The sequence below is a fragment of the Camelus bactrianus genome, chromosome 32 (genome assembly GCF_048773025.1).
Source record: "Camelus bactrianus isolate YW-2024 breed Bactrian camel chromosome 32, ASM4877302v1, whole genome shotgun sequence".
Lineage (NCBI taxonomy): Eukaryota > Metazoa > Chordata > Mammalia > Artiodactyla > Camelidae > Camelus > Camelus bactrianus.
Window position 1 is genome coordinate 78,480 of NC_133570.1, and position 109,200 is coordinate 187,679.

General features: G+C 43.8%; 5 protein-coding genes, 1 long non-coding RNA gene and 1 other non-coding gene across 24 annotated transcripts; 3 read left to right on the forward strand and 4 right to left on the reverse strand.

Annotated features, from left to right (window-relative positions):
- Positions 1–7,713: 7,713 nt before the first annotated feature.
- On the reverse strand, positions 7,714–27,266 carry ZNF10 (zinc finger protein 10). Of its 5 annotated transcripts, none has more exons than XM_074356705.1 (6): positions 26,945–27,266; positions 26,706–26,865; positions 15,018–15,108; positions 13,112–13,238; positions 12,684–12,779; positions 7,714–9,197 (listed from the first exon to the last, which is right to left on the reverse strand). In XM_074356705.1, exons 3-6 carry the CDS (start codon positions 15,081–15,083, stop codon positions 7,735–7,737), a joined length of 1,752 nt encoding a protein of 583 aa, XP_074212806.1. In that variant the 5' UTR covers positions 15,084–15,108; positions 26,706–26,865; positions 26,945–27,266; the 3' UTR covers positions 7,714–7,734. The 5 variants fall into 5 exon arrangements, with proteins under 5 accessions (XP_074212806.1, XP_074212808.1, XP_074212807.1 ...); XM_074356707.1 differs by lacking the exons at positions 26,706–26,865; positions 26,945–27,266 and adding exons at positions 19,526–19,645; positions 21,646–26,688; XM_074356706.1 differs by lacking the exon at positions 26,706–26,865.
- A 154-nt stretch (positions 27,267–27,420) lies between these two features.
- Positions 27,421–33,786, forward strand: ZNF891 (zinc finger protein 891). Of its 5 annotated transcripts, none has more exons than XM_074356709.1 (3): positions 27,426–27,558; positions 27,986–28,179; positions 31,846–33,786. In XM_074356709.1, exon 3 carries the CDS (start codon positions 31,959–31,961, stop codon positions 33,591–33,593), a length of 1,635 nt encoding a protein of 544 aa, XP_074212810.1. In that variant the 5' UTR covers positions 27,426–27,558; positions 27,986–28,179; positions 31,846–31,958; the 3' UTR covers positions 33,594–33,786. The 5 variants fall into 5 exon arrangements, with proteins under 5 accessions (XP_074212813.1, XP_074212810.1, XP_074212812.1 ...); XM_074356711.1 differs by having other exon boundaries at positions 27,432–27,543; XM_074356710.1 differs by lacking the exon at positions 27,426–27,558 and adding an exon at positions 27,789–27,914 and having other exon boundaries at positions 28,030–28,179.
- A 7,447-nt stretch (positions 33,787–41,233) lies between these two features.
- On the reverse strand, positions 41,234–76,135 carry ZNF140 (zinc finger protein 140). 8 transcript variants are annotated; one of them, XM_074356723.1, is made up of 5 exons: positions 76,106–76,135; positions 75,374–75,469; positions 51,098–51,224; positions 50,754–50,852; positions 41,234–43,099 (listed from the first exon to the last, which is right to left on the reverse strand). In XM_074356723.1, exons 2-5 carry the CDS (start codon positions 75,380–75,382, stop codon positions 41,931–41,933), a joined length of 1,404 nt encoding a protein of 467 aa, XP_074212824.1. In that variant the 5' UTR covers positions 75,383–75,469; positions 76,106–76,135; the 3' UTR covers positions 41,234–41,930. The 8 variants fall into 8 exon arrangements, with proteins under 8 accessions (XP_074212824.1, XP_074212823.1, XP_074212825.1 ...); XM_074356722.1 differs by lacking the exons at positions 75,374–75,469; positions 76,106–76,135 and adding exons at positions 52,714–52,765; positions 53,013–53,105; XM_074356724.1 differs by lacking the exons at positions 75,374–75,469; positions 76,106–76,135 and adding an exon at positions 53,013–53,145.
- LOC123614915 (uncharacterized) lies at positions 53,138–58,708 on the forward strand. Its single transcript, XR_006722411.2, has 2 exons — positions 53,138–54,402; positions 55,381–58,708. It is a non-coding gene; the product is annotated as an uncharacterized LOC123614915 (long non-coding RNA).
- ZNF84 (zinc finger protein 84) lies at positions 64,006–87,098 on the reverse strand. The gene is made up of 6 exons (XM_074356686.1): positions 86,873–87,098; positions 85,441–85,550; positions 82,600–82,801; positions 76,106–76,247; positions 75,374–75,469; positions 64,006–69,786 (listed from the first exon to the last, which is right to left on the reverse strand). Exons 3-6 carry the CDS (start codon positions 82,612–82,614, stop codon positions 67,802–67,804), a joined length of 2,238 nt encoding a protein of 745 aa, XP_074212787.1. The 5' UTR covers positions 82,615–82,801; positions 85,441–85,550; positions 86,873–87,098; the 3' UTR covers positions 64,006–67,801.
- On the forward strand, positions 82,150–82,256 carry LOC123614931 (U6 spliceosomal RNA). The gene has a single exon (XR_006722435.1). It is a non-coding gene; the product is annotated as a U6 spliceosomal RNA (small nuclear RNA).
- Positions 87,099–96,689: 9,591 nt separating the features above from the next.
- ZNF26 (zinc finger protein 26) lies at positions 96,690–107,888 on the reverse strand. Of its 3 annotated transcripts, none has more exons than XM_045511718.2 (4): positions 107,415–107,888; positions 101,409–101,535; positions 101,078–101,173; positions 96,690–98,734 (listed from the first exon to the last, which is right to left on the reverse strand). In XM_045511718.2, the coding sequence occupies exons 1-4, from the start codon at positions 107,445–107,447 to the stop codon at positions 97,389–97,391; spliced, it is 1,602 nt and encodes a 533-aa protein (XP_045367674.1). In that variant the 5' UTR covers positions 107,448–107,888; the 3' UTR covers positions 96,690–97,388. The 3 variants fall into 3 exon arrangements, with proteins under 3 accessions (XP_045367674.1, XP_010946641.1, XP_010946642.1); XM_010948339.3 differs by having other exon boundaries at positions 96,690–98,737; positions 107,415–107,887; XM_010948340.3 differs by having other exon boundaries at positions 96,690–98,737; positions 101,409–101,564; positions 107,415–107,887.
- Positions 107,889–109,200: the final 1,312 nt, after the last annotated feature.

The window sequence follows — 109,200 nt, forward strand, 5'->3', positions numbered from 1 at the left end:
CTTTCAAATTTTTCATAATAAAATATTGGAGGAAAATATTGTAGAAAAGGCAAACTTTTCAACAATTTGTGTAGGAAAATGAGATAGCTATACAATAACAGAAAAAAAGATTGCTGTCTCAGAATATATTTAAAATAAATCCTAAATAGATTAAATATTAAATGTGGAAAGGAAGGCTCTGAAAGTTTTAGGTTGAAAGGTAGAATTAGCATCCTTTGCACACTGATTTGTTAACCAATCTCTGTTATTATGTACTAAGGTCTCATGCTGTGTTAGTTTCCTCACTGCTGCAACAAACTACCACAGACTTGGTAGCTTAAAACAACACAAATGTATCATCTTACAGTTCTGAAGGTCAAGGTGCGACTCAGGTCTTACTGGGCTAAATCAAGGTGTTGGCAGGACCGCGTTTTCCCTCTGGGGGCTCTTGGGGGAAATTGTTTCCTCACCTTTTCCAGATTTTAGAGGCCACGTTCATTCCCTGGCTCCCAGCCCCAGTCTTCCAGCTTCAAAACTAGCAAGAGAGGACTGAGTCTCTTCATACCGCATCACTCTGGCCTCCTTTTCTTCCTCCCTTGTCCACTTTGAAGGGCTCATTAGGCACACCTTGGACCATCCGAGCTACTCTTTCTATTTTCAGGTTGGCTGCTTAGCCAACTTAGTTCCCCTTTGCCAAGTAAGGTAATGTATTAATAGGTACCAGGATTAGGATGTGGACATCTTTCCAGAGCCATTATCTGCCTGCCATGTGTCTGTGAGTCTGTTTCCTGCCTCTTCGTTTTGTCCCATTGATATATGCCCATAATGGGGGTCTGCAGATCTTTTCTGTAAAAGGCCAGTGTATTAGTTTTCTAGAAGGGCAATGATAAAGTGCCAGAGGGCAGCTTAAACCACAGAAATGGATGTTTCCACAGTTCTGGAGGCTGAAAGTCAGAGATAAAGGTGGCAACAGAGTTGGTTTCTTCTCAGGCCTCCCTCTTTGGCTGGTAGGTGGCCATCTTCTCCCTGTGTCCTCACTTGGGCATCCCGGTGTGCAGGTCAGTGTCCTAATCTCCTCTTCTTATAAGGACACCAGTCGGATTGGATTAGGGCCCAACCTAATATCCTCATTTGTTATTTATTATTTTACTGACGTATGGGTAATTTACAATGTCGTATTCATTTCAGGTGTTCAGCAAAGTGATTAAGTTACACATACACTATATATATATTCTTTTTCAGATTCTTTTCCATGATACATCTAATATCCTCATTTTACCTTAAAATGTTTAAACTTCAAAGACCCTAAACAGTGACATTCTGAGTTACTGGGGATTAGGACTTCAACACAGGAATTTTAGGGGACACAAGTCAGCCCCTAACAATCACCAGTAAACATGTTAGGTTTTGTGATGTCCACAGCCAGGAGGAAGTAAAAACAGCGGCTGGCCAAAAAAAAAAAAAGGTCTGTCATAACTACTGAGCTCTGCCACTGTATCACAAAGGCAGGAATAGATAAAACTACATAAAATGAGCATGAATGTCCCAGTAAAACTTTAATCACAAAAGCAGACAGCTGGCCAGATTTGGCCTAGTGTCCATTGTTTGCCAACCCCTGGTCCACACAGGGCTAATACAGCTTCTCTTGTTACTGTATCGTTAGAGCAAGCCTTGTAAGTAGTAGATCAAAGCCCTTTTTCACTGTTGTCCTTCACAAAGGCCTCGGTTAGTTTTAATCCTTTGGTCTTGCATGCACATTTGAGGCTGACTGCCAAGGTCCATGTAAAGCCTTTGTCACCAAGGGTAGTATCGCCAAGATGTATTTCCACGGGACGGCACTGCTGCTCCACCCCCAGCAACTCTCCTCCAGCCTCCTTCTTCGCTGAAAGCACCCGCTCATGCTGGCTGGCCGGACGCGTGTGGCATCCTCCCTCCCAGGTTCAGTGAATGGATGTTCATTCAACCAATATTCACTGAACGTAAACCTCCCTTATTTAGACCAGGGTCCGCCCTAATGACCTCACTTTAACTTCGTGGCCTCTGCAAAGACCCTTTCTCCCAGCGAGGTCACATTCTGAAACCGGGGGCTCCAGCTTCAACACAGGGATTTTTGGAGGACACGTGAGAGAACTCGGTCTCTACAAACACTGAAAACTGAACTCCTAATGTTTAGAGCCAAACGCAGCCTGAAGCCCCCACTCATTGCCGTGTCTCACCCAAGGTCACCCTGGTCTTGCACCCAGGCTGCTCATTCACACCATTGGCTTGACTCTTTCCAACCAGCTCCGGAGCGGCTGCCGAGACACTGGGCGCATGGCCAGCTTGCAGCTTTTAGGCACAAAGTTAGCTACGTCAATTTATTTCACTTCCTGCCGTGCAACAACAACAACAACAACAAAACAGTCCCGCAGACTTAATCAGCGTGGGCTTCATTCATGGGTGAATATAAAGAAAACATTTTGTGACTCCGCACGTGCTATAGCATCAGGTGGGCCTGTCTTAAGATTCCTCACTGGTTACCCATTACCCTTAGGAGAGCACGAAGATCCTTAGCGAGACGCGCAGGCTGCAAGGAGGAGCAGAAAACATGCTGAGATCTCCACTGCTGCCTGGGCCACTGGGACAAGTCACTCCGAACCCATGAGATGGAAGGAAGGAACGCATGTTAACAAAACTGGTGTGAAAACTAAATGAGACGGTGTCTGTAACTCACATGCCACAGAACCCTTGAATGGAACGTGTTCACTTTCTTCCCTTTGGAATGTCAGCCGTGTCACTGTAAAACATCTCGTCCCCTGCACAATGATGACATAAAGAGGGAGACCTCTGGAGGACCCTGTTTGAGGGGTGTCTGAGTGCATTTGTTTCTGGATGGAGTAACAGTGGGAGTGTGTTATGTATTTTTTTTTTATATTAGTGAAGCTGATTTTATAAACCCTCTGCAATGCAAGCTTCAACTTACTTGAGATCTGCCACACTCACCAGCTATTTCTGAAATGAAGCTCTGCCATTCACTAGCTGGGTGACTTGGGGCAAATTACTTACAATTCCCAAACTCTAGGTCCCTTAACTGAAGAGGGGATAATATTACACTCCTTAGAGGGTTAAAGATAGAAATAATCTAATGCATTAGAGGGCTTAGCAGATTGGCTAGCTCACATTAAGCGTTCTGTAAGTGAAGATGAGTCACAAAAATTCAACATTGCTACACTGTTGTTATCAGCATTCACCTGGAACCCCAGATTGTCTTCTTTCCCAGAAATCCCTGGTTTTCCAAATTTTTAAAAAACAACTTTATTGATGCAAAATTTACATACAACATACCAACTGGATGCATTTAAATTGTCCAGTTCAATGAGTTTAACAACTGAAGACATCATGGAACCACCACCACAAACAAGACACAGTTCACTTCTGATGGTTCCCTGTAGTCCTGTTTGCAGTCAGGAGCTCTCCCACCCCGGCCACCGGTGACCACCGACCTCTCTCCTGTCATTACATATTATGTTCTCTGGAATTTCCTAGGTGAGTCATAACAGTGTGTACTCCTTTGTGTCTGAATTTTTACTTGGAATGCTTTTCAGGTTTAATCCTCTGCTGAATACAGCATGAGTTTGTCTCTTTTCATTGCTGAGCAGTATTCCCATACAGGGCAAGACTCCAATGTATTTATCTGCTCGTGAGCTGTGAATTATTATACATGACATCTGTTGTCTTTACTGTTATGTTTGTTCCAGTTTCAGGCTGTTATAATGCAGAACATTCAGTCACACATTTTTGCATGGACATGTTTTCAGGTCTCTCAATTTTTTACCTAGGGATGGAACTGATGGGTCACATGGTACCTGTATGTTTAGCACTTCGAAGATACACAAAACTGTTCTCCAAAGTGGCTGTACTATTGCATAACCACTCCCAGCAATGTGTGAGGGTTCTCATCTCTCCAATCCCCAATACACAGTGTTACCTTCTAAATTTTAGTCATGCTACAAATGAGAAGTCCGATCTCCTCCTGGCTTCAATTTGCATCTCCCTGATCACTAATGATGTTGAGCATCTTTACATAGGTTTACTGACCATTTATATATATTCTTTTGTGAAGCACCTAGTAAATCATTTTGCACTTTGTTTATCTTCTTGCTGTGTAACTTATGAGTTATGAAGGTTCTTTGTATTCTGGATATGAGTTTCTATATAGTTAACATACACTAGTCTATGCCTTGTCTTTTTATGTTCTTAATGGTGTTTTCAAAACAGCAGAAGTTTCCATTTTCAAGTCCAATGTATCATTTTTCCTTCATGATTTGTGGATTTTTGCGCTTTGTCTAGCCCAGGGGCATCAGCATTTTCCCGTTTTCCTCCAGATATTGAAAAGGTCCAGCTTTTGCATTTAGGTTTGTGATGCAGTTTGAGTTACTTCTGGATGTGATGTAAGGTAAAGGGAGGGTTTTTTCCATACCGATACCTAGTTGGTGCACCACCACTCATGTAAAAGACTGTTTCCCACATTGAGTTATTTTCGCTCTCATGTCAAAATTTAATTAACAACATGTGTGTAGGTCAACTTCAGGTCAACTTCTAGACTCTCTCCTGTGTTACTGATCATGCCAACGTTTTATTAGGGTAGTTCTATAGCAGACCTTGAACTTAGGTGGCATGGGCCCTTCAACCTTATCCTTTAAAGCAACTGCTTCGGGTCCTCCGCGTTTCCATGTACCGTCTTGACTAGCTTGTCAATTTCCCCACAAATGTCTCCAAACCGGAAGATTAGTTTGAGGAAGATAGCTCTCTTCACTATATTGAGCTTTTCTATCCGCGACCACGGTGTGTTTCTTCACTTCTAATGTGCTTATTACGTATTCTTAATCATGCATTCTTGAATGTCTTTCAGCAATGCTTTCTATTTCCACTGTATACATTTTGCTCAATTAAGTTTATCTAAGTATTTCACAGTTTTGTATCATTGTAAGTGGGACTGTATTCCTGATTTCATTTACAAATTGTTCACTGCTTGAATACAGAAATATCAATTTCTGTATATTGATCTCATAGTGAGACCTTGCCAAACTCCCTTATTAAAGTTCCAGTAGCTTATTTGCACATAAGGAACTTTTGAAGAGAAATTATTCCATCACTGAAAAGACTGTTTTCCTAATCCTAAAAGCAATATATATTCTTTGAAGAGACTTTGGAAAGAAAAGTACAAGAAAAATAGAAAAGTAAACACCAATTTTTCCAATATGCAGGTGATTATTCTATTAATCCATTAAACTATTCATCTTTTGATATATCTCCTTAGTTTTGAGCACGACAGTTTTTTTGAAGTTCATTTATTTACTTATCTGAGCTTATTCCAGATTGACAATTATTTTCATGCTGTCTCGTAACATCACAGTATCAACATTTTTCATTTTACCAAACTTTCTACTGCATAACTTTAATGTCTATAAATAACCATTCTGCTATCGTACATTTTTAACGTTGCAAATTTTGCAGTTTTGTAAGTAACGTTTCAGTGATCACGCACAGACACAGATCCCTTAGGGTGTTGATATTAGTGAATTAGTCATAGCTAACACATACAGTACTTGCTACGTGCCAGGCACAGTTTTAAATCCTTTACACATTATCTCGCTTACCGCACACAGCCCCCCTTGGAGGTGGATACTAGTGGCATCTCCACTGCGCAGCTGTGGGACCTCCAGCCGTGGGCTGTGGGAAGTGCTAAGAGGCCCAGCGGAGGGGCCGCTCTTTTCCTCCCACATACAGCCACTGCTTGTGATGACAACCGTTCATGACAGGAGGCTACTACACACGTAAATGGTGCATAAGCACTGAAGAGGCAGCGCTAACAGTGACTGAGGTGCTGGGAGACCTGGCCGACTCGCTCTACCTCAGCCGCACCGGGAAGAGTGAGTGAGCAGCCAAGGCACCTGCGGTCCTCGGTCGCACAAGTCTACCAGCGTCTCCAGATTTGTCTGGGAGAGACACAAGATCCTCGTCCTGTGGTCCCAGCATTTGTTTATCATTCAACAGTCAATCATTGAGCATCTAATATATGTATTGTTTATCAGAAAATGGCAAATAGTGATCAGTCCCCCCACACAAGATCCATTTATAGAAGGGAACAGCATTAAAACGGGTTCTCTTTCTAAATCTTTTTTGGGTCATGGATTTACCAGAGAATCTGAAGATCAGCATCTTCTCCCTTGAAGGGAGAACCTTCATACAGAGAGACTGCTTTTGCATACAGCATTAAAAGGTGTTTAATGATACTCAGAAATGAATCCATGCACCCACTGTGGGTCAGTGGTTTCCTGAGGTTGGTAAGTTCCAATGTAGGTAAAAGGGAAGACATGTGTGACTGGAAGGGAAGTGAGGGTCAGTCAGTTCTTATCAGCGATCAGGCAGGTTTAAGTTAAATGACAGACACTGGGGTGGGGGGCGGTGGGCAACAGCCTTAATGGTGAACATCACAGCTAATGAAATACAGCACTGTGTCCACATCAGGCACTGTTCTGGGCTCGTCTGCTAATGAGCACAGCCGTACGAGGCGCCCCTGACTTACAGAGGAGGGTGTCTGTGAGTCGGGCACGGAGGAGCTTGGCGGCATGCCCACGCTCACCTGGCAAGTGAAGGAGAGGTGGGGTTTCACCTCGGGGGGCCCAGCTCAGACTGAGACTGAGACTAGCCACAAAGCTTTCTTCATAAAGACAAAATACTGCCTGGGAAGGAGTGTGGCTGTGGGCAGTGTTGTGTCCATTTTATGAGCATACTTGCTCCAAGCATTGTCCAGGTACCTGCGCCCGCTCTGAGGAGACCCTCCCTGGCATGTTCAAATATCCAGTGTTCCTTCAGGTCCCAACATCCAGAGAGTCATCGTGTTCAAACTCCCAGGGGCCTTTGGCAGCCTGCCCCAAGGAGCACAACTCTAACTATGGCCCCAAACAACTTAGAATGTACAGGAAAGTCTGCTAGCAGGTGGTTCTCAAGTTTCCTTGATGGTGGGATAGAGAAACTGGACATCCTTTTTAAATATTTATGAGGATCTTCCAATAATCATGACAGTGACACCAAGTACACTATGAAACTCACTCGTAAACCCATTATTAACAAATCAATTCTGTTCATTTATCTATGGAGAGGTTTTCAATTCCTGTCCACATGCAAATATACTTAAAATGGGTACTGCTAGTAGTAAACGTGTTCTCCCTCCTCTGCTCACATTGTAAGATGTTCCCTGCTGCTAGCCAAAATGCAGTTTACATGAGACACAGAAAGCAGACTAAACACTACAAAGTGTCCCAGGAGAGAGGGACAAGCCAGTAAAAAGCGGCACATCACGTCACTGCAGCACTGCTTTCCATCTTTCATCACTCTAACTGTATTGATTCTTTACTCTTCTCAGCAACAACTCTCACTTCCTTGTCTTTCTGAGGTAGCACTCTCACTTCTGGGGTGGAGACAAAGCTGGGTTATCTACCAACAACTCACCTAAGTAATGGCTCCTTCTCAGACCTCAGCACTGAAGGCTTGGTCAAGAATGCTCCCAGGCCAATTACTTTTGTGGGAGTTTCGAGAAAGAAAATCTGATGTACTAAAGTGAACTTTGTGTGGTTTTCCCCCTCTCCAGGACCAATTCTCCAGTGCGCAAAAGGGTAGTAACAAGACTGAAGGCAGCTTCTCTCCAGAAGGAGTTCCCCAAGACAAAACAAAGTTATTGCTGCTCAGGAAGAATTTTCCATATTTATTACATTAATACGCATTTTCTCTAATATGACTTATCTGGTATCTCATGAGGGTTGGGGTGTTAACCAGCACGGATCCACACTGATTACATGCTAGGAACTGCTCTCCAGTGTGAGCTATGTGACGCACCATAAACGGGGAGTTCTGGCTGAAGGCGATCCCACACCGGTTACACTTGTAGGCCTCTTCTCCAGCATGAACCTTCTGATGCTTAATAAGGTCATTCTTCCGAATGAAGGCTTTCCCGCACTGACCGCACTGATACGGCTTCTCTCCAGTGTGAATCCTCTGGTGCACAATGAGGGCAGAACTCTGGCTGAAGGATTTCCCACAGTCCCGGCATTTGTACGGTTTCTCCCCAGTGTGGGTTCTCTGATGTGAGAACAGGTGGGAGCTGCGACTGAAGCATTTTCCACAGTCTTTACACTCAAAGGGCTTCAGCCCGGTGTGAGTTCTGTGATGCACGACGAGGTGAGATCTCTGGCTATAAGACTTCCCACATTCACTGCACTCATAGGGCCGCACTCTAACGTGAGTCCTCTGGTGCAGGATGAGATGTGTGCTCTGCCTGAAAGATTTCCCACATTCAGGACATTCATAAGGTTTCTCTCCAGTATGAGTTCTCTGGTGTCTAATGAGCCTGGAGCTGTGAACAAAAGACTTCCCACACTGATTACAGGTGTACAGTTTGTCTCCTGTATGAGTCCTCTGGTGAGTGACAAGGTGGGAGAACCAGCTGAAGGACCTCCCACATTCTTTACACTCATACGGCTCCTCACCAGTATGAGTCTTTTGGTGTCCAGTGAGGTGAGAACTCCGGCTGAAAGATTTTCCACATTCTTTACATTCATAGGGTTTTTCTCCAGTATGAATCAGCCGGTGCCTGGTGAGATTAGAGCGCCAGCTGAAGAATTTCCCACATTCCTTACATTCGTAGGGTTTCTCTCTAAGCACACCCTTCGATATACCAAGGGATGTACCACGAGTAAGAGAGTTCTTATCAGGGCATCTGTACGATTTATCTACTGCTTGAGTTCTTGCAAACTGAATAAGGTGAATGTTTTGGCAGATGGTTCGATCACAGTCATCACTGCTGCCTGCATAGCCTTCCTGAGGACCACTGAAAACTAAACCCTGATTTACGGTTTTAGGACATGAGTCACGTTTAAGGAAATACTCTCGCAGCACTAGCTGAGCAGGAAGAGGACAGCTTGTCCCGAATTTCCCATTTCCGCCGGCTCTCTCCTGGGGAGGTGCTTTCTTCTGGGTGAATGCCACTTGCCTCAGATGTCTCTCCTGGCTGCCCTGAGACCTGTCCAAGAGACCTTCACACGTCCAGACTTGTTCCAGTGACAAGTGCCAGGGGTCATCCTTTGCCATTCCTTCCATTTTAACACCACAGGACTGTTCATCTTTAGAGATGCTCCTACTGGAAAGTGATGATTTAATTTCAACTGCAGCCTCCAAATCTGAAAGAAATGAAAAAAGCCTTGCACAACTAAAAGAAGTATTAAGGTCAGAGTAGGTAGGAGAAAAGCGTGTAAGTCATAGAGTTGCTTTCAAATATGGTTTTGTGACCTTGACAGAGTGAGAAAGGGGAGGAAGAGCCATAGACGAGACGTGCTGGGCTACGACACGCACATGACAGGAGACGGAGGGGGAGGAGCCACAGGCCTGGTCACCGCACACGAGTCAGGATGCTCAGTGCTGGGGCGGGAGACACAGAATGGACTGCCTTCCCACTTCTGAATCTGACACTCATGATAAAAGGACCTAGCATGTTTCCATGCTGCCAGGCGCCCCACCCCGACAGGAATCCTGCCAGCCTAACATTCCTAAACCACGAACGCAGCCACACAGCTACATCACCAGGAAAGCACAGGGCAATTACACACAGCAAACCTCTCAGACAGGCCAGGTGAAAGGCCGGAGGGGCAAATGCACAGACGTCGTCCAGATACAGGCTCTAACCTAAGCTTTACCACTGCTAGTGGTGAATTCAGACAAGTTGCTACAATTTCAAAGATCACTTTGCTCATCTGTCATCCAGGGACCTATGAGGTTATCCTAAGGAGCATATGAAGAGGGAGCCCATGACTGTCTGACACACACGTGGGCAAAGCAATGCCATTTACAATACTGCCACCGTCGTTCCTGTCTTCTGTGTTGACTCCTCGGCTCTGAGACATCAGGGCTTACCAAAGCCGGCAGGACTAACACAGGGCACCAGCGCAGAGCCTGGACCCAACGCACAGTCTCCTGGACTTTTTGCCCTCCTGCTCCTACGTATGCAGATGACTGCAAATTATTTCCCCTGGTTAAGAGCCTGAGTTTGCTTCTCAATGCTTTCAGCTGAAAGTTTGCTGCTGAAACCTAGGGAAAACCCCACTATTTACCCAATACCACCTCCTCCTACAGAAATGGGGCAATATTCTGCTCTTATCTGGTATATAGGTTGGACTGTGTCCCCAAAGAAGATATGTTGAAGTCCTGACCCCCAGTGTCACAGATTGTGACTTACTTGGAACAGGTATATGTGATCAGTTAAGTGGGAGCAGTACTGGGGTAGGGTGGGCCCTCATCCAGGGTGATGTGTCCTTATGAGGAGAGGAGAAGAGGGGCCACACAGACACACACGGGGAAGGCGGCCATGTGAAGACAGAGGCTGATTAGACAGACGCGTCTACAATCCAAGGACACCTGGGTCCACCAGAGCTTCAAGAAGCGAGGGAGGGCCTCTCCAGGAGGCTTGAGAGGGCACGTGGCTCTGACGACACCTTGATTTAACTTCTGACCTCCAGAACTGTGAGAAAATTAATTTGCTGACTTATGCCACCCAGTCTGTGGACCTCTGTCCCAGTGGCCATGCCTGGTGAATCATCCCTGTGCTGGGCTCCTCATTGCTCTCTCGGTACGACCCAGCCCCACCACCAGTCCTCGTTTTCATTCACAGCTTTGTCAGTTACTGGCTTCTTCCCCATCCTTTCTTTTTTTAAAAAAAAAAACTGTGATGTAAAATACATGTAACATAAAATGCACCATCTTAACCATTTTTAAGGGCACAACTGAAGTGTGGTGTATATTCACACTGTCGTGCAGCCATCAGCACCATCCCCGTAACTCATGTTCACCTTGTAAAACTAAAACTCTATACCTGTTAAACAGTGACACCCCCGCTCCCTCACCCAGCCCCTGGAAAGCACCATTATACTTCATCTTTACGATTCTGGCTACTTCAAGTACCTCCTGAAAGTGGAATCACACACTATTCGTCCTTTTGTGACTGGTTTATTTCACCCAGCAATGTCCTGAAGGTCCACCCACACTGTAGTGTACTGCAGAACTTCCTTCCTTTTTAGGGCTAAATAATACTCCGTTATATCTACATCCAGCTCTACCTTGATGAGTTTTGATCGGACACACACCCTCCTCTCCTTCTCCTCCACTCAGTGCATCAGAATCCCATGGACAAGGTTTTCAAACCACAAATGCTGATGGAAAATTCTAAAATTAACATGTGTGATGAGGAATGGGGGCTGCATGCTGATGGACAAGTCTGAGTAAAGTGTGAGAAAATATGAATTTATTAAAGTCCTAAAAAATCTTCCATGTATTATGTAACATGGAAGAGAACTCCGGTGAGCAAGCCTCAGAATCTGCAGCTTCCATTAACCAACCCACCGTGTGAGTTTATAAAGCCATCACTCATTACCCTTCTCCTGTCGATAATGAAGTTACCATAGCTTGTAGATTCCCATAAACCCCAGGTGTTTAAGCACCTACATGGACTTTCAGTACGATCAAGCACTTCACAGTGTCCGAGAGACCTGCCCTAAGATAAAGACTTACTAGGTCACCTACAAGGCCAAATGTAAAAAAGGTCAAAAACGGTTTACGACATTTAGAAGGAGACTTAAACAAAGTGGAAGCTCCAAAAAAGAAGAAACTTGTACTTAATGAGTCAAAAGGTTTCACAGAAAAGGAAAGAGGCGAAACTCAGAGGACAACGGAGACTCTGACAGACAGAACTCCTTTACATCACACTCGAAGCCTGAGATGCAGGGACGTGCCTGATACGCATGCACGTCAGACACCAGGCGGGAGTGACTGCAGATGATTACAGTGCCTGGACTGTACTGGACCCGGGGCTGCGTCGCTAGCACCCCACCTGGGGTCACTGGCAGGTGTCCTGACTGCCTGCCCTCCCCAGGTATGATCCGGACAGCAACACCCAGCATGGTCGGGCTGAGGGGAGACTCAGAGCACCGAGCTTAGAAACAGGGGTCAGGGAAATGATGGCTCAGAGGGAACAGAGAAGCTGGAAGATGAAGGGCTGCCTTCTATTTCTTAACCAAGAAGGCTGATCTTCTCAACACAGGGATGCTGAGAAAAGAAACGATGCTAGGAATACACATAATGGTCTGCACTTTAGAGATATTAAGATTAAAATGAGTAAAAATAAGTTGGAAAAAAAAACATTAAACAAAGAGATTATAGCAAGAAGACAAGATGTTCTTGAGAGCAGTGGCTCTGGGAAGCGAGGGGAGCTAAGTCAGCAGGAACCGCTGAGCCCTTCGCAGCCCTCTTCTAACCCAGAGCAGGAGTGGTTATGGGCCCCATGGCAGGGCTTACACAAAGCAGCAGACAGAGGCTGTGGACAGGGACACAGGATGGGGAAGAGACAGGCAGCGAGGAGAGAAATAACACTATGAAAAAGGAGAGAATCTGGACGCTGGAGTTAGTGGTGATAATCGGGGAAGCAATAATGAACAGGGCTGGACATGACCAGAAAGAGAACTCCAGGAACGCAAACGCAAGGGTGATGAGACTGCAGGGAGGAGACCAGCCATGCGGACGTGGGAGGTCAGTAAACTCAGTCCTCATCTTGGGAACACGGAGAGCCGGTGACTGCCACCGCCAGTGAGTCCTGCCCCTAACAGGTAATCTGGTCTCACCTGGATGGGCCTCTGGGTGAACCCCTCTCTCCAGCAGCCACGGTTCCTCCCCCTTCTCCAACCGGAGGATCACATCTGGCTTGGGAAGCTGATGCCCTGTTCACAGTGAAAGATAAACAACTGGGTGAGGCTCTGAGCTGGACACAAAGAAGCATCTCAGATTCAACCCCGACCCCCGACCCCATCAACAGTCCTGGGGGCTCTGAGGAGTAGACAGGTAGGGGTGCAGAGGCAGCAAAGTATACATTTTTTAAAATTGAACAAACTGAAACAATTCTTTCCATAAAAGCAGGAGGCATATGAAAACCCTCTTCTATGCCCCAAAGAAATTAGGTCCCTGACCCCAAGCTCACATGCTAATGTATGCTTCAGGGTCTCCATACCTTCTGACCAAGGAGGAACCCAGTCCCTCCAGAGGTCGGTCTTACCCAGGGACACCAGGTTTCGGCAGTTCTCCAGCATCACGTCTCTGTACATGAGCTGCTGTGCTGCGTCCAGCAGCTCCCACTCCTCCCTGGTGAAGTGCACAAGGATGTCTTGGAAGGTCACCAGTGCCTACAACACAAAACAAATCTGCACTGAGCCAGATGATTATCGCCCTTTCCCGAACACTGACAGAAAAAGATCACACAGCTAGCACTTGGGTAGGGAATGAGGACAAACCAGGACTTATTCTAAGCACAAGTAGTATTTACGCTGAATTCTGGTCGTCCTAAAAGGAGCAATATTAAGTACCTCCTGTCTAGAAACTAGTTCCGTGTTATGCTTCCGGTTTAGAAACTGTCAGAAGCACTTTGGCTTAAATCAAGTATGTTGTAAACAGCTACAGCAGGGAGACTCAGACACTGGAAGTTCATCTACACTTATGTGAAATAAAGAACCTGATTCAAGGCAGGAAAAAAAAGGAAAAAGTCTTTTTTTTTTTTCTTTGTTTTGGGGGGAGGTAATTAGGTTTTTTATTTATTCATTTTTAGAAGACGTACTGGGAATCAAACCTAGGCTCTCACACGCGGTAAGCATGCGCTCTGCCACTGGAGCCATGCCCGCTCCTCCAGAGGAACAGTCTGGAGTTCAGGCACGGCTTAATGCTTAAGAGAACAACCTAGCCATGCTTTATGACCTAAAATAATTGTCCAAAACATTCTTCCTAAACACTGGTAGGCATTAAAAATATGGAGAAAAGGGAGGGAGGGTACAGCTCAGTGGTACAACACGTGCTTAGCATGCATGAGGTCCTTCCTGGGTTCAACACCAGTACCTTCATTAACAAAAATTTTTAAATAAATTTTAAAAAAGAAGAAAAAATGGAGAAGAGATTATAATTTTAACAGTAGCAAAACAATTTGACAAAGAAACAATACAGAAGCAAGGCCTTTATTAGCCACATCACAACAACTGTTGATTACACACAGGAAAAAAAGAAAATCTGAATGACTGAGAGTGTCTCACCAAAGACCATGAAGGTCAAATGACGCTGGAATAGTGAAGGTCTTTTGATGCTGAAAGAAAAGAACTGTCAAGCCTGAATTTCTGCATCAGGTGAAAATATCTTTCAGGAATGATGAAAAATACATTCTCAAAGATAAACTAGGAGAATCTGTTACCAGCAGACCTACTCTAAGAGATGTGCTCATGATAATTCTTCAGGCAGAAGGGAAATGATACAAGGGAGAAATTTTAAATCTCAGGAATGACAGATGAGTTAAAAAAAAAAAAAACAGTATCGGGGTAAATACAATAGATTAGTTTTCTTAATCTTAAATCCTTCAAAATATGCAGAGTGGCCAAAAGCAAAACTATGTTTTCTGGCGGGGTTTTCAATACACACAGAGGTAGTGTGTCAGGGATCGTAGGTGAGCAGCTGAGTGAGGCCCCAGGAGGGTCCCCCACCCGTCACACTGTCCCCAGGGGACCCCGCCTCCCCTGGGCTCTTCCTGTCCTGGTTGCAGTTAGTTCCTTCTGGGTAATTACATGGCTTGTCTCCAAGCCCCTCCAAACAGGCAGTCCCCAGGGAGGAACTGGCACACCAGCCCCAGGCCCGAGACAGCCGGGGATCAGAGTCTCTCAAAATGGCACCAACACTCCCAGTTCTTGCTGTGTGCTTGGTTCTTTCCTGTGGATGAAAGACTATCTCACCAGAGTCCTCAATGTTACACTTCTGTTCAACTTGTGTTTCTTTGATATGAAAGGAAATAAAACTGCAAATACAAATGAAGGAACCTAAACAGTGCTAGCTGCTGGAGGGAGTGTCTGAGACACGGCCCCTCAAGAACCCTTAACCAAAAAGGGATTCTCAGTTGGAAAACAAAAAGGAGTGAAGGCAGCTCAACTTACGTGGGACCCAGCAGTTAGCAACTTGGCCTCCATGCCCTCCTGGTTCTTGGTGATGCTTTCCTGCATGACGGGAGATGCTGAACCGGTGGCACTGGGGAAGAGGACGAGACGTGAGAGGTGCTGTGACTGGGGCTCGGTAGTCATGAGCATGAATTCCCTCATTTCCCCAGTACACACACACACTGCAGACTGTCCCAGACACACACTACAGTGCCTGAAGTCCCCAGGAGTAGGAAGAAAACAGCTCCAGAGATGGCCTTTCCTCTCTCCATCTCTAGGGTTCCATGCTGAACCACATTTGGAACTGAATGGCTCTAACATGCAACAAATCCTCTTTTTTTTAACAAGATATTGTTTTCCCTTCTTAAATTTTTTTAAATTATTATTTATTTGAGGGGGAGAGGTAATTAGGGTTATTTATCTATGTTTAATGGAGGGACTGGGGATTGAACCCAGGACCTTGTGCATGCTAAGCATGGGCTCTGCCACAGAGCTAATCCCTCCCCTCAAGAAATCCTCTTTTTTGGGGAAAACCCAATCAAGAGACAAACCCTGACTCGATCGAACACTCTCACTTTACTGGGAAGAAAATAACTGCTTTCTCCAGCTGATGGCAGAAGGGAAGTGAGACTTGAAACACGAGAACAATGGGAAGCGCGGTCCCTGCTGAAGGTGAGGGACACGTGGGTCGTCTGCGGGGCTGAGCGCAGCCAGCAAGGAGCCCCAGAGCGAGCTGGACGTGGACGCTCCCCCAGAGACGAGAACTCCGGCTGGTAACAACTGTATCGCTGCTGGACACCTGAGCACAGACCCAGCTGCCCCAGGGCCCACACCTGCCCACAGACCTGATCTTGACAGGTGCTGCGCGGTCCACGAGGAAACGGACACGTGGCTGGCAATCTTTTAAAGATGTTCAATATTAAGAAAAAAATTACATGTTTATCGACGTAGTCACCACCACCAGAGCAGTTCACCCTCTAGGCTGGATCCACATTCTCATGTGGAGCTATTTCCCTTCTCCCTGAGGGACTTTTCTTAACATTTCTTGTTTTCTTTTTCCAATAATCAATCTTACACTCATTACATTCTAATCATTTTTGCCTTTTAAATTTTTGGGTTTTTTTTAAAGTTTTTTTTGGGGGGGAGGGGTAATTAGGTTTATTTATTACTTTATAATGGAGGTCCTGGGGATTGAACCCAGGACCTCGTGCATGCTAAGCACGCTCTCTACCACGGAGCTACACCCTCCCCACCAACATTTCTTGTAATGTGGGTCTGCTGGTAATAAATACCTGATCATCTCTTTTCCCTCTTTTTTTAACAGCTTTATTGAGATAAAACTCACCCACCATACAATTCCTCCAAAGTGTACCATCCAATGTTTTTGATATATTACATTATCAATCTGTAAAGTTGTGGTAAAATAAATATAACAGAATTTGCCATTTGAATCATTAAGTGTACAATTCAGTGGCATTACATACACTCGCAGTGCTGTGCAACTCTGAAACATTAAAGCAGTAACTCCCTACCCACCTCCTCAGACCCCATTACCTCTAACCCGCTTTCTGGCTTGGAACTTGCCTGTTCCAGCTATTTCATGTGAGTGGGATTGCACAGTGCTTGCCCTGTTGAGTCTGGCTTCTCTCACTCAGCATCGTGTTTGCAGCTTCACACGTGCTGCAGCCTGCAGCAGTAGCTCCCTCTCTGAGTGGCTGAATACTGCTCTGCTGCTGGACTGAACACATTTTTGTTTGTCTGTTCATCTGCTGACGAGTATACCTGGGAGTGGAATTGCTGGGCTATGTGGTAATTTTATGTTTAGTTTTTGAGCACCCAAACTATTTTCCATAGTGGCTGCATCATTCTACTTCACATCCACAACATACAAGGGCTCCAATTTCCCCACATGCTTCCCAACACCTGTTACGCCATTTAAATTATCTAGCCATCTAAATGAAGTGGCAGCTCACTGTGGCTTTTATCTGCATTTGTTTCATGTGCTGACTGGCCATTTGTCTATCTTCTTTGGAGAAATAAATGTTCAAGTCCTTTACCCATCTTCTTAAGTGGGCCATTTGTCTTTTAGTTATTCACCTGTAGTTCTTCACATATTTTGGGTATTAAACCCTTATCAGGTTTGTAACATCCAAATATTTTCTCCCATTCTGGAGGCTGTCTTGCCTCTGTTGTTGAAATATATTTTTGCTGACTACAGACTTCTAAGCACACAGGTGTTATCCCCTATAGCTTCACTCCCAGTGCTGCAAGACTCAGAAGCACTTTCCAGTCCGGCCAGTGTAACCGGCAACAACCCCCAGGTGATCGTTGGGCGCTACTCCCTCCAGCCTCCCTGCACACGTGGCTGTGTGACCGCTCCAGGGTGCCCTCTCCTCTCTGTGGATGCTGGCTGCTCTGCCCTCCCCAAAGGCTCAGCTCCGCACCCGGGACTCGGGTCTGCTCAGCCCCACCTCAGCTTCCCCTTCCCCTGCTATAACCTGGAAACCCTCTCAAGGTAATCAACAGGCAAATCAGAGGGACCACCTGGTTGGTCGTCCATCTCTCGGGGGGGACTGCCCTTTGTTACCTGATATCCAGTGTCTTGGAACAAAACGATCGTTCATGTATTTTGTCTGTGTTTCTGTGGTTGTTGCTGTTTGGGCAACAGGGTAAATCCACTCCCTATTACTCCCTCTTGGCTAGAAGTAGAAGTCTATAAAACATGGCACTTTTACCTTGTTTAAATTTAGATTGTATTTTATTTATTATTTATTTTATTGAGGTATAGTCGGTTTACAATGTTGGGTCAATTTCTGGTGTATAGATTGTATTTTTAATTTCCACCTTTTGAATACTGGGTTTGAGTATTTTCCATGTTTATGTTTACAGTTCTTTTGTATTTTGTTTTCTTTTATACTGTTTGCCCCCCTTTTCTTCTGGACATCTTAATGATTTCCATTTCAATTCAATGTTCATTGGCAGGAACAAAAGCCCTGGGGTCTCTGCCTCCTCACCAGCACCAAGCCAGGCCTCAGCAATGACTCCTGTTGCAGAGGCAATGCTGGTCTCTCACTTGTTCCTGAAGCTCTTTATTTGCTTTGCTTCCATCCTCACCTAGTTTTCATCTATGTATCTTGTTACTTCTTGGTCTGCTCTAACGATTTAAAGTCATGATTAACTTAAATGAAGGGTTCCCTTTGTTGTCTCTTTGGTCTATCCCAGCCTCACTTCCATGGTCCGGGGGCACTTCCAGGACACAGCGCACGTCCACTAGCTTCTGTCCCACTGCTTGGCTCACGACAGGCGAAGTGTCAGGCTAGAATGAACGGAGACTCCGTCCCCTCCCCACCCCCTCTTTCCCCAACCTCAACTGCATATTTCCAACTCTGGTTAACAGCGTGGATTCTGAAGCCAGACTGCCTGGGTTCAGATCCCTGCTCCACTGCTCACGGGTCTGTTAACCTCTGACTATCTCAGTCTCTTCCTCTATCCAACTGGGACAAAACAGTGCCTACCTGTAGGGTTATAATGAGACTTGAATGAGTCAATATTTGTTAAACACTTAAGAGTGCCTGACACATGGTAAGGATTATCTGCTTGTTAATTGAAAAAATAAATGACACTGAGCGACCCAGGAATGCAAGTATCTTTCTAGACTCTTGTCCTCTGCACCCAAGTGCAGATGACAACCTGTAGGTCCCCCTCCTGAATGCTCCTCCAGTCCACCTGCTCCCCCAGGTTCCCGCTGCCAGGGCCCCGGGTCAGGCCCTCGCTGTCCTCTGCCCAGAGACCTCCTACTTACTTCTCCCACTTAGGTCTTTCTCACTTCCAACAGGAAACCGTGAAAGTTTCGCTTCTTGATTAAAATTCTGTTGGTGTCCCAGGACTTACAGGAGAATGGACCAAGTCCTTAGCATGGATCAGGACCCTTTGTGGGCAGTCCTTTTATACCTCACTAGCCCTAAATGCCCCATCAAACGACCACACTTTCCCCACCTCCTCGCTGTACCTCCTGAACTGCCTGACCTCTGCACATGTGCTCCCCCAGGCCAGGAACGCTCCTCCCTCTCGTGGTAAAATCCTCTCTACCCTGCAAGATCAAACATCACCCCTTCCTGTGTTGCTCCCTATCTCCCCGGGAAGGCTAGTGTTCCTTCCTCTTCACTCCCACAGTCCCTGATACAGGAAGCAACATGGACTAAACAAAGGACAGCAGAGAGCACAGCTAGCTGCCCAAGGGGCACATCTGCATGGGGTGAGGTCTCTGATGCCGGGCACAGCTCTGGCCTTTTAACCCTTCTCCAGAAACCTGGGTAAGGACTAGCTGTAAGTTTTAGCTGAACATACTAGATGTGGGAGTTAAGAATCACAGGTGGATGCTGTGTGTTCCTTGTGTGGGTGTTATTTAAGGAGTCAGGACCCGGAGTTAGCAGGACAGGAAGGTGGAATGAACGCATATGGCTCCTCTGTTCTCTCCTTCCTGCACCAGGTGTTACCTGAGTACTTACAGAATGCCAAGTACTAGTCTAGCGGCTGAGCATAGGGCAGCGGCTGTTAGGCCCTTTCCTCACTGGGCCCACTTTTCAATGTCAGATGAGTAAAGGCTGAAGTAACCAGGGAAGTTCAGCCTGCAAAAGAAATTACTTGAGTGAAGCAAGGGAATGGTCTTCACACACTTACAGGTCAGAGAAACGTGTGGAGATAAAAGGAAGTCAATTATAAGTCAATGTAATAAGACGCCATTAATCAGATGACATCTAGTGACAGAACAGGTTGCCCAAGAAGCCAGGAAATTTCTGGTCACTCATAGATTTTCAATAGGAGCTTATTAAAAAAAAAAAAAAAAAAGGAGGGGAAGGGGGTGGGAGAGGATAAATTGGGAGTTCGAGATTTGCACATACTAACTACTATGTATAAAACGGATAAACAACAAGTTTAAACTGTAGAGCACAGGGAACTATATTCAGTATCTTGTAGTAACTTACGGTTAAAAAGAACATGAAAACGAATATATGTTATGTTCCTATACGACTGAAGCATTGCGCTGCACACCAGAAATTGACACAGCATTGTAAACTGATTATACTTCAATAAAAATATATTTTTTTTAAAAAGCCCAAAACTATCACACAGCCTCCAGTTTCATGGACATCTAAGGTTCATTCCAATGACTCTCCTGTTTTATGATTTAAAATGCAAATAGTTTGTAATTAGTCTAATTTCCCTTAACATCCTCTTCTAGATGACTTGCTCAAAACTAAACTGGCAGGGTTTTTTTGTTTTTTGTTTTTTTATTGAAGTACAGTGAGTTACAATGTGTCAATTTCTGGTGAACAGCATAATGTCCCAGTCATGTATATACATACATAGATTCGTTTTCATGTTCTTTTTCATTGAAGGTTATTACAAGATAATGAATATAGTTCCCTGTGCTATACAGAAGACATTTTTGAAACCTATTTTTATACATAAACTGGCAGTTTTTAGCCCTGACTACACACTGGAATCGCCTCAATATTGATAAATTATTGATAGATCAGTTATTGACACATGGGTCCCACACCACCCTTCCCCACTGGGATTCTGATTTAATTTTCTGGGGAGCTGGGTCAGGCTTTAAAGAAACCTTTTTTTAAATAGCTCACTGGGTGCTCCTGATGTGCAGCCAACGTTGAGAGTGCTGGCCTCTGCCACTACGTAATCTACTTAAATTCTCAGTTTCTACCATATCTTGGGGTGATCAGATCCTTTATAATCAGTCACCAGATACACAAAGCATCTACATATGCAACTGGCCAAAACTGACTTCCCTAACGTAACAACAGGTGTTGCCACGATAGGGATGCTGGGGTGAGTTTTTGTTTTCAAGGAAACAGCAGGTAAGCTGATAACTGTCTTGAAGTTATAAACGTGGATCTTCTGTCGTTTTACTAAATCATTCCCCAGCACTTACTGGCTCTGTACCAGGCCCAGGAGACAAAACGTGAGTGAAGTATTCATCCCTGCCCTCAAGCAGCTGACCCACTGCCGTGGAGCATGAAAGACGGCATCTACCACAGCCCGGTGGTCTTGAGGCTGAGTCCAGGTAGATAAACAAGGCGGGAACCCTGTAAACAAAGGCAGGGCCCGAGACAATGTGGTGCAGGGCAGGGAGCAGCTGGAAACAGCATCGCCACCCTCAGAAACACGGACTCCTGCTTGCAGGCTGCAAGCCAGGGAATGATACTACGTTTGTGTCTTAAAAATGCCTTCTCTGCATTTGGGGTAGCCATGTGATGGACGAAAGGAAGCTATAATAGCTGCAAAGAAACCAGGTAGGAGAACACGTATCTTCTGTCGTCCTGAAGATAGGAACACAAATTAGGGCTGTGGCAGGTAGCAATCGGGAGCAGGCAGATTTTGGAAAAGACTGGTGTGTCCCAGGAATTGACTGAATGTGGATGTGAAGACAGGTTAAGGGTTAAAGACGACTCCTAGGTTTCCAGATGACTGAACGGACAATCGTGTTGGGGGAGGAGGTACTAGAGGAATGACAGTGGTTTTGAACACAGTGAGTGAGCCAGAAAAGGGACGTCCAGCAGAACATATTCAGAAGTGAGGTTAACCAGGTGTATGATCCACTGCCCACCTTTCTGTCTGTATGTACTCAAGGTGACCAGCTATGTTCTCAAACAGGACAACGTCTTGAGATGGGGAATGGATCTTTTGCGCGGATTTTAGAGTGACTGTCCCATGAGCTGCAGGAGGAGTAGGCAGATGGGTAGAGGCGTCTGAGGGAGGCCATGTTCCCGGTGACATGTAATTCATGTCACCAACACTGTGACGTAACTTCAATAAACAGCAAAACCTGGTAAAGACAGCTAATGGCATTATCAGATGAAACCGTGGCAGTATGTCAAATCAACCAAAAATAACACAGAGCGTAAAATAAACTGTAGGACCAGGGTTAAACAGGGAGCTCAATTAACATCTAGGATGCTAACAGAGGAGAAAAAGAAGCCCACAGGGAAAGCACAGAAAGACCTGCCGGACAACAGGAAGCTGCAGAAGAGAGGTTACCAGAAGCCGGAAGAAGACAGACTTTCAAGGGATGAGGGATTCTCATGTACTGACCGGCTCGCTAGGGGCTCACTAAGGTGGGAACAGCAGACAAATTCCCTAACAGGGATTAAGAGTTTGGTGAAAAAAGAAGAGAAAGGGCAGAGGTGGAAGAAGAGGTGATGGGGTCCCAGTGGAGATTTGCGAGTCTGTAGGCTGAGAGGAAGGCAGTAACAGCGGGGTGGAAGAGGGGAGGGGGGTCAAAGCTCCAATGGAAGGGCCAAGCTTGTCGGGGAGGAAGCCAGCAAGGCCGCCTCTCCCTGTGCCTACTTCTGTCCTCACGCCTCCCCCCGACTGTCACCTTCTGCCTCCCTGCTCCACTCTGAAGGACTTCTGTTACACTGGGCCCACCCAAACGGTCCAGCAAAATCTCCGTATTAAGGTCCTTAGTCCAATCACATCTGCAAGGTTCCTTTTGCCAATGAGGTGCTACATCCAGATTCTGGTGGTTAGGCCCAGGCATCCATGCGGAGCTGTTATTCCGCCTACCACCAGGCAGAGACGGGCTGAAAGAAGCTTCAAGTTCCAGCAAGGAGGCTATGGAACTTACCATCTGAGGCACAGAGGTTCCACGCACAGCTCTGACCACATCACTGAGTCTCAGGCTTCGCAACCGTCTATATCCTGGGCCCTGACAGCCTTTCAACCTTGATCCTACTGCACTTGTCCTGTGCTCTCTGAGCCTCAGTCAAATGCCACCTTTCCCAGAAAGCCTTCCCACTGTCCCAGAGAAAGCCCTTGAGCACTCTGCCCTCACTTGCAGCATCCCAGCACTGCCTCGGATACCACTGCTTGTTTGTCCACCTCTCTACGGGATGAAGAGCCACTTGAGAACTGGGATAATCTCATTCTAAATCGTGGAGGGAGGCTAGCACAGTGCTTTGTACTTCGTATTTGTTCACTCTGGCATCTGTCGAACACAGAGTGATAATCTGTCTGTTTGCCCAGGTGTCTGCCCTCAGGTCTCCATTTGAAGACTCAGTGCTTGAGGGCCAGCACCCTCCAGGGACTGGCAAGACCTTGTCGGGGAGAGCATTTCACTCGGGCATGTGGAGTATGTGATTCTGTAAAAGAGAATGGGTCCCTTCAGATTCTGAGTAAGTTCATTGGTACTGGCATCTGTGAAGGACCAGGAATGACCAACAAAAGGGCCCAGCAGCCACAGAGGGAGAACTCTGGGGCCGGCAGAAATGGCAAAGACCTAAGAGAGACACAAAAGGCAGAGATCATGCATCTGTGAAAATTCAGCAAATGTACTCTCTCGTGTTGTACATTTCATTTAATAGAAATTTCGCGACAAGAGAAAAAGCTAAACAAATACTGAAATCTAGTTAATGGTGCACGTGCATTCTGAATTATCTAGGGAAAGCATACTGATGGCTGTGATTCACTTTGAAATGCATCCCAAAAAAAGACGGACTGATGAAGAAAGGGGCAGAGAGATACATGTTACAGCTAGTACAGCAAAACATTAATGGTAGAGTCTTGGGGGGGGGGGTTACAAGTATTCACTGCAACTCTTTTAACTTAGCTAAATGTTCAAAACTTGGACCTTTTATAGCTAAGAATGAGATAACAGAAAGGTGTGGAAAGAGGCAAAATGATGCTCCTGGTGTTGGTTCTAAGTCAGAGGTGCTGGTGCAGCCTGCCCACCACGCCAGTGCTGACCCCGCTTCACAGCCAGAAGATCTAAGAACCCAGGCCGACAGGAGTCACGTACAAGGAGCCCCGCAGGTGGGAGCGTGTTGTAAGCAAAACAGATATTACAATATGAAACTTCTTTTTCCTTAAGATAAAAATTTTAAAAACCTCAATTTTAAACCATATGCTATTTAAGCCTTCAGTGCTTGCATTAGTGATGAAAACCAAGGAAACCTGTCATTTCTAGGAGTACTTCTCCGTTAACAGAAACATTTTTTTCATCAAATTAAAAGGAAGGGGAGCGGGTATACCTCAGAGGCAGAGCACATGCTTAGCATGCATGAGGTCCTGGGTTCCATCCCCAGTACCTCCATTAAAAGAAATAATTTAAACAAATAAATAAACCTAATTAACTCCCCCCAAAATAGAAAAAAAATTTAATTTTATAAATTGTAAAAACAAACAAACAAACAAAAAAAAAAAACAAAGAAAAGTTTAAAAAAATTTAAAAGGAAAAGGAATGAGCCACTTCCACATTTTTAAGATGATGAATATTAAAAGTAAACAACAAAGTATATGGGGTTCTTAAAAAAGAAAATCCCAGTTATATTTTGTTAACAACTGAATTTAATCCATAAACAGAACTATTCTCATTCTTACTCATCCTTTACTCTTACTTTATGTCTCCTAGGAATGTTTTAAAGTTTTCTTATATAATTCAGGTATATTTCTAGTTAAAATTAATATTAGGTATCTTCTTCCTGTTGTGAATAGACTTTCTTTTGTGCAAACTTGTTATTGAGGACAGTTAAGCAATACGTTAACATATACCCTCTTTCCAGTCATTTTTCTAAAAACTCATTGATGTTAACTGAATCTCTTTTACAGGCTGGGAATATAGTTAATTAGTAAGATAATTTTATCATCTCTTTTACAGAAAGAATGCCTTGTGTCTATGTAAATATTGTATTGTCGTAAACAGAATTTTAAAATGTTTATATAAAATACTGCTAAGCAGACTTCATCATTTAACTTATGATATATGCCTCAAATCCCTGTCCTGTGACTGGCACATGCTAAGGGTTCAAGAAATAGGCATTGACTGCTGGTGGGAATGTAGTTTGGTTACGGAAAATGGTATAGAGATTCCTCAAAAAAACAAAAATAAACTTACCATATGATCCAGCAATCCCACTCCTGGGCATGTATCCAGAGGGAACTTTAATTCAAAAAGATACATGCACCCCTGTGTTCATAGCAGCACTATTTACAATGGCCAAGACATGGAAGCAACCTAAATGTCCATCAACAGACAACTAGATAAAGAAGATGTGGTATATTTATACAATACTATTTAGCCATAAAAGAATAAAGTAATGCCATTTGCAGCACTATGAATGGACCTAGAGATTGTCATTCTCAGTGAATTAAGCGAAAAAGAGAAAATACCATCTGACATCACTCATAAGTGAAATCTTAAAAAAAAAAAAAAAAAAAAAAGAGGACACTAATGAACTCATCTACAAAACAGAAACAGGCTCACAGACATATAGAAGATAATCTTATGGTTACCAGTAGAAATGGGGTGGGAAGGGATAAATTTGGGAATCTGAGATTTGCAAACGTTAACCACTACATGTAAAAATAGATAAAAAACAAATTTCTTCTATATAGCACACAGAACTATATTCAATATCTTGTAATAACTTTCAATGAAAAGAATATGAAAACGAATATATGTATGTATATGCATGACCAGGACATTGTGCTGTACACCAGAAACTGACACACTGTAACTAACTACACATCAATTTAAAAAAAGAAAAAAAGGTTATAAAAAAAGAGAAATATGTGTTGAGAGGGAAGGAAAGAACAAATGAACAATTTTCAAGAAGAGGCAGAAATGTGTGCAATCCATTGCCCAGGAGGCTTTGCAAGACAGAGGGTCTATTTTAATTAAACAGGAGAGGAGTAGATTAGTTAGGTCATAGAGAAAAGGTGGTGTGGTGTTGAGGTGGTTTAAAAAGGGGCAGGGAGAAATTGTGCTATTTGTTTCTCAAGTGGATGGTTAACTTTGAACAACATCTCTAATGGGAGGAACATTTTTTAGCCAGCATTCTGGATGACAAATTTTCTTCCCTTTTACTTCCTTTTGTTTCTTTAACAGTATATTCTGTATGTGCAGTATAGACAGAACTTAAAATTTTCACCTTCTCAATATACTATGGGTGGGATCTACATAATTTTGATGTCAATTCTATCTTTAACATTCACATTTGATGTTGGATGATGTACAAATTTGATTAGCTTAGTCAATTTTATCAGTTTAATTTGATTAGTTTGCTCCAGTGTCAAGGGAAAATAAAAATGTAATAATTCTTAGCTATCTCTGAAAAATAAAACTAGATTAAACACATTTACAACTCCAGTTGATTAAATTAAAAACCCCAGCAACTGAAGATAAGAAGCTAGGAGATGGAGATGCAGGGTTTTGGTTTTTTTTTTAAAGACAACACACAAACCTGCTCGATCTTAAAACACTGAAAAGACTGAAAAGACAGGCAATTTTGAGGAAAATAACTGCCAAAATAATTTCAGTAAAAGTAAAACGTTTTTGTAATGAACATTTTTATACTACAGCAAAAAACCGAAATGATCCAACCCTTTTGCCATCAAACTTATTAAAAGCCGACCTACTTCATCACTGTTTGCAGCATATAATTTCTGTGCCATCCACGAACAGAATCCGGTAGTACATATTTTTAAAAACCAGTAATAACCACATTGGATTTCTTTTAGGAACATGAGAGACTTAGTGTTAAGAAATTTCCTACTCTTAACAAAAGAGAGCAAAATTACTTTCAGCAGATGCTGGAAAGGTCATATGCAAAATTTTAAACATCCAGTCCTAGTTAGGAGGAAAAAAAAAAAAAGAGTAATAGGAGGAACCTTATTTTGCATCGCCAAGACTCTCCGGGTCAAACTCCCCACCACCGCACGGCGGGTCCTGTCGCCACCGCGACGACATGAATTCGACGAGGACCAGGACTCACTCAGGCCGGCGTGGAAGTCTCGGTGAAGAAAAACTGTCGGCGAAAAGACCGTCTACCTAGACCGACAAGGTTAACAAACTGCAGTATTGCGTCTCGCTAGGAAGCAAAGACCAAATCCAGACCTTTCGTGTGTACCTGCGATGGGCGCGGGGAGGCTCGGCAGCGGGAGGCTCTGCGGCTGGAGGCTCGGGGCGCGGGGAGGCTCTGCGGCCGGAGGCTCGGCGCCCGGGGAGGCTCGGCGGCGGGAGGCTCGGAGTGCGGGGAGGCTCGGGGCGCGGGGAGGCTCGGGGCGCGGGGAGGCTCGGCGCCCAGACCTTCGCGGGGCAGCAACACCGTCACTAGGGCAGCGCCTGCGGCGGGCGCGCCCAGAGCCGGGCCTCCAGGCCCAGGCGGGCGGGTCCGCAGGGCACACAGCGGCCGTGCCGCCTGACCCGACCCCTCAGCGCCCGCCGCGCCCCCGGCCCTCGCGCACGCGCACGCGCCGCCCCGTCCTCTCACGACCAGCCGACAAGCACGGTCGTAACGCAAAGCCCAGGGTCGCTCCTGGGAGATGTAGGCCGGGCCGTGGCTCCGTGGGCGGCGGCGAACGCCGGGCCCTGCCCTCCTTTTCCTCCTCCTCCTCCTCCTCCTCCTCCTCTTCCTTGGGGCTCTGGGGCCTCGGCGCCGCCGCCTGCCCCGCGGGCGTTCTCCCCTCCCTTCCCACGGCGGCCCGGTCGTTCGGACGCGAGAAGCAGGTACAGCGAGGCTAGGTGAGCGCGTGGGCGCACGGAGGCTGAGGAGACGCCGGAGGGCGGGGGGCGAGGGGAACGTCCGCCGTGCGGTGGGCGCGCCTCAGGGTTCTCCTGAGTTGGGGGCGGGGGTCCGCCTGATGGCGGGCAGAGAAGCGGGCGGGGATGGGAGGCCTCAGCGGGGCGGGTCCTGTGGACCGGGGGCGGGGCCGGGGTCCCCTGAACCGCGGGGCGGGGCGGGGCGGGGCGGGGCGTGGTCCCGCCGACCTAGGGGCGGGAGCCCGTGGAACCCTGGGCCGGGCGGGGACCTGGCCCGGAGTCCCTCAGCGCCACCAGGCAGGGGGAGCTGGCTGGAGCATTGAGCAGAACCCGCTCAGGTAAGGAGTGTCACCTCAGTGTGTGGGTGAGAGGAGCAGGGTGTCCCGCCAATTCTTTTTACTTTATCCAGGACTTTTTCTTAACTCTAACCTCTCTCAACTGGGAAAAAAAAAGCACAACCTGAAGATTGAGAATTTTGTCTTACTCAGCCGACTTTGTGAGGACTTAAGCCCAGAAGACAGCCTCTCAGATGGCCCTGAGGGACTGCTCTGAAGAGGCAGGGGAGGAGCCAGGATATACAGGAGTTTTTGCAACAAAAACCAGGTAGTCAGAACATCAAAAGGTTACTGTCAAAGAAAACTGGACAGCTCAAGTGAATGAATTTAGCACTTCTCTGTGTATGGGAAGATGAGAGAGCCTGGGCTGATTGAAATCACTCCTTTGATCTGCACCTTAACTGTCTGGGAGCAGTGTCCTGTCTTCATCCTGAACCCCCCTTAGGGTGCAAAGGCCTGGCAGCTGCAGTGCCTGATGGCTTGAAGGCCACAACGTCTTTTGTGTACTGATGTGGCAGGTGACATTCTTTGTCCACAGTCCTTAACCTGTTAATGGGTTGCATCACAGTAAGGAGATACTGTTTCTCTACAGCAAACCTTAAATTAAAACATACTTAAAATTGTATGAAAATTATTTAGACCATGAATTAAACTTTTAGTAAAGCACTTATGAGGTAACAGAAAAATTTGAACACTGCATATATATGTATTTGATATTAAGGAATCATTACTTGTTTTCTAGGTGTGGTAATAATATCCTGATTATGATTTTTGAAAAGTCCTTATCATTCAGAGATAAATTCTGAAGTATTTACAAATAATGCATCATTCCCAGATCTCCTTCAAAATAGAGTGATGGATACAAGCATGTTCATTATACTATGACATGATGATAACTGTAATTGTTTCTCTGCTTTTGAGACATTCCTGTATTCTTGGTTAAACTCTGCTTGAATGTGACATTATATTATTACTTTAAAACACTGCCATATTCAATTCACTAATATTTTACTTAGGACTTTTTCAGTGTTCAGAATTAAGATGGCACTTTAATCTTTCTTTGTACTATCCTTGCAGTACAAATACTAAAAAGATTTTACAAGTCTTATGAATAATTTGAGAAGCGTAGGTTTTTTTCTTCTACTCAGTAAAATAATTTTTCCTTTGGGCTCAAAATCTTTGAGGGTAGATATTTGACTTCTGATTCATTTTTAAATGGTAGTGATTCATTTCAGTTTTGTAGTTCTTAACTGAGTCAATTTTGGACACATGTTCTTCTAGAAAATTGTTTGCCTCATCTAAATTTTCAAGTTTGTTGACATAAAATTGTTCATATTATTCTTTTGTAGTGATTCTTTTGGTGATTTTTAAAATCACTGCTTGTGAAAGATACTGTAAAATCTACTATGATTGTAGCTATTTTTTTCTTGAGCCTAATATTTATTAGGGCCATCTTTTTTCTTGATTAGTCCTACAAGATATCCACCTATATTAATCTTTCCAAAGAAGCAGATTTGGATTAATTTGGAGATCTGTTGGTTTTGTCTTATGTTTTTCATTTTGGATTTCTATTAGAGTAATATTTGCTCTCTATTTTAAAGTTTTCTTTTCCTTCTTGCTATTTTCCTTTTTTTTTAGCGGTATAGACAGGTGCAATTCTTTATGTAAAATACTCGATACAAAACAAACCCATCTATTTCCTGTTTACAAGAGCCACATCTGAAACATACCATAGTCACAGTGATAGATTAAGCAGAAAAAGAATCAGTAATTGCATAGCAAATTTAAACAGCATACAAGATCAGCAAACAAGAGTGAGCATGCATTACCTTTATAATTAGAACAATGTTAATTTTAAAAATTGGAAGTAATTATCTAAGTTCTGAGAAAAGATTACGCTGACCAGTGTGGCAGGGTGGGCATTCTTCCTTCTCTTATTAGGTTCTGAAGGGAGGCTTGGGACTTCCCTTCATACTCATCCACCCCCTCCTCTCATCTCTCTGTTGGGTCTCTTGTTTCCTGGAAACTTCTTTTCCCTTTTTAATGGATAATAACCTTACTGCCTTCCAGAGACGTGGTCAACATTAAGGTTGTGTGTGACTAGAAATTGCTTTATTTTGTTCTCATATTTGCATAGTATTTTGGACTAGTATAGAAACCCGAGATAGGAAATTATTTTCCCATAGAACTTTGAAAACTGGCAAAGCTTGGTAGAAAATGGAGCCGTGTCACTACTGAGAGGTCCTCTTCCGTTGTTCTTTTGTATGTAACCTATTTATCATAATTGGAACTTTTACATTCATCAATTATGGTTAAGTTAGTAGAGATTTATAATGAGTTTTGAAATAATATAGTAGAGCAAAGCATTACTTTAATAATTGCCATGTTATTCACGTCTTTATTTTTCTATAAAACTTTTAAAACAAAATCGTCATGTTTCAAGAAGTTCCTATTGAATATATAGGAATGAATTTAATGAAAATCCTAATGCAATTCTAGTTTGAGAAACATTGAAATGTTTTAATATTGAATATTCCCATCTATGAACATGGTGAATCTCTCCATTTATTCAGATATTTTTTTCCCTGTTGTTTGGTAAAGTTGTTTAGTTTTTGTGTTAGTTCTGTAACTAGGAAAGAAAGAAAGCTAGGGGGAATGAAGAAATGAGCCCAGGGTACAATTCTTAGCTTAACAACTTTAACCAGAAGGCAAACTAATGTCCTTTTTTGAAGAGGGAGCCTAACTTTCAGATTTTGTTTCTCTTTTGTAAGAATAGTATAGATGTTGGGGGGGAAAAAGAAACTTTTTCCACAAAACCTTAATTGCCATAGATTAATTCAGTTTATTCAGTAAACATTTGTTGGGTGTCTGCCTTGGGCTGAGGGGTGTTCTGGGTACTCAGAATACAGCAGTGAATGAATCAGACAAATACTTCCATGTGATTCACACTGAAGTGTGACAGAATTGTACACACTTCTGAAGTAAGGACATACTCTTCCTGTTGAAGATCTTTGTCTAAATAAAGAATGCCAATTCTCTAATTTTGTCCATTAAACCTGAACTCTGTTGATATTGAAGTGTATACTGAGATAGAAGGCTTGTATTTGGAGGTTATCAACTCACCTTAAAAACAAGAGATCTGTAAAGATATTGGCATAATAAAGTGCTGCATGATTTGTTGTGATCCCTAAAGTCTCCAAGCATTCTTTTTTTGCATTCACAGGGTCAGTTGTTCCAACATTTGTATAAAAGCCATTATAAAAATTATTCAGGAAAGTATTATACCATTGAATATTGTCAACACTGTAAAGGCCTCTGGCTCAAAGCTTAGAATGTAGCTCATACTTCTTTGTTGATCCCATTCCAGTTTTAGGTAGAATAAATTGTCATAAGGAAATATGGATTATGGGGACAGAGATATCAAATGAACATTTGTTTCAAAGTCACACATTGACCTTTAACAACTCCAGTAAAACTCCTAAGTAGGGTAACAGCCAAATCATCAGCCCTGTTAATTGTTTGTGAGGTTATTCGGGTAAACACCAAGTTATATATACAACAAAGAAATTTACCTAAAACAGTTGTGTTTAGTGGGAAATTTTTTTTATTCCAAAAAGTTAACTTAAAAATTAGCAAAATATGGATAAAATTTAAACAGTAGTGCCTGTTTATACTGGTTCTCTTTGTCTTTAATAATGCCCAGAGCTGAGTAGTAGTCTACAGGAGAAGCCAGTATGAATAACCAAGATGACAGTTCAAGAAGGGGCCAAGCGTGGCTGTATCCATGTCAGTACAAATCCCAGTAAAGGTTTTAAGCTGGGAAACCTTGCTGGAAGGTACAGGGGAGGGTCTGTAATTTTTTTTTAACCTTGCCTTCAGTTGGATTCTGTTTTCACTTTTCTTCTTTTACCTGAACCTGCCTCTTTGGCCACAGGGAGGACACTCAGTGAAATGCATCCCTGACCTGACTGGAGCCAAGAAACAAGAAAAGAAATATCCAGATCTCAGCCCCATTGTACAGGCGGCGGTCACATTGAGACTCTCAAGATGGCAGCCATAGCCCTCTCCCCGATATGGGCTCTGCCTGCACAGGACTCTGCCTGTTTCTGTGTGAGAAATACTGAGGGGGAAAGGGTAGTGGCTGGATTCCCAGCAACCTGTTTACAGGGACCAGTGACCTTTAAAGATGTGGCTGTGGAGTTCACCCAGGAGGAGTGGATGATGCTGGACTCTACTCAGAAAAGTATGTACAGGGATGTGATGTTGGAAAACTACATAAATCTCACCTCAGTGGAATGTCAGTTATGCAAGCCTGTAGTCTCCCTGTTGGGTCAAGAAGACATAAGAACTGTGAAAAGGAGAATTTCCCAAGGCATCTGTCCAGACTGGGAGAGTCAACTGAACACCAAAGAATCAACATCTAAGCAGAATATTTGGGTGGCAAAATCATCCAGTGGTGTGCAAATGTTAAGATTCACAATGGATGATTGGCCTTCCACATTAAGAGAAGACTGGGAATGCTGCAAGATCAGAAAACAGCACAAGATCCCAAAGGGAATTTTAAGGCAAGTGATGCTTACTCAGAAGACAGCATCTCAGGAGAGATCGTATGAATGTCATGGATTACAGGGATACTCTAAACTTAGATCAAAACGTGGTTTTTCAAAGAGCGTTTCCACCAGTAAACATTGTCATAAATGTTACTTAGATATTGAGTGTTTAAAGCGTAATTCAATCCTAAACAATTATGGGAAAAACTCTGTTGTAAATGAGAGGGTCTGTGAAAGCCATGAATATCATAGGTCTCAGCTTGAAAGAACTCAGACAGCACAGAAAGAGCACACCTGCCCCAGACGTGGTGCGCCTTTCATATTTAATAGTGTGCTTCCTGTATGCAGCAGTTTCCATATGGCGGTGAATTCCTATGAATGCAGTAAAAACAAAACCTTTTATCCTCATTCATCCCATAAGCAACAGGAGCAGACTCCTACTGGAGAGAAGCATTATGAATGCCATCAGTGTGGAAAAGCCTTTAAAAGGATTTCTAATCTTATTTTGCATAAGAGAAGTCACAAGACTGAGAAACAACATGAATGTAAGGAATGTGGGAAAGTCTTCAGTGATTCCTCAACCCTAAGGAGACATGTGAGAACTCACACTGGTGAGAAACCCTACGAGTGTAATCAGTGTGGGAAAGCATTCAGTCAAAAAACATCTCTTAAGGCTCATGTGAGAACTCACACAGGAGAGAAACCTTATGAGTGTAATCATTGTGGGAAATCCTTTGGCACAAGTTCTTACCTCATTGTGCACAAGAGAATACACAGTGGGGAGAAACTCTATGAATGCGATGACTGTGGAAAAGCCTTCAACACAAGCTCTCACCTTAAAGTTCACAAGAAAATACACACTGGAGAGAATCTTTATGAATGTAGTGACTGTGGGAAAGTTTTTAGTGGTCTCTCATCTCTTAGAATGCATGTGAGAACTCATACTGGGGAGAAACCCTATGAATGTAAGGAATGTAGGAAAACCTTCAGTGTTTCCTCCTCCCTTCAGAGACATGTGAGAACTCACACTGGAGAGAAACCCTATGGATGTATTCAGTGTGGAAAAGCCTTCAGTCAGAGTTCTTCACTTATTATACACAAGAGAATTCATACTGGGAGAGAAACCTTGTAACTGTTAATGAATGTGGGATTGCCTTTTTCATTGGCTTAAGGTGGATTCCGAGCTCATTATTTCAGTCTTTGTTCTCTAAAATAGGCACTTAAGGCGATAGATAGTCCTATAAACACCCCTTTAGCTAAATAACACATCTTGGTCTATGGTCACTTTTGTTTTAATTCTAAATGTTGTCTAATATTTATTATGACTTTATGGCTTTTCTGATCCATGGCTCTTTAGAATTATGTATTTTTAATGTTTTCAGTTACGTTACTGTTGATGTCTAGGTTAACTGCACTATGTTTGGAGTATCTGGGCTGTATGATGCTACTTCATTGGTATTTTCTTGAGAGTCGCCCTCAGGCCTGGTGCAGCAGATACTGATGGTGGCCAGTTGAACACCCAGTTCATCCCTCCCTACTGACAACTGTACTTTAGCGCCAGTACCGACATGGCTAGTTCTCAGCCTCCTGGCCACCAGGCATGGCCCTATCCCTCATTCCTGATTTAATCAAATATAGACAGTGTCCCTGGGGACAGATCTATGTAGTGTTTCCTCTTTGCCTTTTGTACTTTGTCGTTCTGCCTTCCCCAGGCTTCTCCCTTTGGATTTTGCATTCGTAGGGCTGAACGAGGACAACAACCATGGCCTAAGGATGGTGTCAGAGAGGCCCTGGTTTCCTAGAGGCATCTTCAGAGAGCTGTGCCAGCACTGCATGGCTTATGTATGGGCATCTTTTCATGTGAGAAAAATAAGCTTACTGATTTTTTTTTCCAAAATAGTACGTGAACACAGTCAATGTAGTCAATACAAACAAGTAACCTTGTTTTAAAAAAAAAAAAAAAAAAAACCACAAGATATGCCGAGTTAAATATTTTATGTTGGGTGTACAAATTTGGATAGGAACATAGAAAAGGGAGTGATGCAGGAAAACGTGGGGCGTGAGAAGGGCCGTGTGCCAGGCTTCGGTCGAGCCCCTGGGACGTGCCCCGCCAAGCGTGGGTCCTTGGCTTCGCGCAGGAAAGAATTCAAGAGCGAGCCACAGTTGAGTGAAGGTAGATTTATTCAGATACATTGAAAGGAAGGAGAAAGGCCACAAGGTGTGGGGGGTTGGGTGCTCAGATTAAAAGTAGGTACACACTCCAAAGACAGAATGCGGGCCATCTCCGAAGAGGGAGAGAGGGGGTGGCCGCAAGGCACCGTGTTGCTGGTTTTTACGGGCTTGGTGGCTTCATGTGCTAATAAGTGGAAGGACCCATCTAAGTAGCCTGGGGAAGGGGCTGGGATTCCCAGGAAGTTGGCCATTTCCCACTCTTTGACCTTTTGCGGCCAGCCTTGGGACTGCCATGGTGCCTGTGGGCGTGTTATTCACCATGTTAATATATCACAGTGAGCGTATAATGAAGCTCAAGATCTACAAGAAGTTAAATCTCTCATCATCCTGAGCCTCAAGGCCTGCTGGGGGTTGAATCTTTCACCATTGTGATGTTAATTGCTGTGGCATTCCTGGAGTGGCTGTGCCCTATCGCCTTCCATCCTGTCTCAGGAGGACCAGAAGACGGGTGCTGATAGAACTTCTGCACGGAGGCTAGAGCTGCTGGAGGAGGTCACTGAAAGCAAGTGATCAGAGAAGCAGGAAGGAAACCCCAACATTTCAGCATAAGAAAAATCAAAGAGTCTTCAGTTAGAGGGGAAGTTCCTAGTTTTAAATGCTGAATGAAACCCTTCAGATTTTGCTGCTTGGTTCCACAGATACTGACCAGATTAGCTCTAACTTACTGAGAAACAGAATATGGAAGGAGGAACCTATGATGGAAGAAAGAGGCAGTAGTTGCAGTTTTAGTCCTGTTAACTTTATAGAGTTGTGAGATACCTGGATGAACAGGCTGGTATATAGTTCTGAGCCTGAGGAGGTGTCTAGGACAGAGATAATTTTAGCAACATCAGTAGGTGTGAAGGAAAAGCCGGGCTGGGCTAACTCATAAATCTAAGTTAAGTGTCGGTTTGCTGATTCCCTGCTCATGTGTTTTTGCTAGCCAGCTGGATTTTCAGAGACATATCTGGCCTTGAAATGTTGGTTTGCTGCCTCCTTGCCTCTACTTTTGTGATAAGGGTGCTGCTAAAGTTGTTCCATGCCTATTGGCCGAATACCCCAAGCCTGTAATTAACCCTGTAAAACCCCACGCACACGTCTTGGAGGTGCTCAGAGCTTCAGGGCAGAAGCCCCTCTGAGCCCGCCGGCGTAATACATCCGAGTACTCCCACCCCTCCGAGTGGTGCTTGTTTCTTGGCTGGCCTGTCATTTCTGTAACATTGGTAGACCGAAGCAGGTTTTGTGGAGATGACTAAGATTGCATAGGAAACATGGATGCTGTGAAAAGAGAATGTCTACCACTGAGCATGAAGACCTCCTGTATTTAAAGATAAAGGAACCCTAGTTTATAAGAGGGAAACCAGGAAGACTAGAGTTTTACTGAACCAAGACAAACTAGTGTTTGAAGAAGGAAGGTAAAATCAGTTGTTTTATATTTTTTTAGTTGAAGTATAGTTGGTTTACAATGTTTTTTTTATTAAATTTTTTTATCTAAAAAAAAAACAAGACAAGTGAACTTAAATATTAAACAGAAACAGACTCAGAGACATAGAATACAAACTTGTGGTTGCCGGGGGGGGAGGGGGTTGGTAGGAACAGACTGGGAGCTCGAGAGTGGTAGATACTGACAGATAGAATAGATAAACAAGTTTATACCATATAGCACAGGGAAATACAGCCAAGATCTTGTAGTAGCTCACAGTGAAAAGGAATGTGAAAACAGATATATGTATATTCATGCATGACTGAAAAACTGTGCTGTACACCAGAAATTGACACAGTGTAAACTGACTGTAACTCAATAAAAAATAATAATAAAAAATAAAATGCTCACTTTTTAGTCAAAAAAAAAAAGTTTTTTAAATGCTACTATGATGTTGAATTAGATGAAGTCTTAAAAAGTAAACTTTTTTTTACAACCACATGAAGGTTATTGTTGACCTTAGCTGGAAATAACTAGTGTATTGAGGGTGGGCAGTAGGAATAATTAATGACGACAAAGACAGACGAGTTTGAACAGGAGGAGAAAGATAGGGCAGCAGCTGGAAAGGAAATGTTTTTTAAATATTGAGAAACTAGGACATGTTTAAGTCCTAATGTGATGTGTGCAGCATGGAGAGTTACACATGCAGGTGTGAGGAGTGAGTTCCATACAGTTCCTGAGAAGGGGGTGGAGGCGTCTGGAGCACAAACAGGACTGGCGTTTGCCGTAAGGAGGGAAACTTCCACCATTCTCTCAAAAGGAAAGGAGGACTGTGTGTGTTCGTTTTAATTACCTCCTTATTTACTTATATCTAACTTACTTACGCTGTTTCAGTACCTGAGCTGTGTGCTGCTGTTTGGTTTCTTAAGAGCTACTTTCTGGCCCGGTGTGGCGTACGCTGCCAGCTGCTACCCTGTCTCCTCCTCTTCCTTTACTGATAGTGCCCCAGTTTTGCTTAGAGTAGCAATGCGTCCATCTGCAAACTCCTTATCCCAAGCAGATCAGCCGTTCCCCCAGGCCAGCGAAATGCAGACATGGGACTGTAGGTTTCAGGGTAAGATTATCTGCCAAGAGTAAGACGGACAGAAGATTGGGCAGAGGTGTTAGTGAAGAGCTCTGTGGGTGTGAAAGTCCTCCCAGGTTATCAGTAGAGCCTTCTGGGGAGAAGGGGTTTCCAAAGCACGGCCTCTGTACCCTGCTGACTGGATTGAGACTCAAGGACAGAGTTTTGGATGAAGTAGAAAAGGCAACTTGACTTCTTTGCCGGGTAAAGGAGGTCACAGTGCTCTAATGCCTCTAAGACTATGAGCTTCTCTCCAGGAGAGAAGGCCAGGGTTTTATAGTAGAAATTCAAGGGGTGACCGGGCAGGGCTAGTTTCCATGGAGACTGAATACGGGGAACAAACTGTCGCTAAGTTGTTTCTGTTTTCATAGATGCAGGGGTCCCCTTCCCTCTGCTGGGTGTGAGGTTCACCTTACACTCTTTCCCCCGCCCTGGGCCCTCCCACAACTCTGTTTTAGTTGACTTGCTTTTAATTGACTCGCCTTTCAGTTCAGTTCAGTAACCTTTTTTCTGCTGTTGTTTGCTGTGAAATCCACCTGTTAAAGTCTTAATTTCAGATACTGTTTTCAATTCTAGAATATTTATCTGGTTATTTTTTATCGATTCCACTTACTAATTGAAATTCTTCGTTGGTTGTGGGTTTTTTTGTTTTGTTTTTTGTCTTTTTCTTTCATCTTTTCCTACATTTGCTTTAACATATTAAACAGACATTAAAATCCTGGTCAGCCAACCCGTATCCAGCTCAGTTTACGTCTGTTTCTCTTGTCTGTTTTGTCTCCTAGTTACTGGTTATGTAACCCTGTTCTTCACATGCTTAGTCATTTTCTTAAAATTGTATGCCAAACATTGTGTCTAAAAGAAGCACAAGGGGTGCAAATTACGCTACCTTCTAGGAGAGTTTTTCCTTTCCTCTGATAGTTTAAGGCACTAAATGCCTCAGTCCAGTCACAGACTGAGCTGGGTCAGTGCCATGCTAAGCTTTTATAAGGCTGTTTATCTCTATTTAGCCTTTGTATTTTGGATATGACTCTCCTAAGCTTTTTTAATGTTAAGGTTTGGTAGGTCCTAGTCTCAACCTTCTGTCCCATGTGGCCAAATTTTGACAAATGGCTTGAGGAAGAAACGGGCCATATATTTTAGGCAGATAGCCTTTCCTGGTGGGTTTCTCATTCCTAATTACCACAGGCACTGCAGCTGTTCCACTCTGCCTTTTAGACGCTTTCATCCACCTCCCCAGCCTCCTCCATAGCCCTGGAACTCAGCAAATGTCCCATGGGAGAGAACCACCTTTGTGTTTTAGGTTTCTCAGGTTTCTAACCTGCCATGTCAACTTCAAATGACCACTAGTATTTTTGTGACTTCTTTCCCCCGGCGAAAGCGCTTTGCTGAGGGAAAGATCTCCAGTCTTTCAGCCCACATCCAAAATCAGTTGAGTGCTTACCAGGGATAAAGAAATATCCTGTGATCATCAGGTTACTTCAGAAGAGCTGTCCACTCTGAAATTTTGGTTCATCTAGTCCTCATTGCTTCTGCAGCTCTGTGATCACTTTGCAAGTATGATTTTTGTAATTTAGCTGCTTCATCTAGTAGCTCATCACAATATGGCATCCCATCTAGAAACAGACTTTTTGAATACATTATAAACAGTAGTTAAACTCAACCTCATAGTAACAACATTGCATTCGGTTGAAGGGACAACAGTAAAAACTGTTGTAACCATGTTCGACACGCACAACTGCGTGACAGCTCCATCTGCTAGACGGCACCCCCCAGCATGCCAGATGCTGGCGGTCACTCAGCAGTGCACGTGGTTTGTATGCAAGAGACATGAATACTCTGAAGGTAAACTCAACTCAGAAAGCTTCACACGGAAATCATTACTTACCTAATGTGGTCTTCTGTAAAGGGTAGATGTGTTAATCGGGAATATGATGCTTGTAAAACGTATGGATAACTGATCATGACAACAGAATAATGAAAAAACTGTCACTGTCTCAGAGAAAAAAATGGTTTCCTTCCTAAGTTCCACATAAATTTTTCACATCTTGGATATGCAACCCTAAGAAAATTGTGTGTCTGAACTACAAACTCCTTATACTACACAGATCAAAATGTTCAAATTGGATGTCTGCCCCTTCACATGTATTGAGATGGTCACACTCTGTATCACAGTTGTCTTAATAATACAATCTGGAACTGAAAAAATGTTTCATACAAGAAACTTAAAGTGCAACATCATATACTTTACTCCTGTCTGCTTTTGTATCTTAATGCATCTGGCTGGCCATCGTAACTGAATTTTATCTTGAAAAAGAGGAAGCTTTTTTTTTTTCAGTCTTCTGCTACCTCTGGAAAGCAGCGCAGCTTGTAAAAATGATTGTTCTGTTCAATATGGGAATACATAATACACATTTGTATGCCAAAATTGACTGAAAGCAACTATGAACCTACCAGCACCATGTTGCTACGAAAAAGAGCATACTGTACAGATGAAAATATCCACAAACTACTCACTTACTTTTCAGTGGCAACTGCGTTTTGACATATCTTGCACTGTATAATCTAGGAATTAACTGTACTTTAATACATTATCTGTATTTTAACTAAGTTAAAAATAATAGCATAGTTCTTATTTTCAGAAATACTTTACCACAAATGAACAAGAGGACCTTTTGAGTGAGTTACGCAGTTCAGAATTCTGTTGCGTGAAGTGTATTTTTGGTAAAAGGTCTTATTTTTGATAAAAATGATTCAGGCAGTCTGTCTGGTGAACTGACTCCCCCTGCAAAGGCACTCCCTTCCTCAGGCCTGCTCACCTGATCACAGGCCTCGTCTTACTTTTTCTCCATCATTCTTCACTCTCCCTTGCTCCAGTAAGGTCATGTTTGGTTCAAAAATAAAAAGTCTTGCTTACAAGGAGAAACTATCTAATTCAAAATCTAATGGTTTTCTAGATTCCTGTCAAGAGAACTATCACAGGAACAAAAGCAGGAGAATGCATGCCACTTTCCACTTATACCAATTTCAAAACACCCCCTCAAGAACATGGAGTATGGATTCAGGCAGGCAATTTAGAACCTACCCCCTGATACTTCCTATGGAGAAGGCAAAAATACCTAAGTTCAGATTCTGAGCTTGGAGCAATGGTAACCGCCTCAGACCAGACTCGCAGAGTTCTCCAGCATTACATTCCCATATAAAAATTATGGAACAGGGTCCAGTCAGCCGCATGCCTCCTGGGAGAAGTGGATGGCCACACCGCTGAATGTTACAAACCTCTGAGATGACAAATACACACTTGTTCACCAAAGACCGCCACATGTTGCAAGGGAAATTAATAATACTGGCCACCACCATAGGAAAAGGGGGATTTGCACAGTGGAGTGGTTCTGGTAGAGTGTGAGGCTTTGAACGGTTCTAGGGAAGTAACAGGAAGCAGCTATGTGTTGCTATTATATTGAGTCAAATGTCAGCCTCTAATTTTGTGAAGGAAAATTTACATATATGTGAAAAAATACACCTAAATGAGGCACGTATTCAAGTGCTAAATTACATATTCATGTACTGAATACAGGAGAAGTTCTTTAAAGGAGGCAATCAAACGCTTCAAGGATAACCTTTAAACTGGGAAAATAAAAGATGGGCAAGGTGTACCTGGAAAATGAAGACAGTCTGATTTATTTTGGTAAGTACATGCTTACAGAAGACATGTTCTTACTGTGAAGGGAACAAAAGAGGACAACTACCTTGGCATTTTCCTCTGATGTGTATTTACATTTGACTGAATAAGACATCTAGTCAGATTCAAGGGTAAACATAAGTTAGCATAACCTTACATCCAAACTATCTCAAAGTTAAAACCATAAAATACCTAAAAAATGTTTCTGTAACTGACATCTGTGTAACATTTTTACAAAAGCATGCTCCTCTTCACTGCTGGTGTCAATGCTGTGATAGTTGCATTTTCAGAATCACAAGCTGTGGGGGGAAAAAACCCAGCCAGCACCACATTAAGTTACTATAAATCAAAAGATTTATTCATAGCTTTTCTGAATTTGCTTAAAAAAAAAGCCCCTCCCCCCAGAAAAACTTGCCCACACCGATTCTCTCCACTTCAACTTCTCAGAACTGTAAGCTTTGCCACATTCACTGTAACAGAAGTTTTCAACTAGTATGATTCTATACATCTGAAATACTGCAGAAGATCGCCCTGTGTTAAGTTCATTTATAGGGTTGCTTTTTCTTAGAAGAGTATGTAAAAATTTAATAAACACTGCGTGGTACACAAAGGCATTCCCAAATGACTGTATGACATTCCTTTGTTACGAGCTTTTTGATGTCTAGGAAAAAATACACTTGTACCCATGCGTTCTATCCTGCTTGAGCAGAACAAGACCTCGTCTCTAAGAGCTTTCTCCCATTTACTAGACATGTATCCTTTCCTGGTAGGAATTCACAAATGTAGATTAAAGGAATCCTACCAAAGGAAGAGTCTTCTCAATGTTGACTGATTTCGTCTTCTGGTATTACAAAAAGAATAAGCAGCTATTAATGGCTTTCCCACATATTCCTGGAGTTTTTCTCCAGGATGTTGAATAAATTACAGGCCACGTTTCGTCCCATTCAACACATTAACATAAGGCTTCTTCCCAAGAGGTCTCTGAAGTCAGAGTAAGGCATTAGCTGCTTTTTTTTTCTTAATCCATACATTCTTAGGTTTTCTCTATAGTGTGAATTCCCTGGCGTTCAGTAAGGAATGAGTGGTAGTTAAATGAGTTTTCGTATTCATAGGGGTTCTCTAGAGTATGTGTTCTCTGGTGTTTGGCAAGGTTTGAGCTCCAGCTGAAGGATTTACTGCAGACCTGACATACGTAGGGTTTCTCCCCAGTGTGAGTTATCTGGTGTAGGATGAGGGAGAAGCTCCGGCTAAAGGTTTTGTCACACTCAGCACACGCATAGGGTTTCTCTCCAGTGTGGATCTTCATATGCTGCGCAAGGGACGCATGCCACGTGAAAACTTTACCACACTCGTCACACTCGAAGAGCTTTTCTCCGGCGTGAATCCTCTGGTGTTTGATGAGGAACGAGTGGCAGCGGAAGGCTTTGCTGCATTCACCACATTCATAGGGGGTTTTGGAGGCGTGGACGCTCTGATGTCGGGTGAGGTGCGAGGAACGACGAAACGCCTTCCCACACTCGATGCATTCGTATGGCTTCTCCCCCGTGTGTGTGATCTGATGGCGAATGAGCTCAGAGCCGCTGCTGAAGGCCTTCCCACATTTCCTACACACATACTGCTTCTTTCCCATGTGAATTCTCTGATGTCGAGTGAGGTTTGAGGCGCGGCTGAAGGCCTTCCCACACTCGGTACATTCATACGGTTTCTCCCCAGTGTGTGTTCTCTGGTGTTCGATGAGGAATGAAAGGTAACTGAATGTTTTACTGCAGTCTTTACACTCATGGGGCTTCTTTCCAGTATGGATCATCTGATGTTTCACAAGGTTTGAGATCTGGCTAAAGGTTTTGCCACACTCCTTACACACATATGGTTTCTCTCCAGTATGAGTTCTCTGATGTAGCACAAGGGAAAAGCGCCGACTGAAAGTTTTCCCACATTCCTGGCAGCCGTAGGGTCTCTCCACAGTACCAACACGCATGTGTTGAGACAGGGCTTCTTGATGGGGAACTGTCACCTGCCTGACACATCCCTGATTTCCCTGCAGCACCTCAGCATCGCCCTCACGTTTCCAGTCTCCTTTAACACTGGAACACTCCAAGCCTCGGCTTAGAAACCTGTCCATTATCAAGCACCGGGATGAGTCATCTTCACACAGGACATTCTCTGGAGAAAACTCTCTGATCTCAGCGTTTGACTCTGAAGCTAAAAAAAAACCAAAGCAAATTGTTTCTTATTTTCTGTGTTCACTAAAATAAAAGACACTCCTCCATTTTTTTTAAAAAAGAATTAAATTGAAAAAAAAATCTTAGCATTGCATGGCTTTTATAGTTGTCATTATGTGACTCTGAAATCTGAGCAGTATATCCAGAAATTCAGAAGACATCAGAGGAGAGATGTAGGTGACTAAGGAGAAAGACTGAAAATAAGTAACTGAAGGTGAGGGGAAAATGGAACTATCAGGAAGATACATGAAGGACAGGTGGCTAATCTTCCTCACCTCCGTTTAAACTTTATTTGCTGCCAGAATGACTTGAAAATGACAATTGCATCGTGCTATTAATAGACTTCAAGTGTCCCTCAGGTCCCACAAAGAAATCAGACTGTGTTCACTTACTGCCTTTGGAACATCTTACAGTAACTTATTCTGAATGAATGAATAAAAAATTAAAGCTTTCTCTGAAAACTATCTTCTAGCATCCTCACTCTGACTCTACTTTCCAAACTGATATGAAGTTCAACTTGGGTATAATAGTATCTTTCCGTTAGATGCTTCTGACAAACACAGGCCCTGATTTTCTCTAGGCTAAATTTTAGTAACAGATGTTATCATTTTAGGAGAACAGAATTTTATAACAATACAAAGGTTTAAAAAACATTTTTTTTCATATCTTTATTCTTAGGAAATACGTGGGATTAAAAGGTCATAATGTATACAACCTATTCCCAAATGTTTCTGAAAAAAAAACTTCATATACCAAATGATAAAACCACCAGGGCAAAATACTAGCAACAGGTGAACATGAGTAAAGGGCACGGGGTATTCTTTGTACTATTCTTGCAGTTTTTCTGGAAGTTTAAAGTTATTTCCACCTTGATACACAGATTCAACAAAATCCCAATCAAATTCCCAGCAAGTTATTTTACAGATCTTGACAAACTGATTCTAAAGTTTCTACAAAAAAAGCAAATGACCTACAATACCTAACACAATACTGAAGGAGAAGAACACGGTCAGAGGACTGACACTTGACTTCAAGACTTACTACAGGGCTACAGTAATCAAGTCAGTGCAGTGCTGGTGAAAGACTAGGTAACGGGCCAATGGAACAGAGCAGAGTTCAGAAACAGACCTGCATAATTATAGCCAACTGATCTTTGACAAAGAAGCAAGGACAACACAGGGGAACAAATAGTCTTCTCAACAAACTGTACCAGAACAACTAGACATCCACATTCATACAAATGAATCTAGACAGACTTCCCAAACTTGACAAAAGTTAACTCAAAGTGGATCACAGACCTAAATGTAACACAAAAAACTAAAAACTATGAAACTCCTAGAAGAAAACAAAGCAGAAAACCTGGATGATCTTAGGTACAGCAGTGACTTCTCATATACAACACCAAAGGCACAATCCACGAGAGCAGTAACTGATAAGCTGGACTTCATTAAAATTAAAAACTGCTCTGCAAAAGCCAAGTCAAGAACAAGAGAGGCCACAGACTGAGGGAAAGTGTTTGCAAAAGACACCTCTAACAAGAGCTATTATCCAAAATATACAAAGAATTCTTAAAACTCAACAATAAGAAAATGAACAACTCAGTTTAAAACTAGGCAAAAGACACCTCACCAACGAAGACGGCTGCCAAGTAAGAACATGAAGACATTCGACATCAGGGGCCACTAGGAAACTGCAAATTAAAACGCGCCTATTAGCGTGACTAACATCTAACCTACTAACACCACCACATACTGGCAAGGATGTGGAGCAAAAGGAACTCCTTCATTGCTGGCAGGTGTGTAAAATGGTAGTCACTTTGGAAAACAGCTTCTTATAAAACTGAACACCCTCTTGCCATACAATTCAGCAATCACATTCCTTGGTGTTTACCCAGATGAATTAAAACTGATGTCCACCCAAAAACCTGCACATGGAAGTTTATAGCTGCTTTATCATAACTGCTGAAACTTGGCAGCAACAAAGCTGTCCTTTAGTAGGAGAATGGAAAAATAAACTGTGGGCCATCCAGACGATGGAATATTATTCAGCACTGAAAAGAGATGAGCTATCAAGCCATAAACAGATACAAAGGAGTGAACCTTAAATGCATAATATTAAGTGAAAGAAGCCAGTCTGAAAAAGAAAAATACTGTATGGATCCAATTATATGACATTCTGGTAAAGGAAAAACTATGGAGACACCAAAAAGATCAGTGGTTGCCAGGGGTGGGGGAAAAGAAAGAGGCACAGGCAGAGCACAGGATTTTTAGGGCAGTACAACTATTCCATATGATACTAATGTGGTCAAAACCCATAGAATATACACCACCAAGAACACTAAGGTAAACTATGGACTTTGGGTGATAATGACGTGTCAATGTAGGTTCATCAACTGAAAAAAATCTACTACTGTGGTGTGGGATGTTGACAGTGGGGAAGCCTAGGTGTGGGTGGGGAGGGGGTACATGGAAACTATACTTTACCCCTCAATTTTGCTGTGAACCTAAAACTGCTTCTAAAAAAAATTAAGTTTATTGATTAAAGAAAAATCACTACAGTATTTGAAGGGAAGTTTTAAGGTAGAAATGTTTAGGGTATTTTTTTTTTTTTGAGTGGGGAGGTAATTAGGTTTATTTATTTATTTTAATGGAGGGACTGGGGATTGAACCCAGGACCTCCTGCATGCTAAGCACACACTCTACCATTGAGCTATACCCTCACCCCAGGTTTAGGGTATTTTTATTGCTACAATAAAGATTGACTTACAAAAATATACAAATTCACTAGTATTCCTATAGGTGTAAATATTACTTAGAAAAGAAACTAGAAAAGTTGCTTTAAAATAAATTCAACAAGGTATGCAGGGATTTTACAAGGAAAATTCGAAGCCCTAAGAAGCTGCACAGATCACTCCTAAACATACACGCTAGCTCAGCATCAGCATCACTTGCGGATTCCTGACTGCCACCCTAAACCTAACAATTTTGAATTTCTGCAGTGGGACCTGGGAATAGTTGTTTTAAAACAATCCAAAGGTCTGAAATTTGAGAAACACCGTGGTATCTCTCTTAAGCTCCATAATGATAACTCAACTGCCTACTCGATGTATACACCCGAGTAACCTAAGGGAGCCGAAACTCCAAGACAAGGTAATCTTTCCTTCCCTTCAAACTTGTTCATCCTTTTTTTTTTTTTAAAGAAAAAATAATACCAGCAAAAAAAAGTGGTGTCAACCACAATTCCTCAGTTTTCTTCATGTCTTTTATCTCATCAATCACCAAGTCCTTCTGAGTCCACTTGGTTTGTTACCTTCTGTATACCTTCTTCCATTCCCTGGACACACCCATAGTTCAGGAGATGATCACACCACCACTAGGTGATGGTAGCAACTCTCAAATGACAGCCCTGTTTCCTAATCTTGCTCCCAACAAATCTGTTTTCCAAACTGGAACTCGAATGGCCTTACTAAAATGCTTACCTGCCTAAAATCTTTTGATGACTCCCTATTAGCCTGGGGTTGAACTCTAAGCTCATTAATATGACTTGTAAAATCACTGCATGATCTGACCAGGGCTTTCCCTAACTGTCCTTAATTCCCACCATTCTCCTTACACTTCTACTGTTGCTGAATCTACACTGAACCTCGTATTTTCACTGTAGTAGTACGATCTTCATAAATGCTGTAACTTTTTTTCACTTATGTGAGTGGTTCCAGCCCTGTAAACATGGAGTAAGTACACCCCACTCTGGCTCTCCCACTCTATACAAGTAAAAACCGTGGACAGACTGCATAAAGCAGCTAGCCAAGGACTCTAAAAAGTAAATGGTAGCAAGCTGACTGGGGAAGGAAGCCAGAACTCAAAGTAACACTCAACTAGTGGTGAGTTTCTTGGGTTTTTTTTTTCCCCACTCCAGCCTCCACAGGCCTAAACTCAAAGGCAGTCCGAAAGCAAGAACTGGGCAGCAGGGATGAGGAGAAACAGCCCCAAGAGAAGCTTCTACTTCTGGTCTTAGGACTGGGAAAGGGCCCTTCCTGGTCAGAGAAATCTTACTGCCTGTTCATCTCCCAGTCTCTTCTGCCCAAACCCAAAGCATCTCGCAGCAGCAGTGGCCACAGATGGAATTAAAACCTCAAGACAGGGCAGCCTTCCTCCCACATCAGAAAAATCTATAGTCCCAAGAGCACAGGGGTAATACCCATTTTTTTTCTTTCTCTCCATCTCTTTGTTGCATGGCTGCAGAGGCAGACAAAGTTGCAGGAAGTGCACAGGGGAAACCAAAGGCCTGCCTTTCTATCCAGAAGACCTGAAAGGGGGGCCCTGGGAGCCAAAAAGGAAAGGGGAGATGGTGAAGATGGGAGGGCAAGAAGGTGATCCCATAAAGTTGTGTATGAGATTCTGGGCACATCCCCGAGTTGTGGACGTGTGGATCTGACCCTAAATCGCATACCTGAAGCTGTGAGAACTGAAACAAAGGGGAACCCACTGCCTAAGTTCCAGAAAGGCCACTGGGAGGTACATATAGGGACAAATAAAATATACTCACAAAAGCTCTGGAAACTGGACTGTCATTGGAACCACATACATAGAAGACAGGTTAGAAATTGTGGCTTCAATTTACCCATATCAACAGTCTGCTTAAATAAGGTTAATATCGCAACAGGATTTAAACAAGACCCAAAGTCTTAATTTTAAAAAAAAAGTGAATTCAAAGTTATAGGACATACAGAGAAACAGGAATATTTCATCATTCCACAGGGAAAAGGCAATCCAGATACAGACAGCACATTAAAACAAAATTAGGCAAAACTGCTATTTTGGTGTGAAAATATTTCAATTATGTAGAAAATGTCCCTATACATGATAGCGAAGTATTCTGTAGGGAAATGTCAAGATATCTACAAATTACATTATTCAGCAAAAAAGGGGGAAAGGAAAGCAAATACAGTAAAATGTTATCCACTATTAAATTCATAACTAAGACTGTATAGATTTATACAAAGATAGTAAAATAGAAAAATGAAAGATAGAGAACTCAGAAACAAACTCACTTTTAACTTTTGACAAACTGACGACAGAACAGTGAAGGAAAGGATAGACACGTCAACAAATGGTGCTGTGAGAACCAGACATCCACACAGAAGAGCCCAAAACTGACCACCAAGTCACATGACACACAGAAATAAATCCAAAGTGGACCATGGATCTAAATGTGAGTGGCAAAATGACTACAGACACTTGTAAGAGAAAATCTAAGAAAATGTCATCATGACCTCATGGTAGGGGAGAATTTCTTAAACACATTGAAAAATACTAATCATAAAAGGAAAGACTGATAACTCTGACTACACAAGCACTAAATAAGAATTCCTGTTCATTGAAAGAGGTTTTAAGGGGAAAAGTAAGCCACAGGTTAAGAGAAGGTATTCACGGTGAATACAATTACAACGGATTTTTACCTGAAATACACAACTCCTACAAATCAACAAGAAAAAGAGAATCTAATGGATTAACGAGCAAAAACCTTCAAGAGGCACTTCACAAATGAGGGTATCTAAATGCTCAATACACATGTGAAAAGGTGCTCAACCTCATTAGTAACTGGAGAAATGCACATTCAAACCAGAGTAAGCCAGCACTGCCCCTCCCCTGACAGGTGAACAGTGTGATGCACTGTAATGTCAGGCAAGAGGAACCCGCTTACTGCGTCTGGGGGAGTGCAAGTCAGTAAAAGCACTTTGGAAAACACTCTGGCACTTAATGAGGTGGAAGAGGGACAACTCCAGCCCAGATGTAAAGCACAGGGACACAGCAATATTGCTTGCAATAGCCCTAAGCTGTAAACAACCCAAGAAGCTGTCAAAGACAATGGATAACTGGGGTGTATCCACTGGTACGATGAAACAAACTACTAGACCGGTATGCAAAATGCATGAATATTAAAGTAATTTTGGGAGAAGCAAATTCCAATATAATATATACATTATGAGTCCCTCTATATAAAGTTCACAAACATACAAACCAAAATGACTGATTAAATACAAACAGTTGCTAAAGCTACAGAAAACCAAGTTACCACCGTGAAAGGACAGCACCTTCACAGGGGGAGGGGTGACTGGGAGAAGAGGTGATTAATTAGGGACCTGGCAGTGTTCTGTTTACTGACCTGAGTGGTGGAGACATAGGTGTCTTACAATAATTTAAGTTTGATGCGTTATTTCTGTGAGCTATTTCACCTGTCAAAAAAGGTATGGGAAGGAACACACAAAAATTACAAGAGCTGTATTGAAGTAGTGGAATTAGAGGCAGTTTTTCCATGTTTGCCCTTTACCCCACTTCCCTTGTACATAGTTTTATTGGTTTTGTTATTTTCAAAACATTTAGAAAAGAACATTTTTCTTCAACTCGTGTACTTCAGTAAGGAAGTCTCCCTGCACCTGTTCCACCACATGACTTCGGCCCACATCAGGGCTCTTTCCATGTCTTTCCTCCCGAAGGTCTCTGCAGCTGTGACCCTGCTTCAAGCCAGCTTTCCTTCATCTTTCCTGGCATCTCCTGCTCCCTCATCTGTCCCTCCATTAGCTGCTTCTCCAAAAACAGTGTTCCTCCTGTTACGTCAAGAGGACCACTCTCTTCGCTTAGCAATCAACTATAGGACTTATGGAAATTGTTATAAATACATATAATTTAGGCTCCAAAGATCTCAGAATCTTCAAGGCTGGTGCGTGGCCATACTGATCTTCAAAGAGCTTCACCAGCAATTCTATTTCTGAGGTGAAGAAGGCTTTCAGAGCACTTCTCAATCTACCTCATGGCTTTTATTCCTGATTCTTAAGATTCTCACATCTACAACTCTAACTTGAGTCCTTTTCTAAGATGAATTCCAGTCTTCTGTTGCACTTCCTCACTTGGAAATACCATCCTCTGCTCAGACCACACATATCTCAAACTAATTAATCACCTCTTCTCCAAAACCAACCCCTATTTTTCTGTTACTACCATCTCTGATCCAAATTACCCAGGCCTCAAACACCAGCTGGAAATTCCTCTCTTCTCACAGTTAAACTGCCAACTTGAGAACCTCTAACAAAGTCATTTAGACCTCACTATGCCATAACTTCCTTGATAGTTGTTATACTTTTGTATGCCTTCTACTCCTAGAGAGCAACACCACCTAAGAGAAAGTCTTAACAAGATTAAAACTTCAATCAATGCTGTTATAAGAAATATGAGTAAATGAATAAACCCATCGACTAACCAAACAGTAATGAATGAATCTTTCCAGAGGGTTAGAACAGCAGTAGAAAGAAAAATCTAGACAATAGAAACATACATGTCAACTCTTTAAAAAAGAAAGAGAAGAGAAACTGAAGAGAAATAAAATTCAGAGCCCAGACAGAGCTAATAATGAAAGGAAAGGAGAAAGTGAGGGACGGAGGAGGAGAGGACTGAAGGCAGGCGGGTAAGTGGGTGTGAAGCGGTCCCTAACGGAGCTGTCGGCAAGACTTCAGAGGCCCCGTATCTCTGGTATCTTTAAAGGAAAACTTTCCATCCAACATATAAAAGAGTGCTTTCTCATTGACTGGTTGGGTTGTTATTTTTAAAAACTTCCCCACCAGCTTCTAACTCACTCACCTGGAAACAGACCTCTGCTCATGTCTCCTTTCCCCAGCCAGGGTTCTCTCCCTTGCTCCAACAAGGAAACCACATCTGGCTTAGAAATGTTAAGACCTGCTTGCAGAAATTGAAATAAATTCAAAATTAGTTCTTGAACCCTCAGAAAAGAGGAGCCATGGATAGAAATGCCAGATATAAGTATGAAAGATGTCTAAAGATTAGGTGAAGTTATAATTCCCCTCTTAAAAGCTAATTAAACAGTAACTTCTGTTCTTTGGGGAGATTCAGCCAGATAATCAAGGTTCACAATAGCATCCTCAAGGTCAAATTCTGACTGAGGGGAGATAAGAAGAAATACTTACCCACTGAGACCAGGTGGCCAAAGTTCTCCAACATTACATGTCTGTACAAATCTCTTTGAGCAGGCTGAAGCCATTCCCATTCCTCCTGGGAGAAGTCTATGGCCACGTCTCTGAATGTCACTGACCCCTGAAATGACACATGGGCATCCACACAACCAGCACCCATGCCCCCAAAGGCCCTGACCAAGGAGTGAAATGAGTCCCACTGTGGAGGGTGGGGCAGTGTATTCGAGCAGTGCCACAGCAGTTTTCAGGATTCTGAGTAACTGTTAACATTATAACTAAGAGCCCGGGTGCTTTGTTTTATTGTATCATCAGAGAAAAGGAAAAAAAAATCTATGTGATTTGTCCTGAGATACAAAGGATTATACACTGTGAACGTGGACTTCAGCTTTGGCTGTAAAAATTCTTACCACCTTACAACACTTTATGAATGGTGGCGACAGTTCCCTTATGTTTACTAGGAATACATATTTTCCTTAATACACCAGCCTATTTTAACACGATTTGACAAGAATGTCTCCGTGGTCACCAGGGCTGTAGCCGACAGCAGCAGCACCCCCGAAATGGAGCACACACTCGAGTTTACCACACTCATCCGCATTTCTGAAGAAACGACTGTGAAACTTAGAGGCAATTTTAGCAATGTCACAGAACAAGAGGAAAAAGTAAACCACAAGGACCTCCCAAGGAGTGAGGATAATGCCTCCCAGGATGGAACCGCAAGCTCCTTCTCTCAGGGTGAGGGGAATACCGGCCCCTGCTTTGCAGCCTGGTTCTGCACCACATGCGGGGTCCACTGGTGTCAGGCATGAACAGGAAATTTGAAAAGTCCCAAACTAGCATCAACCCCAGAGGTAGGAGACTTTTATTTTACAGTTTAAAAAAAATTAAAGTGCCTATCATCTGTTACAGATGGACTAATAAGCTGTTTCCTACTGTAAACAGTGGAATCTGCAACAAAGGTGGAAACTGGACTCCCAGAAAAGCTGGAGAGCCTCTGGATCTGGAGAGAAGTATGTCAAACAACAAGACAGAGAAGTGGGTGATCCGAACGTCGGGCCCCCGCCTCGGTGAAGCACAACTGCCAGCCGGGCACTGGGCCTCAACAGAACAACGACCGGTGTCCTTCCTCCGGAAATGTAACGTCACGCCGGCAAGTTGAGCTCTGACCACCAAGACCTGGGACGCGCCCGCAGTACAATCACTTGGAAGGGCCGCCAACACGCAGACCGCGGACCCGCACACCGAGTTTCCGGAGCAGAAGTCGCGGCTGGGGCTCTCACGTGCATTTCCAATGGGTTATCTGGAGACCCAGGGCGCACGCGGCCACGGACACGGGTGTGGACACGGGCTCAGGAAAAACACGACGAATAACGAATGAGGGACAGCGGGCGGGAGACGCCGAGTAAAGCACGACGCGTTCTGACACCGGTAAGAGGAGGAACACAGGCGGAGAAAGCGCCCCGCCGCCCGCCGCCCGCTGCCTCGGGAACCACGTCCTCTGAAGCGCAGAGGGAGGCGGGGGAGCCGGGCAGGAAGTCCCGAGGGACAGAGCCTTTGTCCCGGCCCGGAAAACACGGCGTCGCTGAGGAAAAGAGCACACGCCAGCTTACCTGAGCCATGGCTCCGGCAGGGCCCGCGGGGACCCGGAGAGCGAACGCAGGGCTGGCGGGGAGAGAACTGAGCTGAGCGCGCGGGCCCGGCTCCGCTCCCACCGCCTCGTCACGCGGTCGGGGCGCCGTCACAGCCAGCAGCTGCCCATCGCGCAGCGCCGCCGCCCTCAACCGGCCACGGCTCGGAGCTTTTATGTGCGCGCCGGCCGGCAGGCCCGGGGTCCGCGAGCTCGGGACGGAGCCACCGCCCGGCCCGCACACCGGCGGGGCCGGTTCGGGCAAGAAGGGCCCTCACCTACCTCGGCCCGCGGGGCCAGGCTCTCGGCTCAGCGACCGGGGACCCCGAGCCAGCGCCCCGCAAACTGCGCCTTCGCGAGCTTTCAGAGGCCGACCGCCACCAGGCCGCACGCCCCAGATAGCTCTGCTTCCCAGGGTACACCGCGGCCTCCGCACAGGCGCCCCACGCACTACAACTCCCAGAGCGCCCCGCGAGCACGAGACGGAGCACGCGGGCCTCGGACAACTACACTTCCCAGGGTCCACCGCGGCCTCAGCAGGAAGCCAGGCCCACCGCACTCAGAGGACTACAACCCCCAGCACCGGCTGGGGCCCAGCGCTTCCATCCGAGCCCTTACAGCCGCCGCCCCGCTCACCCGCGGGTCCCAGAGCCTGGAGCGAGGGAGCGAGCGAGCGAGCGAACCGGCGGGCGAGCGAGCGGGCGGGCGGGGCGCCCGCGGGTCCTGCGGCCCTGCGTTCCCTGCTCGGGGCGGGCTCGCTTCCGGGCGCGCAGATGAGGTTTGGGAACCAGCTCCCGCTCGGGGTCCAGTGGAGACAGAAGAGGTGCCCAGGTGGAGGGACAGTTTATGAGTCTGTGGGAAAGAAACGCAGGAAAGAAAAACAGCCCGCGACAGACACTGGGAGAGGAAAACAGAAGAAAGCAATTCGCTGGCCCGGTGAACAGCGAACGGGGGACCCGGCTCGTTTTGGGAGCGCCCTGTGGGCGGGACGGGGCGCAGCGCTTGGGTGACATGGTTGCCGCAGGCCGTGCCTGCACACCTCCCCGCTCTCCAACCCTGCCCCTGCAAACCTCCTCAATCACTTTATTTCCGTCAGATGGTAAACACAGGAAAAGACAAGTTTAGGAGAGAAGAAATGGATCCTTCTGCGGACACATTGAGAGGGACATGTGTCTGTGTTTAGGCTTAACTACGAGTCTTGTCCGAACTTGTATTTCTCAGCCGCAGTCTTGCCGTTTCCTCCAAATCTCTTCATCCAGAGGTCGGCCTGATGTTCGTAAAAGCAGTTCCAAACGTACTCCTCTGCCTGACGTGATGTGACGGCTTGCGACTGCCTGACGCGAAGGCAGAAGCCCTTCACGTGGTTCCTGATGCTCCGTGCAGCCTCCCCCACCCCCCGTCCTTCCTCCGGCTCTTGCGTTGCTTCCCCTAGCCGAGCCGACCTTGCTTCCCCAGGGGACCCGAGAACGTGCTCCACTCCTGAAGACGTCGGCGCCTTCACAGCACGACTTGATCAGGGCGTTCCTTTATCTTTCGTATTTCAGCTCAAGCAGCTTCGTCGGAGTCTTCTCTGATCCCAGTGTGGTCCTCTGAATACAGCTCCTTTGGTTGTAAATTCTCACTGGATCCTACGCTCTCTCGTTGTCACTTACAGTAATTTGCAATTATGTCTGTAAGTATGTATTGTGTATCCGTGATTATGTGTCCGCTGGCTCCAAGCACTATGAGTCTGGGGCCTGTTCTGCGTATCATTACACCCATAACCAGCACATTGCCTGGCACAGATGAGGACTCAATGAATGACAAGCGGATATTATCAAAGTTTAACTTTGTCATACGGTGACTTAAAATAACTTGTTTTAATTTTTCACACTTTTTGTGTGAATAAACAAATCTGTTTATTGACTAGTTATTTATCTGCTGTGAAATACCTGTTCATATCTTCTGCCTATTTTTCTATTAGGATCCCTGGGATTTGGTGGGGGGTAATTAGGTTTATTTATTTTCGTTTTAGTGGTGGGGCTGGGGCTTGAACCCAGGACCTCGTGCATGCTAAGCACACGCTCTACCCACTGGTGTTTTTAGCATTGACTGTAGTTCTTTGTGTGGTGGGATTTTATAACTTTCATGTCTATCTTGCAGATACAGCATATTCTCACAAGATATCACTTGTATTTTCCCTTAGTACGTGGTGAGATTGTGTGTTGTATGCATGTGCATGCTGTGCTTTGAAATTTTATGTAGTCAAATCTATCAGTCTTTTCCCTTCTGACTTTTGAATTTCGCTCATTTACAAAGGGTATCCACATAGCAAGTTTTAAAATATACCCTAGAGGGTGGGGATAGATCAGTAGCAGAGCTCATGCAAGAGGTCCTGGGTTCAATCCCCAGTACCTCCATTAAAAACATAAAATAAATTTTAAAAAATAAAGTCAGATAAAAATAAGAATAAAAATTAAAATTAAAATAAGATTAAAATGTTTTTAAAATTAAAAAAATAAAATATACCCTATACTCTTCTAATACTAAATTTCCTTCTATCTGGGTCTCTCTCAGAATCCTCTGTTTTGCCCCACTGATCTGTTGGTCTATTCCTGTACATATCATATGGTAGGCCATATCCCCTTACACTCTTTTCTAATTTTTCTAGGTTTGTCTTATGAGTTTGCCTCTCTGGACAAATTCTGGAATAATCTTGCCTAATTCCTGCAGAAAATACACTGGAAATTCAGTGCAAAGAAAGAAACAATGCATTCCCCATAGGGAAACAATTAAATGACAGTGGATTTGTCATCTGAAATCATGGAGGCCAGAAGGAGATGGCCCAACCTTTTTCAAGTACTGAAAAAAATACGGTAAACCCTTAATTCTGTATCTAGCAAAAATGCTCTTCAGAAATGAAGGGGAAATAAAGGCCTTCAGATGAAGGAAAACTAAGATTTTGTCACCAGCAGGCCTAACTTTGAAGACTGGCTAAAGGAAGTTCTACAATTATAAAAGAGATGATAACAGGAGTGGGGTCAGAACTTCAAAAGAAAAAAAAAAGCAAGTTGTGGTATATGTATACAATGGAATACTACTCAGCCATAAAAAAGAATAAAATAATGGCATTTGCAGCAACATGGATGTACCTGGAGATCATCATTCTAAATGAAGTAAGCCAGAAAGAGAAAGAAAAATACCAGATGATATCACTCATATGTGGAATCTAAAAAGAGGACACTAATAAACTCATCCACAAAACAGAAACAGACTCGCAGATACAGTAAACAATCTTATGATTACTGGGCGAAAAGGGGAGGGTAGGGATAAATTTGAGAGTTTGACATTTGCAAAGGTTAACCACTATATATAAAAATAGATAAAAAATAAATTTCTTCTGTATAGCATGGGAAACTATATTCAATATCATAATAACCTTTAATGAAAAAGAATACGAAAATGAATATATGTACGTATATGCATGACTGGGGCATTATGCTGTACCCCAGAAGTTGACACATTGTAACTGACTATAAAAGTCAGTAAGAAATAATTTTTAAAAAACTGGAATGGGTGAAAACAAAGGTAAATATAATGGACTATCTTTCTCATGAGTTTTTAAAATCACACTTGATGGTTGAAACAAAAAACTGTAACACCATCTGATGTGGTACTTCAGTATACAGAGAGAAGACCCTCAATTCAGTTATATTAAAGAGTCAGGAGGGTAAAGGGACTTAAATAGAAGTCAGGAGGGTAAAGGGACTGCACTTCAGTCAACATGGTAAAATGTCAATGTAGATTGTGTTACGTAAGGTTTGTGTGTTGTAATACCTAGTGAAACCACACACAAAAACTATACAAAGAGATAGGCTCAAAAATACTTGCCATAATTAAAATAATTCTAAACAATGCTCAGGTAACCCACAGAAAAACAAGACAGTGGAAAAGAGGTATGAGCTATGCTTACGTACAAAAACAGTACCTACACACATTTAACTGGGATTATGCTGTATTATTTTGTTGCTGTTTTTCCTTTTTCTCAAACATACTAGATAATTCTCACCAATGACGCTTTCCCCTGCCTACAACCCTCGGTACTCCCTACTACAACCCTCTGTACTACAACCCTCTCCACTCAAATTTTTCTCAAAAAGTCCTTTTAAAACTACTCCATCCAATTGTAGCTTCTCTTACACCCGAATTAATCGCTGTCATATTGCTTTTTTTTTTTTTGTCATAGCACTAATTTCTCCTTGAAAACTTTTTAATGATTATCTCTCTCTCTCCTCATTCGAACCTAAGGTCCTGAAAGCAGAAGCCTTTTCTGTCTTATTTGGACTTTTACCTCACTGCCTAGAACTGTGGTACACAGTAGGGCATACATGGTATGAAATATTTCTGCATAACTGAATACACTCAATTAAGATCTTTTTTTTGTAAATGTGCACTCTTTAGGGGTAGGGGATAGCTCAGTGGTACAGCACGTGCCTAGCATGCACAAGGTCCGGGGTTCAATCCCCAGTACTTAAATAAAAACCTAATGACCTCCAATCCAAAAAAAGTGTTTTTTTTAATGTGCACTTTCATTGTATCAATTTATCATAAATTAGTCAAATTGATTAAAGACTGAACTGTTAAAAATGAAACTATAGACAAGTGACAAGATAATTTTATCTCCTATAACATTAAATTGATTAAATTGATGTGAAATCTATGCTTTATAGTCAATCTCCTCAACATGCTTTGAAAACATTTCTCATTAGTGAGTATTTATATAATTATATATGATGCTTTTATTGTTCCTTATATTGCAATTATAAAATGATCCCTTTGGGAACTGATACTGTTTAGTGTGATACAGGGGTGCAGAGTTACTGTTTTGTCTAAAATGTTTGGTTGTAGGTTCCAGCATCATGTATTGAATAAAACAACCTGCTCTTCATTTTTATATCAAATTCCTTCAGTGGCCCAGACATGGCACAGGGACAACCAGGCGTCTTCTGTTCAGAGGGGCTCCCAGACTCTGCCACAGGACTAGGAAGATATCCCCTTCGGGGTTCTCCTTTAGTTGACTCTTTTTCTTTGTTGACTCTTTTTCTTGCTCTTTGACCCCCAATCCAGTTTCAGCAGCAGGGATCAGAAGCAGAGACCAACCAGACATTTCTGAAACTGATCTTAGGAACACTGGCATACAAGTTGTTATGGAGCTAAAGGAGACTTGTTGAATCCTATAGTCAGGATATGTTAAACTTATTAAGAAACTACCAAACTGTTTTCTAAAACGGTCCTGTTGTCTTTATATTCCCACCAGCATTCCTGTTCTGCACATCACTGCCAATACTGTACTGGAGTCTTTTATGTTTAGCCTTTCTGATGAGTGTGGTGTGGTCTCACACTTAATTCTTCACAGCCCAAAATACGAAATGGTCTGAATGTCCACTCACAGGTAGATGGACAGGCAAATGATGGTACAGCCACACAATGACCTCTCAGCAATAAAAAGCAAACTACTCACGGGGAACTGTATTCAGTATCTTGTAAGAACCTTTAATGAAAACGAATATATGTCTATATACGCATGACTGGGACATTATGCTGTACACCAGAAATTTTTGTAACTGACTATATTTCTATTAAAAAAAAAAACTACTGAATGCCCACAACAGCAGGCACAGATCTCAAAAACATCAGGCTGACACAAAGGACTGCTTATTGTATCATTTCATTCATATGTATCATTTTATTCAACAAAAGAAAAAAATAACCTATAGCGTCAGAAGAGACATCAGTGGTTGGGGTCAGCAGTGGGCGTGAGATCTGACGGGGACGAGGCACAGAGGACACTTTGGAGTGATGGGAATGCCCTGTGTCTGGGCAGGAGTGGTGGTTATGCAGACAGACACTTAACCAAAACTCATGGGACTTGATATCTATGTTGAAATTGGTATGTTTTAGTGTATGCAAATTTTATCAATAAACCATTTTTAAATGTGGTTCTGAAGAAAGAATGAAAATGGATAGATTAAAATTTGTTAAACATGTTTCAAAATAGCATGCCTAACCCCATAAAAGGCAACGAGTGATCGGAGTTGCTGGCCTGGGCCTGAGGTCTGGGCCCTCTGGGGGACAGGTCTAGAACTGTTACACAAGAGGTGGCAAGTGCCGCAGATGCCCTGGTAACACATACACGTCCCAGAAGGTGTGAGGTAAACCCCGCAAAGATTTAGGAAACTGACACAATGACACTTTCAGAAGTTTAGTGAACTGAGCAATGCTGGGACCTCCCTCTAAAGTAGGAGGCAAGGAGCTAAAATTCACACACACCCCCAGAGAGGTATAACACGTGGTGGGCCTCTTAGAATATGGAGGGCTGTTTGGAACACACGTGGTAATGCTATTCTGACCAGTGGTGGCGGGGAGGGCCTGGGAAGCTGCAGGCCCAGGGCTGGTGCAGGATGTCCTGCAAATGGAGCCTGTGATGCCGCAGCTCGGACTGTGTGAGCAGCACCCGAGGCACACAGGGTCCCGTGTGGGGTCTACTTCAATTCCTAGGACCCTGGGTTCGGCAGAGAGTGGCTTTCCACGAGAGAGTCCGGTGCACGACAGTGCTCCAAGAGAGACTGACCCCGTCACTCCGTGTGGCTGTTGACGGTGACAGCCGTCCAGAGGAGTGTTGGTTTCACTTCTGCTGCAATTCATCAAATTGGGGAAATGATTTGTTTGGGATCAGGCCTGAGAAAGCCCATCAAGCCTCAGTAAAATGCAAAAGCAGGGAGTCCAGACTTCCTTGTCACGCACCTCAGCCGACAGGCTTCACGAGGACATCCCTATGACCACGGGCTGAGGAGGAGATAATTCGGACCTGGTTCGCAGATGTGCCAGCACCGTCTGGAAGGGACCACTGATGGGTGTTGTCCCCCCATCTGGAGAAGACCCTAAGGGACAGGTTTAAGGGAACCCTTCCCAGGGGTCAAAGCTAAGAGCAGGACATTTGGACCTCTGCTGCCTACAGAGGACGGGTGGCTGGTAATACAGACATGGACTAATTTCTTAGCAGAAGTAACTGACTTGGCTGGTTGCTAGAATCCCAACAGGAATGAAACTAGAACGTCAGGGACAAGGGAGTCCGAGGAAAAGGCAATGTGGCTGAACGCGGCCCTCTGGACACAAAGCCTGTGGGTTTTTCTGTCTCACGTGAGTGCCTAGAAGAGGCAGAAAAAGCAAAGGTGACGGCGTGTCTCGTCTTGTGTGTATCACGTGCTTCAGGTCCAGTGGCCCAAGCTAAGGCAGAGAGGGTGTCACAGTGGGATCGTGCTCGTGGTTAAGTCCACCTGTGCTAACATGCACCTGCTTAGCCGGGGGCAGGCAGCCTGACAGAACAGGAGAACGGCCTGCTGACAGTTCCTGAGTCCTACAGTATGTACTTGTGACCCAATTACAGGGTCTAGCCTAAAGGATATCCAGCGTCTATATTTTTTTTATTATAAAGATAAGACCTTCACAAACTGTCCATCTATTCTGGTCTTAAGATCACATGATCAACTAGCCACTTCCAAGGGTTTCTGTAGGTCCAGCAATCCTGGTCACCACCATGACCGCAAGCCTGCACACAGCAGTAACCATGCCCAACTTGCCTCTCAGAACTAAATTTGGCCACAAGGTCTGTTCCATCCCAGAATCCTAGAGGCTCCTTTGACATCAAGGGTCTCACTTCAGCTGCCACCTTCACCGCTGGTCTACAAGCACATTTTTCTAGGATACTGGCACTCCCCTCACCTGTAATTTCTCAAGGCCCTAGTAAAAGAAGTGTCTTCTGGTCCCTCTTGGAGGTCAAATTTGGGGGACCTAGTGAGTGAGTTACTCATGATAAATCTGTATCAACAATCACGTTTCCTTAAATCCCTATATCCTGCCAAAGAATTTCTCGTATCTCAGTACTGGCCTCTGCCAAGCCCAGCTTTCAGCTAATTAACCAAACAGAAACGAAGGTGCTGACAAGTCAACAAAATCAAAATCTCGTTCCTTATAAAAGTGGATAAATAAACTTCCGCCAACATGGAGCCAGAATAAAAGAGAACCGATAGCATTATTAATGAAAAATTCAACGTAACTACAGATACAGAGGAGATTCCAAAATTAGTAAGAAAACACTTATAATTTAATGTCAATAAAAAATTACTAGAACACTAGCAAATCAACTCCAACAATACATTAAATGCATTACAAAGGTCGTACACCACGATCAAGTGGGATTTGTCCCAGGGATGCAAGGATTTTTCAGCACCTGCAGGTCGATCAGTGGGCTACACCACATTAACAAACTGAAGAATAAAAACCAAACGATCACCTCAACAGATGAGGAAGAAGCTTTTGATAAAGTTCAACAACCATTTATGATTAAAAAAAACCTCTCCAGAAAGTGGGCCTAGAGGCAACACACCTCGACATAATAAAGGCCTCGTATGACAAACGCACAGCTAACAGCGTGCTCAATGGTGAAGAGCTGAAAGCATTTCCTCTCAGACCAGGAACAAGACAAGGATGCCCACTCTCACCACTTTTATTCAATATAGCTTTCAAAGTCCTCGCCGCAGCAATCAGAGAAGAAAAATAAAAGGAATCAAATCAGAAAAGAAGTAAAAAGTCACTGTTTACAGATGACATGATACTATACATAGAAAACCCTAAAGAAGCAACCAGAAAACCACTAGAGCTCATCAATGAATCTGGTAAAGTTGCAGGATACAAAATTAACATACAGAAATCGGTTGCATTTCTATACACTAACAACGAATCAGCAGAGAGAAATTAAGGATAGAAAATCCAGAAATAAACCCACACACTTATGGTCAATTAATCAACAAGAAAGGAGGCAAGAATATAAAATGCAGACAAGACAGTCTCTTCAGTAAGTGGTGCTGGGAAAACTGGACAGCTTCCTCTGAAAGACTGAAGTTAGAACATTCTCTAACATTGTATACAAAATTAAACTCAAAATAGATTAAAGACCTAAATGTAAGACCAGATATTAGAAAACTCCTAGAGGAAAACATAGGCAGGACACTCTTTGACATAAATCACAACAGTATTTTTTTCCGAACCAGCTCTTAGAGTAATACAAATAAAAGCAGAAATAAATAAATGGGATCTAATTAAGCTCAAAAGCTTTTGTACAGCTAAGGAAACCATCAACAAAACAAAAAGACAGCCTACAGAATGGGAGAAAATATTTGCAAATGATGCAACTGACAAGGGACTAATTTCCAAAATACGCAAACAGCTCACACAGCTTAGTATCAAAAAAACAAGCAACCCAATCAAAAAATGGGCAGAACACCTAGACAGACATCTCTCCAAAGACATCCAGATGGCCAACAGGCACATGAAAACGATGGCTATTCTGACTGGCGTGAGGCAGTATCTCACTGTAGTTTTGATTTGCGTTTCTCTGACAAGTAGTGATGTTGACGTGGGGGAGGCAGGAGGGTGTAGCTCAGTGGTACAGCCGTGCTTAGCATGCATGAGTTCCTGGGTTCAGCCCCCGTACCTCCTTCAAAAACAAATAAATAAACCTAATTACCTCCCCCTCCACAAAAAATAAATAATTTTTTTTAAAAAAAGAATGACTGGCCAGTATGGGACCCCACATACACTGCATCAGACTCAAGGACGCACTTTGCAGCCCAAGGGTGTGCAAGATGATGGTGCCCAGCACAGGAGGACCCAGGACACCTCACACACCTCGTCACACCTGCACCTGAAGCTGCTGTGCTCGAGCGCGTTGGGACAGCCCAGCCCAGCAGCAGTGACCCATCCGTCTGGAAAGGGCGCCAAATCCCTCACCATCAGGGACAGGGACAGAGCATCTTCCACCTCACTGTAAGATACAGATACGCCATGGGAACTGGGCTCCCAGCACCCGGGGTCCAGCAGGTGGGAGGAGCTGCCATCCCTGCGGGGGTATGTGACACACCATGAGGGGAGGGTGGCCTTTACACACCAGGGCAGGGAGGAGTGAGTGTGAGTGGATCCAGGTGACCCACCCAGGTGCGTCTGGGAGCTTCCTCCCCAGCTGTGATGGTAACTGCAGAAACACAGCAACTCAGGTCCAAGGAGGGCTCAGACACCCTCGGGAATGAGGGTCTGGGCACACCACCAGCCAGAGGTGGTGACAGTGAGGAGACTCTGGACTGGATAACAGGCGAGAGAAAATGACAGCAGGGCTGTGCTTGGTCCCACTGACCTTCCTTCCTCAGTCGCTCCTAAGACATGCCCGACCCTGGGAAAGGACGTAGAGGAGAAGGGTGCACCATGTCATCACGGGGACATGTCACCCGGATCCCTCTTGCGAATGGAAATACTGCAGCCATACCAGTAAACACAGGATGCCGCCGCCATCAAGTCATTGCTGCCACCACCCCCACAGTGAGAGGAGGGAACTCAGGATGGAGACCAGCAGGCAGCCCGGCCCCTGCAGCCACCCAGAGCACTGCCCTTGAGGGGACTCAGGATGGGAAAGCATACGGCACTGGCCCCGGACAGCTGAGGTGCAGGTCACAGGAGTGAATTCAGTGAGCCCAGACCTTTGCACCTTCCCACACACAGAAAAGCACAAGACTCCCTAACTTGGGATGCCTGGTTTTCTCTACTTAACAGTCATCTTTTGAAGTTCCGGCTACTTGGTCTTTGCTGTAAAACTCGTATATCCTGGCTCCTCCCCCGCCTCTTCAGAGCAGTCCCTCAGAGCGATCGGAGAGGCTGTCATCCCAGACTCGAGGGGTTCGAGGACTCAGAAATGTCCACTGAATAAAACTGTTAACTTTTAGGCTGTGCATTTATTTCCACTGACACTCTTTCTGGAGCGATTTGCTGCCCAGCGGCAGACTCCTCCACCTGCCAGCTTTTTCAGAGTTGGCCTCGGGAGAAGCGCGGCCTCTGCTGAGACTACTCCCTCTCCAGGGCAGCAATCTGCCTCTGGTGACTGGTGACTGAGGGTTCGATGGGCCTGACCATCCAGGCCAAACATGAGACACCCTCATGAGAAAAACTTGCTTCTGTGTCCCTGCGGGTCCAGCCACCATTCCCACAACCTACGGTGCAGGGTGACTTCTGCCTCCAACCAATCTTGCCTTTTTTATCCTTCACCACTTCATGCTGACCCTCGATAAACAGCCTGCACCCCAAACTTCATCGCAGTATCTGCTTCAAGACCCCACCTGACGACACAGCCTGACCCTCCTGTTAGCTGGGAGTCCTCGGGTTGTTGGAAACAAACACAACTGGAGCCCGCTGACGCAAACACAGGGGTTTATTAGAAGAGTATCTGGGCTGTCTCACAGCAGTAGTCCAACAATCACGGCAGAAGGGCAGCGATGGCTCTGGACATCAGACAAGAACCAGACCCTGGGGCTCCCTTGGCCCGGTCCTTGGCTTTGCTTCCACGGTGGCTTCCTTCTTCTCTCACCGCCGACTGTGCTTCTCCAGGTGGTTTCGAAACACAGCCACCTGCACCATTCGTGCTTAGGTTCTAAAGCCTCAGCTGCTAAAAATGTACAGACAAACAAGAGTCCCAGCTTCCCAGCTTTAGTGGGAAAGATAAAACACGCAACGGTTATCTCATCTGTGACAAAAAAGGGCAGGGTCACAGAGGCTGAGCAGGCATTACCAAGGGACAAGGGCATCTCAGTGGCAGCAGATTTGTAAAACGCGTAAGGGGAGATTGTAGGAATCTCAGGGAAAAGAAAGCCAAAAAAAAAACTGTGTAAGAGGAAAGATAAAGTGCTCAGAAACGATGGACAGGCATGAATTGTAATAAAAGTCCTCAATTACCATAACAATATTACACTCTCAGTCCACAGTACGGCAGTGTTCCCACACATGTGTAATCAGATTACACAGGGGTGTGTATTTAGAATTGTGTCTTTTAGCTGCTGTGTGTAAGTGTGGAAAATGGACTGAAAAAGGATGAAAGTAACAGGCAAAAAATGTGCACACAGCTGCAGGGGCCACGGCTGAGCTAGTTTATGAGCACTGAGGCCAGAACTAGGTGCTCAGTGTCTGAAAGCTCGTTGGCCCCAAGTCTGTAGACTAACAAACTCCCTGACACTGACAACCTGGACACACACTGCAGGATGAAATGACCAAATGCCAGAGGTCTCAAGTGTAGAATCCAAAGGCCTCCTGATCTATCTTCTGCTACGTAACGCAGATATTGGCAGAGAAATCCAGTACTTCGTGGGCTCATCTCATCTCAGTGATGCTCTTGAAACCAAAACGTCAGGAACACATGGATCCATACAGACGTAGCTGTGTCAGGGGATATCAGAGTTAAATGCAAGGCAGTCCTGGCACAGGTCTCAAAATTCACAGATTGGACCTGCAAAACACCCACTGCTGAGTGAAAGGAATGCCACAGGGCCTGTCCTCTGCAGGACTGTCTCCGGGCCACAGGAAGAGCCTCGGTGTTGAAGGAGGAGGGATGGACGATGCTTCCTGCACCTGGTGTCCTCAAGTCCTCGATCTCAGCATCACTGAGTGTGAGTCAAGAGATCCTAAATAAATCTGGTCTAACTTTACACCGGCTTGCTTCTTGATATGGTAGGAATCAACGAGGGGGCGGTGGAGACACAGTTTTTGTGGCTACCAACATAGCGTAAAAACCAGCACTCAGGGTCTCCAGCTTCAGGGCCCTCGTGTGACCCTTCAGAAGACAGAGGTCCCAAGGAGCGCCACACAGCATACCTGGGCCCCACATTGGGTATTCGGATAAATGAAAACTCTGGGGCCGGCATCAGCCCTCCCTATGACTAACACCTGACCCCGAGGAAAGAATCTTTTGCTCTTGGGTATTCAATCAAGAGGTAAGCGCTGAAGTTTCATCATTTCGCGAAGGCAGTGCTGAGTCTAACTGCTTAATAGTCAATGGAATAATCTAGAACAGAGCTGAGCAAAATCAGGAAATTTTAAGACAACAGACCCCTGAGCTCAATCTAATGAATGAATCAATCTCTAATAAATCCATCTCTGGGACTAGGAAAGAGAACCAGGGCAGGTGGAAAGAAAAAAAATGGAAAAAACCACGGAGTAAAACAGCACACTGTGAATGTCTGTTCCTTTACAAAGGTCTGTTTCCTCCACCCAGTAAAGTGACTTTCAGGTATTAGAGAGAAAAGTAGGAAGTCCATAAATTTGAGTAGGAGTAATAATTTGGGAAATGAGTTTTTTTTTTAAGTTACCACGTGGAAAAACAGGATTAGCTGGCTGTTGAAATTCTGATGGAGTGGTTCATAAAATTACTCTCATTTACTTAAAGCCCCAACTTTTCAACAATGATGTTAACAATGGTAACTAAAGGAAAAAATATGGCTCAAATCAAAGGAGCAATACACCATAATGACAAAACTTGTGCGTAAGGGAGAGCCTGAGTCTTTCCAAGTTTGGAAATAAATGCTGTACTTGTCTAAATTTCACCATCATACAAAAAATACAGTTAACTTTGTCAAGCAACATTGTAGAGAGATCACTACAAAATTCCAGTTCTCAAAAAGCCAAGGAATGGTTCATGCATTTTCACAGGGAACCACACTTCCATAGTATCAACTGCACAATGTGAAGCTTCCTGTGTGGATGATGCAATAGCTGAAAGGCAGGTGAGACACAAATGTTTCAAATGATGAAACCATGAAAACCTTGTTTCTTAATAACTTGTCCCATAATCAGCGAAACATGCAGGAAGGCAAAATACACTTCCTTGAATACATCAAAAATATATTTCTCACCACAAAACTCTGTGTTGTACACTTTCTGAACAGTGACTCTTAAATACTTGATCTCTCCATTTAATTGTTTACAAGTTATTTTGCAAAAGACCAAAAGCGTTGGCAGCACAGAGTGCCCACGATACTGCATCACAGGACACGGAAACACGGGTCACCCAGCATGGGGATGCACACACCTGCTGCAGGAGGCGTCTCACTGCCAGAGGAAGGGCCCTGCACAGCACCACTGGCCTTGCGTCTGAGTGCCAAGCAGCACAATCCACACACCTCCTTCCTTGGCTCACGCTTCACTGCTGCTATTCTGCAGTTCTGCCCTTGAATACTATCCACCAGCTTTTCTGTGAACTGTTTCTCAGGCTCTGAGGATGCAGACTTTAATATAAAGCTGGCGTTTGTTACTACTGACCCTTTTATATGCTGACAAATCATAAGGAAAAGGAGGTGTGGCGATACTGGTCATGCTACTTACTGAGTTAGAAGACAAGCCACACTAGTTACCATTTTTACGGTATCATTAAATCAGAAAACACCAGCGGCACGTGGAGTCCGGACAGACTCAGAGTGATAAGGCATGTACATCCCATGCTCCCAATTAATTATAATGTGCGATTCCAAAACATGAATCACATTCTGTGGCACAGGAAAAGCTAGAGTTACACACCATTCTTACTTAGATGCTCCAATGATTCAATTTATTCACATATTTTTTTAAAACTTCATACTTCAGAGTGAACATTTGTCAACCATTTAGAACTGGGTGTTTGGGAACCCAGGTCTATAAAAAGTGCATGGCTTTCCATTATAGCATTATTTTTAGAAGCTTCTATTTCCAATGTCTTAAATGGTTAGGTCTAGCCACAGGATACAATATGGTGAGGTTGCATGCTGAAGACTGAACCACAGCATTGTCACTGAGTTTCATTCTTGATGGCATTTTCTTATGTACAATGAGCCATCATTTCTTGATGAAAATATTCTGTGTTGTAACTGCAGCATGAATGGAGTTTTCCTTAACTCACTGGAATGGGGTTTATTCCCAGCTAATGAGACCTGCTCTCTGGAAGATTTTCTGATACTCACAGTGTTCCTCTTTGCTGTCACTTTTTTACGGTATAAGGTCTGACTGTGGTTTGAAAGGTTTCTGAAACTCACTGCTTTTCACAGGATCATTCTGCTCTACGAAATAAACACAGATATGCTGAAAGCTCTCTCTACGTAACCTCACTCAGTGCTCCTATCCTACAGGAGCACTCAGACATGTGTGATGTGACTATTATCTGAGACATGAGGTAAGACCTCTGTCAACCCCTAGGGTTTCTTGGCTGTGTGAGTTCTCCGGTGATTGATGAGCTGTGACTTTTGGGAGAAGGCTTTCCCACATTCACTGCATTGGTAAGGCTTCTCTCCTGTGTGAATCCTCTGATGGTTAACAAGCTGGGACTTCTGAGAGAAGGCCTTCCGACATTCACTGCACCCATAGGGCTTCTCTCCCGTGTGCGTCCTCTGGTGTGGAATGAGGTGTGATTTCCGAGAGAAGGCTTTGCCACAGGCGCTGCACTCAAAGGGCTTCTCTCCTGTGTGTGTCCTCTGGTGATTGATGAGGCTTGACTTCTCCCTGAAGGCTTTCCCACATTCACAGCACACGTAAGGCTTTTCTCCTGTGTGAGTTCTCTGATGTCTGACTAGCTCTGATTTCTCAAAGAAAGCTTTCTGACAAAGACTGCACTCATAGGGTTTCTCTCCTGTGTGAATTCTCTGGTGGGTGTTGAGCTGTGACTTCTGGGAGAAGGCTTTTTCACAGTCCCTGCACTCATAAGGTTTTTCTCCCGTATGGGTTCTCTGATGAGTTGCAAGACTTGACTTCTCACCAAAGGCTTTCCCACATTCGGTGCATTCGTAGGGTCTCTCCCCTGTGTGAGTCCTTTGATGGGATATGAGGTGTGACTTCTGACAAAAGGCCTTCCCACACTCGCTGCACACATAGGGCTTTTCTCCTGTATGAATTCTCTGATGATTTGTGAGGCTTAATTTTTCACTGAAGGCTTTCCCACATGCACTGCATTCGTAGGGTTTTTCTCCTGTATGAGTTCTCTGATGTCTAACAAGCTGGGATTTCCTACTGAAGGCCTTCCCACACTTACTGCATACAAAGGGCTTCTCCCCCGTGTGCGTCATCTGGTGTGAAATGAGGTGTGACTTCTGGGAGAAGGCTTTCCCACACTGGATGCACCCGTGAGGCTTCTCTCCTGTATGGGTTCTCTGATGGTTAATGAGACTTGACCTCTCTCTGAAGGCTTTCCCACATTCACTGCACTCATAGGGTTTCTCTCCGGTGTGAATCGTCTGATGTCTAATGAGCTCGGACTTCTCAAAGAAGGCTTTTCGACAGTCGCTACATCCGTAGGGTTTTGTTCCCGTGTGGGTCCTGTGATGTGTCACAAGCTGTGACTTCCTGCTGAAGGCCTTCCCACACTCTCTGCACTCAAATGGTTTCTCCCCCGTGTGAATCCTCTGGTGGTTGATGAGATTTGACTTCTCACTGAAGGCCCTCCCACACTCACTGCACCCGTAGGGTTTCTCCCCCGTGTGTGTCCTCCAGTGTGAGATGAGGTGAGACTTCCGGGAGAAGGCCTTCCCACACTCGCCACACTCGTATGGCTTTTCCCCTGTGTGTGTCCTCTGATGGGAGGTGAGCTGTGACTTCTGGGAGAAGGCTTTCCCACACTGGCTGCAGTTGTAAGGTTTCTCTCCCGTGTGAGTTCTGTGATGTGTAATGAACTGTGACTTCTGGGGAAAGGTCTTGCCGCATTTACCACAGCCATAGGCTATCTCTCTTACATGTCTGCTCTGGTGTTTAATGAGACTGGATTTCTTACTGAAGCGTTTCCTACATTCACTGCATTCATAGAGCTTCTCTCCTAAACGATTTCTATGATAAATGATAATCTGTGACTTCCTATAACTAGCTTTATCACACTGACCACATTCATAGTATTTTAGCCAAGTGTCAGTTTCCTCAGGCTTGGTGGGGAGAAACAATTTACCCAGTACATTTAGGTCAGCTGGTTCCATTTTCCCATAATCTGCTTTTGGAATAAGTAAACCTACATGATGTTTTAAAATGAATCCATCTACGTCACCTTCATTGTTTGATTTCCTTAAAGGAATAAAGTTCATGCTCAGATTGAAGTGTTTTCCAAATGCATCACATTCATGATCTTGTTTCATATTTTTCAGCTCCTCTTGGTTATCCTTGTGCCAAGTCATATGACCATTTACTTGCAAAACTTGTTCTATGAAGAAAAAAATCCTGTGAATCCTTCTATAGTTGTGCTGACTGAATATAAAACCAGAAATGCTATTTGAGGGGAGGAATAACTTAAAGGCTTAGTTTCCTAGTCTCAAGTAAGTCCCAAGTACAGTATCTGTCCGCTAGGTAGTGAAAAAATGTACATGCTGTACACAGGAACCGGCAACAGTACATTAAGTTACCTTTGGTTGCCTTCAAATAACAGTTTATAAAATGGAGAGAATGTGAAAAATACATGAACAGCAATGAGGAACAAAGAAAGGAGGTTGCAGGAAGCACTGATGCAAAGTTCTGAGGAACTAACTCACTCGACACCCACCGAGTACAAACCACATTCCAGGTGGTGTGGGAAGGGCTGGAGTCACAAGACAACAAGCCCCCGCCATTACGAAAAGTACATTCCATGAGAAAAGTAACAAGTAGATAATGTGAAAACCAACACAAGTGTACACTGTGCTGAATACTAAGAAGAAAACCAACAGGTTTGACGAGAGTATATGGCAAAAACTACTTCCAGATTGAAGAATGAGAAATAGTTGTGTACTTCTTCCCATTCTCAAATCTCCTGAAAGTTTTATTTAAACTTATACATGTTCAACATGATTACCAAGAAACCCACACACTGCAAACCCATCATCTTTCAAATACTCTGTTCAGGCACAAAACTTTAAAATCCACGTGTTCTTTCGTGGAAATGCATTCTTAAACTATCCTGACAGCTCAACTGCAGTTTACTGCATGGCTCTATTTCACTTTCCTCACTAAATAAGCACTGATACCAGTGATATCAATGTTTTTTAAAGGTTTACTTTTCATTGATAACCTATACTTGGAACTTTTTCTGAGGTCACGCCTATAGGTACAAAAGACCATCAGTAATGTGAAACACTTTTTAAGGACTGAAATGTCAATAGAAGGCAAAAAAACTTGCAGGAAACCCACAGCTTGCTGTTGGCCATATGTATTTGGGAGGTAGAAGCAAGGAGATGGAGTTGATATGAAGGGGATTAGGAAAAGCAAACTAGCAAGAATTTATCACAACACTGTAAACTGTCTATACCTCAATTAAAAAAAAAAGCATAAATGTCAAAAAAAAAAAAAAAAGAATGAGCCCCAAGTTTGGAATCTGAGTGATTCAGGGCATTCCAGGGTTAATTACTGAGTTGGGAAGACTGAGGGAAAAGGAGATCTGGAGATTAAAATCAAGAGCCTGTAACAGACAGGGAGAGGGTGGGAAGGGATAAACTGAGAGTGCAAGATTTGCAGATACTGACTGGTATACAAAAAGTAGATAAATAAGTATATACTGTACAGCACAGGGAAATATATTCAATATCTTGTAGTAGCTTATGATGAAAAAATATGAAAATGAATATATGTATATTCATGTATGACTGAAGCATTGTGCTGTACACTAGAAACTGACACAACACTGTAAACCAACTATGCCTCAATTTAAAAAAAAGTCTATGACAGACATCAATTTTGAGACGTACATTATGAATTTGAATAAAGTGGCCTCAGGAAATGTGACAGCTGAAAATGGAGTACTTGAAAATTAAATTTATAATTGTGTATTACTTTAAATGTTGCATTATCCAACTAAGTACACATTTGGAAATTTTATCTACCTTCCCCCACATCTTTGCTCAAATTTTTCCCCTCTAGGAAAATGGGATTGCTCTGTATTTGGTCATCGTATATCCCAAATACCTCAACTTTATCACTTTTCTCTGCTATAGTTTAATCCATCTGATTATTTCAATGAAATATCTTTCTAACTGTTTTCTCTGCTTCCAATTACATTTTTCCCTCTATGGTCAGGTTGTACTTTTAAAATGTAAATCATGTAATTTTACATTTATTTAAAATTAGAGCATAGCTCAGTAGGAGTGTGTGCGCTTAGCATGCATGAGGTCCTGGGTTCAATTCCCAGAACTTCCATTAAAATAAATAAATGAGTAAACTAATTACCTCACCACACATACAAAAAATTTACTTTTATTTAAAATTACTTGAGCCAATCTGCACTCCTCCCGCCAGTTTACAAGCAGATCCATGATCCAGCTCCCGCACTCTCTGCAACCTCTGTCTGCCAGGCACCCTGACCTTCAGACACACAGGCTTTCCTCCCGCCTCTCCGTGTCACTGAGCCCCCTTCCTGACGTAATGCACTCATATCTGTCACTCCTTTGGGAAACATGTTCCCCCAGCTCTTCACACAGCCTGTTCACCTCAGTCTTCATGTCCAGGGTTGGCCTCTCCACGTAACTCTGTATGGACTGAATGTCTGTGCTCCCCCCAGATTCATGTGTTCAAATCCAAACCCCCAGGGTAGCTGCATTTGGAGATGGAATTTCCAAGGAAGGAAACAAGGTTAAATGAGATCATGAAGGCTGGGGCCCTGATCCAACAGATTAGTGTACTCACCAGTGACGCCAAGGAGGCCCCCTACCTGCACCCACGGGCAGGAATGAGGAAAGACCATGGGAAGACAAAGCCACAAGCCAACAAGGCGGCTGTCTAAGCCAGGAATACAACTCTCACTGGCACCTGAGCAGGCAGCACGTTCGTGTCTGGCTTCCAGCCTTCAGGGTTGTGAGAATGACTCTGCTGTTTAAACTGCCCAGTCTGTGATGCTTCGTTACAGCGCCTGAGTGGACTAACACTCCTACAGTACCACCTGGTTTACTTCTGCAATAGCCCCTTCAGGGTCTGGGTTTTCTCTTGGTCAGCTGCTAACCTGTTCCTGTTGATCCTCCCACTAGAAAGTAAGCATTACGTGGGCAGGAGTATCTAACTCTCACTACTGTAACCACAGCACCCAGCACAATGCCTGAGAAGTGTAAGGAATCAGCATATATTCAATTTCCTATGAACTGCACAAGCGGTCTGTGCAGAAGAGAGCTAGCACTGGGCCTAAGGCTGCTCTGCACAGACAGGCCTCCTGGCCAGGCTAGCCCACAGCTGGCATTTGGGAACTTGTGTTTGGGGAGTGTTTCCACCATTCCCTAAGTGACAAAACTGGCTCCCTGGGTCTCAACTGTGTACAAATAATATGGTCAGTGCTGAGTGCCTGGTCTCCTTCTGGGTGTATGAAGTGCTGGTGCAGGCAGAGGGCCTACGTGACCACCCCCAATATAAAACCCTGGGCAGAAACATCACATGTGTTACTGTATTCTGAGTGCACCAAGTGAGCTGTGTGGCCCTCCTAGAGTGAGCACAGGAAGCCTGCACACAGACTCCTCTAGACTCAGCTTGGGCCTTTCCCCTTGTGATGCAGCCGTGGGTCCCTGTTGTCACTGCAACAAACCTTAGACGTAAGTACACCTGGACCCTGAGTCTTTCTAGTGACTCTCTGAACACAGCAGAGGTCTCGAAGACCCCAACACACGGTCCTTCTCTGCGTAAATTCTGACAACGAACCCTGAACTGCAAAGTAATGCAACCTGAAGTGCTCAACGTTTAAATTTTGAAAAAAAAAACCAAAAACTGGATGCAAACATCTCATCTTCTTAACTAAGTTCTATGCTTCTGGAAGGTATTTTCTAGGTCTCTTACTTTTCAATTATTTTTTGCAGTCCCTGAAGTGCTGGGTCTCAATTAATAAGGATGCAAAAATCACAAGAGATTTCTCAAATTACAATTCCACTCCTGGAATACCAAGTTTAAAAACCACACGTACATCACTCTACCGAACCAGTTTCTAGTTATGGGTCCATGACGCTCATTTTTGGGGGGAAAAAAAAGCCCACGTAATCAGACACACATCTGGCTAAAAACACCTGTGTAACAATGGCCTTGTGGAGAGATATTTATTGAATGGGTGTTAGGTGTCCCATAACTTAAGACATTAAATTATAAGCCTTTGTGTCTGTGTGTACAAACAAGGCTCAGGGACCAACAAATGAAAAATTATTCCATACACTGCAGTGGGGTCTGGAATGGGACTTGGGAAGAAGGTGAGGAAAGTGTAGGCTGGAGCAGACAGGAAACATTTCATGGATAGGAGTGCAGTGAAGACAGAGTTTGTGCAGAAAGGATTAGTTTCTAGACAGAGACAGCACCACACAATCAAAAGGTCAGACACAGAAAATAAATATTATGTTTCTGAAAACACTGAGAAATGCTCAAATGGAGCTGACCACAAATCTAGGGGAAGGGAGAACCAGCTGGACAGGCCACACAGGCTCACACTGTCAAGTCCCTGAAGAAGAGGTCCAGCCTATTGCCTCACCTCCACCTTCAGCTACTTGCAGAGGACACTGCCACTTGGGCCAGTGGTGGGGGCCACCCTGGTACCCACATCTCTCCACTGAGACCTTCCTTGGGCTGCAAGTGCATGCCCCAGGGCTGTGTGCAGGGCCGCTGGACAATCTGGAGCCCTGGTGTCCCCGTAGCAAAGCTCAATCGCTGAGGGGGGAGGGGGACATCGCTTTCTGGTCTTGGGAGGGCTCCTGGCAGCACTGAGCACCAGCCTGTGGCAGCAAAGCCGCACACCCTTCATGGCATCCCCCCCCCGCCCCATCCCACATCCCTTCCCCCCACTGCACAGCGGGGATCACACCCCCATTAACTTCTCGCACTCAGATCAGTATCTCAGGGTCTGCTTTCGAGGGAACCTGCAGTCAGTCCCTGCCACGCAGCAAGTAAGCGGGGGGGGGGGTTCAGTGGGTCTGCGTGGTGCTGGACCTGTCAGAACTCAACACGGTGGTGGGGGGAGAAAACGCACAGAAGAAGAGAACCTGGACCTACCCAGCAACTTGGGAAATTTAGGAAGCGGACATCACAGGCCTAGTTTTAAGTGGGAGTTGAGAAGTCTCTAAAAAGGTGTCTTCCAAAGGGCAAAAAACTTAAATAATTAGAGCAAAATGGTAGAACGAGTTCAATGTACTCCATGGTGTCTAACCCACAGAAACAGCACACCAGAACCTAATTTAAAAAGGGAAGAAATGGGGGGAGGGTATAGCTCAGTGGTAGAGCACATGCTTAGCATGCATGGGGTCCTGGGTTCAATCCCCAGTACCTCCATTAAATAAATAAATTAGCCTAATCACGCACCCCCACAAAACAAAACAAAACAAAACAAAAACAAAAAGGGAAGAAATGGACAAAGGGTTTGGGAGGGATGATGACTGCATTTTCTGGCATGAGACTGAACTCTGCAGGGCAGGTTTCGGCACGTTCAGAGACACCCAAAGTGGGGGAAAATAAAAACCCGCCATGCAGGCACAGGGGTCTCCAACTGCAGGGGAGGGGAGGGCCGGGGAGGTGAGCCAGGCCTGGGGATGGAACACCTAACAGGAAGTCAGAGTCCAGATGTGACAGCCAGGGCATAAACACCATCAGGGCCCCGAGCCTCTGAAAATGTTTCACCTGGAGCTGCGAGCACAGCTGCCCCGTGCGAAAGTGCTTCACCCGAGCGGCCCACGCCGGCTGCTGCGCACCATCACCACGGGTCCTAGAGATTCTGAAAAGAGCTCAGGCACGTGTCAAAGACGCCGACAGCCCGCCCCCGCCCCGCGCCAAGCAGCTGCACCTGACCCCGGTGGCCGGGTTCTCACACTCACCCACGGCATCTGTCCTCGGCGCTCCTCCGTCTCCTACCCACGGCTCTTCCCCCCGCTCCAGCTTGAGGATGACACCAGGCTTTGTCACTCTGTACCCTGTTCAGGAAAATCGCAAAGGCCTTTAGGGCCACTGAAGAATGAGCAGGGTCTGGAATGAGTGGACCCAGTGAAGCCACCCACCCAACTGTGTATCAACAGAGTAAACGATTCTCAACAGAATGAGGATCTTCCCGTGGCTAACAAGGTCTAAGAATCTTTCACTTCTGTTATTCAAGCCCAAAACCACAGACACTTCCGAGGCTCCATCCAGCCTGCCTGGTTCAAATGCAGGCTCCTTCAATTACTAGCGGTCAGTCCTCAGGAAAGTTACTTAAGCCCTCTTTGCCTCAATTTCCTCGTTAGGAAAAAAAAAAAAGGAGAGTCATCATCCCTGCCACACAGGGCTGCTCTGACAAGCACGCGCGGCAGCACACGGGGACCACAGCAAGTTACGGGCCAGAGGTGCCACCACTCCCACCGGTCCTATCAGTTTCAGGGGCTGCACAACGAAATGAAGGCTTCGTTAGCAGTAAGTGAGAGCCAAGCACCTTCCCTGGTGTCCCAGCCCAAGGAACTCTGATCTCCTACATTTTGGTCCAGAATCATTCAGAATACTGGAAGCTCTCCACAACTAAAGAGAGAAAAAGCCAGGTCCTGGGCACAACACGAGGCCCTCTGCGCAGCTTTCCTTACCCAGCGACACCAAGCTGCTGTAGTTCTCCAACATGACATCCCTGTACAAGTCCTTCTGATTGGGCTCCAGCAGCTGCCATTCCTTCTGGGTGAAGTCCACAGATAAGTCTTCAAAGGCAAACGAGTTCTGTAAGACACAAGCCTGGGGATCAGGCGCAGGCGTCAGGACAGGAGGTGGGATGGCAGGCTCGCGGGGGAGGGGTCAGGCGCAGCTGCTCAGGGGGTCGGCGTTCAGAAGGAAACCTGAAAGACGGTCCAGAGAAAGTATCCATTTTGAGCAAACAAGAGAGAAAGACTTAAAAATGGACAAAGCTCAGGTCACTGCTGGACAGAGTAAATCCGTGTCATGGGAGTCCCAGAAAGAGAAAAGAAAAAGCATGGTGAAAAAAAAGTTTCAAGAAATGACAGCTGAGTGCTCCCCTAAATTTAGCAAAAGATACAAGCCTACAGATTCAAGAAGTTCAGTGAACCCACAACTGGACAAACACAAAGAAATCCATGACCGGTCGCATCATAATCAAATTGCTACAAAAAGAAAAGTCACATCACTTCCAGGGAACAGTGATTCAAATGACTGCAAATGACTTGTTGAAAAGCGCAGAAGGAAGTGCTGAAGGAAGACCCTGTTGACCCAGAATTCTGTGGCCAGCTTAAATATTCATCAGGAGTAAGTGTGAGATAAGGTATTTCTTTACAAAGAAAAACTAAGAATGTAAGGGCAGCAGACTTATTTTAAAAAAATAAGCAGAATATTTGAATACATTTTAATAGAGAAGATAGAGACATGGCTAATAAGTACATGAAACGATGATCAACCTCATTACTTCTTAAGGGAATGCACACTGAAACCACAATGAGACACCACTTCACAGTCACTGGGATGACTGATCAGAAAGACAGACAAAAGAAGATTATACTGTGTAGCACAGGGAAATATATACAAGATCTTGTGGTAGCTCACAGCGAAAAATATGTGACAATGAATATATGTATGTTCATGTGTAACTGAAAAATTGTACTCTACACTGGAAATTGACACAACTGTGTAAACTGACTATAACTCAAAAAAAAAATGTTAAAAAAAAAAAAAGACAGTAACAAGCGTTGGGAAGGACGTGGAGAAACTGGAACTTCATGCTGGTAGCAATAAAAAATGACACTGGAACTGTGGCAGTTTCTTAAAAAGTTCAATATAATTTTACTTTTACGTACATACCCAACAGAAATGAAAACACAGGCTCATACAAAAACTTGTACCCAGCTGTTCATATTAACGTTACTTTTAATGCCAAAAAGTAGAAATAATCCAAATGTCCATTAAGTAGTGAATGGATAAATAAAAAGTCACATATCCATACAATGGAACACTCTTTTACAATAAAAACTTCTAACCTAATACACAGATGGACCTCAAAAACACTATGCTAATTGAAAGAAGCTAGACACACAAGATGACACATTTACAGAAAGCCATCTGTGTGACACATACAAGCAGGAAACCCATACAGAGAGCAAGCAAATTCGTGGCTGCCTCAGACTGGGGGTGGGAGAGGGGCTGACTGCAAATGTCACAAAGACTCTCTTGGGGTGACGGAAACTTTCTAAGACTGGACAGTGATGATGGCCTTCTAAAACTGGATTTACACAACATAAAGTTACTGGGGAAAAAAAAATCACTGGATTGCACACTTAAAATAGGTAGATCCTACTGAGGTTGTATTGCAATAAAACTGTTAAAAAGAAAATGTAACAATACATTTATGCCAACATATTTGACAACTTAGATGAAATGGATTTATTTCTTCAAAAACAATGTACTCAAAAGTGACACAAGAAAAAAGAAAGTCTGAATTAGTCATAAGTCTTAAAGGAACTGACCCCCAGAATTTAAAACCTTCCTTCAAAGAAAACTCAAGGTCTAGATGATTTCAGAGGTGAATTCTTTCCAATGTTTAAGGAATAAATAAAACGACCTCACATAAATTATTTCAGAGAACAAAGAAAGAGTGCAGACTACTCAACTCATTTTATAAGGCCAGCAGAGCTCAGATCTCAAATCAGACAAGAACGCAAGAGGAGAACATTATAGGCAAGTAACTCTTACAGAATCAAAATTCCTAACAAAATATTAGCAAATCGAATCTAGCCATGCATAAAAGGCATAATATGGCCTGATCAAATGAGGTTTCCTTCAGTAGTGCACCATACTCATTCAGACATCATTAAGTCATACTAACAGAATAAAGGAGAAAAAACATTACCACTTCAACAGATGCAGGAAAGGCGTGTGAGGAAAAGCTGTTCATCGTGAAGTATTATCAACAAGCCAGAAACAGAAGGAAATCTAATCTGATAATCACAACCTACAAAATATCGACAGCTAGCGTCATACTTAATGTTAAAACACTAAATACTTGCTCTCTGAGGACCAGAATGTGGTCCAGCAGAATTCTCTATGACTGAAACTTTCCACATCTGCACCATCTAATACAGTAGCCACTGGCCACCAGCATCCACCGAATGCTTCACAGGTGACTAGCAACTGACTTTTTAATTTTAATTAATTTAAACAGTACGTGTAGCTAACGGCGACCTGCTGTATAATAAAGACAGTCAGTTCTTTGTCCCAGGATCCTGGGATAGAGCGTCTAAAGCCTTGGAATCTCCCCAGGGACTGGCACTTCCTTTGTTATTGGTGGTGGCCCCCCACCCCCTAGTTTGATGAGAGGCCATGTGATTAGAGAGTTGGGGCTTCGAGCCAGAGGCTATCAGTGCAACCTCCAGGGAGGGGAGCCAGCTGGAGAATGAGTTCAGGCCCCATGGCCAGTGATTTTACCATTCGCACCAACACAATGAACACCCAGTAGGAACCCTGGATACTGCTGCCTCGGGTAGCTTCCTGCTTGGTAAAGGCAGACAGATGCCAGGAGGGGGTGAGTCCCAACTCCATGGGGAAAGGGCGCAGACCTCCACATGTGGGACCCCCAGACCTCACCCTGCGTCTCTCCATCTGGCTAGTCCCAGCTTGTGTCCTTTACAATAAAACCGTAGGCTTTAGGTACAGCACTTTCCTGAGTCATGTGAACTGTTCCCACAAACCTGAGAGGGGTCATGGGAAGCCCCCAAATCTGCAGCCAGTGGGTCAGAAGTGCAGGTGGCCTGGGGGCTCCCAAACTTATGGCTGGCAAGTGAAATGAAGGCACCCTTGTGGGGGACTGCACCCCCAAGCTGCAGAGGCTGTGCTGACTCCAGGCGGCTGGAGTCAGGGGTGAGAGTAGCTGTAATGTGCTATGCAGTGGACAGTGACCGCCTAGGGAAAGGCAGGGGTGTTCCTAATGCCACTTCTGTCCACCAGGTACTGCGGGGTCAGGACTGACCAGGAGGCCAGTACAATAAAATGCAAGGACAAAGTGTAAATGCTGAAAGGAAGACGTAAAACTGTCACAGATGGGATGACTGCCTAAACAACAACCAAACAACCCTAAAAACACTTAGAATTAGTTAACAATGGATATCCTTCAAGACCACACCAAAACTAATCAACTGGTCTCACACAGATGAGCTGCCACGTAGAATCTTCAATTTTATTAATGAACCTCTCACATTCTGTTATATTAAAATCTACCATTTTATCTGGCCCTTTAAATGTATCATTTACTCATTAATGACTTTATAAATCATGCAACGGTCATGTGGAAAACACTGGCCCTGAGTTTCAATCTTCTCACAAAAAAATGGCTTTACCAGTTAATTGTCAATATTTAACACAGAAATCATTCCAATTTTACTAAACCCTTACAGAATACGGAAGCAAGAACATAACTCTAAACTTTCTGATTCTAGCATGACCTTGATAACAAAACCCAATAAGGATACTGCAGGGGAAGAGCAAAGGCCAACTTACACCTGAACACTGATGTAAAAATCCTAAACAAAGTCACCAAACTCCTACACTGAGCAGTATATAAAAGAGAAAATACATCAAGACTGGAGTTTAAGCTGGAGTTTATCCCAAAACTTCAAGGCTGACTTAACAGTTTTTAAAAAAACAATGATAGTCACTACCTTAACAGATTAAGAAAAAGCATATAATCACTTCAATATCTGTAAATGGAAGAATGTATATTGCAAAGAACTACAGATAACAGAAAAATCTAGCACAGTTTTTAAAAAGCATGTTAAAACTTTTCAAAAAGGACTAGATTTCCCAAGGAAGAAGTAACAGTATGAAAAATAAGAAGATGAAACAAAGAACAAAATGAACACACCAAAATTGAAGAATAATCAGTATTTATCTGTTGTAGAAAGTTTTAGCAAACTAGGAAGTCAGTGGAATTTTTTTCTCCTAAAAAAAAAAAAAAGCATGACTGATATTTTTCTGAACATGGAAAAATCTAACCAAATCTAAAGAAAAATTATTAGAATAAGTAAATGGGCTTAAGAAGTTCCTGGCTACCAAGACAATATACAAAAAATCTGGTATAGTTCTGTGTTTTGGCAACAAAAACTTTTAAAATTAGTAACTAACTTGTAAGATAATAACTAAGTTTTATAACATTAACTGAAGGTCTGGGGCAGAAAATGTACAAAGTGAGCCTTGATCTACCTTGTCATGCTAGTAAGCAGCATTCTAGTTAAAAATAAGGAAGAAATGTTAGCAGGAGGATGCCAGCATTTTGCAGTCCCTAATGAAACAGTCCACCTGGGCAGGAGTCACATAAAGCTGTCAGCAAGACAGACAAGCAGACCGTATGCACATCCCAAGAGAAGCATGTGCCATGACCTCTGAAGCATTCCTGCCAAAGTCAACCCTGGATCTGACCAAGCCTGCAGAGCAGATCTGTCCCATGGAACTTTCTGGATGATGGGAATGCTCTTTATCTGTGCTGCCCGATTCGTGGCTGCCCAACCTGTGGCTGCCAAGCCCTTGCACGCTGGCCTCTGTGACTGAGGGATTTACTTTAATTAACTTGGATGTGGTGGGGCTTCGACACTGGACAGCCCAGCCCTGCAGCTGCCGATTCATAAGAAGTGGGTGACGGACAGGTTAACACTGCAGGGGTGTGGTTAGCAAAATGACGACACAACCCACTGCAGCATCTATGCAAAGGCTTCAGACAGTGGAAACTACAGATAAATGGCCTGGTTTCTTCAACAAGTACCTGGCGAGAGAAAACTAGAAAGCGCCAACGGATTAAGAGACAGCTCAATCAACTGCACCGTATGAACTGTACTGAGATTCTGATTCAAACAAACTACAAACAACTTACAAATCTATGAGAACTGGAAATTGGATACTGCCTGGATTCAGTGATATTAAGAAGCTACCTTAATGGGAGAGAAGTCTGCAACTGCGATGAGTCTACAAACAAAACGTTAAGTGACAGAAGCAAAACACAAGACAGCACACAACAGCAGACAGAAGCAAACTGCGGGGTTCAAGAGTGAAGACCACAGAGGAGTGAAGTTAGAAAGAAGAGCAGGAAGGGTTCTAAAAGTCGGGGTCCTGGCCCCCTCTGTCGGGGGAGACGCCGTGATCGGGACAGGGCACAGGCGGGCCTTATCTGGGCTGGGAATGCTCTGGTTCTTGAAACGATACTGTGGTTTCAGGATGTTCATTTGATGATACGTTAAGCTGCATTTCTACATTTTATGAACTTTTCTGCTTGTGGATTCTGCTTCACAATCAAAGAGGTCAACAAATAAATTTAATTATGGGGACTGAGTTCTGCTCTGGCATCTTCCCCTTGGGTCACACACAGGGGAAAACCATGAAAAATGGCTACAACCATAACTGTGTATTTATTACAGCATTTCTCTTTAGAGACGCCCACTTATTTATTTAAAGGCTTCATCAAGGAATGGCCAACAAATACTCACTTTCTATGAAAAATCAGTTTGCTTTTTCATTTGGCTAAAGCAACTCATATGAACATACTTATTGATTACACCTGCCAAAAATTTGAGACCCTAGTTTACAGCTCAAATTCAATAATTATGCAGGACACTATGGCTTAGAAAAATCCAAACTCTAAGACCTTCTCATGCTCGCTTCGGCAGCACTTATACTAAAATTGGAATGATACAGAGACGATTAGCATGGCCCCTGCACAGGGATGACATGCAGATTTGTGAAGTGTTCCATATAAAAAGATATAAAAAATTTCTTCTGTATAGCACAGGGACTATATTCAATATCTTATAATAACCTTTAATGAAAAAGATTATGCAAATGAATATATGTATGTATATGCATCACTGAGACATTATGCAGTTCACCAGAAATTGACACATGATAATTGACTATATTTCAATTAAAAAAAACTCCTCAAGGCCCTATAGTTAATATACCACTGCTTCAGTTTTGTCCCAACCTGGATCTTCCATTATTTTCCCCTGATTTCTCAACCACTTACTCCTTTCTTTTTCACTAGAAGACTAACATGCCTCTTCTAATCCCCCGGGAAAATAATGAAGAATAAACCCCAACTCACTGGTAACGTGGTCATTTCAGCTGCCTGTTCGAGAAGGTTAGCAAGTCCGAGATGTGTTCTATCCTGTGTCCTCTCTTCTGCCCCGGAGCCCTCGTGCAAGGTCTTGGCAAGGTATTCTACAGCAAGAATGAGTTCCTGACTCCAGGAAATCCTTTCTCGTCTCACAGGAGCAGGCTTATTGTGGGGAACCAGGATCTGCAGGCTGAGGAACAAACAGACTTCAACTGGTATATTCACAATGAGCCTAGAATCTTTTCTCTTGCTAAGAACTAGGAGTTCATGATCATCCGAGGCTGGAGCGTGTTTTCTATATGACAGAAACAGGGCAGCCAGGGACAGAAGTAATATAGCATAAAAGAACAGCAGAAGCACACAGATAAAGAAGAACCAGATGTAAGTAATTCAGAGATCCAGACAATGGTCACTGTGCACAATGAAGCATAAATCAATTGACAGGGTGCTTGAAGGACAAGGTACCTCCATTTTAAGCAGATGGAATTTTGAAAAGCTTTTGTGATTTGTAGTAAAACAGACTGGGGTTCAATCAACATTTTCCCTTTACTGGCTATGTGACATCGGGCAAAAACAAACAAACTTAATCTTTCTGAGCCTTAGTTTCCTATTAAAATCTTCTATAACTTTCCTAATTTATGTCTGCCAATTCTATTCACTTTCTGAAGGAAGTATCTTAAACTCTCTCAGTGTGATCATAGATTGCTCAGTTTTTCCTTGCAATTCTGTTGATGTTTGGATTATATGTTTAAGGTTATGTTATTTGATGCTCTATCACTGAGCTATACCCTCCCCCCACCCTAATGAAAATTTTTGAACAAAATTTAAGTATCTGGTCACATTTCAAAATAGTTTTTTGGGGAGAAGGTATAGCTCATCAGTAGAGGGTTGTTTAGCACACAGGCAGGTCCTGTGCTCAATCCCCAGTACCTCCATTAAAATAAATAAACCAACCGACCAACCAACCAATCAACCTAATTACATCCTCCCCCACAAATTTTTTTAAAAATAGTTTTTGTTTTCTTCTCACTATGCAAACCATCTTTCCAGATCAATAAACATAGTTCTGTAAGATCAACAGCTTTCTTATTTAAACCAATAAAAAGGTAGAAAGTAAAATCTACCCATAACAGGAAAAAACACATAAAACATATAAAAATATCCTCGACAAGAAACCTGTAAGATCTATCTGAAACAAACTATAAACACCAATAGGGATTATGAAAATAGACTTCACACATGTACAGTTTGGGCTTGTTCTGGGATAGGAAGGCTTCACGTAAGAAAGACAACTTAGCCCTAATGATTCACGTCTTTAGTCAACTCCAATCACAATCTCAGGAAGTTTTTCTTTAACAAGCGACTCTAAAGTTCACTTGGAAGAAAAAAGGTTCAGGAACAGCTTGGACACTTTTGGAAATACAAAATAATGAATGTAAACAGGCCCATGTAATATTAACATATATTATAAAGTTATAAGAATCAAAAAAGTATTTGGCACTGGCTCCAGAAAAGATACACAGATAAAGATAAATAAAGCATAATGGTCCAAATATTTTAAAATTTAAGGTGCCATAAATGTGGCATTTCAAAGCCAAAGTAAAACCACATTACCTGATGAACGGGAGCAGTGATTAACACTTAAAAGAAAGGGGGTTAACTACCTCACACATTACAACAAACTACAGTGAACCCTTGGACAACTTGGGGGCTAGGGACGCCAACTCCCCACCTCCACGCTGCGCATAAGAATATCCTCGTATCATTTTAGTCTGTCCTCCATATCTGCAGATTTGACCAACTTCCCTCTGATCGCGTAGTATTTATTGAAAAAACTCTGCATGTAAGTGGACCAATGCAGTTCAAAGCCTATTGTTTGAGGGTCAACTGTACTTCCAGATGGATTAGAATTTAGAATAATAGAAACCACGACAGTGCCTAAAGAAAACCCAAGTGAATATCTGTGTAATTTGGAGGAAGATTTCCCTATACATGACACAAATGCAAAAACCATGTAATTTTATGTAAAGTCAATGAATGTAAAATTTAAGATTTTACATTTAAAAATGTAAAAACCTGTTTGGTGTTAAATAATCAATCATAAACACACACACACACACACACACACACACACACTCCAAGAGCAGGAAAATATACCTACAATAAAAATGTCATTTCCTCTGCATTACACTTTCATTTCACCTTACATAATAAAAACTTCAACATTCTCATGAATAAAACTACACTGACATTCAAACCATTTCCTTAAGCAGACAGCCAAATTCACAATGTGATTTAAAACTTTCCTTTGTAGGGGGAGGGTATATCTCAGTGGCAGACCACATGCTTAGCATGCAGGAGGTCCTGACTTCGAGCCCCCGTACCTCTGTTAAAAAAATAATAATAATAAATACATAAATAAACCTAACTACCCCCTAAAATTTTTTTTTTTAATTTCCTTTGTAATTTTGTCAAAAACTACTTGTGGAGTATAGCTGCATTTCAGTGGAGACTTATCAACAGCAGAGACATGTCGAAATGAGGAAGAGTTGGCAGAGAACACACAGAGTCGAGCATTTCAGGTGGACCAAGTGTGATAAGCCATCAGTGTGGTAGTTGTAAAATCTTTCTGACATTTGTTACTCTGAACATACAGACTCGACCTTACTTTACTCTGATTTAGACAAATGTTTTTGCAAGTTGGCTCTTGAGGGAGAAGTCACCCCTTGAATGCTCTGTTGCATGACTCCTGGGTGTCCCTTGAGCAGATGAAGCCTAAGCCCCTCCCTGTACAGTGCGGCCCATTTTAACCTCATGGTGTGTCTTTACCGGGGCAGTTTCCAGCACAGCGCTGAACTCTCCCTGTGAGCGCTCACATTTGTTTTCAGAAGGAAGGACCATCTTCATCATCATCGGGTAGTTCCACTCAGCATCAGGTTCTGCGAGATTTCAAGGGAAAGGTGAAAGCAACGTTTACTTCCACTTACTGCGTGCCGGAAATCCTCTACAGCATACTGTCTTTCTGATGCATTCAGCGCTCATTGCTGAGGCAACACACGCAGAAGTGGCAGGTCTGGACCACTGGTGCCACACAGTCCACCCCAGAGCCGTGGCCACAGCCCCTCCAAGCAGAGGAGGGAGGATGAGGAGCTAAGGCCTCGGGAGTCCCTGTTTACATCTCTGGTTCAAGCATGATACAGTTTCCCATCCAGAAATGAGGGCACCAGGGCCCAAGAAGGACAAAAACGAGAGAAAGATAAATTCTCAGGGGCCAGTTGAAAAAAAACTCCCCCGATTGTACATCCCACTTGGGACAAAATATTTCAGCTTAACGTATTTGTGATATATTGTAATGGCTTTAAGCAGGACATGTGGCATATTCCCAATTTTGTTTTTTAAAGGCAATAAATATGTATTAAAAACATACACATAACTACTGACTAAAAGAAAAGCACGAAATGTTAGCAGTGACTATTTCCTGTCGAAGGGCTCATGAACGACTTTCATTTGAAAAGATGATACTCTAAACGGACCACAGCGTAAATGTTAAAATACAACATATTTTAAACCCAAGAGAACAGGCAAGCGGAGCATTGTCAGTCCAGCATCATGTGGTTGAAACAAATTAAACAGCCAATAATAATTAAAATAAAGCAAATAACGGATGTTTTAATGACAGCAAAAGTCATCAGAGCTAGGGGGGAAAGGGATCATTTCTTTCCATTCCCTCCTTTTTAGGATGACAAGCGTGAGACCAGAAATCGTGAGTGACTGTTCCAAGGGCAGAGGTGGATCAGAGTCGGAGACAAGGGCCCCACCGCGCCAGCCGCGGGCACAAGTTGTCCAGGGTTTTTGTTTCTTAGGAGACAAGCCCTGGGAGGGAGAGTTGGGGAGCATACTGGTAAGGGGGAAGCCGGAGGACCAGGCTGGGGAGCAACCACAAGCCCCGCGGACACTCCCCGGCCGACGCCCCGCGCGACCAGCCCCGCGTCCGGCCCCGCAGCCGCACCCGCCGGGCTCGCGGCCGGAGACCCGCGGGGACACACGTGCGGAGCCACCGCCTCAGAAAGCGCGTCTGGAAGGAAACGACCGGCGCGTGAGAGCCGGGGCCGTGGCGCGCCGCCTCCCCGACACCCGGACGCCGTCAGGGCGCGTCGGCCGCCGCCCCGCACCCCACCGCGGACGCCCACGGGGGCCCCAACGCCACCCCAGGCCCTCCCCGCAGCTCCGCCGCCCGCCCCCCGGGAACCCGGCCCCGAACCTGCAGAGTCCGCACGGCACCCCCAGACCTCGGACGACGGACGCGCGGGGCCGGGGCCACGGGACCGCCCCGGCCCGGCCCGGCGCGATGCAGGCGGCTCCGCGGGTTCCTGACAGGCCGGAGCCGGACTCCGAGACAGCGCGCGCGCGCGCGCACGCGCACACAGGCCTCGCGCGCGGCGGCGAAGGACAAAGAAGGGGCGCGACCGCCCCGCTTCCTGGGGCCGCGCGCGCGCGAGGAGGGCGCTGCCGAACTCCACTTCCCAGGAGGCTCCGCGGCACGCGGCGTGTGGGTCGCAGGTCCCCAGGGGGCGGGGGCGACCGCGGGCGCGAGCGGCGGGCACGCGCGTGGGGGGACGGCGCGGGTGAGGGCTTCCGGGACCCCGGGATGCGGGTCAGACACGTAGATGGGCGGTGGCTGGGGATGGACAGACGGACAGGCAGACCGACAGAGATGATAGATACGATAGACAACCGCTCAAGAATTCAACCGAGGGAAAAAAAATTAACACTTGTTGGACAGTAGATAGGCAAAGCAGAAAACAAGTGAAGCTAGTCCATAATTCAGATGCTGTGGGGGAAGTTATGAATAAGTCACTATCCCGACTTCTCAAGAAAGACAATGAAGGGCAGGATGAAAAAAGAGGACCACAGACACGTGGGAAATTGAATGAGAATCCTCTCTGTGCTAATAAATGCAAAATTCTTTGTGACACAAATGATTCCCAAGGAATAGTGTCAAGTTTGACCCAAGAAGCGGGAAAACCTAAACATGGGTAAAAGCGAAGACAATATTAGAAATTATTTGTCAAAAATCATCAATCGTTGAGTTTCCAGTGGATTCTTTCGAACATCCAGTGATCAGAGAATTCTTAATTAAATAGCTTCAGAGGAATTAAATAGAAAGTTTTCTATTTATTAAATAGCATAGAGGCACCAAAATCGATAAGTGTATAATTTGAAAAGGAAGCTCAGACAAAACTTGATTAGTTGCTGCCCATTCAAAAATACTGAAAAATTACCCATAGAGAGAAGCTGGCAATATTTTTGTGGAAGTAAAAATACATTTGTAGACTAGAAACCAAGTGGACTCTATTCTGGAAATATAAGGACAATCAGGATATACAATAGTATAAATAAATAAGTCAAGGGGAAAATAGAATTATCTCAATAAGATGAAAGAAAATTTTAAACTGAAAAATACATTCTAGGTTTTAAAAATAATTAGAAAAAGTTGTTTCCTAATTTAATATGATGAAAAATATAGACTTCAACCATGAAGCCACTATGCTCCTTAAAGGTGGAATATGAGGAGGAGTTTGGAACAAGGTCTGAATACCCAAGATCAAAAATTTTTAAACTGAACTAATACTTAAAATGCAGAACACAAGTGTTACCAAGTCCAAACTCATTCTGCTTGCCGCACGACAGGCCAATAAATTGGGAGCCAAGGTATTGGGGCAAGGAATAGAGACTTTATTTGGAACGCTAGCAGACTGAGAAGATGGGGACTACTGTCCCAAAGAACCATCTTTCCCAAGTCAGAATTCAGGCTCCATTTATACTAAAAAGGGGAAGGGTGTGGTTGGTTGTTGCAAACTTCTTGGTGTCCAAATCCTTTGTTCTTTCACCTGTCCACGTAGGTTTGGTGATGGTGTACCTGTAAACCTCCAACAAGACAAATGCTATTCTCTCTTCTGCAACTTTTTAATCTCTATATGAATGGAAAAGTGTTATACCTTTAAATATCAGAGTCTTGAGAATGGGCTACCCTGTATATTTCAGGCACTAGGTAACATTCTTAACTTGTGGCAAAAGCAATATAATACAGGGTTAAAGTAAAAGAAACATCCAACATGGAGTCTGATTTGTTCTTCCCTGTTTACAAGGATGTATGTCAGTAATCACTGCCAAAGTATACACATTTCTACACCATTTGGGGCTTTCCATAAACTGTCAATTATCCTTTGCCATTTTTCTGTTGAGTTAACTTTTTCTACTAGATTCATGGAGTTGAACATATATTGTTTACTAATCCTTGATACACAATATATGTTTTAATTTGGTTCCTGTCTATTCCTTGTCTTGGAACTTTGTTTATAAAATTGTTGATCCCATAGATTTTATTATTGACATAAAATTTATCTAACTTTTCCTTTATGGTTTCATTTATGGTTTACTTATATGTTTTGTTAAGAAATCTTTCCCCACCCTGGTATCATAAAAGATGTCCATGGTTTAATCTTTTAACAGTTTCAGCGTTTTGCTTTCACATGTAAATTTTAATCTGTCTGGAATTGTGTGAAATATTGATCTAATTTTGTTTTGTTTCCACATGTTAAGCAGCCAGTTTCCTCATTCCAATTGTGTTTAGATTACTAGGGCTGTCAGAATAAAATACCACAGACTGGGAGGGGTAAACACCAGAAATTAATTTTGTTGCAATTCTAGAGACCCGACGCTGGATGTCTGATATCAGAGTGCTGGCAGGGTTGTTTTCTTCTAAGGCTCCTCTCCTTGGCTTGGAGGTGGCTGTCTTCTCTCTGTGTACCCACATGGTCATCCCTCTGTGCCCCCCACATGGTCATCCCTCTGTGCGTGTCTGCGTCCTAATCTCCTCCTTCTGTTTTTCCCCAGTTTTACTGAGATGTAATTGACATACAGCAGGGTATAAATCATGGAATGATACCACAGTAAGTTTAGTGAACATCAATCATTCCATACAGATACAAAATTAACAGAATAGAAAAAAAATTTTGCTGTGGTGGTAAGAATGCTAAGAATTTATTGTCTTAATAGCAGCAGTGCTAAAATCACTTTTCAGATGTTGCTTCTAATAACCACAATTCTCTCTCCTTCTTTCCAGTCCATATAATTCTTTATTTTTACTTCTTGTCTTACTGCACTGATTAGGATGCCAGTTCAATGCTTAACAGTATGAGAAATAGAGGGGTCAGCTCAGTAGTTCCTGGCTTTATGTATAATGTTTCTGAAGTTTTATTTTAAGTATGGTATTTGCTGTAGGGGTTGGTAGCTATCCTTTACTGTCTTTAAAAGAAGTTACCTGCCATTCTGAGTTTGTTAGGAACTTCATCATGAAGAACTGCTGAACTGTACTGAGTATTTTTCTTACGCTATACAGGTGGGGTTTTTTTATACTAACTTATCTCTACATCAAGAGATTAATATGCTAAATACACTGGTAAACTCTAATATTAAACTGCCTTGAAGATATTATTTATTTATTTATAAGGTTGAACAATATGAAATTGTCCTTCTGTGAGGTTACTCCTATTACTCTTCTACACAATAGATCCCTTCAAAATTTAGTGGCTTATTAAAAAAAAAAGCTGAGCATAAAAGATAATTTTAAAAAACTGAGTATAAAAGATTTTTTAATTAAAAAATAAAACAGTTGAGCATAAAAAGAGTTTTTAATAAAAAAATTTTTAAGCTGAGCATAACATTTTTTTAACTGCAAAAAAAAAGCTGAGCATTAAAAAAAAATTTAGTGACTTATTATATCTCTCAGTTTCCTGGGTGGGAAATGGAGGACAACTCAGCTGGGCAGTTTAGTCTTGAAGTTTCTCACGTGATTGCAGTCAGGTTCCAGCAGGGGCTGGAACACCTGGGGAGGTGGAGATGTCTCTCGCGCTTCCTGTGGTTCTAGGCCACTGTGCGTGGACTCTCTGTGTGAGCTGCAGCCACTTCATCACAGCACAGCCCTCAGGCAGTTGGACTACTTATCTGGGAGCTGAAATCTTCATCAGGGAGTGTTTCTGTGAACCAGGCGGAATCTGCCTCTCCTTTTATGACCTTGCCTTGGAAGCCACACAGCTACATTTCAGCTGCAGTCTGTTGGCTATGAACAAATCATCTGTGCATCCAGATTCAAGAGGTGGGGGCTCAGACCTCCCCTCCCCATGGGAGGAGCAGCAGTCACATGGTCACACTGTGGAAGAGGGTGCTGAGTAGGAGGTTTTCTTGTAGACATCCTAGGAAGACACAACTCTGCCCTCTGGCTTTGACAGTTCACATCCGCAAGCTGTGACCGTCTCCTGTCCCAAGACCCCAAGTGTCTCGTTCCATCACGACATCAAAGTCCAGGATCTTATCATCTGAATCAGGCACTACTGCCTGATTGAAGTGCGTTAGGACTGCTCCCTCGGGTACAGCTCTTTTGCGTGCTCTTCCTCTCGACCGGATTACCTGTGAGCTGAAAGGCAAGTTATTTTCCTCTTACACTCCTGGAATAGAATGGTGGGGCACACATGGCAAACTGCTGTAGGTGCTCCTGTTCAAAACTGGGGCCAACAGGAAGCCCCCACACAGCAGCCACTGGTCCACAGAAATTCCTAAATCCTGCTGGGTGCTCGTCACCAGTTCATCGACTACAGTCCAGTCCAGCGCGCGTGGAGTTCTGCATATCTTCTAGTGGCACCTCTGGACCTGGTTCTGCTGAGTCATCCTTCTTTAATCATAAAAAGTGCTCCATCAACAAGGACCTACTGTACAGCACGGAACTATATTCAGTTTCTCATAATGAGCTGTAATGGGAAAGAATCTGAAAAAATATATATGTATGTATATGTATAACTGAATCGCTTTGCTGTACACATGAAACTAACATTGTAAACTGACTATACCTCAGTAAAAAATAAGAATTAAGAAAACTGATCCATGTTGGCCACTGAGTAGCCTTTTCATCCTCCTTCCTGCTGCAAAAAGGTTGGTGGTCCAAAGATCTCTTTTTATTGGGAACAAGGTTTGTCCTTGTCAATTCAGGGTTAAAAACTCTGTGTTGTGTGTGTACGTGTTTATACTGCCTTTCAGTTTACAGTTGGCTTTCTCTTTTTCCACTTCTGGCTGGGAACCCTACAATTACCTATATTTGTTATCCTCTATTTTTCTTTCTACTCAAACGTGATCCGATTTCACCATTTTTATTTATTAAACATTCATGTTAACTCTTCCATTTGCATGGCTCCAACCTCAAGTAACGGAAACTATTCTTGGGAATTGAGGCTATGTGAGCTGGTGTTGAGATGAGTTAAGGCCGTGGGACCCAAGGCCACGATCAGAGCATGTTTGTAGTATGCAGTAAATAATTGCTCCACGCATGCGTCAATTATATAAGATTTAGAACAAAGAAAATAGAAGTACACATGTGCTAGAGATATTCTGTAAGCCTAATGAACAAAGAAACTCAGACCGCGCATGTGCTGACAGAAAACAGATAAAAGCAGGACAGGTGCATCATAGGGTGCACCTCCCTGTGGCAATAAAGTGTTATTAACCCCATGGTGTCTCCGGCTGAAGTCTGTCCAGCAGTATGGCAACTCCTCGTGCATTTTTTCGTTTGGGCCGCTCACCTTCTAGAACCCCACATCAGCCTCCCTCGGCTGACAGGCTACAATGAGATTTTCTTCAAAATGATTCTCCCCTAGATCTGCCAGGACTCACCACCTGATCCACAGCTTATCTCTTTGAGGGTGTGTAGACTGACTTCAATTCTGAAAGAGGGAGCTCCCAATTTCTGTTATGAGAGTATTTTGGTGAAGAAGGGGTTTGGTGGATGTTGAGGGGATACATAGAAAATGACGAAAAACAATTGTGGGCTTTTTAATGTATCAGTTAGGCAAAAGCCACAACCCCAACACATCTCTTAGAGATAAGACTTCATCTGCCGCCTGTGTTGAGGTTCTTAGAAGCTCTTTTTTTTATGAGAGAGGGTCCACAAAGGCATTCCTGTAATATCCTTAGAAGGTTTTCTTTTCTCTGATGGGGTACATGAGGCTCCCCTTAGATCTTTCTGAAATCTTATGTAAGGATTTTATGGTGCCTGAGGACCTTTCTCATTTACTGGCTGAACAGACTGTAACAGGACCGTTGACATTTCCTCCGTGGAATTGTTTGTTTTTCAGTTCTTCTTGCTCCTCTCTCATTTTATTATAAGCAGTGAGAATAAACCACGTAGCACACTAACACTTTGCCTAGAAAACTCCTAGCTTTACCATTTGAGGTCATTATGTTCCCGAACCAAATGCGGGTGTCCTTCCCCACGCACAATAAGGCCAACCTACTGACACCAAGTTGTGGTGAGGGAAGTGCGACGTCAATTGCAGGCACCAAACAAGGAGTCCAGGAAGCTAATGCTCACAAGGCCTGAACTCCCCAGTGGCTTTCTGGGAAAGGTTTTTAAAGACAAGGTGAGGGAGGGGGTTGTGGGGTGTGTGATCATCTGATCAGTTGGTGGTGAGGTCACTGGGAGTCAACAGCACCAACTTTGTGGTTCCAACCAGTCTGGAGTCTACATGTTTGTGGGCAGCACACACTTAATTTCTACCTGGTGGGGCTTTCAGTATTTGCAAAAGCAGCTCAAAGGATGTGGCTCAGAATCTTATCTACAGTCTTTGAGGAGGAAATAAAGTTCCTTGACTTTGTTTAATGACTAAACTATGTCTCGCTTGACTCTTTTCCTTTCTTTCTGCATTTTTTTTCATTTCTCTGATTAAATTTCCTCTTTGGAACTTGAGGAAGGCCTAGGAGTTTTCTACAGACAGGAGGCAGGCGGAGCACATGGTGGGGTGTGAGGCAGGCGGTCTGTTCTCGGGAGGCCCCATAGGGTCCTGGTTGGTTCCGATTAGGCGCATTTTCTGTTTTCCATCTACATCAGGTAATAATATTGAGAAGCTTTCTGCTGTTGCATAACAAAATCTCCCTTTCCCCGTGTTCCAATAACACGTTCCTTATGTTCCTTCAAGCCCTCATCAGCAACCTCCTTGATGGCTTTTCGGCTCTGTTAACACTCTCCCTAAGGGCTCTTCAGGCTTTCACTAACATTTTCCTCGAAAGTCTTCCAGATTCTGCTCACCACCCAGTGTCAAAGCCAGGGGCAGATGTTTTAAGATTTTGTGCCGGTAGCATCCCACTTCCAATACCAAATTTCTATTCCAGTCACTACTGCTGCCTAAAATATCTCCCCCAAACTCTACTGCATAGATAAAAGCACAGATGCTACATCTCTCATGGTTTCTGCTGGTCAGGAATTTAGGGCTGGTTTGGATGGCCAGTAATGGTCAGTGTCCCTCGTGCACTTGCTGCCCTTTCATGGCTGGAGCTGGCGTAGGTGGGGACTGGAAGGGCATCTCATTCTCCTCAATGGAGCCTCAGAGCCTCTCTGCGTGGTTTGTCTACAGGGACTCTCTGAGGTTTCTTCCTAGGACCACAGCCTGAGGGACAGCTCAAATGACTGCCAAGAGCTTCAAGAACAAGTATTCCAACAATGAAAACAGAGCACTTTCTCCACATTCTTTTAGCTACAAGCAAGTCACCAGCCAACAGGACTCTCAGTCACGCTGTAGAAGAGGACAGGAGATGGGACATGTTCTTAGAATCATCTCTGGAAAATAAAATCTACCCTACCACATATGACAAAACAGTCGATTACTGACCATTTCAACCTAATACATACACAAGTGTGTAGGGAAAGAAATCTGGATTCCATTTTATTCAAAAAATGTTCATCTATTATTTTTAGTTAAAAAGAGTATCTTCCTCCTAGCCAAGGCACTGGGGATTGAACCCAGGACCTTGTGCACATGAAGCAGCTGCTCTACCACTGAACTATACCCTCCCCCTGCATCTATTAAATTGACCTTTATGTTTTCCTATTGTGTCTATCCAATTTTAGTGTGAAGTTCATACCAAGATTGTAAAATGAATTTGAGAGTAATTATCCTTCAAATATTTCTAATACTGCTTGTGTAACATGATGACCAAGTCCTTCAATGTTTGGTAAAATTTTACTGTTCGGTAATCTAGGCTTGCTACATTCCATTTAGGTAAGTTTTTTACTACAATCCAATTTCCTTATTTCTTATTGATTTAGTCTTAGATTTTCTGCTTGGTCGATTTTGGTGATGTACAATTTGCAAGAAAATGGAAATTTTAATCTAAATGGTCATATTTAGTGGCATGTGATTACTCCTGGTATTCTCCTATAGTTAAAAAATCTAAATTACTTGTGTTTGTGTCCCCTTTTTAAATCTTAGTTACAAATACTTCCTCATGAATGTTCATGAATCTCTCATCCAGTCTGAGAAAAAAAATTACAGATTACTTGCAACCTGTTTGCTGTTTCTCCTTTCCGACTCACTGCTTCCCCCACAGAGGTAGTCACTCTCCTAAATATTTTGGTTATCATTATCTTGCTTCATTTCATCGTCTTTATCACCTACACATATGTGCCTAAATAACATATAAGTCCTTTTTATTGGCCTTTAACAATAGTATTACATTATATACAGCCTTCTGAGAAAGACTTTTGTTACTCACTACTATATATCCAGGACTTGAACATGTTGTTTATTCAATTGTAGTTTATTTCACAGCTGCATAATATCCCATTGACTGTATGTAATAGTTTATTCATTCTCCTTTTACATCTTTATTACATTTGCTTTTTTAATTGAAAATTTTATGGAGATAATTGCAAATTCACCCACAGTATAAAAAGTAACACAGAGATCCCTTACACACACAGTCCAGTTCACCTCAATGTTAACATTTTGCAAAACTATAGTATAATATCAGAGCCAGGGTATTGACACCGATATAATCCATAAGACTTACTAAGATTTCCCCAGTTTTAATCACACTCATTTGTGTGTATGTGCATTAAGTTCTCTTTGTTTCATCACCTGTGTACATTAAAAAAAATTTTTTGGAGGGGAGAGGTAATTAGGTTTACTTATTTATTTCAATGGAGGTACTGGGGATTGAACCCAGACCTCTCGTGTGCTAAGCACACACTCTACCACTGAGCTATGCCCTCTTCCCTGTGTGACTTGATTCAGCAAGCCAAGTATTTGTCTGACTCCCACCATCCCGACCACAAAGCTCCGAGTAAGCAGTTATTTCAGCAGTGTTGCAGAGGGCAGCCGAGGTCAACTCTCTGCCTTGAGATGAGATTTCAGGCCTTCAAGCCTGTCATGGTTGAGTTGAAGAGCCAACAGGACCAAAAATAGCCAGGTCATCTCCTGCCCCAGATTTCCCTCATAAACTTAAAACTCTTCCTGTGTCCCAGAATCTTACCATCAGGGGCCACAAGGTTCATGGTATACACGAGCATCAGCACCATTTCATACCATGAGCTAAAAAGTATCCATCCTGGAACATAAACAAGAATCTGAAAGATTTTCTTCTTGTCTCAGGCAAAAACCTAAACCTCATACCCAGCTTTTCTTTTAACAGTTTACTACCTACAACAACTCCAGAGCAACAGCTTATCAATGAAAGCCCTTCAGTCACAAGAAACAGGAACTCATTTTCCTTAACTTTAGCAGAGGGCAATATTTTTATTGAAAAGATGTGAGGAAGTGCACAGATGACCAGAAACCCAGGTTCATAAAAGGGAGCATCACAAGTTATTCTGAGGAATCCATACGGCAGGAACTAATTGATGGTCTCAGTGCAATTCTAGGACAAGGATGAATGGGTTGGGCTATTTCCCTTCACATAAAACTGAATTAGAGACTCACACTCTTGGAGAGAGGGCACTGTTATTGGACGAGGGGTAGAATGCTGACCTGTGGCTGGTGGGAAGGACAGCCTGAAGGACGCTGCCACAAGGGTGCACACAACGCAGAAGGGGGGTTCCTCCAGAGACGTCTAGGCTGCTCCTACCAATCTGTGGAGAACAGACCAAACTGCTGGAGTATGGTCAGGGCTCACTCTGAGACTGTGCTTAGGAAGTGACCCTGTAACAACTTCCAGACCCATGACGCAGACCACTGAGTGAACAAACCCATCTGGGGTGAGAACTAACGCCTTTCATTTATTAAAAGCCACATGGTTTTAGTTATATTGCTAAGAAATAAAGAGACAATGCTGATACTTAGCATTTAATAGGGAGGATATTGGGGGATGTCATTTGACAAACTATCAAATATAACGTTACATTTAAAAATAAAATACCAGAATTTTAAAAAATGCTCTTCAGTGTCACTCAGGAAAGTCACACTTGATACCCCTTAACCTTCAGAATATGGTCCTTGCTGTTTCCCTGACCATTACTCTATTTACACATGAAAATAAACAACTTTATTCTCCACCAAGAAAAAGTCTTTTCTTTGTTCTAAAACAGCATCAGATCTGGAATATGAGTCCCCATGTAACATGTCTGTGGGAAAATGCTTTCCTGACTTATTAAATTTACGGGGAGTTCTCAAAATGAATTCCCCAATTAAACCTTCATCATGATGCTACTACATCTGACGCAGGTGCTGCTCCTTACTCCTTCAGTGGTCCCCTTGTCCACAAAGATGTGCATGACTGATTTCTGGACTCTTTTGCACATTCATTCCAAATATGCCTGGCCTCTCCCTGTACGACTAATTTGACAGGACTGTAGTTTTAGGACTTCCCGCTTAGTATCCTGTCTGTATTGTCATCTGAAGCCTCCTGAGGGTCAACGTCTGGGTGAACACTTCTAACATCCACTCCATTCTGAGTCCTCACTTGTGAGTTTTTCGATGTATTCGAAGCCCTGAATTCCAACAGAAGGACTTCCCACACTCAGAGCATTTCCAGGGTTTCTCTCTGGTGTGAACTCTCTGATGTTCACTGAGAGAAGACTTCTGAGTGAAGGCTTTCCCACACTCACTGCATTTAAAGGGTTTCTCTCCTGAGTGAGTTTTCTGGTGGATCTGAAGTGATGCCTTCCGAGGATAGGCTTTCTCACACTCGCTGCATTCATAGGGCTTCTCCGTTGAGTGAGTTCGTTGATGTATAATTAGCTGTGACTTCCCACAAAAGGCTCTCTCACAGAAACTGCATTCGTAGGGTCTCTCTCCAGTGTGTGTCCTCCTATGTATAACAAGGTATGATTTGCTGCTGAAAGCCTTCCCACACTCACTGCATCCGTAGGGTTTCTCTCCTGCATGAGCTCTCAGATGTGCAGTGAGCTGTTCCTTCCTGCCAAAGGCCTTCCCACATTCACTGCACTGATAAGGGTTATTTCCTGTGTGGATTCCCTGATGTACCACAAGCTGTGTCTTCATATTGAAGGCTTTCCCACAGTCACTGCACTGATAGGGTTTCTCTCCTGTGTGCATCCTAATGTGAACCAGGAGGTAGGACTTACTCCGAAAGGCTTTCCCACATTCACTGCATTTATGGGGTTTCACTCCTGTATGAGTTCTCTGGTGCACAACGAATGGTGACTTCAAACTAAAGGCTTTCCCGCACTCACTGCATTCATAGGGTTTCACTCCCGTGTGGCTTCTCTGGTGTAAAATAAGTTGTGATTTCCAGCTGTAGGCTTTCCCACATTCACTGCAACCATAAGGCTTCCCTCCCGTGTGAATTTCCTGATGGACAATGAGCTGTGACCTGAAAGAGAAGACTTTCCCACACTCGATACATGAGTAGGGCTTTTCTCCTGTGTGGACTCTCTGATGGGCATTAAGGTTTGACTTGGCACTGAAGGCTCTCTCGCATTTAGTGCATTCATACGGTCTCTCTCCTGTATGAATCCTGAGATGTACAATGAGCTGTGATTTACATCGGAAAGCTTTCCCACACTCATTACATACACAGTTTTTTTCTATACTGTGAGCTCTTTGATGCTTCAGAAAATATGATTCTTCATATCCGTGAAACTTTTCAGGACTCTTTCTTAGACAGCTTGTGGTTGAAGCTAAGTTTTGTGGCAAACTTTTTCCATGTGGGTTATACTTAAGGAACTTTTGTCTTGAAGAAATGTGGGTCTTGCTCACGTGAAGTTTTCCAAATGCATTACAAGCATAGCTTCTCTCAACACTTTCAAGTTCATCATTTTTCTGGTACCATTCTTTCCAACCTTCTAGGGAAAAAAAACAAAACACTATTTTAAAAACCATAATACAAACCTGATATAGAATTAAAAAGCTTTAGAACCGCCAGGTAATGAATCTTCTTTTGGTAACTGGCCTCTAACACTGGTTCAAAAGAAATACTGGCCAGGGTGGGGAGGGTAGAGCTCAGTGGTAGAGTGTGTGCTTGGCATGCATGAGGTGCTGGATTCAATCCCCAGTACCTCCATTAAAAATAAGTAAATGTATAAACCTAATTACCTCCCCCTCTAAAAAATAAATAAACAAAAAAATTATTTTTAAAAAATGGTCTAAATAAAGAGACAAGCTGGAAGAACTAAAAACATTAAAAAAAGAAAGTAATAATGGCCAACTGCACACACAACGTTTAACTCAGTGTGGGGGCAAGGGGAAGTGAATCAAACCAAACCAAGTCCCTTTATGGAAATAGGTAGCAAAATAGCTAGCAAATTAGCAGTGACCAAAAATGTATTTTGAAACCGAAGTTTAAGAAACTTAGCTTGGGCTTACAGCCAGGCCAACTATTTTATACCTGAATTTTTTTATTGCAGGAGTTTACTGAAAAGCGAATTCACAGGATACAGATTGGCTAGGTGTGACATTTAGGTAGGTATGGCGAGATCTGAAAAATGAGACGGAGTGAGCAACGAGAAAATTAAGGGCAAGAGCATTTCAAAAAGAAAGAATAGCAAGCACAAAGTTCCTGAGGAGGGTACCTGCTTGGCATGGTTAAGAAACAGAAAAAAGGTCAGGACAGCCGAAACCAGTGAGTGAACAGAGTGAAGGCAGGAACCAAATTAGGCAGGGCTCCGAGGAAGTTTTCATCTTACGCAAAGGAGTCTGATTACAGGGGACCTCGATTCATCTTCTGCTTTTAAAAGGTCAGTGGCTGTTACATCAAAAATGAATGGGAAAAGAGCAGAGAGACAGATTCAGAGCCACTGCAGTAGTCCAGGATGGCAGGGTAGGGCTGGGCAGTCCTTCTGGAGCTGAGTAATGTGGCTCAATCTGGACACAGAACTAAGAAACATGCTAAGGGACTGGATGCAGGAACCCAGGAGGGGAAGACTGAAGAACTCCTAGACTTTAGACTTGAGAAGCAGCTCTTTGAGACTCAACATACTGGGAGAGAAACACATTTGCAGGAAAAACAAAGGACTCTGTTTTGGATCTTATTACATTTGAGATCTTAGTTAAATATCCAAATGGAGACGGCAGGTAGGTAGTTAGACCTAAGTGCAGTGCTCAGTAAAAAGTAGGCGTCGACAGCACATACAAGGTATTAAACGACGTGAGGGATGAGGTCCTCTAGGGAACGCGTGCAAATTAAAAGAGTTGCCAAAACAGCCCTGGAACAGAAGACATTAGGGTTGGACAGGAGATGCAGAGAGAATGGTAAAGTCCATCTACAAGCCCCAAATAGTGTGATGTTAAGAGGGACAGACAAGTCTGGGCAGCTCCAGTCAGGCACACAACTGCCATCACCCCATCCCAAGACTGCTGCGGTGGGAGGGGGTCTTCAGGCGCTGTCCCACTCCCTCAGGACTTCTTGCTGAATGCTTTCTTCCCAATAGTGGCAGGAAAACTGAGGAAGAAGTATATTTCAGAAGTGCCTTCCCAGTCCCACTACTGAGGATGCAGAGTGGGAAAGCACAGGGGAGCTCTCCCGCAAGCACAGAGAGCCAGGAACAGAGTGCAGAACGGAAGGAGGAGGAGGATGTCCATTGTGTGGTCACAAGGCTGGGAAGGAAAAAAGCTTCCACTGTCACTATGGAAGAGCCTTCCAACCATTCCAATATAGGAGGGAACTGCTGATCTGGACAATTCCAAAGGGAAGAGGAAGAGGGGCCAGGGAAATAAAAGTAAGGCAACAAAAATCACTTAAAATCCAGATTTCAGAATTCTTTCAGAAAAGTGCCCAAGAAAGTTAACAGTTGCAATCTCCAAGTGACCAGAATGAGAAACAAGAAGGAAGCAATGGAATCCCTCCGACCAACCAGGGGAGAGAAGGAAACGAAACCTGTGGGTAAAGTTGAGGGATGTAACTGTGGAGGCAAGAGAGAGAAAAATGCCCAGGACCACGGGAAGGAAGGCAGAGAAAGAAGGTGCCAGAAGGAAGGAAACCAGCCCAGAAAGCAGCATTGGAGCAGAGTGCAGAGAAGGCACACCATGTTCTCGGGGCCACGTCCTTCCCTGAGGACTCTCGGGCTCAGCCCGAGTCGCCCCCGTGGTTCAGAGACTTCAACAAGAAGTTTCTGCACACAACACTGCCCGTGTGCCAGCCCCGGTTTACTCCCAACCCCCCATCTTCCCGGTTTCTGCTCACCCACCTGGACAGCTCTGGCGGGAAAGTCTGGCATTTATTATCCATGGCTCTTCTCCTTGCTCCAACTTGAAGATTAAATCAGGTTTGGAACCATGATACCCTGTTCAGGGAAAATCACAAAGGATGTGGGCCAAGCTTGGGCACTGAGGGATCAGGAGCTACAACAGGAAAGCACTCATTTGCATCTGGGGAAAGATTACAATTAGGAGGTGAGGGCCAAACAGGGTCTAAGAACTCAGGACCTCTGGAGTTCAAGTCCATGATCACTGAGTACTTCCAAGGCCCCAGGGCAGGTCAACAAAAGATAAAGGGGTGGCGACTTATGAGTCACTTACCCACAGACAACAGGTTGCTATAGTTTTCCAGAGTCACATCCCTGTACAGGTGCTTCTGCGTGGAGTCCAGTAACTGCCACTCTTCCCAGGTGAACTCCATGGACACATCCGTGAATGACAGCAATCCCTGTGACAACATACACACCGCTCGACAGGCTGCAATGACACCAGGACATGTGGAAAGATGCAGAGGACCAGGGAAAGGAGAAGCGCCCCTCCACGGACTGCCTCCCGCACCCAGGCCAGGGTTTACTTTGTGCGAGAATTTAAAAATACCGCTACTAATAACCGAGCCTCCCTGTGCCAGATATTATTCTGGGTCCTAAAGATTCCAGGACACATAAAACCCACTCTGCTCTCCAGAAGCTTTTGGGCTTGTAGACGGAAAAAACATCTATGCATACCAATAAAAGAAAAAGTTCAAAGTCTGATAACTCAGGGATACCTTGCACAGGGGTGGCGAGGACGATTCTAAATCCCTTCAATGGGGGGAGGGTACAGCTCAGTGGTAGAGCGTGTGCTTAGCATGCACAAGGACCTGGGTTCAATACCCAGTCCCTCCACTTAAAACATAATAATAATAAAATTAAAAATTTTTTTAATTTAAAAATACATAAAACTAATTGCCACTCCCCCTCAAAAAACAAAACAAAAACAAATTCCGTTCAAAATCACGAACGAGACATGGATGCTCATATCAACTCTACTAGTCAGCAATGTCCTCAAGGATTTGGTTACAGCAGGAACAAAACAAAACACCAGTAACAAACATGAAGCAAGGAAGAAAAACTACAGTCATTATTTACAAACACCAGATTTCCTGACTAAAAAACCCATGAGAAACAGCTGACATACATGAGAACCAATAAGAAACATCAACAGGGTGGCAGTTTAAAAAAAATCGACATGGAATAGCTCTTTTTTATAAATATATACATGTATTTTTTTTTGTTATAGTCAGTTTACAACATTGTGTCAATTTCCAGTGTAGGGCACAATTTTTCAGTCATACATGAATATACATATATTCATTTTCAGGTTCTTTTTCACTGTGAGCTACCACAAGATCTTGGCTATATTTCCCTGTGCTGTACAGTATAAACGTGTTTATCTATTCTATATCTACCTGTCAGTATCTACAAATTTCGAACTCCCAGTCTGTCCCTTCCCACCCCCCTTCCCCCTGGCAACCACAAGTTTGTATTCTATTTCTATGAGTCTGTTTCTGTTTTATATTTAAGTTCATTTGTCTTTTTTTTTTTTTTTAGATTCCACTTATGAGTGATATCATATGGTATTTTTCTTTCTCTTTCTGGTTTACTTCACTTAGAATGACATTCTCCAGGGACATCCATGTTGCTGCAAATGGCATTATGTTGTCATTTTTATGGCTGAATAGTATTCCATTGTATAAATATACCACATCTTCTTTATCCAGTCATCCATCAACGGACTTTTAGGCTGTTCCCATGACTTGGCTATTGTAAACAGTGCTGCTATGAACATTGGGGTGCAGGTGTCTTTTTGAATTATGGTTCCTTATGGATGGAATAGCTCTTTGATACGTTAGTGGTAACCAACTAGAATTTAGAATAAGAAAAACCGCAACAATCTAGAAAGTACTCAGTAATAAAGCTTAAAAATACAGGAAAACATAACAAAAAAGACACATGTGAAAATATATGAGTGCAGAGGATTTAAAAAGGAAACACAATAGCCAAGATATGGACGCAACCTAAGTATCCACTGAAAGGTGAGCAGATAAAGACGTTATATATATATATATATATATATATATATATACACACACACACATACATGTACATAATAGTATATGACTCAGCCGTTAAAAAATCGAAATCTTACCCTCCGTGACAACATGGATAGAACTAGAGGTATTTACGCTGAGTGAAATAAGGCAGACAGAAAAAGACAAATACCATATGATCTCACGTACATGTGGAATCTAAAAAATTAAATGAACAAACAAAAACAAAAACAGACTCCACAGACACAGATACCAAACAGGTAGTTGCCAGAGGGGAGGCAGGTGGAAATAGGTGAAGGGGATTAAGAGGTACAGACCTTCAGTTATAAAATAAATAAGCCATGGGGATGTAGCATAAGGAATAGGGTCAATAATATTGTAATAACTTTGTATGAGGACAGATGACTAGACTTAGGGTGGTGTCATTTCATAATGTATGCAAATGTCAAAGCACTATGTAGTACACTTGAAAGTACCATAATATTGTTTATCAACTGTATTTCAATTTTTTAAAAAGAAGAAAAAAAGATGTGAGTAATTAACATTCATGATGTGTAGACTCAATGTGGCCAAGATTTTAATTTTCAACGAATTAATGTATAAATTCAATGAATTTGCAATCAAAATGCTAAGATGTTTCATTTTATTTCATCTAATTATAAGTATTTTCTAACACTCATTAACAAGAAATAAAATCATATGCTTGGACTACTGCTGCTACGATTAGAAAATGAATGTCAAATTACAATACTCAGATACGTTTTTAAGGACATCAGAGACACCCAAGGAAGCAAGAAGGACTAAATAAACCAAATTCCAGTGAGGGGAGAGCTTGTCCCGGGTAAGCTAAGTAAGGCTGCTTAATTCACTGTTGGGGGCGGGGGGTTGTCTAGCCTGCGAATAGGTAGAGAACCATACCAGGAGTAAGAGAAACCAGAGGAGACTTAGATGCCCCCAAGGAGAGCAGTTCTCCCCATGGGGCATCTCCTGAGTGCCAGTCGGTGCAGGAACTGGGTTGGAATAGCAGACTGATTCTCCCATACTCTCAAGGCGCTCAGGACACAAAGTACTGTGACGGAGGAGCCTGCAGTCGGCACCCCCCCACACCCGAAAACACCGTGAACCAACTAAAGTGGCAACCCAGCCCCAAACTAGCTTGTTGCCTGTTAAGATTAGGTGATCCGTCACTCCCTAACTACACAACAGAGGAAAGGGGAAATGGGCTCTAGCAGAAAATAACATTGGGGAACTATATTCAATATCTTGTAATAACCTGTGATTAAAAAGAATATGAAAATGAACATATGTACGTACATGTGTGACTGAAACATTATACTATACACCAGAAATTGACGCATTATAAACTGACTATATGTATTTCAGTAAAACAGAATGCAAATTTTTAAAAAAGTAACATTGAACTTCAGTCTCTGTGGTTGTTCCTTTTACACTAACACATGCACACACACACATATACACATACTCACGAGTAAAGAGAGAATGACAGAGCTAGTGTGGTAATAGTAACAACTGTGGAATCTGGGGGAAGGTTTTTTTTTAATACAATACAGTTTTTGGGGGGGGTTATTTTATTTTTTGTTACTATTCTTGCAACTTCTCTAGTTTGGAAATTGTTTCAAAATAAAACATAAAATATAGGCAACTCCTAGGGCTTTCTCGCCTCACTTAAAGGGCCCTGCACAATCAGGTCCTTGCTATCGAACTCCCCTCCGCATCCTGCCAAAGACCCCTTTCCACTAGACAAGGCACCTGCTGGTTCTCACCTTAAGGCCACTGACTTCGCTGCATCCATAGCCTGAATGCTTCCTCTTCCCCGGCCCTGATCTTCCCATGATCATCGAGTTGTCATCCAGACTCTGCTGAAATAGTGGCTCAAGACAATGCTGCCAATCTAAGGCAGCCACCCAGCCACTCTCTTTCATGTGTGTGACAGTCACAACTTTGTGCTGTTCCTCTGACTTGTCTCCCCTTCTCCTCTACCCTCCATGGTGTCACAGACCCTGTCAATCTTGTTCACCCCCGCATGCCTTAGAAAATTACCTGGCATGATGGTCAATAAATGTTTGATAAACACGTGCACTCAAAAACAAGGAAATACTGTTTACATTTGCTAGTCTTTTAGTGTCTTAAGAGGCAAAAAAGAGCACAAACTCTGTTGGAGATTTGCAAATGTTAACCACTATATATAAAAATAGATTAAAAAACTAATTTCTTCTGTACAGCACAGGGAATTATATTCAATATCTTATAATAACCTTTAATGAAAAAGAATATGAAAACAAATCTGTGTGTGTGTGTGTGTGTGTATAGATATATATATATATATATGCATGACTGAGAAATGATTCTGTACCCCAGAAACTGACACATTGTGACTGACTATACTTCAGCTTGAAAAAAAAAATAGAGCACAAACTCGGAAGACACTCTGCCTGGGTTGGAATCCTACCTCCACCGCCCTTGTCTCCTTGTTTCCCTTACTAGTTTGGGATCATGCGGAGACTCCCCAGTTTCCTCACCTGTGGAATGGGGACATACTTGCCTCATGGGGCCATGAGACTTTAACAGCTTCATACACACAAGGGCCCAGCCAACGGTGGTACCTCGTAATACCTATTATATCAACAGTAAAGTCTTCTTTATTTAGGTCCTGTATACTTATGTTCACTTGCTTTCTTTTCGTAGTGCTACTGCAAATATATTTTCTCTCACTGTACTTTCTAGACAGTTACTGTTCAAAGATGAAACGTTCACTGATTTTGAGGTTAATTTTACCACTCAGGCCACTAGTGAAATCCCCTTCTCACTGGCACCCAAACTTTTCCTGTCACACTTGATCCTCTAAAAAAGTCTATACTATTACTAGTTGTCCCTTTACATCTTGCTGTCCACAGCCTCATGCATTCCCCTTTGCAACACCCTTTTACCCTCTGCACCATCCTGAACATTCTCTCTGCTCCGGAAAACTGCTTAAGACCTAAACTCTAAGGACCCACTGTACAGCACAGGGAACTATATTCAATACCTGGTAATAATGTAAAATGGAAAAGAATCTGAAAAAAGTTCTGAAAAGAACCTGAGAAAGAATCTGAAATTATTATACATATATGGAACCACCTCGCTTGACACCTGAAACTAACACAACATTTTAAATCAACTCTACTTCAATTTAAAAAAAAGACAAAATTGCTTAAGACCTGTATCTTCTGAAATCCAAGAGGTACTTTTTGGTCTCATTAAATACTTCTGAGGCATTTCATATCATGGCTTTTAGGAAGTTCTCTTTTCTCAAATTTTCAGGGAAAAAAAATACTCTCCAAACTTTCTCTCACCTCTTGCACCACAGCCCTTTTTCACTGCAGTTCTATTCTAATCACTGACCTGAGTCTTCTTGGTCCTTTTCAGGGCTCTCTCTGTCTGTCACACCCTGGGCTTCCACTAACATAGGTGCCTTTAATCTGTATATTTTAGTTGAAAAGTCCCACCCGAGCTACATACTCAACTACAGGCACTGCATATTTAACACATACAAAGCCACACTCTGTCCCTGGATACCAGCTGGGAACATCGCCAGTGTGTGCCACAGCTCAGACGTGTAGCGTTCACTGTGAAGTCTCCATCAATCACCTGCCATAGTCCAGGTGGTCTACTGGTCCTCTCTTCTTACAAAACTGCTCCTTCCTGCTTTGCACCCTCAAATTCCTCTCCCCACCCATTCACCTGCTGTCCTGCCCAATGACTACCCTCCTCCCCAGACTACAGTGCCTCCAAAACAAGAAAGGTACCTCTTTTCTCTGCACTGCCAACCCAGCCTCAGGGTCCCGCACACAAAAAGATACTCAGTATATAGGTATTTGAACAAATGAATGAACAAAAAGGAGGGTAATTTCCTTAATGAGGCCCTAGAGGTCTGGACATGAAGACAACTCAGTACGTGTGTGTGAAAAAGGCGAAATGATAGAGGATAATTTCCTTCACAAGGACCCTCAGAGTTCAGGGTCCGCGGCTGGCAAAACAGCAGTATAACTGCCGGAGGAGAGGGCACCGGACACACCAGGCCAGGAGACAGGGAACCTTTCTGGAGATCCAGAGACGGGGAGCAGCAGGGGGCGGCGGGGGACACGTGAGTTCAAGCCCTGGGTGTTAACCATGAAGGGATGAACATGTCCACCCTCAGTGCCGAGACAGCTGTCACAAGGGAGAAAGTTCCTACTTACCCAACACGAAGCTGTTCGGAACCTGGTGGCCATCCCGCGCCGTTTCGTGCAAGCTGCGGAGGAGAGACCCGAACTCGGAGGGTCTCCTCGCTGCTCCCACCCTGTCCACCCAGCAGGGACTTCGTGGCCCACGGAGGGGGGGTCCGCGGGCACCAGACACCTGCCCGTCCAGGGCTGAGTCCCTCGCAGGGACGCGGCCTCTGGGCCTGGACAGGGAATCGGAGCGATAAGTCTGTGCCGCCCGCGGCTCTGACGCGCGAGCGGACGAGACCCGACTGGCTCCCTCCACGCCCTGGATCGACCTGGGTGGCTCGGCCGGCCGAGATCCTGGTCGGCGCAGGACGTTCCGGGCCGGGTCAACTTCGCGTCTCCGCCAGGCCCGCGGCGACAGAAACTCTGGACTGCCCGGGCCCGCCCCTAGGCACTGACGCCCGGCCGGATACAGCCCCTTAGGCGCGTACTTGACTGCGGCAGCGGCGCGGCGCACGCGGAAGTACGTCATGGCGGACGAGCCGGCCGGAAGACAACTGCACTTCCCAGAACCCTCTGCGGCGGGTCCCGGCTCACTGGCCGGGCGTCCAGGGGAGGCGGGCCTGGGGGGTGGGGCGGGGCTTGGCGGGAAAGGCGGGCGGGCCCTGCAAGCGGCCCGGTCCGCCCCGACCCCGCCCGGCGCCCGCCCCTCGGCGCCTGCCCCGCGTCCGCAGCGCCCACGCGGCCCCGGGGAGAGCCGGCCTCGATGCGGGACCGGCGTGCTCGGATATTCTCGCCGAACCAGGTGGAATTCAGATCAAAAGTCACCGCAGAGAAGGACACGCTGTGAGGCTACGAGCGGCAGTGCCCAGGCTTATGAAGCAGTTTTGAGTATCAGCGCACCAAAGAATAGTTACCAACTTCGTAAAGGAGACACCACAGTAGATGAAAAGAGAAATAAGCACATCAGTAAGAGCAGACACGAACCTGCTCCTGTTTGCCCGGTCCAAGACAGAGCAAACAATCCTCTCTCCTAACAATGCAATAAAACTGTAGATCATTAGCATAATTTTAAATGGCCTTTCTGCCTGAAAAAAAATTTTTAAAAGCTTTCTATTCAACAAGTATCGAATGAAATAGGGAGATACAGACAAAACTCTGACACAGACAGAGACAACCTTATACAAGAATTTGTGGGAGAAGAGCAGTGATGACAGGAAATTTCATAATCTTCAGTAATTATAACGGTAAAAACAAAACAAAAAAAGTGAGTTAAATTCTCAAAAAGCTAAAGAACAAAGTAAACCTAAAGAAGGCAAAGGAGAGGAAATACTAAGGATAAAAGGGAAAAAAAACCCCACAAAATAAGCAAGAACAGGAAAGACTGAAATAACACTACGAATCCACTCAAAGTAACTGACATATACAGAATGATGTATCTAAAGATTGTTAAATATGCATAATTTTTATATGCACGTGGAACATTTTCCAGGCTAGGTCCTATGGTGGACCACAAAATAAATCTCAATAAATTTGAAAGGATTGAAATCATCCAAAGTATGTTTTCTGACAACAGTGGAATTAAGTTAGAAATTAACCCCAGAAAAAATGCCCATCCCTGAACTGGAGTCACATGACTGATGGTCCAGCCATTGGCCCATTGTATACATCCAACACTTAATGGTCTGAAGCTTTGCTGAAACCACATACCCTAAGCATAGGAGGATCGTTTCCTAAAGGAAAATTGAGACGAGTTATCAGAAGAAAGGTAATGGATGTAGGAAACGCAAAAATAAAATTTCTCAGTTCCTCTAGT

Coding starts and splice junctions, on each gene's coding strand:
- ZNF84 (XM_074356686.1), bottom strand. Junction 75,470..76,105: donor CAGCAGCTTGGTGTCGCTGG/GTAAGGAAAGCT, acceptor TTTCCTGAACAG/GGTACAGAGTGACAAAGCCT. Junction 69,787..75,373: donor GCCGAGGACAGATGCCGTGG/GTGAGTGTGAGA, acceptor TTTTCTTCATAG/AACAAGTTTTGCAAGTAAAT.
- ZNF140 (XM_074356718.1), bottom strand. CDS start 51,263: ATGGGTGCTGGTTGTGTGGATGCCCATGTGTCATTTCAGGGGTCAGTG. Junction 50,853..51,097: donor TGGCCACCTGGTCTCAGTGG/GTAAGTATTTCT, acceptor AATTTCTGCAAG/CAGGTCTTAACATTTCTAAG. Junction 43,100..50,753: donor GAGCAGAGGTCTGTTTCCAG/GTGAGTGAGTTA, acceptor GTTTTTTTTTAG/CTTCAGAGTCAAACGCTGAG.
- ZNF26 (XM_010948339.3), bottom strand. CDS start 107,447: ATGGCCACCAGGTTCCGAACAGCTTCGTGTTGG. Junction 101,536..107,414: donor TCCGAACAGCTTCGTGTTGG/GTAAGTAGGAAC, acceptor ATGTTGTCACAG/GGATTGCTGTCATTCACGGA. Junction 98,738..101,077: donor TTCCCGCCAGAGCTGTCCAG/GTGGGTGAGCAG, acceptor TTTTTTCCCTAG/AAGGTTGGAAAGAATGGTAC.
- ZNF891 (XM_074356712.1), top strand. CDS start 31,959: ATGGCAGCCATAGCCCTCTCCCCGATATGGGCTCTGCCTGCACAGGAC.
- ZNF10 (XM_074356704.1), bottom strand. CDS start 15,338: ATGTTAGAGCCATTCAGTTCCAAATGTGGTTCAGCATGGAACCCTAGA. Junction 13,239..15,017: donor TGCTAACTGCTGGGTCCCAC/GTAAGTTGAGCT, acceptor TTTGTGTTGTAG/GCACTGGTGACCTTCCAAGA. Junction 12,780..13,111: donor CCGAAACCTGGTGTCCCTGG/GTAAGACCGACC, acceptor CACTGTGAACAG/GGCATCAGCTTCCCAAGCCA.